Genomic DNA, 144,179 nt, shown 5'->3' with positions numbered 1-144,179 from the left:
AAGGGCAAATACTTAATGAAATCTTTATTGGGGGGGGTTGGAAAGGGGCGTTACAATTTTAATGTGTAAACCTTTTGGGGTTCACTTTAAAAATTCAAATTGACCAGCAGGGCTGGCTGCCCTTTGAAAATGGCACCAGTGCCTGTGCACAGGCAGCTGACGTCATTGCCGACAATGGAATGAGCCACCGTGCGGCCCGCTTTTTTTGCCAAGAGCGGCGGCGGACTCTTAAAATCCAGCTCACTGTGAGGGGAGTGGGAAGAGAAAGCGCCTGCTCCTACCATTTGAGATTTCTTGCGGTGCTTAAGAGAGACAAATAGGGTTTTGCGGTAGAAACATAGAAAATAGGAGCAGGAGTAGGCCATTTGGCCCTTAGAGCCTGCTCCGCCATTCATTATGATCTTGGCTGATCATCCAACTCAGTAACCTGTTCTCGCTTTCCCCCCCATATTCTTTGATCGCTTTCGCCCCAAGAGCTATATTTAACTCCTTTCTTGAAAACATACAATGTTTTGGCCTCAACTGCTTTCTGTGGTAGCTAATTCCATAGGTTCACCACTTTCTGGGTGAAGAAATTTCTCTTCATCTCAGTCCTGAAAGGTTTACCCTGTATCCTGAGACTATGACCCCTGGTTCTGGACTCCCCCACCATCAGGAATATCCTTCCTACATCTACCCTGTCAAGTCCTGTTAGAATTTTATAGGTTTCTATGAGATCCCCCCTCACTCTTCTGAACGCCAGCGAATATAATCCTAACCGACTCAATCTCTCCGCATACGTCAGTCCCGCCATCCCAGGAATCAGTCTGGTAAACCTTCGCTGCACTCCCTCTATAGCAAGAACATCCTTCCTCAGATAAGGAGACCAAAACTGCACACAATATTCCAGGTGTGGCCTCACCAATGCCCTGTATAATTGCAACAAGAAATCCCTGATCCTGTACTCGAATCTTCTCGCTATGAAGGCCAACATACCATTTGCCTTTTTTACCGCCTATTGCACCTGCATGCTTACCTTCAGCGACTGGTGTACGAGAACACCCAGGTCTCGCTGCATATTCCCCTCTCTCAGTTTATAGCCATTCAGATGATAATCTGCCTTCCTGTTTTTGCTACCAAAGTGGATAACCTCACATTTATCCACATTATACTGCATCTGCCATGCATTTGCCCACTCACTCAACTTGTCCAAATCACCCTGAAGCATCTCTGCATCCTGCTCACAACTCACCCTCCCACCCAGTTTTGTGTCATCTGCAAATTTGGATATATTACATTTAGTTCCCTCATCTAAATCATTAATGTATATTGTGAATAGCTGGGGTCCTAGCACCGATCCCTGCAGTACCCCACTGGTCACTGCCTGCCATTCAGAAAAAGACCCATTTATTCCTACTCTTTCTTTCCTGTCTGCCAACCAATTTTCTATTCATCACAATACACTACCCCCAATCCCATGCGCTTTAATTTTACAGGCTAACCTCTTATGTGGAACTTTGTGGAAAGCCTTCTGAAAGTCCAAATAAACCACTGGCTCCCCTTCATCAACTCTGCAAGTTACATCCTCAAAGAATTCTAGTAGATTTGTCAAGCATGATTTCCTTTTCGTAAATCCATGCTGAATTTATCCGATTCTACCACTGTTCTCCAAGTGCTCTGCTATAAAATCTTTGATAATGGACTCTAGAATTTTCCCCACTACCGACGTCAGGCTGACTGGTCTATAATTCCCTGCTTTCTCTCTACCTCCCTTTTTAAATAGTGGGGTTACATTAGCTACCCTCCAACCTGTATGAACTGTTCCAGAGTCTATAGAATCTTGAAAGATGACCACCAATGCATCCACTATTTCTCAGGCCACTTCCTTAAGTACTCTGGGATGTAGATTATCAGGCCCTGGGGATTTATTGGCCTTCAATCCCATCAATTTCCCCAACACCATTACTCTACTAATACTGATTTCCTTCAATTCCTCCCTTTCACGAAACCCTGTGTTCCCCAACATTTCTGGTATGTAATTTGTGTCCTCCTTTGTGAAGACAGAACCAAAGTATGCATTTAGTTGGTCAGCCATAATAAATTCCCCTGTTTCTGACTGTAAGGGACCTACAATTGGCTTCACCAATCTTTTTCTCTTCACATATCTATAGAAACCTTTACAGTCAGTTTTTATGTTCCCTGCAAGCTTACTCTCGTACTCTATTTTCCCCTTCATAATCAATCCTCCTTTGCTGAATTCTAAACTGCTCCCAATCCTCAGGTCTGTTGTTTTTTTCTGGCCAATTTGTATGCCTCTTCCTTGGATCTAATGCTATCTCTAATTTCCCTTGTAAGCCATGGTTTAGCTACATTTCCCGTTTTACTTTTGTGCCAGACAGGAATAAAGAATTGTTGCAGTTCATCCATGTGCTCTTTGAATGTTTGCCATTGCCTATCCACCATCATCCCTTTAAGTAACGTTTCCCAATCCATCATAGCCAACTCATGCCTCATACCTTCATAGTTTCCTTTATTAAGATTCAGGATCCTAGTCTCAGAATCAACTATGTCACTCTCCATCTTGATGAAGAATTCTATCATATTATAGTCGCTCATACCCAAGGGGTCTCGCACAACTAGATTGTCAATTATTCCTCTCTCATTACACAATACCCAGTCTAGGATGGCCTGTTCTCTAGTTGGTTCCTCAACGTATTGGTCCAGAAAACCATCCCGTATACTCTCCATGAATTCCTCCTCTATGGTATTGTGACTAATTTGATTTGCCCAATCTATATGCAGATTAAGGTCACCCATAATTACAGATGTTCCTTTATCGCATGTGTCTCTAATTTCCTGTTTAATGCCATTTCCAACATCACCACTACAGTTTGGGGGTCTCTATACAACCCCTACTCATGTTTTTTGCCCCTTAGTGTTTCTCAGCTCCACCCATACAGATTCCACATTATCAGAGCTAATATCCTTGCTCACTATTGCATTAGTTTCCTCTTTAACCAGCAATGCAACTCCACCGCCTTTTACTTTTTGTCTGTCCTTCCTAAATACTGAATACCCCGGATGTTCATTTCCCATCCCTGGTCTCCCTGCAGCCATGTCTCCGTAATCCTGACTATATCATACCTGTTTACATCTATTTGCACAATTAATTCATTCACTTTATTGCGAATGCTCCGCCCGTTAAGGCACAAAGCCTTAAGGCTTGTCTTTTTAACATTACTTCTCCCCTTCCCACTATTTTTCACTGTGGTCCTGTTTGATTCTGGCCCTTGACTTCTCTGCCTATCACTTTTCTTATTCCCCTTACTGTCTTTTGTTCTTGTCCTTGATCCCCCTCCTCTGACTCCTTGCAAAGGTTCCCATCCCCCTGCCATTTTAGCTTAAACCCTCCCCAACCACTTTAGCAAATGCTCCCCCTAGGATATCAGTCCTGGTCCTGCTCATGTGTAACCTGTCCAGTTTGTACTGGTCCCACCTTCCCCAGAACCTGTCCCAGGAATTTAAAACCCTCCCCCTCTCTTCAGCCACGTATTCATCTGATATATCCTATTTCTACTCTAACTAGCACGTGGCACTGGTAGTAATCCTGAGATCACTACCTTTGAGGTCCTACTTTTCAACTTACTTCCTAACTCCCTATATTCTGCTTTTAGGACCTCATCCCTTTTTTGATCCATGTCGTTTGTACCAATGCGTACCACGACCACTGGCTGTTCACTCTCCCCCTTCAGAATGTCCTGTAACCGCTCTGAGACATCCTTGACCCTAGCACCAGGGAGGCAACATACCATCGTTTGCGGCCATAGAAACGCCTACCTATTCCCCTTACAATTGAATCCCCTATAACTATCGCATTCCCACACTTTTTACTCCTCCCCTGTGCAGCAGAGTGGTAAACTACAACCTATGCACCACAATCCTGGTAGAATTCTGCCCCCTCAGATTGTGAAATTTCTACCAGAAGTTACAGTTAGTGGTGTAGACCCTTCATCAAAATCTGTACTGGAAAACAGTCTACATCTGAAACGTTATTCCATCTTTTCTCATGACCGATTTCCATTTTTCATTCATTTTTGAGAATTGTTTGTTTTTATTCCAAAAAAGGAGCTTTTATGATTAATAAAGTGAAGCATATTTGTTGTACTTATCAAAATTTCCCCACACCACAGTCCATATACTAGCACTGATGACTAAAAACATATTTTTAGTTTATTTTTACACAACTTGCTGAGCAATTGACTTCCTGGAATGGTATAGCTTACCCCAGACTGTTAAACTGCACAACTCAAATCTTTGTTCAAATGAAATGACATGACACTCTTCTCATTGTTCCTGCACAAAGTTAAAGTAGGTTCCTCAATCTAGCTCAAAGGCATTGTTGTTGTCCCATAACATGAGGCCTTCTTCTTGTGTTTCATGATGAGACTTCTCAGCATGCTGGGAGTTGTATGCGATATGTTCTCTGTCAGGGGTACACTGGCGTCTCATGTTTTTTATCACTCTTTCTCTGCTTCCTGAAAAACAAAGTCAAACATGGTCTTTGCAATTCTCTTGTGCTTTATTCACTGAACCTTCAAATCCTATTTGAAACAGCTCCTTGTGCACCTAGCTTAGCTAATGAGTAACAGACTTTGATGCAAGAATTGAATGAAGGTGAGAGTAGCTGCCCTCGGAAAACTGAGGTGATTGGGAGTCAATGGGACAATTCTCTAGTAGCTGTAAACAAATCTTACTCAATGAAAGATGGTTGTTGTTGACAGAGACCATCTTGAGCAAGAGAAAGCCCAGTTATCTACTTCTGACTATTAATAGTACTGCCATTGGCAAGTTCCCACCATCTATATCCTGGGGACCATCAATGACCAGAAGCTGACCTGGACCAGCCACCACTGTGACTGCGTGAGTAGGGCAGAGGGTGGGTATTTTTAAGTAGCTTACCTCATAACACCTCAAAGCCTTTCCACCATCCAGAAGGTTCAAGTCAGGAATGTAATGGAAACCTCATCACTCACCCAGATGGATGCAGCTGTAACAACATTCAAAAAGCTCCACGCCATCCATCACTTGATTGGTACCCCTGCCACTGGACTCAATATCCACTCCCTTCATCACCAGCATAGAATGCGCTGCAGTAACTTACCAAAGTTACTTCAACAACACCTACCTGTCCTGCAACACCTGACACAAAGGATAATAGCAGCAATATTGTAGGAACACCATTACCTTCCAAGTTATAAACCATTCTGACTTGGAGATATATCCTGGGATTCACCAGCTAATGCCTTCATATACATTTAAACTGAACTATGCAGGTTTAGGTTGATGCCTGGCCTGTGCTAAGTTAAATACTCTCAGCTAAAAAGAAGCACAACAAATGGCCTCAGTGCCCCTGGGTTTGGTAGGAGAAAAATCAATCCAGATTCCTGCTCCTGTTTGCTATCCAGCAACCCCAGCTGGATGGACGTTAACATAGACGCTGTGTAAGGGTAGGATTGGTCTCGGTTGTGATGCTCTTGCATATGAGGTGTCAACCTGGTGAAGCTACAACACAGGACTATCTGCGTGCCAAACTACGTAAGCAGTATGCGATAGACAGAGCTAAGCAATCCCATAACCAACAGATCAGAGCTAAGCTCTGCAGTCCTGCCACATCCAGTTGTGAATGGTGGTGGACAATTAAACAACTAACTGGAGGAGGTGGCTCCACAAATATCCCAATCCTCAATTACGGGGGAGCCCAGCACATCAGTGCGAAGGATAAGGCTGAAGCATTTGCAACAATCTTCGGCCAGAAGAGCTGAGTTGATGATCCATCTCAGCCTCCTCCTGAAGTCCCCAGCATCACAGATGCCAGACTTCAGCCAATTCGATTCACTCCGCATGATATCAAGAAACGACTGAAGGCACTGGATACTGCAAAGGCTATGGGCCCTGACAATATTCCGGCAATAGTACTGAAGACCTGTGCTCCAGAACTTGCCGCGCTCCTAACCAAGCTGTTCCAGTACAGCTACAACACTGGCATCTACCCTACAAAGTGGAAAATTGCCCAGGTATGTCTTGTGCACAAAAAGCAGGACAAGTCCAACCCGGCCAATTACCGCCCCATCAGCCTACTCTCAATCATCAGTAAAGTGATGGAAGGTGTCATCAAAGTGCCATCAAGCGGCACTTGCTTAGCAATAACCTGCTCAGTGACGCTCAGTTTGGGTTCTGCCAGGGCCACTCAGCTCCTGACCTCATTTCAGCCTTGGCTCAAACATGGACAAAAGAGCTGAACTCAAGAGGTGAGGTGAGAGTGACTGCCCTTGACATCAAGGCAGCATTTGACCGAGTATGGCATCAAGGAGCCCTAGCAAAACTGAGGTCAATGGGAATCAAGGGGAAAACCCTCCGCTGGTTGGAGTCATACCTAGCACAAAGAATGATGGTTGTAGTTGTTGGAGGTCAATCAACTGAGCTCCAGGACATCACTGCAGCAGTTCCTCAGGGTAGTGTCCTCGGCCCAACCATCTTCAGCTGCTTCATCAATGACCTTCCTTCAATCATAAGGTCAGAAGTGGGAATGTTCGCTGATGATTGCACAATGTTCAGCACCATTCGTGACTCCTCAGATACTGAAGCAGTCCATGTAGAAATGCAGCCAGACCTGGAAAATATCCAGGCTTGGGCTGATAAGTGGCAAGTAATATTCGTGCCACAAAAGTGCCAGGCAATGACCATCTCAAACAAGAGAGAATCTAACCATCTCCCCTTGAACTGGAGTAGCCATATAAATACCGTGGCTACAAGTGCAGGTCAGAGGCTAGGAATTGTGCGGCGAGTAACTCACCTCCTGACTCCCCAAAGCCATTCCACCATCTACGAGGCACAAGTCAGGAGTGTGATGGAATACTCTCCACTTGCCTGGATGGGTGCAGCTCCAACAACACTCAAGAAGCTCAGCACCATCCAGGACAAAGCAGCCCACTTGATTGGCACCCCATCTACAAACATTCACTCCCTCCATCACTAACGCACAGTGGCAGCAGTGTGTACCATCTACAAGATGCACTGCAGCAAAGCACCAAGGCTCCTTTGACAGCACCTTCCAAACCCACGACTTCTACCAACTAGAAGGACAAGGGCAGCAAATGCATGGGAACACCACCCAAGTTCCCCTCCAAGTCACACACCATCCTGACTTGGAACTATATCGCCTCTCCTTTACTGTCGCTGGGTCAAAATCCTGGAACTCCCTTCCTAACAGCACTGTGGGTATACCTACCCCACATGGACTGCAGTGCTTCAAGAAGGCAGCTCACCACCACCTTCTCAAGGGCAATTAGGGATGGGCAGTAAATGCTGGCCTGGCCAGCTACGACCACATCCCATGAATGAATTTAAAAAAATATGAATAACTTGGTTCACTGTCAAGATTCACTCATGAGTAACAGCTACTTGGATGAGATAGTGGAAGGTGAACAGCAGGAAGTCAATATCTTCAGGAGTGGAGGGCACGCAGAAAATTGTTAAGGAAATGATCCTATTTCAGGACCGAATTAATGTTCTGATGTTATTCAAATGGTGCTGAAATCTGACACGTCTGCTTCTAAACTTCAATAAATCTCAAAATCTTAATTACAAAAAATAATTTTAAAAATGAAGATTACAAGATAATTCAGAAGCCACTTGACTGATTTGCAATCAAATACCTCGGATTTTCAATAAAAGATTCATCGATTAAATCAAATAATATTTGAGTTACACCAAATATTTCTGTACTAATGATTGTGACTCTACTGCACGAATATTCTTGTTTGTACATTGGGAAATGCTGAAATGAAATGAGTTTTGAGTTTTGATAACTGAAGCAGATGACAATTTGACTGCTGTCCCGGCTCCTACCTGTCCTAATATAATGTTTTCATAAATATTGTAGAGGAAGACTGTTATCACTGACTCTTCCAACAGCATTTTTTCTTTTGACTTCCAAATGTTTCACTGACAGGAATGCTGCAAAACCTACCTGTAAATAAGGCCACATGCAGTGCTTAAATATCGTTCAAAGCTCCCAAAGCATTATATGTATAAGACGTAACTACATGAATTTTGTTCCCAGCACAGTGCTTTACCAGCTGGGAGCACAAATGCATAAAATTATTCCCATAATTTAGCTAAACAATCATTTAACTCCATAACACATATAACAGTTTTATAATTTCTTTAGCCAGATTGCTGAATGGATGAAATGCTGCATCTCACATGGAATGGTGCAGGATAATTGAAATATGCCTCCTACTGGTTAATTATGGGAGTGATATTGAACCTACAGAATATCTGAGTCCAGATGCAGGGTTTGCACCCACCATTTCAGCTGCAGAAAGGCAAAGAAGGGATAAATATAAAGGAGAATTTACCCAAATACTCTCAATAAAAACATATTTGGAAAGCTGCATATGTCACTTTGTGTTGAAAAAAAATTCAGTACTTGAAGGATTAAATAGTTAATCTTATTTCAAGAACGTAGCTTCACAGGACTGTCCTATTTTCAACACAAACATTTGACTGTTCAATAAAGCTTAGTGCTCAGGCCTTAATCCGAAACACAAAGGAGCAGACATGTGTTTTGGAAAGAAATTGTAGGCAAACCATGTTAAATGAGGGTCCGTTGTACAAAAAGGATAATTACAGTTGACACTGCCATGTAATAAACAGATGACCTCTGACTTGTGCCACCTGCCATTCTGCTGATGTCCCGCCGAATGCCTGACAGAAGGCCTTCGCTGGGCAACAGTCTTCCTCAGATTAATGACAGCTGTGTTTGAAAATAACTCGCTTCAATGGGTTGCATGAGAAGCACTTACCCTTCTGTAAAGCTGCTGACATCTGTAGTTGGCTCAGGGATTACACCTGGTCTGAGTGAAGCTTAGATAACTGACAATGCCTGTGATTTCTTAGAAAAACATGTTGAGTCAGAAATCTTTAAGGAACATTTCTGGTACATTTCTTTCTCCAGTTTCTATGCAAGGGTTTCTGCTGTTTCACTCACTCTTCAGAAGACACTCTTCCTTTCTAAATACTTCTTTTGTATCCATCAAATAAATTGTACCTCCTCTGATTGCAAGCTTTCATTGGCAATACTTTATAGTTTCCAGTTACAGGATACACCTGCTTTGCAAATATATCTTCAAAGGAGAAAATATGTACAGGAAATATTTTACTTTGGAAGTCACACTTTGAAAATAATTTATTTGATGTTTCAAGTACTTTAAGGGTTTTCTTTGACTGCAGTATTCAGCATATTTTTCATTTCAGTTTTTATTTCCAATAGATGCTATGACTTCCAATCCAGTGAATACAGTTACTAGTTTTTACTGGGCTCCTAGTGCTTGGAATAATGCAGTGATAATAAATAGAACTCATAGCGACCTCTGTCGCCAAGTGCAGCTGCACTTACTGACAATCTTTTTGTTTCAGAGGTGCATTTCGCTGATTTAAAATATATTTAGATATGGTTTCCGGGTTTTTTCTTTTAAATTAGTTACAACAAATTATGAGGGTCAATTTTGCAAGGTCTGTTTCCGGCTCTGGACAATAACGTAATTGCGTGAGAAGCCAGGGCACCCAATTTGCAGGACTCACAATAGCCCAAAATTTGTAGTTGTAATGAAGGCAATACTGTTTGTGTTTGCTGCCATGACTGTTTAAAACTGACAGGATCTTCTGGCATCCGCACATGCACGGTTAAACATGGAAATGCAGAAGTTGCTGTCAGTGATACCTTCCTCTTGCATGGGGTATACTGCTGCAGTCTTTGCAGATGCAATCAATACAGAATCAGTGATTTAATGTGAACTTCAACTACTTACACAATATTCTTCCCTGTAAAAATAACTTTGAAAATATTAAGCCTTGATTAGGGTGGAACTGAGTTTTTAATGGCGTACAAGGTCGTAATTACTGCTCAACAACCTCTCTGGCCCTGAAAACTAATTTTAGAAATCTGGAGTGTCACTTCCTCCATTCTGTGACAAACATTCTATAGATTTTTAATATAATAAAAAGTAATTTTTATTTTTTGAAGTTTATTTATGATATTTCACCTTCTACCTTAATTCCATGTGTATGTCCTGTAATGACCGAGGCAGGAGGAATGCACTGTCTTTCTCTAGTTCCACTACTCCACTGGTCACACATATATTTAAATGTTTTACCCAGTTACCGATATGGCTAATTATTTACTTTATCTTTATTAGTTTCAGAATAAAGATCTACCAACCAGGTTTCTTTAATAAACAACAAAATTGTTGATTTATTATAAAACAAGACTTATTCAATTAAAGATGCTAAGCTTCTTAACACACAGTTTGAAATATAAAAGTATAAATATCTACCCTTCTAAAATACCCTAACATGCATGTGCACACACAGGTTATAGAAAAATAAAGAAAAATGAAATAACTGGCTCTGCAGAGATAAACTTTTAAAAAACTTGGCCAAGTTATTGCTAATTTTAGAAGAAAAAGGATAAGATATGGAATGTTCGAGATGACTTTCATTCTGGCGTCCTGGTACACGTAGACAGATGCGGTTGTCACTGGGGTCTTTTCAGAAACAGTTTGTTCAGGAGATGTCGAGAGGAAGTCTTCCAGAAGCTTCTCAGGAGAAATGCTGCATCAATTTCTCCAGCTCTCACACTGGATTTTCAGGGTTTCTCAAAGAGGTGGAACAGGTAGGATTGTTTGCTTCTCTCTCTCTATAGGCTGCAACCCCAAATGAGCTCCAAGCAATCCAAAAATGAAACCAAAACTCCTGACAGCCATAAATCCAGGCATGTGACATCTCTAAGTCCATCAGACCATATGGCTCTGACTGTTTACTTAGATTAAGACATGTGAATTGTACTAAGCTTATTTTTAAACAAAGTCCCTAGTGTCCTTCCAGTGACCCTTTAAAAAAAACGTCCAGGCTTCTTCTCAGGTATTTTCCACAGCTTTTAACACAAGTTGTCAAAAGAAAGGAAGCACCTTCATGACAGTCCCAATTTTTATTTTAGTCTTTGAAAAGTTATTTAAAAGTGAACAATAGTACTTTTTACTTCCAGGTTTGCTGTCTGTGAGAATTCTTCAGTATGATTGGCGGCCCAGCCTATTTTTTTTTATTTGTTCATGGGTTGAAGGCATTGCTGGCCAGGCCAGCATTTATTGCCTATCCCTAATTGCCCTTGAGAAGGTGGTGGTGAGCTGCCTTCTTGAACCGCTGCAGTCCATGTGGGGTAGGTACACCCACAGTGCTGTTCGGAAGGGAGTTCCAGGATTTTGACCCAGCGACAGTGAAGGAACAGCGATATAGTTCCAAGTCAGGATAGTGTGTGACTTGGAGGGGAACTTGCAGGTGGTGGTGTTCCCATGCATTTGCTACCCATGTCCTTCGAGGTGTTAGAGGTCACAGGTTTGGAAGGTGTTGTCTAAGCAGCCTTGGTGCATTGCTGCAGTGCATCTTGTAGATGGTACACACTGCTGCCAATGTGCGTTGGTGGTGGAGGGAGTGAATGTTTGTGGATGGGATGCCAATCAAGTGGGCTGCTTTGTCCTGGATGGTGTTGAGCTTCTTGAGTGTTGTTGGAGCTGCACCCATCCAGGCAAGTGGAGAGTATTCCATCACACTCCTGACTTGTGCCTTGTAGATGGTGGACAGGCTTTGGGGAGTCAGGAGGTGAGTTACTCACCGCAGGATTCCTAGCCTCTGACCTGCTCGTGTAGCCATGGTATTTATATGGCTACTCCAGTTCAGTTTCTGGTCAATGGTAGCCCCTAGGATGTTGATAGTGGGGGATTCAATGATGGTAATGCCATTGAATGTCAAGGGAAGATGGTTAGATTCTCTCTTGTTTGAGATGGTCATTGCCTGGCATTTGTGTGGCGCGAATATTACTTGCCACTTATCAGCCCAAGCCTGGATATTTTCCAGGTCTTGCTGCATTTCTGCATGGACTGCTTCAGTATCTGAGGAGTCACGAATGGTGCTGAACGTTGTGCAATCATCAGTGAACATCCCCACTTCTAACCTTATGATGGAGGGAAGGTCATTGGTGAAGCAGCTGAAGATGGTTTGGCCGAGGACACTACCCCGAGGAACTGCTGCAGTGATGTCCTTGAGCTGAGATAATTGACCTCCAACAACCACAACCATCTTCCTTTGTGCTAGGTATGACTCCAGCCAGCGGAGGGTTTTCCCTCTGATTCTTATTGACTTCAGTTTTGCTAGGGCTCCTTGATGCCTTTCTTTGTCAAATGCTGCCTTGATGTCAAGGGCTGTCACTCTCACCTCACCTCTTGAGTTCAGCTCTGTTGTCCATGATTGAACCAAGGCCGTTATGAGGTCAGGAGCTGAGTGGCCCTGGCGGAACCCAAACTGAGCGTCACTGAGCAGGTTATTGCTAAGCAAGTCCCACTTGATAGCACTGTCGATGACACCTTCCATCACTTTACTGATGATTGAGAATAGACTGATCGGGCAGTAACTGGCCGGGTTGGACTTGTCCTGCTTTTTGTGTAGTCAGGAGGTGAGTTACTCACTGACCTCACTGTTCCTGGATGCCAGAGATCCCATAATTATGGTGCCAGAATGAAATCAATGCCATAAAGCCCACTAAATCTTGTGGGCAGCTTTCTTCGAGGACAGCTGCGGGTGTCATCCCTTCACCACTGAACACAAAATCCCAGCCATTGTTCTGGTTACTAAATTTGATCATCAGAATTTCAGTAGTGAGTAGAGCTCCATCCTTGATTCACGGATCCATGTTCCTTTAGAATGAAGCTTCATGCTGGGAGCAGGATTTACATAAATTTATCCCTTTTTTTTAGGAGAGAATCATGAATCCAATTTAAGGCAGTACAAGATAAAAATTAAGTGGAAGAATAATTCAATGTGGAGGCATGGAACAGAGAAATGAGAGAGCAGTGCAGCATCCGATCCTCGCTGATGACTTGTAATGTGAAAATGTTGCTACATGAGGTGGGTGTAAAAGGGGCAACCATGTTTTTCACAACAAGGCACCATTCCCACAGAATGGAGCAGACCAACTCTGCCAGGAAGGGCTCAATATATTGCCAGAACTGTGAACGGAGAAGAAAGACTGCATTTATATAGTGCCTTTCATGAACTCGGATGTCCCAAAGTGCTTTACAGCTATTGAAGTATTGTTGAGTGTAGTCTCTTTTGCAATGTAGAAAATGTGGCAGCCAAATTGGACACAGCAATGTCCCACAAACAGCATTGGGATATGGTCGCATCATCTGTTTTTGAGGTTGGTTGAGAGGTAAATATTATACCAGGATACCAGGTAGAACTACCCTGCTGTTCTTTGGAATTGTGCCATGGATCTTTTATGTCCAGCTGAGAGAGCAGACAGTTCCTCTGAAAAATGGCACCTCTTACAGTGTCTATTCAAATCTCTGGAGTGGGTTTTGAACACATACCTGCCCCCTCAGAAGCAACCCACTGAGCCACAGCTGATCCCTCTGAATAATTACTGAATAATCACACATTATACACAAAATTAAACTTACTAACAGAATTATTGGGCTGAATTTTCACTTTGGGGGTGGGAAACAGGATTTGGTGGATGAGATCTTGAAACTGGAGAGCCAATAGGAGACCCTCCTGCACGGAAGAAGCAGCAGGCACCCTCTCTCTCCAACTACTCAAACCTTAAATTAAAAGATGGCCTCAGCAGCCGGACCACCATTGTTGGGGGGAAGCCCCTCCACAGGGCAGTTCGTGGCTGCAACTGAAGCCAGGCAGGCAGGGAGGGCCTCTAAACTTGCCTGGAGAGCTGGCCTCCCAGTCTGCTGATAGCAGGCCGCTGTGAAAGGGGTGGGGGAACAGAGAGGGTTTAGGCAACTTTATGGAAGCAGTCACTAGGTTGTTCTGTTAAATATAGATAAATGTAACAGGATACATTTTCCTCTGTGCATTCCTAGGACCTCATGTCAGGAAATCACTTACATGAAGCCCATGATTTGTCTTCATTAAAATTAATGGATGGAAAAACTCAGGCTGCTCATGTGATTTCCCAATGCTCTGGCTTGGCAGACAATAATCCATTTGGGAACATACAATTGGAAAATTTATCCCATTTATTTTCCCTATAACTTTTAAATTAAAAGGCTATCAAATGTGAAGTGAAAAGTATTCCCAAATGAACCAGAATATACTATTTTTTATGTAAATATATTCAAAATTTTCTGGGGTGGGGGGGAGTGTGCAGGACCCTGTCAGAAATGCTTGTGGGTGATCTTGACAAACCACTGAAAACATGGACAGTGGAGGTGGGCTGCAGGGGCAATTACAGCATATGGCGTGATTCTGTAAAGCAAAGCCTCCATAGACACCGCTCCTTGTCCAGTGAGGGCAACAGTCTCTGATGTGGAGTATTAGAGGGCATTCTCTGTCGCTCCTTCTCTCCTTTCAAAAAGCAAAAATAGAGAGATAGTTCCAAATTTCCAAACCCATTAGGTTCTAACTGAAATGGAGGAAACAGCTGCACCTCAGTAAACAGCAGAAAACCAGCTGGCAAAGTAGGCACAGCAGCAAAATGACCAAAGAATACTAACAAAAATCACACAAAATAAGGTTTTAATATCAGTAACTGAATAGACTTGTCCTTTAAAGCCTTCAAGGCAGCAACTAACAGCTCTCAATAGCAATTTTATAGTGTGCGATTAAAGCAAAGCAGAAATGAAGTGGAAATGAGTGGAATTAGGCTTATAATGTCTCCACATCCTTGTTGCCCTATTTGCCCAAAAGAACCCAAATGCTGGAAATGAAGGAAATTCAGGCAGGCACTAAAGTGAATGAGGATCTGGTATAAGGGATCCCCTCCCTAACTGTCACTTCTTGTTCCTGATTGCTGTCTCAAAATTGAATGGAACACAATGGAATATACAAGCTAGTGAGCCCAAGATTGTAAATATATGAAGAAGGACTAAGTGTGGAACCATCAAAAATAAGAGCATTCTTGCACCTGATTACCAACCTAGATCTTGTCTAGTATTGGAAGCTGCATGTATAGATACCAGTGACTACTGGTTGAATAGTCTGATAACTCACACTGTCATGGATCTCACACAGAAAATGGGGATTTCAGTGAGGCACCAAATGGATCTCTGTGCCCATGGAATCATACTGCAGCATGAGTCATCACCTTCAGTAAAATCATAGAGTCACTGAATCATTACTGTAATGGTCCTTTATGTTGTCTGATGCAACATAAATGACATGCGTGGATGGAGGATTGCAATGATTGCAATCAGACACCTCCTGTAATGACGCCGACTTCAATCGGCCTTCATCCACGCATCTCATTTATGTTGCATCAAACAACATAAATAACTCATTACAATTACAACACAGAAGGAGGCTATTTGGCCTGTCGTGTCTACGCTGGATCTCCAAAAGAGCAAGTTATCGAGTGCCACTCCCCAGCCTTTTCCCTGAAGCCCTGCATATTCTTCCTTTTCAGATAACAATCCAATTCCCTGTTGAATGCCTCCATTGAACCTACCTCCACCACACTCTCAGGCAGTGCACTGCAGATCCTAACCACTCGCTGTGTAAAAAAATTTTCCTCCTGTTGCCACTGCTTCTTTGCCAAATACCTTAAATCTGTGCCCTCTCGTTCTCAATCCTTCCACCGATGGGAATGGTTTCTCCCTACCTACTCTGCCCAGACCACTCATGATTTTGAACACCTCTACCAAATCTCCTCTCAACCTTCTCCTCCAAGAAAAACAGCCCCAGCTTTTGAAATCTATCCTCATAGCTGAAGTTTCTCACCCCTGGAACCATTTTCGTGAATTTTTTCTACACTCTCTCTAATGCCTTCACATCTTTCCTAAAGTGTGACACCCAGAACCGGATGCAACACTCCAGTTGAGGCCAAACCAGTGTTCTCTACCAGTTTTACATAACTTCCTAGCTCTTGTGCTCTGTGCCTCTATTAATGAAGCATAGGATGCTGTATGCTCTATTAACCGCTGTCTCTCAACCTATCCTGCCACCTTCAATGATATATGCACATATACAGCCAGGTCCCTTTGCACCTGCACCCACTTTAAAATTGTACTCTTTTGTTTTATATTGTTTCTCTGCATTCTTCCTACCAACATGAATCACTCACCTTTCTCTGCATTGAATTTCATCTATCACTTGTCCGCCCATTCCACCAACCTGTCTATGTCCTTTTGAAGTTCTCCATGACCCTTCTCACAGTTCACAATGTTTCCAAGTTTTGTATCATCTGCAAACTTTGAAATTGTGCCCTGTACACCAAGGTCTAGGTCATTAATGTATATCAGGAAGAGCAAGGGTCCAAACACTGACCCCTGGGGAACTCCACTGCAAACTTTACTCCAGTCTGAAAAACATCCATTAACCACTACTCCCTGTTTCCTGTCATTCAGCCAGTTTTATATCCATGTTGCTCTTGTCCCTTTCATTCCATGAGCTATAGTTTTGCTCACAAGTCTGTTGTGTGGCATTTTATCAAATGCTTTTTAGAAGTCCATATACACCACATCAACAGCATTGCCCTAATCAACCCTCTCTGTTACCTCATCAAAAAACTCCAACAAGTTAGTTAAACATGATTTGCCCTTCACAAATCCACTCTGGCTTTCCCTAATTGACCTGCATTTGCCCAAGTGATTATTAATTTTGTGCCGAGTTATTGTTTTTAGAAGTTTTCACCAAGGATAAATTGACTGGCTGGTAGTCACTGGGCTTATCTTTACACCCTTTTTTGAACAAGGGTGTAACATTTGCAATTCTCCAGTACTTTGGCACCACCCTTGAATCTAAAGAAGACTGGAAAATTATGGCCAGTGCCTCCACAATTTCCACTCTCACTTCCCTCAGTATCCTTAGATGCATTTCATCCGGTCCTGATGCCTTATCAACTTTAAGTGCAGACAGCCTAGCCAATACCTCCTCCTTATCAATTTTAGACCGTTCAAGTGTCTGAATTACCTCCTGTTTCACCATGACCTGCGCAGCATCCTCTTCCTTGGTAAAGACAGATGCAAAGTATTCATTTAATACCTCAGCCATGCCTCTTGCCTCCATGTGTAAATCCCCTTTTGGTCCCAAGTCGGCCCCACTCCTCCTTTTACCACCCTTCTACAATTTATATGCCTATAGATGATTTTTGAATTCCGTTTTTTATTAGCTGCCAGTCTCTTTTCATACTGTCTCTTTTCTTACTTGGTTTTTCACTTCCCCTCTGAACATTCTATATTTAGCCTGGTTCTCGTTTGTATTATCCACCTGACATCTGTCATAAGCACACCTTTTCTTCTTCATCTTAATTTCTATCTCTTTCGTCATCCAGGGAGCTCTGGATTTGTTTGCCTTACCTTTCCCTTTTTGTGAATATTCCTTGGCTGTGCTTGAACTATCTCTTCTTTAAATGCAGCCCATTGTTCAGTTATCATTTTGCCTGCCAACCTTTGATTCCAATTTATCTGTGTCACATCCATTCTTACCCCACTGAAGTTGGTTTGTCCCCAGTTAATTATTCTCACTCTGGATTGTTCTTTGTCCTTTCCCATAGCCAACCTAAACCTTATGATACAATGATCACTGTCCCTTAAATGTTTCCCTACTGATACTTGATACACTTGGCCCACCTCATTCCCAAGAACCAGGTCTAGCAGTGCCTCCTTTCTCACTGGACTGTAGAAAATTTTCCTGAACACACTCTAGGAACTCTTGCCCCTCTCTGCCCTTTACGCTACTACTACCCCAGTCCATATTAGGATAATTAAAGTCCCGCATTATAAACACTCCAAAATTCTTGCAGCTCTCTGTAAAATGCTTGCAAATTTGTTCCTCTACATCTTTCCCACTAGTTGGTGGCCTATAGACTACACCGAGCAATGTAATTACACCTTTTTTGTTCCTCACGCTAGCCAAATAGATTCTGTCCTTGACTCCTCTGGGACATCCTCTCCCTCCAGCACTGCAATGTTCTCTTTAATCAAAGCTGTCACTCCTCCCCTTTCCTTCCCTTCCTATCTTTCCTGAACACCAGTCCTGCCCATCTTTGAGCCAGGTCTCTGTTATTGCCACAACATCATATTTCCATGTGCCTATCTGAGTCTCTAGCTCACCAGCATAATTTATCACATTCTGCACATTCACATACATACACAGTAACCCTAATTTAGACTTTGTTACTTTTCCTCTTACTCTGACCCCACCTAATACTTTACTATTTCCAACTCTAGTGCAACCTGTCTCTCCCAATTCTCTGTGTACCTTGGTGTTCCTCTCTTGTATTATCTCTTGGCTCCCATGACCGTGTCAAGTTATTTTAAACCCTTCCCAACAGCAATAGCGAATCACCCTGCAAGGACATTGGTCCCGGCTCCATTCAGGTGCAACCCATCGGCCTGTACAAGTCCCATCTCCCCAGAACTGGTCCCAGTGTTCCAGGAATCTGAACCCTCCCTCCTGCACCATCTCTCCAGCCATGCATTCATCTGCTCTATCCTCTATTTCTATACTCACTTGCGCATGGTACCGGAGTAATCCGGAGATTACTACTTTTGAGGTCCTGCTTGATAATTTCTTACCTAGCTCCTTAAATTCTGACTGCAGGACCACATCCCTCTTCATACCTATGTCTTTGTACCAATGTGGACCACAACCGCTGGCTGTTCCCCCTCCTCTCTCAGGGTGCTCTGCAGCTGTTCAGTGACATCCTTGACCCTGGAACCAGGGAGGCAACACATCATTCTGGATTCATGTCTACAGCTGCAGAAACGCCTGTCTATTCCCCTGACTATCAAATCTCCTATCACTATGTCTCTTCCGGTCTTCTTTGTTCCCCACTGTGCAGCTGAGCCAGCTGTGGTGCCATTGACTTGGCTCTGGCTGCAACCCCCAGATGAATTGAATACTGGTTGGAGAGTAAGACGCACTCAGGGATCTCCTGCACTACCTGCCTGTTTCTTCTTGACTGTCTGGCCATCCATTCCCTCTTTCCATCTCATGGAATCTTACAGCACAGAAGAAGGCCACTTGGCCTATCATTGCTGTGCCAACTCTTCAGAAGGACTATCCAATTAGTCCCACTCCATTGTAAATTTTTCCTTTTGAAAGTTACTATTGAATTTGCTTCTGAAAACAACTTGCATTTATATAACGTAGTAAAAGCTTTTAGTTTGTTCTTTTATGTAAACAGGTAGCTCACTCACTGGTTTTCATGCCAGTATTTGCCACTGGCTCCAACAGGTTGGACATCCCTGACTTAGGGGTCCTACAGATAGCAAAGAGATTTAATTTTTATATAACCTGTTAGAAATAAATTTACCATGTTCCATAGATGAAAATATGGTATTGTTGCTCATTGCATACCCTTTAAGGTTTTGACTTTGTTTGATAGTGTAAGATGGGTGGTAGTGAATCGATAGCCCATTTTACGTCCCTCCTGATTCCTGTTTCCATTGAAAGTCAACGGATATCAATATCGTACACGATTGCACAAAGTCAAAATCTTCCCCAAACTCATCAAAGGGATAGACTAACTGTACTTAGTAACATTACCAAATTTGTCTTCATTCCCTACCCAAAAAACTATGTTCAGAGAAATGTCTGGTTCATTAACATCTAACATAGTACTGATAACTTTTCCTTTGCTAATGAAAAGAGCCTCTCCCAGTTACTGCAGAAAGTGCTACTACCATCACCTTAAAGGTTAAACTGTGAGCAGAACAGTATAGTAATCAGTATACTGCTAAGATGACAATTCATGCTTTTTTTTCAAAACAAACTTCTCATTTTGAGGGTCATTGGTAATATTTAACCATTAAGGTCCAACAACACAAGATAAACCTGCACTTTTCCACCTAGCTGGATTCTACAATGTGCAGAATATTATTGATGGCACTCAAGTGGCCATATAGGGGGTATCTCGTATTCCATTTTGGTTCACACTGCATATGCATCAGATTCAAAGTAGTAAAGAACCGAGTCTAAGGTGTAAATTTTCAGACCAGAATTTGTTAGCATCTATTATTATTGAGAATTAATATTGAGAATTTACACTGGGAACTGGTAAAATTATACCATATTGATCCTGCTGCAAAATCCCAATATCAATATGTTACCATTTGACAACAGGGTTAAGAGATATTTACTGCACATTATCCCAGTACTTCAGGGTTATGATTGCAACATACCTTGAGTGATTTAGTATTGAACTATTTCTCTTTAACTTTTTACAAACCAATTTGCAAGTCAACATTGCCCATTTCTACAATGGCGGTCAACTGGGTCCACAGCAATAAAAGTTATGAGTTCTCTAATATGTTGACATTTTGTGGGGTTGGGAAGATTTAGAGCAAAAGCATAATTTGTTAATGGTAATTCTAGGGCACAGCTAAAACTGTATAGTGAAGTAGAACAAGTTAAATGGTTGCAGAAAGTAAACAGAATAAATAACTAGGCCCTGATTTTAATTCCAGGCGGGTTTTGAATGAGTGGGTGGTGGGGTGAATTAGAAATTCATCCATTGCAGCATAAATCAGGCCTGGGGTATTTTAACATTCCACTGGCCTAGCCTCTGGAAGGTTGGTGTGGAAAAGGGGAACCCAGGAGGGTTTTGTGGTAGGAAAGGCAGAGGGGGCTGTGACTTTTCTTGAAGAGCCTGGAAGAAAACTTCTTCTTCTTTTGGTATCACAAAGGAAAGTAAAATGCCGATCTGCTTGGGACTCTTCGTCTTTTCACTTCAGCCTGATGGGATGGTTATGGTGACCTCCCTGCTCAGACTTGAGTTAAAATCATAGTCAGAGCCTGATGATGTCATTGGACTCCAATCTGCATATCAGAATGTCCCCAGAAAGGGAGGGGGGAGGATAAGGGGGATAAAAAGAATCAAAGCAAAGACTCTGCCAGCTTTGGGCTTAGCTGTCTGTCCAGAAGGCTGAGTAAAAATCGTGCTCAGTGTGATTGGGTGGCTTTCCAACAGATAAGTAACACGCAGCAATTTTAACTGCCCACCTGCTTGGTTTCTGCTGGACAGGTAGGATTATAATTGCCCTCCTGGTTCGAAGTAATTTGGGGCTAGTTCTCGAACTTAGACTGGCAAGTGATTCAAAACTCCACTTTCAGTTGAACAGAGTTCAACTGTACAAGAATACCTCATTTGTATAAGCACATCTGCAATATGATGTCACTGGAATTCCTGAAATAGTAGACATAATGGTATGTGGCCCATAGCCAGTCGATAGCACAGGCAATGTGACCTGTCACCATTCAGGAACATGCATGAGCTTTGCTGAATATTTTTATTAAATGAAACAGATTTCTAGCACAGAAAAGTTAGATCATGAGTGTCCAAACTTCTTGTGCTTAGGAACATAGGAACATAGGACTTAGGAGCAGGAGTAGGCCAGTCAGCCCTTCAAGCCTGCTCCGCTATTCGATAAGATCATGGCTGATCTGGTCTCAACTCCACTTTCCTGTCGGTCCCCCATAACCCTCGACTCCCTTGTTTATCAAAAATCACTCTAGCTCAGCCTCAACTCTAAATTCAATAACCCAGCCTCCACTGCTTTCTGGGGAAGAGAATTCTACAGACGAACGACCCTCTGAAAGAAAAGATTCTCCTCAAATCCTTATAAGGGAGGCCTCTTATTCTTAAACTGTGTCTAGTCTCTCCCACAAGAGGAAACATCCTCCCAGTATCCAGTTTATCAAGTCCCCTCAGGATCTTATATGTTTCAATAAGATCACCTCTCATTCTTCTAAACTCCAACTGGTATAGGCCCAACCTGTTCAACCTTTCCTCATAAGATAAGCCCTTCATCCCCGGAATGAGTTGAGTGAACCTTCTCTAAACTGATTCTAACGCAATTATACCCTTTTACAATTAAGGAGACCGAAACTGTACATAGTACTCCAGATATGGTCTCACCAAGGCCCTGCTTAGGTGCATATCATGCAGCCTCCAGACTGTGTGCACAGTTTAAATCCACGTTCCCATTAATTTGCAGTAGATACCAACAGGTCTGTCTCTGATCTCTGCACAGTAATGCTTGAGTGATTTATACAACAGCAGTATATAATGCTGACCCAGATGACAGATTGGCCAAACCCAGACAGTTTCTCTCATGAATGGTATGATTGGAGTTCTGGAAACCTTGTTGTATTTCATAGGCTGTGAGTTGACTAGAGAGAAGCAGCACGGTGTGCTTTATACCCTTCAGCAATGCCTCATGGTCTGCAATTACACAGAATATTAGTCATTCTGCAGAGATGTCCCATGACTGTGGCAGAGAAGGAACAAATAAGGTAGCTTATAGCAAATAAGTTTATAGTTTTTACAAATAATAGTAATCTGTATCACGTGTGTTCTTCCCTCACAGGAAGAACGTATTGCTCTAGGTGAGCATTTTTATTTACATAGTTCTACAGTTCCAAAGTAGTTGTTTTTCATTGGAACAGGAGAAGGCCATTCAACCCCTTGTTCTGCCTTTCAGTTAGATCATGACTGATCTGTACCTCAACCCCATTTACCTGCCTTTACTCATGTATTGAACTCAAGCTTGTTACGACCGAGGTTGGAAGAATTCACTGTCTTTCTACTTCACTGGTCACAACGTACATTTAAATGTTTTACCAGTTACTGACACGACCAATTACATACTTTATCCATATTAGTTTCAGAATAAAAAATTCGCCAACCAGGTTTCTTTAATCAACAACAAAATTATTGATTTAATATAAAACAAGATTTATTCAATAAAGATGCAAAGCTTTGAATATGACAGTTTGAAATATGACAGTATAAATATATACCTTCTAAAATAAACACACACACACACACACACACCAGTTAAAAAACAAAGAAAAATGAAAAAACTGGCTTTGCAGAGATCAACTTAAAAAAAATACTTTGGCCAAGTTATTGTCAATTCTTGAAGAAAAAGGATAAGATATGGAGTGTTCCAGATTGCCTTTGGTCTGGCATCTGGGTACACGTAGATGGCTGTCACTGGAATCTTTCTGGAGCAGGTCTGTTCAAGAGATGTCGAGGAGTAGTCTCGTAGGCTTGCAGGCTTTTTGATAGAATTACTGTATCAGTGGTTTCAGCTACCACACTGGATTCTGAGAAGATTTTCCAAAACAGGTGGAAAAGGATGAGTTGGGTGGTTTCTCTCTTAGCAGGCTACACACCAAGTGAGCATTCTAACAGTCCAAGCCAAATCAAAACGCCAAAACTCCCTGACAACCATAAACCTAGACATATGACTTCTCTGTAAACAACTCCAAGGCTCCTTATCTTTATTTTAGTACTTCATTGTTTCTTCCAGTAAGTTTTTAAAAAATCCAAAGTGGCCTTCCAGCAACTCTTTAAAAAAACAAATCCAGGCATCCCGTCGGTTATTCAAATGAACCAATTTTTACAATCTTTTAAACATGAATCCTCAAAACATATTAATAATGGAAGCACCTTTATCACAATCTTGAAAGTTTCAATTGACATCACATCCCCAACCTATTGGGCTTCAAAAAGTTCCAGGTTTCTATTACACTTTGTGCAAAAAAAGTTTTCTAATTTCAGCCAGGTAGTAATCTTAAGATTATGCCCGCTTGAGGAAATAGATTCTCTTTACTCATCTTATTGAATCCCTTTAGATCATTCCTTCATCGTTTATACTTAAAGGAAAACAAGACAAGTTATGCAACCTGTCCTCATAACTTAACCCTAAGCTCTGGAATTCCCTTCCTAAACATCTCCATCTCTCTACCTCGTCTTCCTCCTTTAAGACACTCCTTAAAACCTACCTCTTTCACTAAGCTTTTGGTCATCTGTGAGTCCATATTTTTTACTAAAACTTGGAATCTATATTTTTTAAAACTAAAAGAAAATGTCATGGACATTGAAACATCTGGAGATGGCTGAACTTTATGGATGCTTTCAAAAAAAAAGCAAGGTCAACAAGAGGTTCCTGGTTTTGACCAGTAAACAAATACTGAAAACGAGGTAATTTCAAGGAAACCAACAGGGTGTTTGAACTAAGAGCTACCCTCTGTTGTGACAAGAGAGAATTTATGATTGCTATGGGACTTGCTTGGAAAATTTTAGTTGCATTTTGAACTTTAAAAGCCAGTGGGTTTGGACTAAAGCAGGCAATTGGAATTTGATTTGGACCTGCCAGAAGAAAAACCACATAACTATTATCTCTCTATAAAGAATCCTTGCTCTTGAAAAGCAAAAGCTTGTATGAAGTGCATTTTTGAAGAAACCCTGAATATTTGCAGAAACTTTGCATCTTTAAAAGGACTTTTGCATTGAATGTGAGAACTTTCACCTGTTGCTACACTCCTGATGGAAGACCTATGTGAAACCTTCTACAGTTGAATTTCTTTGAATGCCTACCCAACACAGACTGATCATCAACCTCACCTGGAAGGATTTCAAGTGGCATCCAACTATTCAACTTTGAGACACCCCACCAAACCAAAGAACTTCCTTCCAGATCATTACAGTCTAAGTTTTTTGTTTATTCCTTTTATTCCTTTGAAACAGCTGTAAACAAAAATCCCTTTTCCCCTGGATAACCGGTTTTTGGATGTGTGTGTGTGCGTGCGTGTGTGTGTGTGTGTGTGTGTGTGTGAGGGCTAAGGAAAAAATAAGGAGCTTTAATATCTCAATTCGTATATTTATTTACTTCATTATTGGTTAAGACTTGGTTTTACAATAAACAGATAATTTTGTTGTTTATTAAAGAAACCTGGTTGGTGTTCTTTATTCTGGGGACAAATAGAGTATCTAATTGGCTGCTTCGGTAAGTGGGAAAATTTATTGATATATTTTGACCTGTGGAGAAATGGGACTGAATTAACAGTGTGCTCCTCCCACCTTGGTCATAACAATCTGTCCTAATATCTCCTTAAATGGTTCGGTGTCAAATTCTGTTTGCTAATGCTCATGTGAAGTACCTTGGGACATTTTGCTACATTAAAATGCTATATAAATGCAAACTGTTGGTGCTGTAGTGTTTAACCCTTGAACTTTGCTTTTGTTGTGACGTTGTATCCTTACAAGTGCAAAGTTGTTATGGATTCTGTTTTGTTAATCCACTGGCTGAATAATTTATTCAAAATGTAATTGATTAATCCTTTGAGTGCAGTCATAACCTTTTATTTGCCAAAATTAAAACTACTGGAATAGTTTTTCAGTTTCATTAGAAAGCATTATTGTAAATGTCACATTTTATTTAACTCTCTACCATTCTTGAATTCTTACTTTAGAATACCCGTCATTAGAGATCTATTAAGGATCCTTTTTGAAAGAAAAATGTGCAATTTTGGAAAAAAAAATTAATTTCTACAGATGCAGATTAAATGTGATTCCATTGATTTTATTCACAGGGTGCCCCATGGAGGTGAAATGTTGCTAATTACACAAAAAGTAACAAGACACCACAGCAGTGCAAGGAAACTTCAAACCCCAAAAACATTTGGTGTCAATCACAATGCTTACTGTTTGGGTACCTGACAGGAAAAAGGTTCAGTTGTAATGGATGTAATAGCTCATTAGGTTTGATCACTGTGGCTTAGCTTTCAGCGCCAACAGCTCATGAATTTCTTTGAAAGTGACAGACACTGCATGTTGACACTGTACATACAGTATAAACATACAATATTGTCAACTAAATGTGTTTGGATAGAACACAATCCTTTCATGAATAACACTGACACATATTTCTTTCTTTCTTTCTTTTGGGCCTCCTTATCTCGAGAGACAATGGGTGAGCGCCTGGAGGTGGTCAGTGGTTTGTGAAGCAGCGCCTGGAGTGGCTATAAAGGCCAATTCTGGAGTGACAGGCTCTTCCACAGGTGCTGCAGAGAAATTTGTTTGTTGAGGCTGTTGCACAGTTGGCTCTCCCCTTGCGCCTCTGTCTTTTTTCCTGCCAACAACTAAGTCTCTTCGACTCGCCACAATTTAGCCCTGTCTTTATGGCTGCCTGCCAGCTCTGGCGAATGCTGGCAACTGACTCCCACGACTTGTGATCAATGTCACACGATTTCATGTCGCAGACGTCTTTCTAGCGGAGACATGGACGGCCGGTGGGTCTGATACCAGTGGCGAGCTCGCTGTACAATGTGTCTTTGGGGATCCTGCCATTTTCCATGCGGCTCACATGGCCAAGCCATCTCAAGCGCCGCTGACTCAGTAGTGTGTATAAGCTGGGGGTGTTGGCCGCTTCAAGGACTTCTGTGTTGGAGATATAGTCCTGCCACCTGATGCCAAGTATTCTCCGAAGGCAGCGAAGATGGAATGAATTGAGACGTCGCTCTTGGCTGGCATACGTTGTCCAGGCCTCGCTGCCGTAGAGCAAGGTACTGAGGACACAGGCCTGATACACTCGGACTTTTGTGTTCCGTGTCAGTGCGCCATTTTCCCACACTCTCTTGGCCAGTCTGGACATAGCAGTGGAAGCCTTACCCATGCGCTTGTTGATTTCTGCATCTAGAGACAGGTTACTGGTGATAGTTGAGCCTAGGTAGGTGAACTCTTGAACCACTTCCAGAGCGTGGTCGCCAATATTGATGGATGGAGCATTTCTGACGTCCTGCCCCATGATGTTCGTTTTCTTGAGGCTGATGGTTAGGCCAAATTCATTGCAGGCAGACACATATGCACACACACATTTATAGTGTACCTCTTAGCACATAGGTACATTTGATAATTTACTGGGTTTTGAGAAAATAATTTACAAAAATTATTTATCTTACCGTGTTGTGCCTCACACGTTTTGAATCAATATGCTTGCATTTGTCAGAATTGCGTGGTACAGATGGATGAATAAGAGCTGGAATTAATCACCAGTCAGAATAACATTACAATTCACAAATCACAGCATGTGGCACTGAACCATTGCTGTAGTCTCACTCTTTAGTGTACGATCTGTATATAATATATCAGTAACCATTGATTTTGAGATTTACTTACAAACTCCTCACCTTTAGGAGAGAGGACAGTGGTGAAGCCATCCAAACATTCATCATTACAGCTGGAAACCTGGCGCATTTTCAGTTACCTCTTCTGATACGTCTGCTAATGTTGACTGAGCTCTGAGAACTTGAAGTGAAGAGGTATAATCCAGTTGGTTCTGCTTACCTGGACACAGGGACAAAATGCTGAAGTGATCCTGTCTACCTTCCCATATTCTTCATTCGAATCCTCATTTGCTCCATCTGTCTTTCTGTGAATATCGTTAATATAAAGCTCAATCAGAATTCATTAATTATCTCTAACCCAAAAGTATATTAAAGAAATTTCAAGTTTGAAAAATGCATGCAAGAGCCAAATAAAAGAGACACCAGTGAAAATCTATTGTTGATACCCCTTAAATAAATCATCATAAATATTTTGCCTGGTCTGCTGCCTATTTCCAACATTTTCTGTTTATTTTTCAGATTTTCAACAAAAACAGTATTTTGCCTTTTGTGATCCGAAATATATTGGACTAGAAATTTGGCTCCAAAGTGCTGCCGCAGCTGGTGCAATAGAAGCCAGAGGCCCCCAGAATGGAGCGTGCAGCATATCAGACCACATTTGCCGCCCTGTACTGGGAAGGGCGCTAGCGCAGACATGCTGTGTGTCTGCTGGAAGAGTCCCTTTAAGCAGCCGTTATGGTTGATTGGATGCACATTCTTGAAACTTGGATCGCGTAGGTTCACTGAACGCATGCGGTAACTACTCACAACTGAACATGCTTTCAGCTGCAAGAGGGCCCCTACCCCAACTCGGCTATTTAAAGGACCAGCCATCCAACTTACTGGTAAGGTGATTTTGACTAACTTCTGCTATTATATAGTTTGTGGAAGTACTGTGGAGTGTTTTTGGAGGTGCTGTGGTGAGTTGTTGGATTTGACAGGGACTGTTGCTGCATCCTCTCAAGGAGGGTAGAGGATATGGTGACCTGTCCACACAAAGACTGCAACAAGTATGGGGGCTGTAGTTCCAATGCCTCTGGGCCTGCAACACAACAGGGTGGTGCAGCAGAGGCAGCGGAGAGGGGAAGCTCTGCGCAGAGGGAGCAGGAAGAGGAGGAGCTGGAAGAGGAGGAGCTGGAAGAGGAGGAGGCATCAGGGATGCCTTTGCTCTGGATGGGTTGCCCGTGAGCACCTGCTCAGACTCCAGTTCTCTTAGGATGGCATCCTTTCACCACCATTGCTCCACTATACCCCACCTTCCCATTTACCTGTGACGTCCCATCACTGCGTCCTCTTGGCCAAAACCCTGCAATAAAAGTCACCAGTATAACATCTTTATCCAACAACACATCCAATTAAACAAACAAAAGTGAATTATTCACTCTTGTGCATTCCCTTAGTACCCATCGAGCAGGTGTCTTTGTCTGGACAAGTGCTCTCACCCAATGCTACCGCAGTGGCTGCAGCAGGGCTGGTGGAAGGCTGCTGACTTTTAGTGGGGAGACTGCAGATGGCCTTGCAGGACGACCTTGAGCAGCTCTGGGCTTGTGGGCCTGGCTGCAGACTGCACCATCTCAGCATGGGCAGCAGAAGTCTGGGCTGACTGGCTGACAGGCAACAGCAAGGGCACTGGTAGGTGGCAGCAGTGGGAGCATGAATGCTGGCAGTCTGAGAGAGGAGTGTCAGGTTTGTGCACCATGGAGCCATTGCCTATCCCGTGGGGCAGTGCCTCAACAATCCTAGTAATCTACTGGAGCACAGATTGCTGGATTACTGAGAGACCCTGCAAGCGCCTTTGAGTAGTGAGATCCGCAGCCATGATGGCAGCAGTCTGAGCCTGCATGGCAGCAAGCATGGACCTCATGACCTCCGCCTGAGCTTCCACTACAGCACTGAGATGTTGGGTGGCTTCTGCCTGTGCTGCAATAGAAGCTGTGACAGTGGCCACCAGATGCTGCATCACAGTTGGGTCCGCAAGTGCTGTGATGGAATTGGCTATCAGTTCCATGTTGGATAGTATATGATCCAAGCTCTGTGCAATGCGCTGTGCCACATTGGAGCCAGATTCCTCTATGCACCTTGCCAGTGAGTGGTGGTTGTCTGGTGGGCCTGCCAATGCCCCAATCATATCGATGTGCATATTCATCAGCGTCCTCCTATATGCTGCCTCAGCACATGGAGTCCCCCGCAGCAGAACTCATCTGAGGCCTCACTGGCACATGAGCTATCCTTTCCCTCTGGCCTGGCTGCAGCCCACTTGTGCCTGGTGACTCGTCACGTGCATGTCCTGACTCTATATTGGAAAAGGAAAGCTTATGTCCGACACCGAGAACTCAATACTACAGAAAGCCGAGAGGAGTATTGAAAGTGGAGGGGTGAAATCAAAAAGGAAATTAGGAAAGCAAAGAGAGGATATGAAAGCATATTGGCAAGCAAAATCAAGATGAACCCAAAGATGTTTTTATTAATACGTTAATAGTAAGAGGATAACTAAGGAGAAAGTAGGGCCCATAAAAGATCAAAAAGTAACCTATGTGTAGGAGTGGATGATGGTATGGTTCTTAATGAATACTTTGCGTCTGTCTTCACAAAAGAGGGGGACGATGCAGATATTGTAGTTAAGGAGGAGGAGTGTGAAGTATTGGATGTGATAAACATACGGAGATAGGAAGTATTATGGGATTAGCATCCTTGAAAGTTGATAAGTCACCAGGGACAAATGAAATGTACCCTCAGCTGTTAAAAGAAGCAAGAGAGGAAATTGCAGAAGATCTGACTGTCATTTCCCAGTCCTCACAGGATATAGGTGTGGTGCCAGAGGATTGGAGAACTGCTAACTTTGTACCTCTGTTTAAAAAGGGAGCAAAGGATAGACTGAATAATTACAGGCCAGTTAGTCTAACCTCAGTAGTGGGCAAATTATTCTGGTCACCTCATTACAGAAAGGAGGGTACACAGGAGATTTACGAGGATGTTGCTAGGATTGGAAAAATTCAGCTATGAGGAAAGATTGGATAGGCTGGGTTTGTTCTCCTTGGAACAGAGAAGGTTGAGGGGAGATCTGATTGAAATGTATAGAATTTTGCAGGGCCTGGATAAAGTAGAGGTGAAGGGTCTATTCATCTAAGCAGAGAGGTCAGTGATGAGGGGGCATAGATTTAAAGTGATTGGTAGAAAAATTTGAGGGGAGCTGAGGAAAAACTTTTGCATCTAGAATGTGGTGATGGTCTGGAACTCACTGCCTGAAAGGGTAGTTGAGGCAGAGACCCTCAACGTATTCAAAAGGAGTCTGAATATGCATCTCAAGTGCCGTAATCTGCAGGGCTATGGACCAAATGCTGGAAGGTGGGATTGGAATAGGTGGGTCATTTTTTCGGCAGGCACAGATACGATGGGCCTCTTTCTGTGCCTTAAACTTTCTATGATTCTATGATCTGCGTGAGGTCATTGAAATTTTTTCAGCACTGCTGCCAGGTCCTTGGACCCAGACTTCGGGCATTGACCTCCCTGGCCTCTTGCTCCTATTCCCTTCAGAATGTTGTCCTTCAGGGCCCCCTGGCCCCCCATGGAAACATGACCTCCTCCCCCCACTAAGGCCTCCAGCATCGCATTTGTAACATAAGAGCTCTCTCTTTTCCTTGATTCTCCATTTGTGCAGCTCCTACTTGTAACCTGTGTCAATACAGGCAGTCAGGAGCAGTTCCCTTGTAATGTGTGCAGCTCCGCTTTAAGAGGGGAAGGCTGCCTTTAAGAAGAGCAGGTTATCTGCGCCACGTCCTATCAGTTGCATGCTCAGCCAGCCAGCAGCATGGGCCCCACTCGGTTCAATGCTACGATCATTTAACTGAGGATGCAGCATGAAGTTTGTGTGCTGCCTGCCTGAACAGGAACAGACGCAGGCAGATCGTGAATCACAATTCGTGCACCCGAACATGGGCCTTAAAATTTTTTTAGCCCATTATTTGTTGCAGAAAAATTCTTAGTAAACAAGCAAGTGGGTTTTAAAGACAACAATAATAGCTATCATATTTTTAATGCACAGTGAAAATGGAATCAACCAGGGATAGGCGGGCATTGGCTATTTGTATGTTCTGTGGTCAGCAATCCATCACATAAATAAAACCTGCAAGTATGAATTCAAATCACAAACTGATGTCATTTAAACCAACAACATATACTTCACAATCAAGCCTAATAAATAAATAATTGGTGGATTACCTTGAATTATACAATCTGTAACTATTTATTTTGATTTATTTGGCATTAAATTGCAGTTAAACCTTATCTGTGTTGTTACATAAATTGGGTTTGAAATTATTTCATTCAACATATTTTAGTTTTCTTACTAAGTGTTATACATTTATATTTAGTCATAGTACAGACATCAACCTCCCAGACAGTGTTGACTTGTTAGTATCAGTGACTACAGAGATTCGTGGCTTTTGATAAAAACAATTTTCTTAGCTAGGTGTTTGCAAACTATTATGAATGTGACAAAACATAGGAAATATTTTTCAAGTACTTTGTAAGGTAATATAAAACATCATCAAGTTTTGAATTATAAAGTAATTGGTATCATTTATTAATTATGATGACCTATGCTAGTCTTCTTCATGGTTTGTTTACAATTCTATGTACTATTAACAGAAAGATGATTTACTTCAAATTTTGCATTGTGAAATAGTCAGATAAATGTTGTTGAAGATTGCTGCATTGCAGTTGATGATGCACTATAACCCTAAATACCTGTTATCATTACTAGGCTAGCTACATATTCTTTGCACTTATTGCAGGCAAGAAAAACCATCAACATAAGCTCTGGTCAATTTGTGATTGTATGGGCTGAACTTCACCAACCCCTTGATGCCATGGATCACGGTGGGGGGTCCAGTAAAATTCTGCAGGGAGAGGCCCGCCTCGACCCATGATGTTGAGAAGGGCCCACTGCCTATTTCCGGTAGTGAGCGGACCTCGGTACGGCCCCCCACCCCTGCCAGGCACTTCATCTGAATATTCAAATTAGCAATAAACACAAGTAAATTCACTTACTTGCAGGTGGCGGCCGTCCCACACCGATTTTACAGCCTTTGTTCAGCCTTCGCGCGCCTTTGGAACTCTGTACGGAGTCTGAGGCGAGAATCTGGTGGGGAGGGGGGAGGAATAAAATTTTCAAGGCGGAGGGGTGGCGGAGCAGGGAAATCTCTTTTTATTGGATGTGGGGATGGTGGGAAGGGGTTGAAGGGCAAAACTTAAAAGGTTGGGGGGGAAATTCAGGCAGGGAAAAAGGCGTGTGTTGGGGTTGGGAAATGGCCTCCATATCTTTATTAATGGTTAAATAAAAATTCCGAGTACTTAAGCTTTAAAAATTAAAATGACCTCGAAAGGCTTAAAGCCCTTTAAAAATGGCATCGGTGCCTGTGCAGTGATGCCGGACGCTGTTGCCAGGGACACGGCCACCACCCCCTCTGAGGCCGCTCTGTCCCCCTATTTAAATCAGCCCCCATGTGTAATATCGCAGGGGTTCAGGGACAGCGCATCTGCACGGGATGCACGCCGCCATTAGAGAGCGTCGCTGCGAACTGTGACGCACTGATATATTTCAGCCCTGTGTGTCGGAGGGAGGGGGTTTCAGTAGCCAGAATATTCTCAACAGATGGGGCATTATTAACTGAAATTGAAAGTTTTTAATCCTTCTGATGGTATCAGACCCACCGGCCGTCCATGTCTCCGCTATAAAGACGTCTGCAAACGCGATATGAAATCGTGTGACATTGATCACAAGTCGTGGGAGTCAGTTGCCAGCATTTGCCAGAGCTGGCGGGCAGCCATAAAGACAGGGCTAAATTGTGGCGAGTCGAAGAGACTTAGTAGTTGGCAGGAAAAAAGACAGAGGCGCAAGGGGAGAGCCAACTGTGCAACAGCCCCGACAAACAAGTTTCTCTGCAGCACCTGTGGAAGATTCTGTCACTCTAGAATTGGCCTTTATAGCCACTCCAGGCGCTGCTTCACAAACCACTGACCACCTCCAGGCGCGTATCCATTGTCTCTCGAGATAAGGAGGCCCAAAAGAAAGAAAGAACAAATGACAAGTAAATCAAAAGGAATTCAGTTCCATGGAAGATTAAAAACTAAATGCAGAGCAGTTGTGATTTTTTTTTATAACGTTAATTAGGCTAAAATTTAAATAAATTGTTTATATGCAAATACCAATGACAAGGATATAATCACTTTTTAGCATAAAAAGTTTCATTGGGTTCTTTATTCAGACCATTGGTAATTTCACTTCTGAGGAGAAAATCACAATTCAGCTGGTGTGGATAATTTTAGCTGTATTATCCCCACTTTGTATTTTTTCAATCTGACTTTAACATTGTATTAATTAATTAATTTAGAGATACAGCACTGAAACAGGCCCTTTTGGCCCACCGAGTCTGTGCCGACCAACAACCACCCATCTATACTAACCCTACAGTAATCCCATATTCCCTACCACCTACTGACACTAGGGGCAATTTACAACGGCCAATTTACCTATCACCTGCAAGTCTTTGGCTGTGGGAGGAAACCGGAGCACCCAGCGAAAACCCACACGGTCACAGGGAGAACTTGCAAACTCCACACAGGCAGTACCCAGAATTGAACCCGGGTCCCTGGAGCTGTGAGGCTGCGGTGCTAACCACTGCGCTGCTGTGCCGCCCTGTTTAGTGAACTAAAATTAATATTTAACCAATTTTTATGACTGTTGATTGCATTTACTTTAGTTAATTTTCCATTTTATGAATTTAAATCCATTGAACCACGCGTGCTACAAGTTATCAATTTAAGTTGATATGCCTAATTTTAAAAAAATACATAACTTGTAAAATGAAACAATTATGTATGATGAATCAGTTATGCATTCTGACACTGTTGCATAATCCAATATTACCATATTACCATATCTAATTACTGTGCTCTGAATGGATACATATTTGCAACTAAATGTGCTTGCGCAGAAAACAATTTCTGCCTCAAATGCACAAATAAAATACCTTCTATAATAATGAAAGTAACACCCAAGGAATAAACATAAGTCAAGAAAATATTTGAAAGAGCTGTATGCAGAATGTCGCAAAATATGCAATAAGACAAACCAGAATACTTTTACTTTAGCTCAAAAGCAAAACATACGTTTTGCGGAAGGATGAGACTATTGCCGTCAACAAAATAAACAGTTTTACAGGAATTTCTTGGTAAACAGACGGCAAAAAAAAGAATCAGTGGTTTAAAATGCATGGCCAAAACAAAATAACACTCACAGTAGTTCCTAAATACAATTTTTTCACTTCAGAATTAAACAGATATGCTAACACCTCTGCACAACCAACAACAGATCCTCTGACTGTTAGATTAGGGTTGTGATTTTTTTTATAACCAATGTCATAATAAATAAAATAAGTCATTTTCACAATATCAGGCTGTATGGCTACAATAATTAGTAAAGATCTGGAAAATGCTCTTCCATAACTTGAACCACATGGAGTAAATGGCAGATATATTCCTTCTCTGGCTTCTGGAAAAGCATTATTATACAAGAAGCTTCAGTTCATGAGCAGTTCAAAATTAATTAATAAAAATTGTATCTCCGGAGACAACTTTCCTTCAAGTCATATCCTGGGAGGTAACATTAAAAGATACCATTATCATTTGAGAGGCGTGGGAAATGATAAGACATTTGGTGAGGAGACCAAGCTCCCAAAGACAAAGGGGTTGACTTTTGTATCCATTATACCCCATCTGCCTCTGTTTTCATGTACAGATGGTGTATACCAGATTGCAAAATTGTTCATTGTCAATTGTATATTAAGTGGGTGTTTTATTGTATTCAAGTGGTGGGCATTAACTGGGGTTTCACTTGTGCTATTGTATATAGGAGCACACAGAAACTGTGGTTGTTGGGCTTGGAAGTGCATGCCTGTAATGTGTGTCTCAGTAAATAAAAGCTTGTAAATTTGTAATTATTAGGCTCCAGTTCTATCCCTCACTGCCTGGCCATCTAGAGTATAACATAATGGCGGGGCTGGAAAATATGAAGATGATGATATACCTTATTGTCTTTCTCACATTCCATTTCCCACTCATCCTACAATCTTTTCTGATTTACATAGGATTACATAGGATACGTGGCACTTCGTCCCAACCAGTCCATGCTGGCATTAATGCTCACTCGAGCCTCCTCCCATCTTTCCTCATCTAGATCTATCATCGTAAATCTCTATTCCCTTCTCTCTTATATACTTGCCTAGCTTCCCCTTAAATGCATTTATACTATTTGCTTCAACCACTCCCTGTAGTAGTAGGTTCTGTTGTGGGATGTGGGACCACTTTAAGAGGACCACCTTAAGAAGCTGTAAGTGAATGTCACCGGAGGAAGTGATGTCTCATCACACATGACCAGGGAGTTGTGAGTGTAGCCCGCCAGAGGAAGGTGTGTGTTGTTGTGGCTCCTGCAGTAGCTGTGTATGTGTGTGTGTGTGTATATATATATATTTTTTATATATATATACATATATATATGTTCTAGTTTAGTTATAATAAAAACCCACATATTCTTTGGATACTACTTGTAGTCCTATGAATCTTACAATAGTTCACATGCCAAAGGAACAAGTAATATTACATGGTGGCAAGTTTTGAGATTTATTTTTCTTAAGACCACCAAATAGTACATTGTGGCAGCATTTGATTTTTTTCTCAAGAACATACCAAGAGCAAACAATGATCAGCCAAGTGCCTACCTGGAGTAGCTGAGGATTCAGGCAGAGAGCAGTTGGTAAGAGACCCCACAACAGTGCAGCGGGTTAGGACTTCAGACAGGTCCCCAGGAGGTATTGAAACTCTGTGACTACATTGGGCAATTTGTCAGAAGATCAGAGCTTTCAACTAATCTGGCAGTGAGTCGAAAAATTTGAAAAGAAGTAGTACAGCTATAACTGCTTTAGTTTTCCTGGTTTTTATGTTTCATGGGCAGGGCCTAAGTCTAAAAGAGCAGGAAGAGCTCAACAATGCCACTGGAGGTCCAGCACAAAGTAAAAGGCTGGTTGTGGTAGCTGCCTGTACTACAAACTGCAGCTCCTGCAGAAAGAAAAACAAAACTGTTCGCAGTTTTAAAAAAATAAACAAGCTGTGTAAACAAAGAAAACAGCTGTAGTCTCACTCTTAAAAAGGGCAAGCCTGCAAAAATCAACCTGTCTAAAAAAGGAAACAGAAAGCTGTACCTGTGAGACAGAAACCTGTAGAGAGTCTGTAAAAGAAGGGTGCCTGTGAAAAAGAAAAACTGTGAAAAAGCCTGTATTTGTGAAACAGCAGGAGCATTCAGAAAATGGCTTTCAGGTATCCAATTATGGATTGGAAGGTGTCAGACATAGCATCTGAATTTAAACTGTTTCAACAGTGGATGAAACTGTGTTTCCTGGATCAAGATGTGAGCAAATCAGAGAAACAAGCTGTAAAAATAAGATTGCACTGGGCAACGAGGTCCTGCAATGGGTCAGCCCATCAGGATTGTCAGCTGAGGCTCAGAAGGACCCGAGCAAGCTATGGACATTCCTGGAAGATCAACTAAAGGCAAGATGAGTCCACTGACCAGTTTGTTGCAAGATGTCAAGACAAAGCTCAAAAATGCAACTTCACAGTTATTGAACTGTCGGATGGGTTATAGAGCTAATAATCATGTCTACCCCAATAGAGGCCTCTCAGCAAGACCTGTTGGAAAAGAAGAAAGGGCACACCATAGATGGAAGGCAATTTGAAGCCATCATGACTGGGTGCCAACAGTTACAATCATTGATGGTGGCTACAACAATTTGCATGGTAACCAAGGCTCAGAAGTCTGCTAAGCCTTGTGGCAAATTTGCTGTTTCCGGCATACCAGGACCCGTGCAAAGCTTGTGGCATGTGAGAACATTGGGCAAGGCAGTGCAGAAGGCCGAACTCAAATACTGCACACAAGAATGGCGGCAGATCACATGCAGAGAGAATGTCTGTAAGATAGGGTGGCAAATACAACAAAAGGTATGCCAACACACAACAAAACCCCAAGCAGGTACATCAGGTCAGCAGAGAGACAGATAGTCAAGAGGACACAGATGAAGAATGCACTCATGCGAACAGTGAGCAAGCATTAACATGGCTAATTTGGATCAACGTGGCAATGGTATTATGCAATCTGAGGCATTTGCCATGATCGGGATTATATTTCCACAGAAGAGTGACAAGCATAAGCCCAGAGTAAAAATCAACACCGGAGCAATGGGAAATATTCTGCCCGTCCATACACTGAAGGACATGTACATAAAGAAATAGGAATCTACAGTACGACCCATCATGGTTAGGCTGACTGCCTACAATGGTTCTCCAATCAAGTACGTTGGAATGATAACCTTGCAGTGTAGCTATGGGAGCTCCGAATAGCTACCACAAATGTTTTGTAGACATAACTGGACCAGCTGTCGCAGGATTTCCAGTATGGTGAGGTCTACGAATTATCGCAATAAATGAAGTCAGTTAATGCACTGAAGATAGTAGAAAAAATCCAGGTTGAGTGTATCGGGTTGGTTCATGTAAAGGACGACACAAAGGCTGAGAGTCTTGACATGAAGAGGCGATATGACCTGGAGTTTCTCCTCATGCTTCATTTCGTTGTAGCAAGTTCCTGGAGGCCAGAGGGATTGCCAGTGATTGATGAAGCTGCCAGCCATGATTTTTCTAAGCTTTCTAAACAAGGGAAGATGACGGCATCGTAATACAGGCAAGCAGGACCAGAATTAGCTCGATTGTGAATAAGACAGTAGGTCAGAATCCTCAATCATGCATCAGGAACTTGGTATCCTGCAGAGGTTGCTAGGATATGTGACCAGCCCAGATTTTACGAGGTCCAGCTACCCAATGGTGCGATTCTCAGACGAACCGAAGTCAATTCAGAGAGCTGTACGACAACATTACATGTGACAACACTGTGGCATCATGGACACATTCAAAGACAAAGTCTGAAGATGAACGTACAGAGGCTACGAGCACAGGGAAAGAACATGCTAACTAGAATTCTGAGTCACGGGAGTGTCAGAGATGAGCACAGCTCTGGGAAGAGGTTTACGATATAGAGATCAGGATGAATGAGCAAATCTCCTCTACATTTTAGAGAATGTTAAACTTACTTACTTGTAAATAACATTTTGTTTTAATCATGTATGGTTAATTCAAACCACAACATCATTCTAAATTGTACATATGTTTTTATCTTTGGAAAAAAGGAGGATGTTGTGGGATGTAGGACCACCTTAAGAGGACCACCTTAAGAAGCTGTAAGTGAAGGTCACCAGAGGAAGTGATGTCACGTCACACATGACCAGGGAATTGTGGGTGTACCCCAACAGAGTACGATAAGTGTTGGTGTGGCTCCTGCAGTAGTTGTGTGTATATATGTTCTAGTAAGTTATAATAAAAACCCATATATTCTTTGGATATTACTTGTTGGTCCTATGAATTTTATAATAGTTCACATACCAAAGGAACAGTAATATTACAAGTTCCACATTCTCACCACTCTTTGGGTAAAGAAGTTTCTCCTAAATTCTGTATTGGATTTCCTGGTGACTATCTTATATTGATGGCCTCTAATTATGCTCTTCCCCACAAGTAGAAACATTCTTTCTGTATTCACTATATCAAAACCATTCATAATCTTAAAGACCTCTATTAAGTCACCCCTCAGTCTTCTTTTTTAAGAGAAAAGAGACGCAGCCTGTTCATCCTTTCCTGATATGTATACCCATGCATTTTTGGTATCATCCTTGTAAATCTTCCCTGCACCCTCTCCGGTACCTCTGACCACAACTACATGCAATCCTCTTCAGTGTGGTCTAACCAAAGTGTGATACAGGTTTAACATAACTTTCCTATTTTTCAATTCTATCCCTCTAGAAATAACGTCTAGTGTTTGGTTTGCTTTCTCATGGCCTTGCTAACCTGTGACATAACCTTTAATGATTGGTGTATTTGTACTCCGAGAGCTCTTTGTTCCTCTATCCTACCTAGACTTATACCTTCTAAGCAGTACGTGACCTCCCTATTCTTCCTATCAAAATGTACTACCTCCCATTTATCTGTGTTGAACTTAATTTGCTAATTATTTGCCCATTCTGTAATTTTATTAAAATCCTCTTGTAATTTGTTGCAGTCCTCCTCAGCATTGACTATACCCCCAATTTGGTGCGATCCACAAATTTAGAAATTGTGTTTTGATTCCAAAGTCCAAATCATTAATGTAAATTCTGAACAGCAGTGGTCCCAGCACTCATTCTTGTGGAACACCACTTCCCACCTTCTGCTACTCTGAACGACTACCCTTTACTCCCAGTCTGTGCTTCCTGTCTTGAAGCCAGCTGGCAAGCCATTCTGCCACTTGTCCCCTGATTCTGCATTCTCTGACCTTATTCATTAGTCTATTATGGGGCACCTTATCGAAAACCTTTTGAAAATCCAGATAAATTACAACTACTGCATTACCATTGTCTATTTTCTCTGTTACTTCCTCAAAAAATTCAATAACGTTGGTCAAGAAAGATTTTCCCTTTTGAAATCCATGCTGACTATTCATTATTATATTTTTCTTTTCTAGATGTTCTTCTATTTTTTCCTTTAGTAGGGATTCCATTATTTTTCCTACCACCAATGTTAAGCTGACTGGTCTATAATTCCCTGGGTGTGTTCTGTCCCCCTTCTTAAATATAGGAATTACGTTAGCTATCCACCAGTCCTCTGGCACTACACCTTTGTCTAATGAGATATTAAATATGTATAGTAATGCCTCTGCTATCTCTTTCCTAGATTATTTTAAAATGTATGGATGCAATCCATCTGGACCAGGGGCTCTTTCCTCTTTGAGTTTGATTAGTCAATAAATCCTGTTTTAAAATTTTAAATGCACTTATCTCATTACTCACTTCATCATTCAATGGTGTGGTGTAGTGATAATGTCATTGGAGTAGTAATCCACAGGTCCAGGCTAATGCCCTGGGGATATGGGTTCAAATCCCACCATGGCAGCTGGTGGAATTTCAATACAATTCGATTAATAAATTAAAAGCTGGAATTGAATGCTAGTCTCAGTAATGGTGCCGTGAAACTATCATTGATTGTCATAAAAACCCATCTGGTTCACTACTGTCCTTTAGGAAATGCAATCTGCTGTACTTGCTTGGTCTGGCTGACATGCAACTCCAGACCCACGGCAATGACTCTTAACTGCCCTCTAAAATGGCCTTGCAAGCCTTTCTGTTCAAGGGCAATTAGGGATGGGCAACAAATGCTGGCCTGCCAGTGATGCCCACATCCCACAAGAGAAACAAAATGTCATGTCTACCTGTTCTTTCTCCCTGGTAAATACTGAAGTGAAACAATTATTTAATATTTCTGCCATCTTTATTGTTACCTGTGGTATTATCCTGTTTATCCCTGAATGGTCCTATTCCCATCCCAGCCTTCCTTTTTTATCGATATGCCTGTAAAAAAAAAATGTTATGTTCCTTGATAATTTAATTTCATAGTTTCTCTTTGCCTTCCTAATTGTTTTTTCAGTTCTCTCCTAATATCTTTGTATTCTCTCTTATTATGCATTCCTCTGCTGTCTATGTACTTATTGTATGCCTCTTTCCTAACCCTCACTTGTTCCTTTATATCTTTATTCATCCATGGAATCTCACTAGTGTTTAGTTTGTTCTTTCCTTTTAGCGGAATATATTTTTCTTGCACTCTGTTGAACACCGTTTTAAACGTTTTCCATTGTTGTTCTGCATCATTGCCAATATTGTTGCCCATTTTATTTTCTTAAATTCTATTTTCAGCCCCTCAAAATCAGCTTTTCTCCAATCTATTAACCTGGATTTCATCATACTTAGGTCTTTCTTTATTATCACCTTAAAGCGTATTATATTAAGATCACTGTTGCTTAGAAGTTCCTCTACTTTTAATTCTCTTATCTGCTCCTGTTCATTCCCCATTCCTAGATCCAATAGTGAATCTTACAAGCTTCAGGTGGTATAAGCATGCACTTCTTGCTTTCCAGCCCTCCCCTCCCCTCAACCCTACCCTTTTGCATTTCTCCTTTCGGAAACCAAAGGACTGAAACCTGGTCAGGCGTGGTGGAAGAGCAACAGGTGGAAAAGCAGGAAGACAGTGATGAAGAAGAAGCACTGTGACTCCCTCTGACATTCACAGCCACCAGCTCAAATATTGACACTGCATTTATTTTAGAGGATAGCTTGGAGGAGGGATCTACACACAGTGACAGACTGGGCACAAGTCCCCTGCAGCCATAGGGGTCAACGGTAATGCAGTGCCAGCTCATCAGAGGCCGAAGTCGCTGCAGAGGGTTCAGATGAAGACTTCGGTAGGGTGGCCTACAGAAGAAGGTTGATGAGTACAATTTCTGAAATGCTTGGTGCCATGGTGGACCTGCCAGAAAGCCTACGGCTAGTGTCAACAGTGGAGCCCAGTACAAACTTGGCACAGGGCTTTGTGCAGATCGTGAAGCCCATCCTCTTCAGTGTGGAAGTGATGGCCAGCAAGACAACACTTGTGGACTTGCAGACCCATCTGTGATGCAGCTTCTGATGGTTGATATTTCAGCTTCTATTGCAGAACAAGCAGAAGCCACCCAATATCTGGGTGCTGCAGTGGAAACTCAGACTGGAGTCATGCAAGCTCAGCTTGCTACCATGTCAGCTCAGACTGCTGTTATCATAGCTGTGAACACCAATGTTCAAAGGAACTTGCAAGGTGTCACTGCAGTCCAGCAATTTGTCCTCAAACACATTGCTAGGATTGCTGACACACCGCCCCAGGGGAGTGAAAGCGGCAATATAGAGCATGACCCTACTGCCCTCTCTCAGGGATAACAGCTTTCATTGTCCCACCACTGCCACTCCACCAGTGCCTTTGCCAGGCAGCCCAGTCTGCTGCAGCCCATGCCGAGGTGGTGCAGTCCGAAACCATCTAGGGTCAAAGCTGCTTGAAGTCGTCCTGCAAGGCCATTTGCAATCTCCTTCACTGAAAATCAGCAGCCTTCTACTAGCCATGTTGCAGCCATTGGGGTAGCACTGCATAAGAGCAGTAGGTCATGGACGACATGGAAAACAGGAGTTAAGAGAATGCACAGGGTTGATTAGTTGACTTTTGTATCGAATATTGGATGGTTTAATTGATAAAGTTGGTATGGAATGTTTGTTTTGTGGTGGTTTTTATTTCAGCATTGTGGCCAAGAAAATGGTGTGATGGTCCATATCAGAGGGAAGGTAAGTTGTGGGACTGTTGTTCAATGGGGAATTGAGGTTATGCTCACTGGTACCACAGTTGAATGAGTCGATCACAGACAGCCCGGCCAGAAAGGGGATGTATTCATTGCTTCCTCCTTTCCTCCTCCTCCTCCTCTTCCTCCTTCTCAGCTGTTCACCATATAAATGGTGCCCTCATGATGATGAATTTGTGCGGAATGCAGCAGATCGTGATGAATCATTGGCACATGCTCTGTCGCATACTGCAGGGCTCCTCCAGAGCGGTCAGGGCAACAGAATCATTTTTTAAGCACCCTAGTGCTCTGCTTGATATCAATTTATGTGGTATCATGGCTTTCATTATATGTATGCTACCACATGTGCTTCATTTGCATACTGGACTCATGAGCCAGGTGGTCAGCGGATAGTCCTTGTTGTCCAGTAGCCACCCTTTAGCTTATCATGGTGGCTGAAATGCAGAAGGTACCGCGGAATGCTAAAGAATGAAGGCATCATGACTGCTGCCAGGATATCGGACATTGACCAACATGATTCACTGTCTATTGTCACACACCAGCTGGACATTGAGGTAGTGGAATCCATTCCATTTGTGATACATCTCAGAGTTGACATGCAGTGCCCACATAGCGATATGTATACAAGCAATGACACACTGCATCATGAGGAAGCCTGCTGTCCTTAAGAAGCCGTGTGCTCGCTCCGCCTGTTTTTTTCTGGCACGAGAGAATAACATTTATTTAGCTCTCTTTCCATACAGAGCGGCAGTGCAACTGTGGGATGATGAACTGAAAGATGTTGCAAATATTGCCTGCTCCAGTCTGGAAGGAGCCCGATGCATGAAAGTTCATGGCCACAGCCACCTTCACAGCCACTGACAATGCCATCCTCACCCTGCTTTGAAGCTGCAGGTTTGCCTGCAACAGGTGGCACATTTCAGTGAGCAACTCCTTAATGAAATGGAGAAGTCACACACTCTGTCGCTGAAGTTGAGATGGGCAAATTGCTCCCTGAAGACCTTGGGTGAAGATGGCCTCATGCTGAGATTCCTTCTCCCCGTCCTCCTCTTCCCTTTTTAAGCAGCTTGTCCTCTTATGTGTCGCTGCTTCTGCTCATTCTCCCCATCATGCTGCAGGCAAAGGGGGATAGAAACTATAGAACACAAGATGAGGAGCGAGTGGTCTGAGCAGAACCATTGATATCAGGACAAAAGCCTTCACCACATGCCACATCACTTTCTATAGACCTCAGCAACTTTAACTAACAGTACAAACCACAAGTCACTTCTATAAATTCAGCAACAGTCAGTAAAGATCAATCAGCAAGTAACCTGAAAGTAGTTGATATCTTTAAATAGCACCGGTGGGGGGTCCTTCCCAATGCTGAACGCAGGTTCATTTGTGCACGGTTAAGGCAAGGCATTAGCTGGAGATTTGAGCTCAAAAATGGCAATGCTGATATCAAATCAGCATGTAATGCTGATTGATATCACAATCCACCGACATGTATACATCCAACTAAAGACTTGCAGGTTGATAGGTAAATTGGCCATTGTAAATTGCCCCTAGTGTAGGTAGGTGGTAGGAGAATGGTGGGGATGTGGTAGGGAATATGGGGTTAATGTAGGATTAGTATAAATGGGTGGTTGTTGGTCAGCACAGACTCGGTGGGCCGAAGGGCCTGTTTCAGTGCTGTATCTCTAAATAAATTTTTTTTTTAAACTATGCCCTACCAAAGATGGCATCCAGCGAGGAGAAACCTCCTGCATTTGATGTGAGCTCCATGTGTTAGATCTCATATTTTGTTGACACAAGATACGTAAGATGTCATATATACTGGTTGAATTTCTGCAGGGGTTCTTCCATCTAATCGATGTAACTTCGATGGAAGAGCCACAGAAACCCTGCAAAACTGGCATAAGGAGCATTTTTGCTGTTTTTCCTGGAGTTTCTGCCGTTATTGGCTGCAGTTCCACAGACAAGAGGGAAAGCCCCTGGCAGAAATGTACTCTGTAAGTCTCTTTCACACTTTCCTGTGAGACTTATCCAGACGTTCCCCCTCAAGCAGATATAAACCCAAAACAAAGACTTTCTGCATTATTCTAAGAAATGCTTTTATTTGAACAATTTAGTTTGGCACCGGAGAACTTCCTTTATAAGTAACCAATGCTGACTGACAAGAATTAGATATTTTTATATTCAAAAGATCTCGGATCGATATTAACATCCAAGCTAACCAGCCAGGTTTTCGTACATTACCAATTTAAATTGTTGCAGGATGTGGTACTCAATGTGGTTGCCAAGCACAGATGTTAAAGGTCAAAAGTCAGAGAGTATAAACAAAAAGAGTAAAACATATTGCAAACTCACACTATTAATCAGATTTCTTAAAGCCCTTCACATTTTGAATTAAAAACAGTGATTTGTAGTTATAGGGCTGCTACAATTACATCCCCAACACAAACATGTCACCACTCAGACGTCATTGTCTGCTGCACTGCCGTATTATGAGATTTCTTGCAGCTATCCTCCAGCTTTAGTTGTAAATATTACACGTCCATTAAATGAATACTGAGGTATGGTTCATTTCCCCATTTGCAAAAATGGTAGTTCCTGGGTAAACAATCCCTACTGAGCTCTGCAGCTCCCTCTAAGGATTTCCACTGCCATCCTTATTCCTTTCCCCTGATCTCCTTTACTCTACTGTTTCAGACTGTCCACCTCGAACAGAATCACAGAATTGTTACAGCACAGAAGGAGGCCATTCAGCCCATTGTGTTTGCACCAGCTCTCCAAATGAGCAATTCACCTAATGCCATTCCCCTGCCTTCTTCCCATTACCCTGCATATTCTTCCTTTTCAGATAACAGTCCAATTCCCTTTCGAATGCCTCGATTGAACCTGCCTCCACCACACTCTCAGGCAGTACATTCCAGATCCTAACCACTCGCTACGTGAAGAAGTTTATCCTCATGTCGCTTTTGCTTCTTTTGCCAATCACTTTAAATCTGTGCCCTCTTGTTCTCGATCCTTTCATGAGTGGGAACAGTTTCTCTCTATCTAGTCTGTCCAGACCCCTCATGATTTTGAATACCTCTATCAAATCTCCTCTCAGCCTTCTCTTCTCTAAGGCAAACGGTCCCAAATTCTCCAATCTATCTTCATAACTGAAATTCCTCATCGCTGGAACCATTCTTGTGAATCTTTTTTGTACTCTCTACAATGCCTTCATATCCTTCCTAAAGTGTGGTGCCCAGAAATGGATGCAATACTCCAGCTGAGGCCGAACTAGTGTCTTATACAAGTTCAAGGTAACTTCCTTGCTCTTTTACACTCTGCCCCTATTAATAAACCCCAGGATACTGATGGGTTTGTTAACCACGCTCTCAACCTGTCCTGCCACCTTCAATGACTTATGCGCATATACCCCCAGGTCCCTCTGCCCTTGCACCCACTTTAGAGTTGTATCCTTTATGTTATGTTGTCTCTTTATGTTCTTCCTTACCAAAATGAATCACTTCACATTTCTCCACATTGAACTTCATCTGCCACCTGTCTGCCTATTCCACCAACTTCTCTATGTCCTTTTGAAGTTCTACACTATCCTCCTCACAATTCACAATGCTCCCAAGTTTCGTATCATCTTCAAATTTTGAAATTGTGCCCTGTACACTAATGTCTAGTTCATTAATTTATATCAGGTTGAGCAATGGTCCCATCACTGACCCCTAGGGAACTCCACTACAAACCTTCCTCCAGCCCAAAGAACATCCATTTACCACTACTCTCTGTTTCCTGTCACTCAGCCAATTTTGTATCCATGTTGCTACTGTCCCATTTATTTATTTATTTAGAGATACAGCACTGAAACAGGCCCTTCGGCCCACCGAGTCTGTGCCGACCAAGAACCACCCATTTATACTAACCCTACAGTAATCCCATATTCTCTACCACCTACCTACACTAGGGGCAATTTACAATGGCCAATTTACCTATCACCTACAAGTCTTTGGCTGTGGGAGGAAACCGGAGCACCCGGCGAAAACCCACGCGGTCACAGGGAGAACTTGCAAACTCCGCACAGGCAGTACCCAGAATTGAACCCAGGTTTCTGGAGCTGTGAGGCTGAGGTGCTAACCACTGCCCCACTGTGCATGAGCTATAATTTTGATCACAAGGCTGTTGTGCGGCACTGTATCAAATGCCTTTCGGAAGTCCATGTACACCACATCATTATGGGGCGGTGGTGGCATAGTGGTAATGTCACTGGACTAGTAATCCAGAACCCAGGCTAATGCTCTGGGGAAATGGGTTTGAATCCCATGACAGACCGTGAAATTTGAATTCAATTAATAAATCTTGAATTAAAAAGCTAGTCTAATGGTGACCATGAAACCATTGTTGATTGTTGTAAAAACCCACCAGGTTCAGTAATGTCCTACCTGTGATTCCAGAGCCACAGTAATGTGGCTGACTCTTAAATGCCCTCTGAAATGGCCTAGCAAGCCACTCAGTTCAAGGGCAATTAAGGATGGGCAATAAATGCTGCCCTAGTCAATGACGCCCACATCCCACAAAACAAATTTTAAAAAAGCATTGCCCTCATCAACGCTAACTAATACCTCTTCAAAAAACTCCAACAAGTTAGTTAATGAATCCATGCTGGCTTTCCTTAATTAATCTGCATTTGTCCATGTGACTATTAATTTGGTCCCAAATTATTTTTTCTAGAAATTTCCCCACCACCGAAGTTAAACTGACTGGCCTGTAGCTGCTGGGCTTATCTTTGCATCTGTTTTTGAACAAGGGTGTAATGTTTGCAATTCTCCAGTCCTCTGGTACCACCCCTGAGTCTAAGAAAGACTGGAAAATTATGGCCAGTGCCTCTGCAATTTCCACTCTCACTTCCCTCAGTATCCTTGGATGCATCTCATGCGGCCCTGATGCTTTATCAACATTAGGTCTCCTCCTTATCAATTTTAAATCTTTCTAGTGCATTAATTACCTCCTGTTTCACTGTGGCCTGGGAAGCATCTTCTTCCTTGGCAAAGATAGATGCAAAGTATTCATTTAATACCTTAGCTATTACCCCTGCCTCCATGTGTAAATCCCCCTTTTGATCCCTAATCAGCTCTACTCCTCCTTTTACCACCCTTTTAATATTTATATGCTTATAGAAGATTTTTAGATTCCCTTTTGTGTTAGCTGCCAGTCGCTTTTCATACCATTTCTTTGCCTCACTTATTTGCTTTTTCACTTCCCCTCTGAACCTTTATATTCAGCCTGGCTCTCCATTGTATTATCTACGTATATTTTTGCTTAATCCATAACATAAAGCTATAATTTATAGCTGCCTATCCCAAAGCTCTGTTGGCAGTTCAACAGTCGCTCCCTATCTCCCCAAGATGTCCGCTCACTTGTGAAGAAAACATTTGCTGTCCATGATCTCACTGCATGTGGCTGGTTCAATGGGCATCCCGGCTTTGACTGGAACCTGACTAATGGATGGCCACACCTCATCCCTTGCTAAAGCCTCTCTGCTTTACTTGCCACTACCTTATGCACCCAAAACAGAGTGATGGTGTTATGGCCCTTATCACCATACTTGTGGAATATTTCACTCTTCCAATTCTGCCCTCTTACGCATCTCCGATTTCCAACATTCCACCATTGGCAGCCATGCCTTCAGCTATCTAGGCCTCAAGCACTGGAATTTTGCTCCCTAAACCTCTCGGCCTCTCTACCTCTCTCTTCTCCTTTCAGATTCTCCTGAAACTTACCTCTTTGACCAAGCTTTTAGTCAGCTAACCGAATATCTCATGAGGCTCAGTGTCAATTGTTATTTGATAACGCTCCTGTAAAGCTCCTTGAATGTTTTTCTACATTAAAGGCTCAATATAAAGATAAGTTATCATTGTAGCTTTTTTAATTTTAAGGACACTATCATCCTTATGGGTTGTTTCTATGTCTGTGTAGTAGAGGAAGAGCTGAAGTGGTTGATTAAATAGCCTGAGTTATTATTTTGCTCTTCGCTCCTTCCCCAGCTGACTGCCTGCTCTCTGTCGGTTTAAGTACCATTCACAGAGTGGCTCAAGGACCTGTTCATCAGTTCAACATATTTGTTTCAACATATTTTTCTTTCATTAGTTCTCAAAACCCCAATACATTTGTTACATGTAATTAATTTTCAAACTTTAAAAAATGGTGTCCATATTTGAAATGAGTATCCTTTTAATCAGCTTCTATGTATAAATGTATTCAAATTATGAATTAGTCACTAACAGTCTACAATTACTAACTATGCACTTTGGGTGAAAATAGTCCAACTGGGATTCTGCCAGCGGCAGTGTTTTGCACTTGATGGCCAAATAGGGCAGGGAGGTATGTAGCTTTATGAAGATTGGTAAACATGGTGCTCTGGATATTCATTGATGAGGCTTAACAGCATTTTTCAGAGAAAAACATACACAATTAAAAACAAAATCCAATGTAATGAGGAGGCATTGCACCTATTCAGTCATCTGGAAGCAATTCCAATGGGATCATTGGCCTTTATTCTGGGCTGCTTTTCAGCTGTTCACTGTTGACAGCATTTCTGAGTTTTATGTGCTGTTGTGTGATGAAGGGCACCTTGTACAACACAGCATGTGACTGATAGCAGTGGGTACAGATCCCTCCCACACGCCCTTGGAACAGATATCAGGTCCCAGTGGTGGGTTTCTGGGCCTTGAATCCCTGACATCCAACACTCGCTCCATTAACTCCTGGTGGCAATGGCTATCCACCCCACCCTACCCCATCTGTTTTGTCTCTGCCCCTGCCTCAGCTCATCTGCTGCTGAAACATTCATCCATGACTTTGTTACGTCTAGACTTATCCATTCCAATGCATGCCTGGTTGGCCTTCAACCTTGCATCTTCCATAAACTTGGCTCATTCAAAACTCTACTTCCCTTATGCTAATTTACACCAAGACCCGTTCACCTGTCACACCTGTGCAAACTAATCGACACTGGCTCTGAGTTCAGCAAAGCCTCGATTTTAAAATTCTCACCCTTGTTTCAAATCTTTTGAGGACCTCACCCCTCCCTCCCCCCCCCCCCACCACCCTATTTCTATACCCTCCTCCAGCTTTGTCAGCCCTCCGAGATATCTGCACTTCTCCAATCTGGCCTCTTGTGCCACCCTGATTTGAATTGCTCCACCAGTGCTGGCTGTGCCTTCAGCTGCTGACGCCCTAAGCTCAAATTTCTCTGACTCTCTGCTTTAATTTCCTCCTTTATTCACTCCTTAAAATTTATTTGACCAAACTTTTGTTTACCTGTCTTAATATCTCCTTATGTCGCTTGGTGGCAAATTTTGTTTGATTATGATCTTGTGAAGTGCCTAGGACATTTTACTGTGTTAAAATGCAGTATAAATGCAAGCTGTTGTTGTTCTTAATGGTGGTACAATTCTCAGAAGTATATTATCAACAAACCCTGGAAGAGAGGATAATACGTATTGGAGAAACTTAAAGGACTGAAAGCTGACAAATCCCCATGATCTGATGGCCTACATCCTAGGGTTCTAAAAGAGGTAGCTGCAGAGATAGTTGATGCACTGGTTATGATTTTCCAAAATTCCCTAGATTCTAGAATTCTCCCAGCAGATTGGATGTTAGCAAATGTAACACTGCTATTCAAGAATGGAGGGAGAGAGAAAACTAGAGGTCAGTTAGCCTGACATCACTCATCTGGGAAATGCTAGAGTCTGTTATTAAGGAAGTCTTAACAATGCACTTAGAAAATTATAGTACTATCAGACAAAGTCAACATGGTTTTATGAAAGTGAAATAGTGTTTGACAAATTTGTTAGAGATTTTTGAGGCTTTAATTAGTAGGGTGTATAAACGGGAGCCAGTCTTTACCTGAGCTTATAATAACAGGGTTTAATTTTAAACACATTGTGTTTTCAGCTCCCCCTTGGTGAATCCTTTTTCACCACTTTCTAATTATAAGGCAAAGAAACCAGCACAACAGGTTTTCTCAGGTTTAAAGAAGAAAAGTGAAATTTTATTAAACTTAAAACACTAATTCGGTTGATGCCTACAGATGCACGACGTGCCCATGCTAGCATGCACGGGCGATACACACATGCAGATAGAGACAGAAAGAAAACAGAAGAAATAAAGTGGAAAAGTTTGAGGCAATATCTGAGGAGGTTTTTAGTGTTACAATTCTTAGAGCTCATTGTAGTGTCCTTTATTGTAGGGAGATCTTGCTTTTTGTTGGGGCCCAGTATTCTTCTTAAACCTTGTTCACTGTAGGAGACTTTTCTCTCTTGGGGTTCATGTGTCTTCAGTGGATTTGGAGTTCCGTGAGAAAGAGATGGGAGCAGGCAGACAGGAGAGGCTGTGGTGAGCCAGGCAGGAGAGATCTTCTCAGTCCAGGAGCATTCTGACCAAACTCTTTGCACAAATTCAAAAAACTCAGGTTGCCCAGCAGGTTAGTCCATTCTGTTTGTGTATTTGGCCATCTTAGCAGTCAACCTGGAATGCGAGCTCCCCCACTTTCAACATCTGGTGATCAAAAGTCCATTATGGGTTGAATGTGTCAGGGAATGGCTGCTTTGTCCTTCCAAACACTGTCTGTTAATATGCAAATGTCTTTCCAGCCAAGATCTGGCAATTTTTTAAAGTAAGTCCTTTCTTCACTTCAACAACAGTTTGAAATTTAATGTCCATGTGGCAGAATTAATATGCCTTATGCTTGGCAGGTGGGGACCTGCATGACATGCCACACAAAAGGTTAATATGCAAGAATAGGGCACATGGAATTGGGAGTAACATATTACCATGGATAGAGGTTTGGTTAACTGACAGGAAGCAGAGAGTAGGGATAAACAGGACATTATCAAGTTGGCAGGTTGTAACCAGCGGAGTGCTGCAAGGATCAGTACTGGGGCTCCAGCTATTTATAATTTATATTAATTACTTAGGCAAAGACAGTGAGAGTAATGTATCAGGTTTGCTGATGAAACAAAGCTAGGTGAGAATGTAAGCTGTGAGGAGTCATAGGGTTATTTACGGCACAGAAGGAGGTCATCGGCCCATCGAGTCCATGATGGCTCTCCACAGAGCCATCCAGTCAGTCCCACTCCGCTGTTTGATCCCCATAGCCCTGCAAGTTTATGCCCTTCAAGTAGCGATCCAATTTCCTCTTGAAGTCACTGATGGTCTCTGCTTCCACTACCCTTAAGGGCAGTGAGTTCCAAGTCATTATCACCTGCTGCATAAAAAGGTCTTCCTCACATTTCCCCTGCATCTCTTGCCCTAAACCTCCAATCTGTGTCCCCTAGTCCTTGCACCATCAGTTAATGGGAACAGTATCTCCTTGTCTCACTTTCCTAAGCCTGTCATAATCTTGTACACCTCTATCAAATCTCCCCTCTCCCCTCAATCTCCTTTCCTCTAAGGAGAATGACCCCAGCTTTTCCAGCTTAACCTTGTAACTAAAATCCCCCATCTCTGGAACCGTTCTGGTAAACCTCCTCTGCACCATCTCAAGGACCTTCACATCTTTCCTAAAGTGCAGTACTCCAGTTGGGGCCTAACCAGAGTTTTCGAAAGGTTCAGCATAACTTCTCTGCCTTTGAACTCAAAGCCTCTATTTATGAAGCCCAAGATCCCATATGTTTTACAAACCACTCTCTCAACATGTCCTGCCATAATTAAAGATCGATGCATGTGCACCCCTAGTTCCCTCTGTTCCTGCATACTCTTTAGAACTGTGCCATTAAGTATATATTGCCTCTCCCTATCTTTTCTGCCAAAATGCATCACCTTGCACTTGTCAGTATTAAATTTCACCTGCCACCTGTCTGCGCATTCTGCTAGCATATCTATGTCCTGTTGCAGGCAGTTCATATCATCCTCACTGTTTGCCACACCTCCAAATTTGGTGCCTTCAGCAAATTTTGAAATTCTACTCTGTATTCCAAGTTCCAAATCATTTATATATAGCAAAAAAAAGCAGTGGTCCCAGCAGTGAACATTGGTGAACACTACTGTCTTCTGTCCTCCAGTCTGAAAAACAATCACTTACTATGATTGTATCGGTGCTGTTCCCTGCTCCAGCCCCAAACTGGAAATCTTTATATCAACATTGCTTCTAATTTCCACCCTTCTCTCACCTTTACATGGTCCATCTCCGACACTTCCCTTCTCTTCCTCGACTTCACCGTCTCCATCTGTGGGGATAGGCTGTCTATTAATATTCATTACAAGCCCACCGACTCCCACAGCTACCTTGACTACACTTCTTCACACCCTGCCTCCTGTAAGGACTCCATTCTATTCTCCCAGTTTCTCCGTCTATGACAGCGCTTCTGACATGTCTTCCTTTTTCCTCAACTGAGGATTACCCCCCACCACTGTGGTTGACAAGGCCCTGTATGGCCCATTTCCTGCATCTCTACCCTCACCCCTTCCCCTCCCTCCCAGAACTGTGACAGGATTCCCTTTGTCCTCACTTTCCACCCTACAAGCCTCCACATCCAAAGGATCATTCTCCGCCATTTCTGCCACGTCCAGTGTGATACCACTACCAAATGCATCTTCCCCTCCCCTCTCCTGTCAGCATTCTGAAGGGATCACTCCCTCCGCGACACCCTGGTCCACTCCTCCATTACCCCCAACACCTAGTCCCCTTCCCACGGCACCTTCCCCTGCAATCGCAGGAGGTGTAACACCTGCCCTTTTACCTCCTCTCTCCTCACTATCCAAGGCCCAAAACATTCCTTTCAGGTGAAGCAGCGATTTACTTGTACTTCTTTCAATTTAGTATACTATATTCACTGCTCACAATGCGGTCTTCTCTATATTGGGGAGACCAGACGTAGATTGGGTGACTGCTTTGCGGAACACCTCCGCTCAGTCTGAATGCATGACTCCCAGCTTCCGGTTGCTTGCCATTTCAACACTCCCCCCTGCTCTCATGCCCACATATCTGTCCTGGGATTGCTGCAGTGTTCTAGTGAACATCAATGCAAGCTCTGGAATAGCATCTCATTTACTGATTAGGCACACTACAGCCTGCCAGACTGAACATTGAGTTCAATAATTTCAGAGCATGTTGGACCCCCCTTTTTATTTTTAATTATTTTTTCTTTTTTATTATTTATTATTTTTATTTATTTTATTTCAGTTTGTTTCATTATTCATTTTTTTACCATATGCCTATCCACTTTTTTTTCATGTTTGTGCTTTGGGCCAGGGCTGTTCATTTTTCTGTCAATTAACACCCTCTCTGCACTGACGCTTTGTCTTTCAGCACACCGTTAACATACCGTTTGCCTTTGCTCCATGACCTCTGGTCAGTTATTCTCTGTGACCCTCTGTCCTATTAACACCTTGCCTTTTGTTATCTCTTAACCCACCCCCGCTTTATTTGCTTAAAACCTATTACATTTCTAACATTTGCCAGTTCTGATGAAGTGTCACTGACCTGAAACGTTAACTCTGCTTCTCTCTCCACAGATGCTGCCAGACCTGCTGAGTATTTCCAGCATGTCTTGTTTTTATTTCAGATTTCCAGCATCTGCAGTATTTTGCTTTTATTACATTTACTACGACTCGCTGTTTTCTGTCTTTAAACCAATTTTTTATCCAATTGGATACTGACCCTCCTATTGAATGAGCCTCAGTTTTGTTAACCAGCCTTTTATGTGGTACTTTATCAAACGCTTTCTTAAAATCCTTATAAACAACATCCACTGCATTCCCCTCATCAACCTTTTCTGTTACTTCATCAAAAAATTCAACTAGATTAGTCAAGCATGTACTCCCTTTTACAAATCCATGCTGGCTCTCCTCAATTAACTCAAACATCTCCAAGTGTCTGCTGATTTTTTCCCCTGCTTATTGTTTCTAAAATCTTACCCACCACTGATGTTAAATTGGCCTGTAGTTGCTAGTACTGTCCTTACACCCTTTCTTGAATAAGGATGTCATATTTGCCACTCTCCAAATCCTCTGGCACCTCCCCCATAGCCAGGGAAGATTGGAACATTATGGCAAGCCCTTTTGCCATCTTAACCCCCACTTCCTTTAGCAACCTGGGATGCAAGGAGGACAAAAAGAGGCTGCAAAAAGATATAGACAGGTTGCGAACGGGCAACAGGTGGCAGATGGAGTATAACATGGGAAAGTGTGAGATTATTCACTTTGGTGGTAAGAACAGAAAAGCAGAATTTTTTTTACAAAGTATGAAACTTTTGAATTAGAGACACTCTCAGAAAGACATGGGTGTACTCATACAAGGAGCACAGAAAGTTAGCATGCTGGTACTTTATTGTGTTGGCCTTTATTGTGAGGAGATTGGAGTACAAGAATAAGGAAGTCTTGCTACAATTATAAAGGGCTTTGGTGAGACCACACCTGGAGTACTGTGTGCAGTTTTGGTCTCCATATTTAAGGAAGGATATACTTGCATTGGATGTGATATAGCGAAGATTCACTAGACTGTTCCATGGGATGAGAGGGTTGCCCAATGATGAGAGGCTGAGTAAATTGGGCCTATACTCTCTGGAGTTTAGAAGAATGAGAGGTGATCTCATTGAAACTGTTACGCCACTCAAGACAAAGTATCCAATCAAAATATATGATTCTGATCGCGGTGGGAGCAACACACTGTCAATTCAGTCCTGTTGCTCCACAGATAGCATCATATTTCTTTAAGCTTTCCAAATCAAAGAAAAAGCAGCCAAATTGAACAATCTAGTAACCCCTGAATGAAGCGAACCAAACCAGCTATCTTTAGATATCAACAAATTAACTATTTATTAAAAAACTAAAATCTTAAACACTACAAAGATAAACCAATATCTAAAGACCTTATAATTTCTTATTTAAAAAAAAATCTAACTGCCGCATTCGCATACATATACTCAAACTAAGAGTCGTTTAGTTTTTAATTAGCTGCATGAAAAGATTAAAATAAAGTCTTTGCAAGTTACATTCCTGACAAAATAGAGTCTTCCAATACAACACAGTCAAAGTTCACTTGCAGTCTTCCAAGGCCTGATGAAACAGAAGGTTCTTCCAAAGATGGGGTTCAACAGTTTGGCTGTTGTAGGATTAAACTCTTCTTTTTTTTTCCAGTGATGAACACAACAAATATCAATAATTTGTTGTGAAAGAAAAAGCTTTTTCTAATTTTTTATGGAATTAACTCAGCTTGAGGCTTTGTAGGATTTTGAGAGAGAAACAACACAGCTTTTCTTCCTTCAATTTAAATTGTCTCAGAGAGATCTCAACTGAATGCTGCTCAGCTAATTTTAAAAGTCAAAGCTGCAACATTTAATCTCTGTCCTCTCTCTCTCTGTGGCTGTTGCTTGCCGAACAGAGCGTCCGGAAAGTTCTTAAAGGGGTACTGATCTTTTTACAGTCTTAAAGACGCACACAATTTTCCTGAGTAGAGAAAATAAAACACAAGACTGTGACAAAAGATACAAGATTCTGAGGGGGCTTGACAGGGTGGACACTGAGAGGTTGTTTCCCCTGGCTGGGGAATCTGGAACACAGGTGAGGGATCGATTATTTAAGACTGAAATGAGGTGAAATTTCGTCACTCATAGGGTTGTGAATCTTTGGAATTCTCTACTTCAGAGGGTTCTGGATGCTCCATTGTTGAATATAGTTAAGGCTGGGGTAGACAGATTTTTAGTCTCTCAGGGAATCTAGGGATATGGTGAGCAGGTGGGAAAGTGGAATTGATGCAGAAGCTGAGCCAAGATCTTATTGAATGGCGGAGCTGGCTCGAGTGGTTGTATGGCCTACACCTGCTCCTATTTCTTCTGTTCTAAGAGAGGATTTTATTTGTTTTGGAAAGACAGTTTAAAAATAACTGAAAGGAAATAATAAGAGGTGTAAAGTGATTGAACAGTTCATTCTTAGGCTTTTGTTGGGCGGGGGGGGGGGAGACAATTTCAATGAATAGACAAGAAACATGAATGCAGTAGTGTGAAGGGGGAACGTTGTTTGCCCGGCCTGTTTGTTGGGGTTGCAGCAGCTGCGGCTGTGCCCGGACGGTTTGGCGCGGGGACCGCGCGGCTTTGCTGATGTGGGTGTGCGTGTCCGGTTGATTGTGTTCCCCCGGCTCGCTCTCTCTCTCTGTGATGATGCGTGGATCTGTGCTGTCAGTGATCAGCCGCTTCTCCCAGGAGTATGCGGCGGGGACTCCGCTCCGGCTCAAGCTGCTTGACTCGTACCTGCTGTACATGGCACTGAGCGGAGTAGCGCAGTTCTTGTACTGCGCGCTGGTCGGTACCTTCCCTTTCAACTCCTTCCTGTCTGGCTTCATCGCCTGTGTGGGAGCCTTCGTGCTGGCAGGTGAGGGTGGGGGTGTGGCTGAGGATGTGGGGGGCCGGACCGGAGACTTGGGGGGAGAGGTCGGGGGTGGGGTGGTGGTGGTGGTGACGGTGACGGAGCCGGGTTGTAGGTTGGGGCTCGGGCTTAGATTTGAGGCCTTGTCTGTACAGGGAGGGGAGACGAGTGCTGAGCAGGGGGGTTATCCCATTGCAGGCTGCACGGAGTATCTGGACCAACAAGGCCAGGGTGGGGATGGCTCATTGCCACCATGAACTGTGTGCTAATGGAGCGAGTGTTGGCTGTCAGGGATTTGAGACCCTGTCACTTGGTATCTGTTCTGTGTGCTGGGGAGAATGTACCTGGAGGGAAGTAGACTATCCTGAATCTGAGATGTAATAGTAGGCTTACTTTGCCTTGGAGATCTGCAGTTGAATAAAAGGTGACATCAAATGACCTGATTTTAATTGTGCGAAGTTGGTACTTATCCTTATGTACCTTGGGCCATCACTTGATAATACATCTCATCTTATGTGTTGATTATCTCTGGTGAAATGGGTGTTGGTTGTATTCTTAATACTTCTCATCCAGTGAGGTTGGTTGAAACTGCAGAGCGCATGGTTTCTTGATCATGACCAGAACTGATAGTTAAACATTTCTATGTGTTTTCCCACAATAGAAAACTGCAATATTTTTCACTAACTCTCTTGGTTTCTCTCTGCTACCACAGTTTGCTTGCGGATACAGATCAACCCTCAGAACAAAGGAGATTTCATTGGTATCTCACCTGAGCGAGCATTTGCAGACTTCCTCTTTGCCAGCACCATCCTGCATCTGGTGGTGATCAACTTCATAGGTTGAGTGTGAATATTGGTGAGTGGAGGCACTGTCTTTTGAGATGGATTTTTTCTGTTTGTCTTCAGGTGAAATTATCTAATGTACTGGAGATAAAGGTGATTTTCCCCACCCTGAGGTTAGATTGGTCTAAGTCAATTCTAACAGTAGGAGAAAGGGTATTAATTATCTTTCACCTCTGATGGTTCTGTCCATACTGAGTAGGTAAAGGTGTTATTTTTACTTTATGTTTAAATATCTGCAAATAATGGAAAAAGCAGCAAGGTGATGAGGTAAATGTTATATCACAAGTAATGATCAGGAAAGCACTGTCTGAAAGGGTGATAAAAGAAGATTTATTAACTTTCTAAAGGGAATTGGACATGTACTTGAAAAGGAAACATTTGCAGTGCTTGGGGGAAGAGCATGGTAGTGGGACTAACTGGAAAGCGGGAGGGGTGGGGGGAAGGGAGGGGGAAACGGGGGAGGAGGTGGGGGAAAAGGCAGAGGGGGAGGAGGGAGGGGTGGAAATGGCAGGGGCGAGAGGCCAGGATTAGGTGAGTGCAGATATCTTGGAGGGTGTTGGGGTGGAGAATATTACAGCAATATGGAGGGGCGATGCCATGTAGAGTTTGAAAACAAAGGTGAGAATTTTAAAATCAAGGCATTTCTTGATCAGGAGCCAATGTAGGTCAGTGAGCACAAGGGTGATAAGGGAACAGGAGTTGGTGTGAGTTAGGACAGAGTTTTGGATGACCTCAAGTTTATGGAGTAGAATGTGGGAGGCCAGCCAGGAGTGCATTGGAATAGTCAACTCGGAAGAATTATTACAGTGCTCTGACACCCCAAGGTGGGAGACAGCATTCAGGAAGCTGTCTCATAACAGTGTAAGTTCAGTCTGAGGTATTTCCTTCCTGGACTCCTCCCAAAGTAGATGAGTGTTTCCCTGGGCCATGTTCACACATCTCCCAGTAGCTGAGAGCTGAGCATAGTCCCAGTCCAAATGTAGCAAAATTGTTTTAGTTAAAGAGATCCAGTTTCTTTGTGGGCAAACATGTCTGCCTTGGTCATAGTATGTTGTGGGCTGCAGGATCTGTACTTGAATGGATGATCAGGTGGTCTATCCTCTCATACATTTGCAAGTCCTATTAAACAACATGATCTGTGGCGCTGGAGTGGCCAATCCCCTTTCTAAGGCAGACTTGGTTGAGGGAACTAACTTGTGTCTCAATGATTGCAGCAGATATGTGCTTCCAGGCATGTTGTGCTGCAGTGTGTTTGGAATCTTGCATTGCTGCCCTTCAGCAATAGTCTAACTACAAGTGTAATAACGAGGCTGGGATGTATAATTGGCATAGTAGCAATCTCTCTTTTGTGCAGGGGAGTTGTATGTCAGGGAGGTACATTTTTATTGGGGGGGGGGGGGGTGTTTTGGTTTGTGAAAGAGTGAGCCTTTATGGGCATCGCTGGCTAGGCCAGCATTTATTGCCCTTGAACTGAGTGGCTTGCTAAGGTGATTTCAGAGGGCATTTAAGAGTCAACCACATTGCTGTGGATCTGGAGTCACATGTAGACCAGACCAGGTAAGGATGGCAGATTTCCTTCCCTAAAGGACGTTAGTGAGCCAGATGGGTTTTTACAACAATCGACAATGGTTTCATGGTCACCATTTAGACTAGCTGTTTTAATTCCCAGATTAATTGAATTCAAATTTCACCATCTGCCATGGTGGGATTCGAACCCTTGTCCCCAGAGCAGTAGCCTGGGTCTCTGGGTTACTCGTCCAGTGGTTCAGTTTGAGTTTTTATACAGGTTTTTTTGGGGGATGTAGGCTATGCTAGCCTGGAGCTGTGGTGGGGTGGTGGGAAAGAAAAACGAAAGGGAAGGTCTGTGATAGGACAGAGGGCAGGTGAGATTAAATGGCAGAGATTTCATTGAACAGAATGCAGATGGAATGCTAAATAGTTGTAGTAAAAGACAAAGCACGAGTCTAGAGAGAGTGCTGATGGCAGAATAATGAACAGCTGTCTGAAAGCAAAAACATGAAAAACACGTTTAAGACTAACATATGGTTAAAAAATAAATAATAAAATAGAAAATGAAAATATGTTTTTTTTTTAAAAAAGGGGCACATTGTCTGAAATTGTTGAACTTATATTGAGTCCAGAAGGCTGTAGAGTGCTTAATCAGTTGTTCCTTGAGCTTGCGTTGATGTTCGCTGGAACACCGCCGCAGGCCGAGGACAGAAATGTGGGCATGAGAGCAGGGTGGTGAATTAAAATGGCAAGCAGCTGGAAGCTCGGGGTCACACTTGCGGACTGGGTGTAGGTGTTCTGCAAAGTGGTCACCCAATCTGCGTTTGGTCTCCCCAATGTCGAGGGGACTGCATTGTGAGCAGTATATTAAATTGAAAGAAGTACAAGTAAATCGCTGCTTCACCTGGAAGAAGTGTTTGGGTCCTTATATGGTGAGGAGAGAGGAGGTAAAAGGGCAGGTCTTACACCTCCTGGCTTGCATGCTAAGGTGACATGGAAAGGGGATGAGGTGTTGGAGGAGTGGACCAGGGTGGTGTGGAGGGAATGGTCCCTTCTGAATGCTGGGAGGGGAGGGGAAGATGTGTTCGATAGTGGTATCATGCTGGAGGTGGCGGAATTGGCGGAGGCTGATCCTTTGGATATGGAGGCTGATGGGATGGGAAGTGAGGTCAGGGGGGAGCCCTGTCGCGGTTCTTGGAGGGAGGGGAAGGTGTGAGCAGAAGTGTGGGAAATAGGGTGGACACGGTCGAAGGCCCTGGCACCCACAGTGCGGGGAATCCTTGGTTGAGTAAAAAGGAAGACATATCAGAAGTGCTGTTGTGGAAGGTTGCATCATCATAACAGCTGCGTGGAGACGAAGAAACCGAGAGAATGGAATCTTTACAGGAGGCAGGTGTGAAGAATTGCAGTCGAGGTAGCTGTAGGGGTCAGTGGACTTATAATAAATATTATTGGACAACCTATCCGCAGAGATCGAGACAGAGAAGTTGAGGAACGGGAGAGAAGAGTTGGAGATGGACCATGTGAAATTGAGAGAGAGTGGAAATTAGAAGCAAAGTTGAAGTTTTCCAGTTTGGGGTGAGAATAGGAAATGGTACCAATACAGTCATCAGTGTACTGGAAAAGAGTTGGAAAGAGGGCTTGAATAGTACTGGAACAAGGAATGTTTGAAATAGCCCACAAAAAGACAAGTATAACTAGGATCATGGGGGTACCCATAGCAACACCTTTTATTTGAAGAAAGTGAGTGGAGTTGAAGGAGCGATTGCTCAATGAGAGAACAAGTTCAGCCAGGTGGTGGTGGATGGGGACTGGTTGGGCCTCTGTTCAAGGAAGAAGCAGAGAGCCCTCAGACCATCCTGGTGGGGGATGGAGGTGTAGAGAGATTGGATGTCCACAGTGAAGGGGAGGTGCTTAGTGCCTGGAAACTGTCAAAATGACATCGGGTGTCAGAAGAGTCACAGATGTAGGTGGGACTACACTGGACAAGGGGAGAAAAAATAGAATCAAGATAGGAGGAAATAGGTTCCATGGGGCAGGAACAGGCTGAAATGATGGGTCTACCAGGACAATCCTGTTTGTGGATTTTGGGAACGAGATAGAAGCAGGATGTTCGGGGTTGCGGGACTATGAGGTGGGAAGCTGTAGAGGAAAGATCTCCAAAGGAGATGAGGTCAGTGATGGACCTGGAGACAGTGGCTTGATGTTCGGTGGTGGGGTCATGGTCCAGGGGAAGGTAGGAAGAGGTGTCTTGAGAGTTGGCACTCAACCTCTGCAATGTAGAGGTCGGTGTGCCAGACAACAACAATACCCTTGTCAGCAGGTTTGATCACCCTGTTGGGGTGAGACCTTAGAGAACGGAGTGCAGCAAGTTCAGAGGGAGACAGGTTAGAGTGATTGAGGGGGGCAGAGAAATTAAGACAACCGATGTCATGCTGACAGTTCTCAATGAAAAGATCAAGAGCAGGGAGAATACTGGAGGTGGGTGAATGGGTCCACTGGTTGCGGGGAGGACTCCTGGCCAAAGAAGTGAGCCCGAAGGCCATGGAAGAAAAGCTCAACATCATGCTGTGGGCGAAATTCATTGAAGTCGGGGGGGCGTAAGGGAATAAAACAGAGTCCTTTAAGTGTAGATCATTCAGTGATCAAGAGGGGAAGGTCAATGGGTATTGTGAATGCACAGCAAGTGATGGGGTTAGAGGAAGGGGAAGAAAGATCTGGAGGGGCATTGGTCCCCATGAACTGCTGGAACTTGCATTCTTTAACACCTGAAAGGAAGAGAAAAAGGTTTTTGTTCATACATCAGATAATGCAAAAGATGAAATTAAACTGCGGAGTAGGAGAGCTTTGAGATAGGGTGAGTCGGTGCTGCTGGAGGGAGAGGTCGAGTGTGTGCATGTGGTGCGTGGCACTGAGTGTGGATCTCTGGATGCGGCGAGAACAGCAGTCCGAGGAAAGTTGTATGTCTCGGAGATACCTGTAATCCAGGCTGGATATGAAACTTCCGTTGGATCCACATGGAATAATTCGGAGACAGTTGCTAAGGAAGGAAATTTGGAGTTTTAGCAGACATCTTATTGAATACCAGGAGGGAAATGGAAAGCAATGAAGGTGAGCAAGGTAAAAGAAACAAACGGAAATTCCGTCAGAGAGAAGAGCAGAACAACTTCAAGGCTAGCAAAGCAGTGTTGTCCATTGGTGGGGCATTAAGAGTCAACCATCAAAAGAGAGAACTTGCATTTTTATACAGGTTGGATGTCCAAAATATGGCACCCTCGGGGCTAAGACTGTGTCAGATTTCAGATTTTCCCATATTTTGGGATGTGCAATGTGTGCAATATTTAGCTTGGCATCAATTCTGGCGCACTACTTGGAAGAGTTAGAAGCCTGCTTCACGCTCCGAAATCATGCATCAACTTGATATGTAGTTGCAATAATTAGTTGGTTTGTCTGAGGGAGGGGCCAAGCCATTCAAATTATACTGAATGTTTGTGTTTGAAATGTTTAAATCAGTGTTTGATAGCGATTTTGAAATTAACAGACAATTCATTCTACATCGGTTTGGTCACTATTTTGAAGTCATTCATCCGCCACTCTTTCTCAAATCAGACAATCCTATCTGGAACCTTGAGAATTAAACAAGCCAGAGACTTTGCTAGATGTATGGGAAAAGAAGAACCGCTGAGTATATTTTCAAAAATGTCCGGTATTTGGACAGTTCCGGTTTTCGAACAGCCGGATTTTGGATATCCAACCTCTAGCACCTTTCATGACTTCGGGATGTCCCAAACACTTTACAGCTGATTTTTTGTTTTGAAGTGTAGTCATTCTTGTAATATCTGAAACACGGCAACCAGGTTGCGCACAGCAATGTCCCACAAACAACAAGGCAATAATGACCAGATAATCTGTTGATTAGTGATGTTAGCTAGGAGATAAATATTGGTTAGGACATTGGGAGAACTCCCCTGCTTTTCTTTTGAATAGTGCCATGGGATCTTTTATGCCTATCTGAGAGGGAAGATGAGGTATTTGTTTAACTTCTCATTTGAAAGGCATAGTGTGAAACGAGTCACAGGCAGGCCAGGCCCCTTTCTCTGAAGGATGTCTGTTCTAATTGTGTTTTTGGTGCGAGCCCACAGAATAGCAGTTTGTATGGATTCATTTGCAATCTTGCCATTGATGAGATGCAAAACATTGCCAATCTAGTGCCACATTTCATACATTGAAACCCTTCTATAATGGTGGAAGGGTCTGTCCCTAGTGGAATGGGATTGCATATTAAATTCTCTTATAATGTGTGTTTTGAAAGGTGGCGGGCGTTAATGCATGATAGGTGTGTGTTCTTTTGGGGAGGAGAGTTTCTTTCCCCAGTGAAGGGGACACTGAACTGTGTGTTTCCGGTGCTGTATAACAGTCTTTTTGAGAGAGGGTTTAAATATGTTAAAGCATTGTGACAGGACATTTGTTATTATTGATGACATTAGTCTATCTTTAAACATTTTCTTTCTTCTTGTAGTCATGCAGCAGAAATAATGAGGGGGACCGGAACCCGTATTGGCGCTGCGATGGATCTGTTTGAATTTTGTTTACACATTTTGTTTCATTCCGTATATATGTATAAAAAATAAAACATCTTTTACAAAATGGCTGATTGTATCTTAATTGATATTGAGAGCAAAGGAAGGGTTAAGGGGAAGTAGACTTCTGCTTCAGCTGAAATTAACTAATTGAGCAGTAATTAGAGATTGAATTTATGACTTTCCTAGTCTGTAATGGGTCAGTTTTTCCACAGAACACTGACTACCAACTGAGATAGGGTACCATGCCAAAACTTCAGGCACTGTGCAGTTTGTGAGGTACTAAAAGGCTGCATCTTTATTGACTTAAATTTCACTCACCTAAAAAGCAACTAATCAATAAATAGCTGGATACTCAGAACAAAAACATACTGAACTTCTCTGTCAAAAACTCCTGTTCACAAAAACATTTTTTAAGGGGGTCTGAAATGAATGGAAACTTGTTTCAAACTTTCTGAAACTAAACTGTATGCAGGCAGAATTCCTCTACCCAAATGGGGTTGGCACACCTTTCTGTTGTCACCTACTCCACTTGCCTATCCAGAATGCATAGGTGCAGGTTGGTAGAACTTTGTAAATGGCCAATGTATCTTGTAAAACAGTTATCAAAGTAGAAAGACTTGCATTTATATAGCACCTTGCCTGACCTCAGGATGTCCCAAAGAACTTACCAGCCACTGAAGTACTTTTGAAGTGTAGTCACTGTTGTAGGAAGTACAGCAAGCTTCCATAAACAGCAATGTGATAATGACCAGATAATCTGTTTTCAGATTGTATTTATTTGAAGGTTATATATTAGCCAGGGCACTGGGGATAATTTCCCTACTCTTTTTTAAATAGTGCAATGGGATCTTTTTACATGCACCTGGGAGCAGGCGATACCTTCAACAGCATAGATTTATGTACTTGGTTTCTGGAATGGGACACATGCAGCACCACAAAAACATTCTGAATTTGCAGCATTACTTAAACTAGAAACTAGTCTTGTTATTTATGTATTTTTGTACTAAACTGTTACTGTAGTCAATGTACATTATAGCAATGTACCAGCTTTATGATATTCTTTTACAAGCAAGCACAAAAAACATTTAAGTCATGTCAATGTATTCCACTACTTCATGTTGCAACCTACTCTGAAGGGCGTTTCAGTAAACCTCAGTCTGTTTAATCAAAATTGTGCAGCTTTTTGGCAACTGAAGTTGATGAGTTGAGCACCTTATTTTTAGATGTCAGTACTTTGATCGATGAAGTGAAAGAGCAACTGTTTAGGCAAGTGGCTTTCTTATCTTTGTGGCTAGCGCTTGGAAGCCCCAACTGATTTGAAATTTCAGGTTCCAAATGACTTCACGTTCACTTAACTCCACTATACTTTATTCTGTCCAAAAATGTGGTGGAATAATTGGGCAATTAGATGCAAACAAAGGAACAGGAAATAGAAACATAATTAGAAATTGATGAAGTCCTAAAGGCAGAAGTGTTTAAACTTATGGCTACTTGTGAGTCTGTTTTCATACAGACTCCGTCAGAAGCCTAGGAGTAGATTCCCTGCCTGCTCATGCTCTGGGTTGGGAAGTCATATTTGGTGCTAGATGAATTACTGATATTTCACAAAATCTTGGTATCCTAGGATGGTGGGTTTAGCAGCTGACACATCGATCTGATGAGCTCCTTCAATGGCAAGATTATCTGTTCTGCTCGGTCCTCTTCTAATTGGATCCATCAATGATTGTATCCAAGCTAGCTGGCTTAACTCTTGCCTTCCTCAGTCTTAGAGAACTTATACAATTAAGTGACACTTAACTCTGTAACTGGATGGTACAGCTGTACAATCTGGCTTCTACAACTTGTTGCACTCTCCTGCATATACTTGGTAATTGTAAAGGTACCCTCTTCTCTCTGCTAGGTAAAGCCTACTACAGCAGAAGACAAAGCGACTTTCCATCTAATGAAGATAAAGAATCTGCAGAGAGGTGTGCCAAGCATTCATTTACCCTAAATTTAAAGAAAAACCCCATTCCATGCAATTGACCAATTTGGGTGCTACCTGTGCCAAAGGTTTACCTCATTTGGTGTCAATCACTTCTGATTGTCATGTAAGTCTTTGAAGATACTGGACTTAATGACATATGGATACCTAGACAAAGTTCCTTGTGACAAACCCCATCTGTCGAATGGCAGGCTTTGAACTACCATAGCAAGAGTGGTCCTTGCAAAACAGGTTCAGGATAAGCCGGGGCCCCTGCGCAGCCGATCTCCACTGTACAAACCCATTATGCATTTATGGAGAGACACAAACAATGCTGCACATTCCCAAGGAGTATCCCGTCTACAGACAAAGTGGCAGACTAAGACTCAGCAAATGAGGAGGCTATTGCTTGGCTCTGGGGATTTGCATTCACTAAATAAATAGGTAAGACTAAGAAAGAAGTTCTGCTGAGGGAGTATGAGCTGCTAGGGGCTAAATTAAAAAGCAGAACCACAAAGGTAATAATCTCTGGATTACTACCTGAGCCATGAGCAAATTGGCATAAGGTAAATAAGATCAGAGAGTTGAATGCATAGCTGAAAGATTGTTGTGGGAGAAATGGGTTTAAATTCATGGTGCATTGGCACCACTACTGGGGAAAGAGGGAGATGTGCACTTGGGACAGCCTTCACTTGAACTGCACTGGGACCATTGTCCTAGCAAATCATATAACTAGGGCTGCAGAGAGGGCTTCAAACTAAATAGTTGTGGGGAGGTTTAGGTGAGGGAAAATTTAGAAAGTTAACAAGAAAGGACAAGGCAATAGTGCAGGGTAGCAATATGTGTAATGATAACCAGAGTGTGACAGTAAGGGACAGAGCGTACAAACATGAATACACCAGCAAATAAGGTCAGTGTCGGGAAAAATGGTAAAAAGGCAGAATTAAAGGCTCTTTACCTGATTGCATGCAGCATTCATAACAAGATGGATGAATTGATAGCACAAATAGAAGTAAATGAGTATGATATGATAGCCATTACAGAGACATGGTTGCAAGGTGACCAAGGCTAAGAACTGAATATTCAAGGGAATTTGATATATTGGAAGGATAAAAAGGAAGGAAAAGGAGGTGGGGTAGCTCTGTTAATAAAGGATGAGATCAGTACAGTAGCGAGAAATGGTCTTGGCTCGGAAGATCAAGCTGTAGAATCAGTTTGGGTGGAGATAAATAGCAAAGGAAATAAGTCACTGGTTGGAGTAGTTTATCAGCCACCTAACAGTAGCTACACTGTAGGTCAGAGTATAAGTCAATAAATAATGGGGGCTTGTTGGAAAGATACTGCAATAATTGTGGGCGATCTTAATCTTCATATAGATTGGACGAACCAAATTGGCAAAGGTAGCCTGCAGAATGAGTTCATATAGTGTATTCGGGACAGGTTCTTAGAACATTACATTCTGGAAGCAATCAGGGAGCAGGCTATTTTAGACCTGGTAATGTGTAATGAGGCAGGATTAATTAATGACATCATAGTAAAGGATCCTCTAGGCAAAAGTGATCATAACATGATAGAATTTCACGTTCAGTTTGAGGCTGAGAATTCTCAGCGGGTCTAAAACTAGTGTCTTCCCTTGTAATTGCCATTATTTAAGTTTATGAAGACAGAGTTGGCTGAAATGGATTGGGAAAATAGGTTAAAAGGTAAGATAGTAGAGAAGCAGTGGCAGACATTTAAGGAGATATTTCCTAACTCTCAACAAAGATATATTCCATTGCGAAAGAAAGACTCTGAGAAGATTGCACCATCCGTGGCTAAGGAAGTTAAAGATACTAACATATGAAATAGGAGCAGGAGTAGGTTCATTTTTCCACATTATACTCCATTTGCCAGATCTTTGCCCACTCACTTAACCTATCTATATCCCTTTGCAGCTTCCATATGTCCTCTTCACAACCTACCCATCTTTGTGTCATCAGCAAATTTAGCAACCATACCTTCGGTCCCTTCATCTAAGTCATTTATATAAATTGTAAAAAATTGAGGCTCCAGCACTGATCCTTGTGGCATACCACTCGTTACATATTGCCAACCAGAAAATGACCAGTTTACGCCTACTCCCTGTTTCCTGTGAGTGAGCCAATCTTCTATCCATGCCAAAATGTTACCCCCTAGCGTGAGCTTTTATTTTCTGCAATAAGCTTTGATGCGGCACCTTATCAAATGCCTTCTAGAACTCTAAGTACAATACATCCACCGGTTCCCCTTTATCCACAGCACATGTTACTTCTTCAAAGAACTCCAATAAATTGGTTAAACATGATTTTCCTTTCACAAAACTATGTTGACTCTGCCTGATTAACTTGAATTTTCTAAGTGCCCTGCTATAATGTCTTTAATAATAGCTTCTAACAATTTCTCAATGACGGATGTTAAGCTAACTGGCCTGTAGTTTCCTGCTTTACGTCTCCCTCCCTTTTTGAATATAGGGGTCACATTGGCTATTTTCCAATCTAATGGACCTTCCTTGAATCTAGGGAATTTTGGAAAATTAAAACTAACGCATCAACTATCTCACTAGCCACTTCTTTTAAGACACAAGGATGAAGTCCATCAGGACCAGGGGTCAGCACGCAGCTCCAATAATTTGCTTAGTATTACTTCCCTGGTGATTGTAATTTTGTTTTTGAGTTCCCTTCCATTTCCTGATTTACAGCTATTTCTGGGATGATATCAAATTGAAAGAAAAGGCATACATGCTGCTAAGATTAGTGGTAGGCCAGAAGATTGGGAGAATTTTAGAAACCAGCAAAAAGGATTGCTAAGTAAATAATAAAGAGGGAGAAATTATAGTCTGAGAGTAAACTAGCAAGAAATATAAAAACAGTCAAAGCTTCTACAAATATATAAAAAGGAAAAGAGTAGCTAAAGTAAGCATTGGTCCCTTAGAGGATGAGATTGTGGAATTAATAATGAGAAACAAGGAATGGCAGAGACTTTGAACAAGTATTTTGTATCTGTCTTCACAGCAGAAGACACAAAAAGCATCCCAAGAATTGTAGAAAAGCATGAGGAAAAAGGGAGAGAGGAATTAAAACAATCACAATCACTGGAGAAAAAGCACCAGGAAAACTAGTGGGACTAAAAGCTGACACGTCCTCTGGACCTGATGGTCTGCATCCTAGGGTCTTAAAAGAAGTGGCTGCAGAGATAGTGGATGTATTGGTTATAATCTTCTAAAATTCTCTAGATTCTGGAAAGGTACCAGCTGATTGAAAAGTCAAAAATGTAACACCTTTATTCAAGAAAGGAGGGAGACAGAAAGCAGGAAACTATAGGCCAGTTAGCCTAACATCATTGTCATTGGGAAAATGCTGGAATCCATTAGTAAGGAAGAAGGAGCAGGACATTTAGAAAATCACAATACAATCAACCAGTGTCAACATGGTTTTGTGAAAGGGAAATCATGTTTGACAAATTTATTAGAGTTCTTTGAGGATGTAACAAGCAGGATGGATAAAGGGGAACCAGGAGATGTAGTGTATTTGGATTTCCAAAAGACATTTGATAAGGTGCCATATAAAAGGTTACAACATAAGATAAGAGCTCATGGTTTTGGGGATGATATATTAGCATGGATAGAGGATTGGCTAACTAACAGGAAACAGAGGGGGCATTTTCAGGTTAGAAAACTGTAACTAGTGGAGTGTCACAGGGATCAGTGCTGGGGCTTCAAGTATTTACAATCCATATTCATGACTTGGATGAAGAGATCAAGTGTATTGTAGCCAAATTTGCAGTCAATACAAAGAAAGGTAGGAAAGCAAGTTGTGAGGAGGACACAAAGGGCTGAAATTTATGGTGCCGGGACATAAACAATAGTGGTCCACCCCCGTGGGCCACACGTTGCTGGGCCTCTGTGATATTAACTGTGGTGGTTCATTTAATTGGGTGGGCTGGAAAAATGTGAGTTGTCCACTTTTGGGAAGAACAGAAATGCAGAATATTATTTTAATGGAGAGAAACTGCAGAATGCTGCAGTACAGAGGGATCAGGGTGTCCTCATACATGAATCACAAAACGTTAACATGCAAGTACAGCAAGTAATTAGGAAGGCAAATGGAATGTTGGCTTTTATTGCAAGGGTGATGGAATATAAAAGTACGGAAGTCTATCTACAACTGTACAGGGCATTGGTGAGACCACACCTAGAATACTTCTAGCAGTTTTGGTCTCCATATTTAAGGAGAAGCAGTTTAGATAAGGTTCATGAGGCTGATTCCTGGGATGAAGCTGTTGTCTTATGAGGAAAGGTTGAGCAGGTTGGGTCTATATTCATTGGAGTTTAGAAGAATGAGAGGTGATTTTATTGAAACATAAAATTCTGAGGGGGCTTGACAGGGTAGAAGTTGAGAGGATGTTTCCCCTCGTGGGGGAATCTAGAACTAGGGGTTCCCAGTTAAGGTGCAAGATGCTTTAATCCTATCCACTAAGTGTCACATACCTCTCCAGAGCTACTGACTGCTATCTTGAATCTTTGTTAAGTAAGGATGGAGTATAATACTTAAGGGCATCTCATCCCAAAAATAATTGCCATGTTAGTTAACTATGAATCCTGTCAATTTATCACTCAATATGTGAAAAAGTGAACATGTAATCAAATTTGTTGTTAGCTACTGGATGCAAATATAACCTGTGCCATCTGCTACAATTCTGCAAATGTTAAACTCATGCTTTTATGCCAGCAAAGATAAAGGAAGTGAAGCATAATAAACAATTTCATACGAGTCCACCCCAATGTTAGAACTAGAGACCTGTTGTTGGCTGAATGGTCCAGTGGTATATCTGGTGTTGTGCAAAATGGCTGCTGTGTTTGCAGACATGTCAAGGGTAATGGACTTCAAAAGTAATTCATTGCTAACAGAGATAATAAGGTGTTATAAAAAGTGCAAGCTCTTTTTTGTGGATATTATGCAGTTTAGCTTCTGGTTTCACTTCATGCCAAGATCAACACTCATATAAAACTAAATACATTCTCATGCTATACTAAATATCACCTACGTGTTTTGGTTACAGTCTACTTAACAAAAATATTTACAAATCATTTACATATTGTTAAAATATGTCTGAGGATTATAAAGTATAGAAGGGTTGAAGATGTTTTCTTAAGTAGCTTAAAATTCTCACTGTTTTTTTATTTCAGTGATAGCTACAACAAAATAAAATCAAAGGGCAAATTAAATTTTGAGACTTAGGCTGAACTTTAGCCAGTGTTACAAATGTTCTGTGGATGGGTCATGAATTTGGCAGATCCTTCACTCCACTCTCAATCACAATAAAATTACATTGATCGTACGTGTGTGTGTTATAATACTGTTTTTGCAACATATAGAAGAAATTTGTTGAACAGTTATTTTGCGTAGCTAGTCAAGTATAGACTTGAGGGACACTGGCGTGGATGAAGAAGTCCATTATGTGGAATAAAAATGAAATAGGTTTTGTGCCTGGGAAGATACGTGTTTCACATGAAATGTCATTGTGACAAATATACTCTTCAAAACACATTACAGTTTAATGTACTTGGCAGACTATATATTGGAATGAGATATCTGACTCAGTCGCTTTGGAGATTTGTTTAGAACCTGAAGTGTTGGTTGATTTGCCAGCTTGATATTTATGCCAGCTATTACTCAAGAAACATGTAGAATTTTTCCCTCCTATTTATGAAAGGAACTCAGCATATGGTGAGATTGAAGTTACTTATTCTATTAAAATGTAATTAAGTATTAGGTTACTCAATTGGTTAAGTAGTTATGGGCATATATACTCAGGCACATACAGTTAGAATTAGAATTAGAACATTACAGCGCAGTACAGGCCCTTCAGCCCTCGATGTTGCGCCGACCTGTGAAACCATCTGACCTACACTATTCCATTTTCATCCATATGTCTATCCAATGACCACTTAAATGCCCTTAAAGTTGGTGAGTCTACTACTGTTGCAGGCAGGGCGTTCCACGCCCCTACTACTCTCTGAGTAAAGAAACTACCTCTGACATCTGTCCTATATCTATCACCCCTCAACTTAAAGCTATGTCCCCTCGTGTTTGCCATCACCATCCGAGGAAAAAGACTCTCACTATCCACCCTATCTAACCCTCTGATTATCTTATATGTCTCTATTAAGTCACCTCTCCTCCTCCTTCTCTCCAACGAAAACAACCTCAAGTCCCTCAGCCTTTCCTTGTAAGACCTTCCCTCCATACCAGGCAACATCCTAGTAAATCTCCTCTGCACCCTTTCCATAGCTTCCACATCCTTCCTATAATGCAGTGACCAGAACTGCACGCAATACTCCAGGTGCGGTCTCACCAGAGCTTTGTACAGCTGCAGCATGACCTCGTGGCTCCGAAACTCGATCCCCCTACTAATAAAAGCTAACACACCATATGCCTTCTTAACAGCCCTATTAACCTGGGTGGCAACCTTCAGGGATTTATGCACCTGGACACCAAGATCTCTCTGTTCATCTACACTACCAAGAATCTTCCCATTAGCCCAGTACTCTGCATTCCTGTTACTCCTTCCAAAGTGAATCATCTCGCACTTTTCCGCATTAAACTCCATTTGCCATCTCTCAGCCCAGCTCTGCAGCCTATCTATGTCCCTCTCTACCCTACAACATCCTTCGGCACTATCCACAACTCCACCGACCTTAGTGTCATCCGCAAATTTACTAACCCACCCTTCTACACCCTCTTCCAGGTCATTTATAAAAATGACAAACAGCAGTGGCCCCAAAACAGATCCTTGCGGTACACCACTAGTAACTAAACTCCAGGATGAACATTTGCCATCAACCACCACCCTCTGTCTTCTTTCAGCTAGCCAATTTCTGATCCAAAGCTCTAAATCACCTTCAACCCCATACTTCCGTATTTTCTGCAATAGCCTACCGTGGGGAACCTTATCAAACGCCTTACTGAAATCCATATACACCACATCCACTGCTTTACCCTCATCCACCTGTTTGGTCACCTTCTCGAAAAACTCAATAAGGTTTGTGAGGCACGACCTACCCGTCACAAAACCGTGCTGACTATCGCTAATGAACTTATTCTTTTCAAGATGATTATAAATCCTGTCTCTTATAACCTTTTCCAACATTTTACCCACAACCGAAGTAAGGCTCACAGGTCTATAATTACCAGGGCTGTCTCTACTCCCCTTCTTGAACAAGGGGACAACATTTGCTATCCTCCAGTCTTCCGGCACTATTCCTGTCGACAATGACGACATAAAGATCAAGGACAAAGGCTCTGCAATCTCCTCCCTGGCTTCCCAGAGAATCCTAGGATAAATCCCATCTGGCCCAGGGGACTTATCTATTTTCACACTTTCCAAAATTGCTAACACCTCCTCCTTGTGAACCTCAATCCCATCTAGCCTAGTAGCCTGAATCTCAGTATTCTCCTCGACAACATTTTCTTTCTCTACTGTAAATACTGACGCAAAATATTCATTTAACACTTCCCCTACCTCCTCTGATTCCACACACAACTTCCCACGACTATCCTTGATTGGCCCTAATCTAACTCTAGTCATTCTTTTATTCCTGATATACCTATAGAAAGCCTTAGGGTTTACCTTGATCCTATCCGCCAATGACTTCTCGTGTCCTCTCCTTGTTCTTCTTAGCTCTCCCTTTAGATCCTTCCTGGTTAGCTTGTAACTCTCAAGCGCCCTAACTGAGCCTTCACGTCTCATCCTAACATAAGCCTTCTTCTTCCTCTTGACAAGTGCTTCAACTTCTTTAGTAAACCACGGCTCCCTCGCTCGACAACTTCCTCCCTGCCTCACAGGTACATACTTATCAAGGACACGCAGTAGCTGCTCCTTGAATAAGCTCCACATTTCGATTGTTCCCATCCCCTGCAGTTTCCTTCTCCATCCTACGCATCCTAAATCTTGCCTAATCGCATCATAATTTCCTTTCCCCCAGCTATAATTTTTGCCCTGCGGTATATACCTATCCCTGCCCATCGCTAAGGTAAACCTAACCGAATTGTGATCACTATCACCAAAGTGCTCACCTACATCTAAATCTAACACCTGGCCGGGTTCATTACCCAGTACCAAATCCAATGTGGCATCACCCCTGGTTGGCCTGTCTACATACTGTGTCAGAAAACCCTCCTGCACACACTGGACAAAAACTGACCCATCTAAAGTACTCGAACTATAGTATTTCCAGTCGATATTTGGAAAGTTAAAGTCCCCCATAACAACTATCCTGTTACTCTCGCCCCTGTCGAGAATCATCTTCGCTATCCTTTCCTCTACATCTCTGGAACTATTTGGAGGTCTATAAAAGACTCCCAACAGGGTGACCTCACCTCTCCTGTTTCTAACCTCGGCCCATACTACCTCAGTAGACGAGTCCTCAAACGTCCTTTCTGTCGCTGTAATACTCTCCTTGATTAACAATGCCACACCCCCCCCCCCCTCTTTTACCATCTTCTCTGTTCTTACTGAAACATCTAAATCCCGGAACCTGCAACATCCATTCCTGCCCCTGCTCTACCCATGTCTCCGAAATGGCCACTGCATCGAGATCCCAGGTACCAACCCATGCTGCAGGCTCACCCACCTTATTCCGGATGCTCCTGGCGTTGAAGTAGACACACTTTAAACCAGGTTCTTGCTTGCCAGTGCCCTCTTGCGTCCTTGTAACCTTATCCCTGACCTCACTACTCTCAACATCCTGTACACTGGAACTACATTTTAGGTTCCCATTCCCCTGCTGAATTAGTTTAAACCCCCCCGAAGAGCACTAGCAAATCTCCCCCCCAGGATATTGGTACCCCTCTGGCTCAGGTGAAGACCATCCTGTTTGTAGAGGTCCCACCTACCCCAGAAAGAGCCCCAGTTATTCAGGATACCAAAACCCTCCCTCCTGCACCATCCCTGCAGCCACGTGTTCAACTCCTCTCTCTCCCTATTCCTCGCTTCGCTATCACGTGGCACGGGCAACAACCCAGAGATAACAACTCTGTTTGTTCTCGCTCTAAGCTTCCACCGTAGCTCCCTGAATTTCTGTCTTAAATCCCCATCTCTCTTCCTACCTATGTCGTTGGTGCCTATGTGGACCACGACTTGGGGCTGCTCCCCCTCCCCCTTAAGGATCCCAAAAACACGATCCGAGACATCACGAATCCTGGCACCTGGGAGGCAACATACCAACCGTGAGTCTCTCTCGTTCCCACAGAACCTCCTATCTGTTCCCCTAACTATAGAGTCCCCAATGACTAATGCTCTGCTCCTCTTCCCCCTTCCCTTCTGAGCAACAGGGACAGACTCTGTGCCAGATACCTGTACCCCATTGCTTACCCCTGGTAAGTCGTCCCCCGCAACAGTATCCAAAACGGTATACCTGTTGTTGAGGGAAACGGCCACAGGGGATCCCTGCACTGCCTGCTGGTTCCCTCTCCTTCCCCTGACGGTAACCCATCTACCTACTTCTTTTACCTGAGGTGTGACTACCTCCCCATAACTCCTCGCAATAACCCCCTCCGCCTCCCGAATGATCCGAAGTTCATCCAGCTCCAGCTCCAGTTCCCTAACACGGTTCTCGAGGAGCTGGAGTTGGGTGCACTTCCCGCAGATGCAGTCAGCAGGGACACTCTTGGCGACCCTTACCTCCCACATTCTGGAGGAGGAACATACAACTGCCTTAACTTCCATTCCCAGTACATTCTTTCTTATTGGGACCCAAGGTGCCATGAAGGACTTCAGATGTTTAAAAATAAACCAGGGGGAATGTTTGCTCTCATCAAAATAAAGAATCAATGCATTGGAGGAAATGCTTGCAATAATTGGTGCATTGTTTGGTGCTCAGCCTGGGTATGATGCTCCCTATTAAAGGTGAGATCCAGCTGGGCTGAGACTATAAGCTTTGGTCAAACTTTTCTTGTCCACTAACTTTCAGAGTGCTAGTAAATGGGATCCCAACTTGGGGGCCAGAAATCCCAGGATGAATACAGGGGAACATTTCACACATGGGCAGCCAGCTGTCTTTGTTTTTAACTTTGAAACCTGGCTGCTGCCTGGAGTAGGAGAGAGGGGAGGGAGTAAATGGGAAAGTCAGATTCTGGAATTGGGATAAGAGAGATAGAAAAGGATGATGGGGAGTGAGCAGTAAAATAGAAACCAAGGGTTGGGGCAGAGGGACAAAGGGGACAGTGGCAGATTTGCTGCAGATTCACATGCATTTCTTACCTAAGGTCACAGCTGATGGGTCAGTAAGTATTGGGGAAGATGGACCCGAAGATGAGTATTAAAGAAAGACTTGCATTTATATATCTGGATGTCCCAAAGTGCTTTACAGGCAGTCAAGTACTTTTTGAAGTGTAGTCACTAATGTAATGTAAGAATGTTGTAATATGTGTGGCTTAGTGAGGTCGTGAGTCAGTCACACAGGGGATTGGTCTTGGAGCAACTGAAAAATGGGATGGGAAAATTTCTGGGTTCTCTTTCTCAATTAATGAATTTTTCAATGTATTTATTAGGTTATAGATTTTATTTTTTTACATATGTATATTAGGGAAGTGAAGAGCTCCTATGGATTTACATGCCACAACAGCTTATTGATAGAATGTATTTGGTGATTGTTATGACTGAATTAAATCAGTCAGAAAATTGAAAAAGACACAGGAGAGAAGATTCAGAGATTTGGGGCAGCAGTCTCAAGACCTGCTCTTCAGTTCTGCAAACTGACTGGTTGAAGCAGCTCTACAATATCACATTCACACAGACACAACAATTTAAAGAATAATGCTATAGATAGTGAACCACGTTTAGATAGAAACCCGAGTCCATTTTAAAGTCATCAATGTGATTTCTGCAACACAGTGGGCAGCACAGTGGCGCAGTGGTTAGCACCGCAGCCTCACAGCTCCAGCGACCTGGGTTCAATTCTGGGTACTGCCTGTGTGGAGTTTGCAAGTTCTCCCTGTGTTTGCGTGGGTTTCCTCCGGGTGCTCCGGTTTCCTCCCACATGCCAAAGACTTGCAGGTTGATAGGTAAATTGGCCATTAGCAATTGCCCCTAGTGTAGGTAGGTGGTAGGGAAATATAGGGACAGGTGGGGATGTGGTAGGAATATGGGATTAGTGTAGCATTAGTATAAATGGGTGGTTGATGGTTGGCACAGACTCGGTGGGCCGGAGGGCCTGTTTCAGTGCTGTATCTCTAAACTAAACAGTGATACAATTATATCTTTACCAACTGTTCTCCAGCTATTATTCCTTGAATATTGCACCTTTCAGAAATCGGATGACAAATATGTTTTACAGACATTAGTGTTATTTGTTGACCTGCGGCTGAGCAACATATAAAATCATAACAAATGAATTCAGAGCAAACCAAGCTTATTTCTAATATTTTCTATTTTAAAATCACAATGGAATGAAAAACAACCGAAGACAGCAGGAATTATAGCATTTGATATTTTACACAATGAAAACCCCATGATAGTATAAGAATGCAATATTGTTTGGCAGTGTATTGCTGTTAATACATATCCTTACAGATGACAAGACCAAGATACAGTAATTTATTCTGGGCATGAGATCATTTTTGGAATAAGAGCTTCTGTCGATTACAGAAATGCAATGAAGCCCATTCTAATGCAATAATAATGTATCTGCAGTCAAATGTGTCTCAAAACCACACACTGCTATAACTGTAAGCAACTTACTACAAAATCTCCATTTGTGAGTTTCTTTTATGGCTTGTCTGCTGCAGTTAAAACACTTCAAGTGTTTTCTTTAATTCAGAAACATCAAATCAAAGCACTGTAATATATAATGCAGCTTTCAATCACACATTATGCCACACTGTCAGAGATCTTACCCTGCACAACGATCTTCAGTTCTCCAGAACTCTCCATTAAAAACATACAAAAACATCAATTTTTCTTGTCACATGTGTGTATATTTTCCTCTTCCTGCTGTGCATTTTTTATTCACATTAACAAAGGAGGAAAATATACCCTATTATCCAACCAATAGGAAGGCAGAGTGCACAGGATCACAGTCGTTCCAGTCCTGCTCTGAGGACTTTTTAAGTAACTTCTTGGCTCACGGAAGGACAAGACCCAACGTCCATATTTAACAGTCCAAGGTCAAGTATTGTCCAGTTAGATGCATAGTAAAGATTCCATCACTCTGCTTCAATCCCAGACCAGCACCTTAAAGTATACTAGTGAGGCATTTTTCCATTTCCCGCACCAGCTATTCTGTGACCTCCATGAGATTGCTTATTTAGCTCCAATTAGTGTCAGTTTTGTGCATATTTAAATCCAATCAGTGTGGATCCCAGAGGTGAAAGGTCAGTGCCTAATGCAATGCATTACCCAGTTCCTTCTGCCCTGGTAAATCAATAGCAGCATCTTGAGATTAAATGGATTGCACTGAACTTGAGATTTTAATTTTATCATTGAGAAACTGAGGTAAAGGGGTCCAAGTCCATCACACGGGATGAAAACGTTGAATAAAATGTAAAACAAAAACAGTGAGTGATGTTGAGCTTTAGTTTTAAACATAAAAAGATTGCAGGAGGAAAGAATGATTGAGGGAGGTAATGAGTTCTACTGTTTTTGATGTCGTGGCAAAGAGTGAGAGACGAAGACTAAATAGAGTTTTGATTTTAATACAGTGTTTATGTTGTGAGGATAAACAGCATGTAGGACATTGCATTTAGCGCTTACAAAGAACAAGAGAGGGTGGTAATGTTGATAAAATAGAGAAATAAGAAAAGGTTGTGATGCAGATGGTTGGAAGCTAGAGATGAGAGAGTCTTTGATAAGGTACCACATAGGAGGCTGATGACAAAGTCATATGGAGTCGGGAAAAATAGCTGAAAGGATAGCAAATTGGCTAAAAAATAGAAAGCAGAGAGTAGTAGTGAAGGGTAGATTTATCCACATTGGAGTAAGGTAGAAAGCAATGTTTCACAAGGATCATGGTTATTCATAATTTACATGAATGATTTAGACTTGGGAATAAGTAACTCAATATCCAAATTTTCAGATGATACAGAATTGGAGGGTACAACTAATGCTGAGGAAGAATGCAGCATAACTGACATTAGAAAACTTGCAGACTGAGCAATTAAGTGGCAAGTGAACTCTAACATAGATAAACGTGAGGTGATGCACTTTGGTAGAAAAGTCACCTACACCTTAGAAACTAAGAAACTGAATGGGGTAAGAGAGAGGGTGATACAGGTGAACAAATCATTAAAAGCATCATCACAGGTTAGCAAAACAATTAAAAATGCTAACAAACCACTGGGATTTATTTCTAGGGGTATAGAATTCAAAAATAGTGATGTTATGTTAAATTTGAATAAGACCCTGGTCAGGCTGCACATAGAGTACTGTGGACAGTTCTCATCTTCATATAAAAAGGACATAGGCACACTAGAGGAAGTACAAAAAGATTTACAAGCGTGGTAACACAATTGAGAGATTACAGCTATTGGTAAAGATTGAATAGCTGGGGCTTTCTCTTTAGAAGAGGGATTTTGAGGTTATCCTTAAAATTAAATTTAAAATGATGAATGCATTGGACAGGGTAGATGTGCAGAGCATGTTTCCACTTGTGGGAGAATCCAAAACTAGGGACCATAAATACAAGATAGTTACTAATAAATCCAATAGGGAAATAAGGAGAAATTTATTTACCCAGAGAGTGGTTAGAATGTGGAAATCACAACCACAGGAAATGGCTTAGATGCTTTGAAAAGGAAACTAAAGGATTACATGAGAGTAATAGGAATAGAAAGATATGCTGACAGGCTGAGATGAGGTAGATGGAATAGGAGGAGACTCGTGTGCAGTATAAACACCAGCACAGACTTCTTGTGTTGAATGGCCTGTTTCTGTGCTGTAAATTCTATGTAAAATTCTATGTAATTGCTTATTATGCACCAATAGTTTTCTTACATCCCCTGCAAGAGTGAGAGAGAAGTGTTGTAAAATTTCACAGACATGGAAATAGTACTCAAGACTTGTTTGGATTTGGGTAGTTTATAGTTTCAACAGTATCATTCATTGCAATTTGCTATTTACCTTTACATTAAAAGTAGCCACGCAGGTTACAATGTCATTAAAAATGGAAACAAAGATTTGGGGTTTACTTCTAGAGGAATAGAATTCAAAAGCAGAGAAGTTATGTTAAGAACAGAATACAAACATAAGAAATGGGAGCTGCAATGGGCCATTTGACCCTTTGAGTCTGCTCTGCCATTCAATGAGATCATGGCTGATCTACCTCAACTCCACCTTCCTGCACTATATCCCTTAATACTTATATAGAACCTTGATTCGACCACATTTAACAGTACTGTATCCAATTCTGGTCTTCATGTTACAAAAAGGATATAGAAGCACTGGAGAGAGTACAAAAAAGATTTACAAGAATGGTACCAGTTGAGAGAGTAAAACTATCAGGAGAAGCTGAACAGAGTGAGAATACTGAGAGGTGACATAATAGAATTGTTTAAAATTATGAAGGGGTTTTATAGGGTAGACATAGAGAAGATGTTTCCACTTGTGGGGAAAGCTTAAAAACTAGCTCCCATTAATATAAAATAGTCTCGAATAAATCCAAGAGGGAATTCAGGAGAAACTTCTCTACTCAGAGAGCAGTGAAAATGTGGAACTCGCTATCATGTGGAGTAGTTGAGGCAAATGGCATAGTTGCATTTGAGGGAAAGCTAGTTTGGTATATGAGAGAGAAAGAAATAGAAGGATATGTTGATAGGGTGAGATGAAGTAAACAGACTGAGAGGAGACTCATATGGAGCATAACCACTGATATAAACTGGCTGGCTGAATAGCCTGTTTCTGTGCTGTAAATTCTATATAATCTCAGTTTTACTTACTGAAATATTATGGGAAAAATACAGAAAAGGAATACATTCTGCTTAAAAAATAGTGGATCTCCTATGGCATTGATCACCATGAGTTTATGGCAGAAGTTGTGGGAGATATGATGAGACAGTAAAATATTTGGATAGAGTGTTATTTCTGATTGGCTCAAATGTTAGATTTTTTGAGGTATGGGTGAATTTAAGGTTTGATGTGTACTTGTTTCAAGGCTTTTCATGTAATAATATGCAATCTCCTATGGGACATTATTAATAACCAATTACCTGTGGCATGACTCAGGAACATTCAAGGATCTGCAGCACAGTTGTAATGTTCAGCTGCCAACCTGGGCTGACCCTTTAAAGCCCTGGCTCAGTTGCTGCCTGTGGGGAAGTGAGTTTGTTATTTAGCTACTCTCCTGGTTACTTTAACAACGTGTCAGGTCACCTTTCAGTCAGAAAAAGAGTAGGAAATAACTGCTTGTCACTCATTTTTTGTATTTTCAAGTGTTTATCCAATTGCCAAGTTATTACTGAATCTGCTTCCACTGCTCTTTGGGACAATGTATTCCAGATCATAACAACTCTGTGCAAAAAGAAAATCTCATCTCCTCTCTGGTTTTCTTGCCAATTGTCTTAAATCTGTGACCGCTGGTTACTGATGTTCCTGCTTGTGGAAAAAGTTTCTCATTTGTTACGCTATTAAAATCTGTCATAATTTTGAACACCAGTCATAAATCTCCCCCTAACCTTCTCTGCATAACTGAAGTCCCTCATTCTTGGTACCATTCTGGTAAATCTCCTCTGCACCCTCTTCAAAGTCTTGACATCCTTTATAAAATGTGATGTCTAGATTGGACACAATACGATTGCAAATTTTCAACTACAGCAGGTCAGGCATTCTGGCCGTTGCAGTTATATATCCTACTTGATTTTCCTTTCTATTGACCTAGGAATGGTACTGAGTCGCCTCTACATGGTAGTGAATTGGTATAACAATTAGTGACTGTCAGAAAATATCCCTCCACAATTCTATGTAATTATTGGTCACCGTTTTTAACTTGAAAACATTTACAATAACAGATTTAAAACTTACTTTGACAAGTTGGTTTACCAAGTAGTCGTTTACTTATGTTCCTTTATATTCAGTGAGGTTCCGTCATACTTAATATATTTTGAGTTCGTTATTCTATGTAACAAGATTAATATAGCTTCATAGAGGACTCGAACAAAGCTGCCAGGTCTTCCTCTGTCTGTGGCCTTGGTGCCAGTCTTGTTACCCTCTCCTAAGAGAGAACAGCAGTAAAACTGTTTATTGTTTTCAAATCAGCAAAGACAATTCTTTTCCAGTACACATGCTCTACATAACACTGGAATACGTTGTCAATGGGTCATGTTCCTGAGAGGGAAAAAAAATCACGAGGGACAAACTTTCCTTTAGGAGGTTTGTGATGTCAGGAACACAGTGACAGCTTCCTGTCCTTCTAAAGACCAACTTCAAGGTTGGTATTTAGCCTGATGTAATTCAAGCAAGTGTCCAGGAGGCTGACTAGCCGCCAGAGAACTGAAAGGTGGCTATTTCCACACTGGCATAGAGCCATGTCATTGCAGGTACCTCAGATTTCATTGTTAGGGTTAGTTATCAATAGTCACCTTTTCCTTGGCTCCGTTATGCAATGTCTATTTATTGTATTGGTACATCTTAGGACATGCCGGCTGCATAACTGGATAACTACCTCACAAGAATTTCATATTCACAGTCCATTTGAACAGCAGTCCGAGTACTTAAAACATTTCTGTATTTAGGATTTTTTTAGCTCTGAGAAATCTCACCTGGAGTCTTTATAGGACATGTTATTTGGAGGCATCTTCTTTTGAATTGCTTTGGAAAGGATCCCTCTGTCCCCGGTCTGGTTTGTTTGGTTCTCCAATAGAATTCATTGGTTCCAAAACCTTCATGATTTTGGGTCAATGGCAGCAACAACCTTTGTTGTCTTCAATATGAAACCTCTTGTGAAATCACTCCATTTGAACTACTCAAGCAGTGGTTTCTTGTACATCACCTCTATTGTAACTGGTTGGCATTAACAGGGTTTCCATTCTGTTATATTGGCCTCAGGATCATCAATGTGCTCCAAGGTGCTCCTCTGCAACCCTACCGAGTTCCAACCCTTTGGGTTGGGATGTCCACGTTTTAGATCAGTGATCCCAAGACCAATGGACTTGATATGAATCACTCCAGCAAATAAACTGCATTGAAATACAGTAAAATGTCCGGTTTATCAGTATAAGAGGTCTGGTTCACAGAATATCTGAATGCAGCCAAACAAGATGGGATCTAATCCTGGGAGCCTCTGCCTGGATAGTACAACTTGAATCACAAGGTGACTCACTTGGCACAACATTTTGTTGGGGTAGATGATTCAACTGTCTGCCCATTTCACTAACCCATGTCCTCTTGAAGCCTTATACAGTCCAATTCTCTGCCAAGCCTCCTACTTTGTGTCATCAGCAAATTTCGACATGTGCTCCCTACGGCCAAGTCCAAATCACCAATGTACATTGAGAACAAAAGTGGGCCCAGTACAGACTCCTGGGGTACACCACTTCCAATCGTTATCCAAACTGCCAAAGACTCATTAACCCTAACTCTTTGTTTCCTGTTTATCAGCCAATTTCCTTTCCATGCTCCTGCCTTTTACCTTAAAAGTTGGCATTTTTGTAACAAGCCTCCTATGCAACTTCTTCAAAAAACTCAAACATATTAAACAGAACTTGCCTTTAACAAATCCATGCTGGCTATCCTTGATTATCCCATGCATTTCTAAGTGCTCAATAATGTCTTACTGAATAAATTCCAAGAGTTTGCCAAAAACTGACATTAGACTAACGGGTATATTGTTAACTGATCTTTCCTTCACTCTCTTATTAAACAGAGGTGGTATGACAGCTACCCTCTGGTCCCCTGGTTTAATTTATGTTAAAGGCTTATTGAAAAGTTGTAGTCGGTGCCTCTGCTACTTATTTCAGCTAAGCCTTCTGCTGTTATTCAAGAGCTTTATTAATAATGCTGTTCTTTTCTTTCCCTATCCCCTGCCATATTAGTTTAAATCCTTCCACACTTCGATTTACCCTTCCCACAAGAACTTTGGTGTTGTTTCAGTTTAGTTGAAGGCCATCTCATTGGGACAGAGTTCCCTTGTTCCAGAAATTGCAGTAACCATCCCAATTTTCCTTTCCTTCACTTGTCCAGCATACAGCACGGAGAGAAATCTGGGAATTACTCTCCCCATGGTCACGTTTTTCAGACTAATACCGAGCCTCTCAAACTCCCTCCACCAGGCCTCAAACTTGCTACTGTCTACATCACTGGTTCCAAAAGAAATCACAATTTTTGGCTGCTTTCAATTGGTTTCCCCGATGTTCTTCACCCCGGCACCACACGCGGGTAACATACCATTTGGGTAACCTGGTTATGGCTGCAAAAATGCTGGCTATTTCCCTGACTACAGACTCTCCCAATACTACTTTTTCCTATCTTGTGATCCACCTGTCTTTCACCTCCCCCACTCCACAGTACAACTTTTCCCATAAATAAATTTTCAGTCCAATAGTCTACCATTTAATATTGTAACACAAAAAGTATTACCACAACATTTAATTTTTCTCACATAACTAGCATGAACATTCCACTTTTCAGTTTATTTACCTTTTTTCGTGTTTTTAGTTTAACTCATTTTGTTTTATAACTCGAATGAATAATAATTCTGTAAAACTCAAAATTAAACTCTCCTTACTGGATCTGTGCTTTAAGACTTCTACACACCTGAGGCAGAGTTCCTTTGACTAGAGCTGGAATGTCTTCTTTACTGTAACCAACTGCACTCAGGCCATCTTCAACATTCAGCTCAAACAAGAACTTCCGTAGAGTATCGGCCAGCACTAATCCTGCATCTTCACGTTTTACAGTCTTCACATCAGTCCCTGAAAAAGACACAAAGCCCGGTCTGTAGTTTCACACAGGAAGGAAGTCACACTGTGTATTCACAATAGAATACAGTGCTTCATTTTACTCTCCTCTACAGCTGATTCCAATGTATGTAAAATGCATCAAAATCAGCTGCACATACAAATAAAATGAATACAATTACTACTGAACAAAGCTCTTGTTTTCTTTCGAAGCTTTGTTTTGGTAATGGCTTTACAAAGAATTTCTTTGTGGGAATCAAACAAATAAAAGTTATCACCTGACAAGAACTGTCATTAAATATTTTAACTGAGTTGCCATATGATGCATTCCTCATTATGTTCGATCAAATTTATTAACTGCAGGCTGTATAAGTCTTCTAAAGGACAACAGCTATTTATATTTAAAATTAATTTTAGCAATATTCACTGGTGTGTTTTTAATTCTAAAACAAAGATTTTTCATGTTATTAACTGTAAATTTACTGGTACCAGAAAGGTAGTCAATGAGAGTTGTTGTTGTACCAGAAGACTCGAGGGTAACTAATGTTGCGCCTTTATTTAAGAAGGGCAGCAGGGATAAGCCAGGGAACTACAGGCGGTGAGTCTTACATCAGTGGTGGGAAAGTTATTGGAAGGGATGCTGAGGGACAGGATTTATATGCATTTGGAAAGGCATGGTCTGATTCGGGATAGTCAGCATGGCTTTGTGCATGGGAAATCATGTCTCACGAATATGATTGAGTTTTTTGAGGAGGTGACCAAGAGGATTGACGAGGGCAGGGCAGTGGACATTATCTACATGGACTTTAGCAAGGCCTTTGACAAGGTCCCACATGGTAGGCTGGTCCAGAAGGTTCGAACACATGGGATCCAGGGTAAGCTAGCCAATTGGATACAAAATTGGCTTGGTGATAGGAGGCAGAGGGTGGTAGTGGAGGGTTGTTTTTCAGATTGGAGGCCAGTGACCAGTGGTGTGCCGCAGGGATTGGTGCTGGGCCCTCTGTTGTTTGTCATACATATGGATGTGAATGTAGGGGGCATGATTAGTAAGTTTGCAGATGACACTAAAATTGGTGGTATAGTGGACAGTGAAGAAGTTTGTCTAAGGTTACAACAGGATATAGATAAACTGGGAAAGTGGGCAAGGGATTGGCAAATGGAATTTAACGCAGACAAGTGCGAAGTGATGCATTTTAGGAAGTTAAACCAGGGCAGGACATATACAGTGAATGGCAGGGCCCTGGGGAGTGTTGTTGAGCAGAGAGACCTTGGGGTGCAAGTACATAGCTCCCTGAAAGTGGCAACACAGGTAGACAGGGTGGTGAAGAAGGCGTATGGCATGCTTGCCTTCATCAGCCGAGGCACTGAGTACAAGAGTTGGGATGTCATGTTACAGTTGTACATAATGTTGGTTAGGCCGTATTTGGAGTACTGTGTGCAGTTCTGGTCGCCGCACTACAGGAAAGATGTGATTAAGCTAGAGAAGGTGTAGAAAAGATTCACAAGGATGTTGCCTGGTTTGGAGGGCTTGAGTTATAAAGAGAGATTGGATAGGCTGGGTCTGTTTTCCCTGGAGTGAAGGAGGCTGAGAGGGGACATGATAGAGGTATATAAAATTATGAGAGGCATAGATAGGGTAGATAGCCAGAGTCTGTTTCCCATGGTAGGGGTGTCTAAAACTAGAGGGCATAGATTTAAGGTGAGAGGAAGGAGGTTTAAAGGGGATCAAAAGGGTAAATGTTTCACACAAAGAATAGTGGGTATCTGGAATGAGCTGCCTGAGGAGGTGGTGGAGGCAGGAACAGTAGTGACATTTAAGAGGCATCTGGACAGGTACTTGAATGAGCAAGGCATAGAGGGATATGGAATTAATGCAGGCAGGTGGGATTAGTATAGATAGGCATTATGGTCAGCATGGATGCGGTGGGCCGAAGGGCCTGTTTCTATGCTGTGCGACTCTATGACTCTATGACATGGGATTTATATCTAAAACTGCTGATTTGACCAGAAAAAAAAATCAAAGCAGATTAAATGCATTGTATTTTATTCAGTCAGTCACTGAGATCAGTTAATGAGCAAACATAATTACAAAAGAATCAAATGGTATCTCATTTAATGACAGTTTAGGTTAGTTGGCAACTTTGTTTGATTTCCAAAAAAATGTTTTTGTAAGGGAATTATGAAAAATAAAAATCAGAAGAAAATAAAAGGTTTGATCGACAAATTTACAAATCACTTTCAAACTCTTAATTCCAATGCTGTTGAAGTTGTTTGTGAGAATTCATTCACCTACCTAGTATTTCAGCAGCTTCCAAGTGGCGATCAGGACACATAGAGCCTGTGAATGTGAAGACTGCAGGCGAGGTCAGAACCACAGAAAGGCCATGAGGCTGCAGAAAGAGACCAACACCCATTATGTAGGAGTGGCAATTTGCAGTAAACCTCTTTGAAAGAAAGAAAATGGTTAAAATAAACCTCCTTCCAAATCCCCAAATCGATATCCTCACCAAGATCTCCTCCTTTATCTGCAACTCACCCCTGTTGATTTCAACCTGGCAGGGAGGGGTAGGCAGGAGCAGAAGGGTGTGGCACTGGCGCTTCCACTCTGATCCCTACTATCAGAGTAACCTCGTGCCGGCTGGCTGATTAACGGCTGGAATGAGGGGTAGCTGATCATTCACCGGCTGGAGGCAGGGAGTGAAGCGGCAGCCGCGTCATCAGCTGGCATGGTAGGATGTGCTGGTGCATCTTTAAAGGGCCTCCAGCACCAGAATGCTGCCTCAGACCTTCCTACCCAGCAGCCTGTGACCAACTGTGTAGCAGCCTCAGAAAGCATTTAGCCAACAGTGTAGACCTGCCATTGGAAGAGGGAAAAGGGGTGACAAATGTGGCCTTCTGCCGCTTGCCAATCCCGGCGTTGCCCCTGCAGGTGGCCATAAGGTTGCTGCTGACCCGATCTATATATCTGCACCTCTCTCACTCTCAGGTTCTCCTGCCCGCTGGAGGGCCCATCTCCTGAATAGACAATGCCCATGGCACTTGGGAACTGCTGGTATAAAGGGCCACTCTACCAGTTGCTTCCTCAACAACGCCCACCCCACCTGCCTCTTGATTGACTCCCATGCCAGGAGCTTGATGGCACAATGGAGGATCAACCCCAGATCCCTGGCTCCTCAACTCCCCCTCGTCCATGCTAAATGCTCTGGCAGTGCTGCACCAGCTTTCCTGTGAAGGCCAGCTCCCTGACTCCATGGTTGCCGAATGCACCAATGATCTCAGCTGCTTCCCCTTTGCTGCCCTTAAATACCTGCTGGGGCCCCTATGGCCCCTGTGCACTCCTTGTAAAATTCAAATGGGCAGGTAGAATGCCATTCAATTGGGTCTTGAACAATCTTAACAACTTTTCAAATGCTGTTAAGTGTTTTGAGAAACGGAAGTTGATTGAGAATAAAGTTAGGATTAGAAAGCTGCATTGTACAAAGGTTTGGAAAAATGATTCAGGAGCGAGTTGGACAAAAGGAAGTATGTTACATATTGATTCAAACAAACAGTACAAGTTTTGAATGTGAAATTGCCCAGTTCTGATGCTAATAACATTAACTTAACTGCACATAAGGATTAGATAACAGTGCCCTCTACTGACCGAAAGCTCTTTTAATTTCTGTAACTGTACTATAAAACTGATCATTGCTTTATTGTCAATTTCAAGCATCAAACACTATTTCCAAATGAATGCTTATCGGTAAGAAATATAAATTTATAATAAAAGACTGATTAATATACTACAGGGCAACACAAAAATGTGTGGCAGTCAAGACTTCTGCTTCCAAAACTGAAACCAAATGCTTGGCCACTTCTGCCTCCTCTCGCAACCCAATCCCAATCTTATAAACCCTGGTGTTTCTCTCAAGTGTCCCTTCTTCATCAAAATCCTGAATAAACTGTAACTTCCAATAGATCAATGTTGACAAAACTAAAGCTATTCTTTGTGGCAGTCACCATCACCAACACCTACATGTCTCTGCCAATGACTCCATTCACTTCTCCGACTGCTCTCTCAAGCTCAGCCTGGAGGTATCAAACCTTGGTTTTCTGTTTGACCCTAAGCTGAATTTTCTACCTCATTTCCAGCTGATTACCAATACTTCCTTCTTCCATCTCAGGAACACTGCCCACTTACAACCCTATCTCATACCCTCGTCTAACAAAACATTCATCCATGTTTTCATCCTCTCAAGGATTGATGGCTCTAATATTTTCCTTGTTTGCCTTTATCCTTCATACACTTTAGCGAATCTGCAGTCTGAATCCTCTCCTACACAGGATTCTGCATATCCAACATCCGACTTTCATCCAACTCCACTAGCTCTTTCTTGAACTAACTTTCAAGATTCTTAACCTTGTTTTCAAATCTCTGGGTATTCACACTAAATTATGCTTGTGCAACCTTCTGCCTACATCACAGCTTCTGTCCTTTACTCCTGTGACTATGGAGCACTGGTTGCTCCTGAACTTCACCATCAGATGCTATTCTTTCAGCCATTACACCCTTGCCCGCTGGAATTCTCTTTCAAAATCACTTTGCTATTTCACCTATTACTCTACTTTCAGATATCCCCTAAAGACTTATCACATGAACCATGCCTTCAGTCTTTCCTTAAAATTACAATACTTTCTGCTCAATGCCCACTTCCCAGCATTGTAAAGAGCTCAGACATTCTTGTATGTGATTCATGTGAGGAGTGCTACATAACTGTAAGTGGCTGTACATTTACCTATCTTAAATACACCATCAAATTCTGAATGTGTTGACTTCATGTAGAAGAGGAGTTCTTTAAAATTAGAAGCTTTTCTAACTAAAAAAATTGCATTTAATTTATTAATGATACATTATATACTGGATGTAAAGGGTTAACCCCATGTGGTGAATATGCCAGTTCCAACTGCTGCCTTTAGTCAATTAACCACCAGCTGAATCAATATTTATGAGGAGAAAAAGCTGAGTTGGTGATGAAAGAATTGGTATTCATCTGGGTATCACTTCAGCTAAATTAGACACATTGACTGTGAGAACTGATCAAAACAGTAGCAACTTCTGAACAGGTAACAGAGGTTGCACGTGATAACATTCTTTAACAATACACACATCATCACCCTGTAACATTCAGTATGACAAAATTCCTTACTGCAATTTGAGCTACTTGGTGTAAGATCACTGGAGTTGGAGTCACATGGGACACATGCAACAGTCTGACATCCTTTGTCATCTGTACCGTCAGGGTACAGAACTGGGGTGTCCAATCTGCTGCAGTTAAAGGACAAAAAAAACTGGACTGACAAAAAGCCACAAGTATTGTTGTATTAATACCTCTATGCTATGATAACAGCTTTCTTGTGTTACTATAATAAATTACACTTTCCTTGTATTATTGTTAAAGGAATAAAACATTACCTTTTACTTAGGCTCTAATGCAAGTCTTTTAAGGATTGACTAATGCATCATGTCGTTGGGAATGGGGGTAAATATTTTGCCCATCTAAACACCTGACTACTACAGCACAAAACCCTTCCCCCACAAAAAAAAAACCCTGCCTAATTTCTTGAATTTTCAGTTTTGGAGCTGAAGTGCAGATCATATTTGATCCTATGGCTTGTAATTTCTGCAACTTGTCACTGCTCATCACTCTCATTTAAGTGAGAAACTTTCAAAGAGTTACACCGAGTTCAGGAGACACCTGTTGAACAACGTTATAGAATAAACATATATAAGAACACATTACAAGTTAGGCATTAAGCCTAGATTCAGGTATCAATCTCGATTGTAGTCTGTGACATCTCTTGAACCCAAAAATAAGTTACTGCTTTGTAATACATCACTATCAATATACTTCCTGTAAGATATATGCACTGTTATATTGAATGCACAATTCAAAATAAATACATACCACCAAAGGGTGATTCACATTGTAATCCTTGGCTCTAAAGGTTTTCACCATTCCTGCTACTGGATAGGACATTCCATGGCTAATAAAGTACACAAAACATATGGTTTGAGTAACTGTATTTGCCTGTTTGTAACTCAAGAGTTGTGAAAATTCAGCATAATTTGACAACTCTCATGTCAAAACTAACAGAACTCATATAGAACAAAGTTAATGAGCATTTAGAAATTCACATGTTATTTGAGAGCCAGTATGGATTTGTTAAAGGCAAGTTGTGTTTGTCAATTTCGTTTTTTTTTGAAGAAGTGACTGGATAGACAAAGTGGGTGCAGTAGATAGATATAGTGTATATGAATTTTCAGAAAACATTAGATAATGTGTCTCACAAGAACCTTATTAGAAAAATTCAGGTGTTGTGGATAGAAAGTTGGTTGATGAAGTGTGAGGTTATACATTTTGGGAGGACTAACAAGGCAAGGGAATATACAATGGATGGTAGGACCCTAGGAAGTACAGAAGGTCAGAGGGACATTGGTGTACTTGTCCATAGATCACTGAAGACAGCAGCACAGGTAGGTAAGGTGGTTAGGAAGGCATATGGGATAGAATATAAGAGCAGGGAGGTTATGATGGAGCTGCATAAAATGCTAGTGAGGCCACAGCTGGAGTACTGTGTACAGTTCTGGGCACCACACTATAGGAAGGATGTGATTGCACTGGAGAGAGTGTAGAGGAGATTCACCAGGATGTTGCCTGGGCTGGAGCATTTCAGCTATGAAGAGAGACTGAAAAGGCTAGGGTTGTTTTCCTTAGAACAGAGAAGGATGAGGGGGGACATGACTGAGGTATACAAAATTATAGGGCATTGATAGGTTAGATAGGAAGAGACTTTTTCCCTTAGCGGATGGTTCAATAACCAGGGGGCATAGATTTAAGGTAATGGGCAGGAGGTTTAGAGGGGATTTGAGGAAAAAAATGTTCACCCAATGGGTGGTTGTAATCTGGAATACACTGCCTGAAGTGGTGGCAGAGGCAGGAACCCTCACAACATTTAAGATGCATTTAGATGAGCACTTGAAACGCCATAGCATACAAGGCTATGGGCCAAGTGCTGGAAAATGGGACTAGAATAGTTCAGTGCTTGATGGCCGGCACAGACACGATGGCCGAAGGGCCTGTTTCTGTGCTGTATAACTCTATGACTATGAACAGGAAGGAAAATGTGAGGGTAAATGGGTGTTACTCAGATGGGAGAAAGATTAGAAGTGGTGTACCCTCAACTTTTGTTCTCAGTGCATATAGATGATTGGACTTGGGCATAGGGAGCACAATCTTAAAATTTGTTAATGGCACAAAAGTTGTAATTTTCGTCAACAGTGAGAAGGCCTGTAAAATCCTTCAGGATGCCTTTGACAGATTAGTGAAATGGATAGACAGGTAAAGATGCAATTTAATACAGGTAAGTGTGATATAATACATTTTGGGAAGAAAAAGAGAGTGAGAGTGTACACCTAATAGAGAGATGCTGAAGGGTGTGGGTGAACTGAGAGATGTACGGGTTCAAATACACACGTGGGGTTGTAGGAATATCGTGTCTAGATATTATGACCTCTTTTTATGGAAAGGATCTAAATGTGCTTGAAGCTTGCTTTAAAGGAGTTAGTTTTACAGGACAACTCTATCATAAGATGTGAATCAGAAGTCAGACAAAATAGAACCATAGAACCACAGAAAAATTACAGCACAGAAGGAGTCCATTCAGCCCATCGTGTCTATGCCGGCAAATATTTAGTTAGATGACCTCTGACAATGGGGGTTCAGTAAAATACCCTCCAGCATTCATTCATAATTTAGGGATTTAATCTTCAGAGTTTTCACTAAGCTAATTAGTGAAAGGACATTAAAATCATGGAGAGCATATAGCACTGACTCACCAGGAGTAAGCCAGGGATGGAAAACTATAGTGATAAAGGAGACTGGAGATATTGGTATTATTTATACTGGAGCATAGAAAGCTAAGAGGAGATTTAATAAAGGTTTTGCAGACCATGAAGAGTTTTGATCAAGTGAATAAAGAAGGATTATCTTGTCTGGTTCAGTCAGTGACAATGTAAAACTGTCATTGAGAGAGTGAGGAGAATGGTTAGGATATATTTCTTTACACAAAAGTTTGCTGATGCAGGACATGCTTTCCCACAGGGATATGCAGCAGAGACCATTGTATTTTTAAGGGAAAATATTTGAAGCAAAGGAAGATATAGGGTTATTTATTAAAACACACATGTAATATGGCTTATAATTTCTTTTGCATAGCCAATTAATTTATGCTTAGAGCTTGCATGCTAGAGCCTCCAATAATCTATTGCAGAAAGGTATTGCATATTGTAGCACTAAGGTAAGTTTCTAGGTTCCTAGTTAACTGATCTCAGCTAAAGCAGCAGTTGGAGCACCATAATTAGTCTCAGCACCCCTGGGCCAGGAAGGGTAAAACCAGCTATATTCCCCTTTCTGACTGCTATCTTGTGGCCCCTATTGAAAAATACCTGTGAACGAATAAGCATCAGATCAGGCTTAACCTTGATCTTCTCTCGGTTGAACAGCATTGTGCCACCTATCATTCAGGTTCACATCTGAAAAATGGCCACCTAGACAATGTACTAGAGGATTGTCAGCACCTATGTGGAGCTGTACCACAGCAATAAGAGCAAAGGATAAGAAAACATTTGTGCTTAAGCCTGAAAGAAGATTCCTCTGCAGGTAGCATGTTAGATACTTTTCAAGACTTTAAAAATTCCTTTATGGTGTTCCTTGATGGACCCCAGCAAGCATTTTAGACAGGATTATGTGGAGCAGGTACACTGCAGTAATATTAGATGGGGAATTCCCCTTTGGCACAGCTGCTGCACAGCCTGAGGGCCTCAAAGGCTGGGTATTAGCCTATACACAGCAGGGAAAGTAACAGGCAAATCAGTCTATAGGATCATAAAATACGAAGCTTCTCCCCATCTTGAACAAATATATGCATGCTACCTATCAAGGATTTGGCACTTCATAACCTAAATGTATCACATTGCTTACCAGAGATGAACACCAGCATTTCCAAAGCCAATTCCTGCAAAAACACTTGCAAGATGCATGTTGAACCTAGCTTCGAAGTCATCAGGATTTCTGACAGCACTAGTAGTTTGAAGGAGAAATTCATATTTTACAGGCAGTACAGTAGTCACATGTAAAATACCTGAACAATCTCCCATGGCATTGCACATGGGGAGTGAAGAACAAGTGTAGTCTTTCAGATGATGTGGGGTTAGAGGGCAGTTTACAACATGTCCCCAAGGTTTCTACGTGGGTGATTGGGAGAGACCTGGTGGAAATTCCAGGCACTTGTATATGACGTGCACTTACTGCCCACAAACTTGACTTCCTGCTTTTATAATCCCATATGCCAACACATCACAATGAAAAATTCATATGTAAACCTTTATACTGGGAAAATCCTACATCGCTACGTCAACATTTCAATGTAAAATTTTGCTGGCATACTTTGATGAACCAATTAAATCACTCAAATGCTTTTGTGAAAAATATTCATCATCTTCACCATATTTTTCCTCAAAAATAATGTGATCAAATTTATCCATTAAACTGACTTTGTATCTTTTAATACATAATTTTTACTTAAAGGCCTGAGCCTGTCTCAAAAGCTTGGATTTGCCTTAATAATTTTATCTGAACCATTGGATAGAGCTTTCAACTACATTTGCGCATTATGTAAGCACAGTTGCCAGAATTTATTCCTCATGTCGCCTGTGCAGCAGCACAAGTTGAAGGATAAGAAGGGTCCCTTCATTCTGTGAGGATTGGAGAGTTTCTATTTTTTCCAAAAGACTTTAAAATAAACTGGAGGTTAAATTCTGCCAGCTTTATTTTAGTCAAGTGATGTGATTTATTTAAAACTGCTATTTTCTATTATGAACTGCTCACAGGTGGCCAACACCTGTTATTAGCAGGATCTGTGATTTTGGTTTCTTTTCTGACAATACTGTGATTGCTCATTGAAAATGATTTTTTTTGTCACTCACTTGCTTATTGCTGTTGAAAACTCAGTTAAACAACCTTTCTCTTCTGAACAATCTTTCAGGCTAAAACAACTTTGAAAATGCACCAAAAATTAATTTTGAGCATTTTATAAGGTAGCTTTGTTTATGAAATTTATGTTTATTAAAAACTATAATTTAGAAAACTCATAATAGCATACTAAAGAGTCAATTTTCCACTTCTGTGCCACTGGTGCATGTACAAGGACATAACAGCAAAATGTGCAGCCCCAACCATGGGTTTTCATCCATTCATTTTAAGATGTGGAAAATTTACTTTTAAATGCTTTAAGGTGATAACACAAAGTCAGGAAATGGCTGACAATGAAAAAAGCAATGAGGTGGGGGGTGGTGGAGAGGGGTTGGTGCAGGGAGAGGGAGGGGGAATCTTGACTGTCCAGAAAAAGCAGCAGATGGTTCAGGAGAGGAGGCTGATGAGAAGGAACATCATAGAAATTGGGGTCTCATGGTTCAACAGGATCCAAAGGCAGATTTGGTTCAAATTCCCTGAACCTCTTCCATACAAGACTGCTCCCGATGATACTGCCAGATCATCACAACACTCCAGTACTGCCAGATTATACCTCCTGTTACGGTCAAGTGAGGAGAGGTCACAATCCTTCCCTCTTTTCCCTCGATGTTTGACAACAGATTTAATTCTTCCTTAAAGTGGATGTTCTGGCTAATTCAGTAGGTGTTTGATTACTTACCTGCTATGATCATAACCAGAACCAATCGGCCAGGTTTTCTTGAGTTAAAAAAGAAAGAGGTTAACTTTATTGTACCTAAACTGAACTAATAAAAATAATAAACAACGCACCAACTTTCACTCACACACAATAGAGGTTTACATTCACATAAATAGGTTACAGAATGGGGAAAGGCAGATTTTTGTTTGAGTTAGAGTCCATAGAAAAAAGGGGTATACAGTCTGTGATGTTTGGTGATTCATCTGGCTTCTAGCTGAATTTGATGGCCCTGAGGCTTTTAGTTTAATGAGGTAGATGACTGGTTTGGTGGGTCTCTTGGAGACAGCGATGCGGATGATATTCTCCAACGGGGTTTCTGATTGTAACCGGAGTATGCAAAGGAGGTCAGTCAACAGGCAAGATTTAAAGGCTTTCAGCTGGAGAGAGAGAGAGAGAGAGAGAGAGAGAGACCACCACCACCCACCACCCCCTCCCCCCCCCCAACTTGGGTCTGCATGTGTCAGAGTCCAGTTGTTTCTCCTTTCTCTGCTTCAGAAAGAGTCAAGCTTAAAACCACAGATGGGGAGGGGCTTGTCACATGACAGTCACTCAGTCATTCAAATATTGCAGATAGCAGCATTTCTTGCTTGCTAAAAAGAACAGGTAGTTCCTTTAAACTTCCTTGGTTCTTGCTGGGGCATGAGCAGACATTTAATCTCCCTCCTCACAAGCCTTGCAGTGGAGGATACAGTGTTGCAAATTAGGTAGCCATCTTAAGCTGCCAGCAAAGTTATCCTTTGAGCTGGTCTTTGAGAAATGTCTTTTAAAATAATATAAATTTAGATCTCCAGTCGGTGAATTAAAGAAAATTATCATTAATACTCCCAACACACCACAATCCTTTCCCCAATTTGGCACAAAAAGGGCATTAAAGTTAAATGGGATGTTTCAAACTGATGGGCTGAATCCCATGTGTTATTTTTGCTACTGCTACAGTTATTGGAGCCGCCACTTAATATTACAGTTATTGACCATAAGATTTATCCTTCAATGTGAAGGGATTATTTAATCCTTTCCATCATTCTCGCTCATTATACAATGGGTATCCCATTCAACATCCCATTTGACTCATACTACATGGAGCAAGAGAGGGGAAGAAAAGGAGGATGAGCAGAAACTGCAGGACGCCAGGAAAGGGAGGCAACATTGTCAGAGGAGGGTTCCTGCTTACGGATATCCTGCCAACCAAATATATTGTACTGAGATAGTTACCTGAGCCTTATTGAGGTGCAATGTCTTCTCAGGCTCACATTGACCAAGGAAGTTGTGCCTGAATATTTCATTTGTTGCAGGAAGACTGGCAGCAGGATAGATCAGATGAATACGTAGCTGTAGAGATGGTGTGAGGGGGAGGTGGGACTAGTACAAACTGGACGCGTTACACCTGGGCAGGACCAGGACTGACGTCCTAGGGGGAGTATTGGCTGGAGTGGTAGGGGAGGGTTTAAACTAAAATGGCAGGGGGATGGGAACCTTTGCAAGGAGTCAGAGGAAGGGGGATCAAAGACAAGAACAAAAGACAGTAAGGGGAATAAGAAAAGTGACAGGCAGAGAAATCAAGCGCCAGAATCAAACAGGGCCACAGTGAGAAATAGTGGGAAGGGGACAAATAATGATAAAATGACAAGCCTTAAGGCTTTGTGCCTTAACAGGCGGAACATTCGCAATAAAGTGGATGAATTAATCACGCAACTAGATGTAAACGGGTATGATATAGTCGGGATTACGGAGACATGGCTGCATGGTGACCAGGGATGGGAAATGAACATCCAGGGGTATTCAGTATTTAGGAAGGACAGACAAAAAGCAAAAGGCGGTGGAGTTGCATTGCTGGTTAAAGAGGAAATTAATGCAATAGTGAGGAAAGATATTAGCTCTGACAATGTGGAATCTGTATGGGTAGAGCTGAGAAACACTAAGGGGCAAAAAACGTTAGAGGGGGTTGTATATAGACCCCCAAACTGTAGTGGTGATGTTGGGAATGGCATTAAACAGGAAATTAGAGATGCATGCGATAAAGGAACATCTGTAATTATGGGTGACATTAATCTGCATACAGATTGGGCAAATCAAATTAGTCACAATAGAGGAGGAATTCTTGGAGTGTATACAGGATGGTTTTCTGGACCAATACGTTGAGGAACCAACTAGAGAGCAGGCCATCCTAGACTGGGTATTGTGAAATGAGAGAGGAATAATTGACAATCTAGTGGTGCGAGACCCCTTGGGGATGAGCGACCACAATATGATAGAATTCTTCATCAAGAGGGTGAGTGACGTAGTTGATTCTGACACTTCTTTCTTTTTCTTTTCTTTTGGGCCTCCTTATCTCGAGAGACAATGGATACGCGCCTGGAGGTGGTCAGTGGTTTGTGAAGCAGCGCCTGGAGTGGCTATAAAGGCCAATTCTGGAGTGACAGGCTCTTCCACAGGTGCTGCAGAGAAATTTTGTTTGTCGGGGCTGTTGCACAGTTGGCTCTCCCCTTGTGCCTCTGTCTTTTTTCCTGCCAACTACTAAGTCTCTTCGACTCGCCACAATTTAGCCCTGTCTTTATGGCTGCCCGCCAGCTCTGGCGAATGCTGGCAACTGACTGACACTAGGGTCCTGAATTTTAGTAAAGGAAACTACAAAGGTATGAGGTGCGAGATGGCTATGACGGATTGGGAAATGTTACTTAAAGGGATGACGGCGGATAGGCAATGGCAAACATTTAAAGAGCGCATGGATGAACTGCAACAATTGGTTATCCCTGTCTGGTGCAAAAGTAAAACGGGAAAGGTAGCCAAACCATGGCTTTCAAGGGAAATTAGAGATAGCATTAGATCCAAGGAAGAGGCATATAAATTGGCCAAAAAAAAACAACAGACATGAGGATTGGGAGCAGTTTAGAATTCAGCAAAGGAGGACCAAGGGATTGATTAAGAAGGGGAAAATAGAGTATGAGAGCAAGCTTGCGGTGAACATAAAAACTGACTGTAAAAGTTTCTATAAATATGTGAAGAGAAAAAGATTGGTGAAGACAAATGTAGGACCCTTACAATCAGAAACAGGGGAATTTATTATGGGGAACAAAGAACTGGCTGAACAACTAAATGCATATTTTGGTTCTGTCTTCACAAAGGAGGACACAAATATCGTATCAGAAATGTTGGGGAACACAGGGCTTTGTGTGAGAGAGGAACTGAAAGAAATCAGTATTAGTCGAGAAATGGTGTTGGGGAAATTGATGGGATTGAAGGCCAATAAATCCCCAGGGCCTGATGGTAGGCATCCGATAGTACTTAAGGAAGTGGCCCTAGAAATAGTGGATGCATTGGTGGTCATCTTCCAAGATTCTATAGACTGTGGAACATTTCATACAGATTGGAGGGTAGCTAATGTAACCCCACTAGTTAAAAAGGGAGGTAGAGAGAATGCAGAGAATTATAGACCAGTCAGCCTGACGTCAGTAGTGGGGAAAATTCTAGAGTCCATTATCAAAGATTTTATAGCAGAACATTTGGAGAACAGTGGTAGAATCGGACAGAGTCAGCATGGATTTACGAAAGGGAAATCGTGCTTGACAAATCTACTAGAATTCTTCAAGGATGTAACTAGTCGAGTTGATGAAGGGGAGCCAGTGGATGTGGTTTATTTGGACTTTCAGAAGGCTTTCCACAAAGTCCCACATAAGAGATTAGCGTGTAAAATTAAAGCGCATGGGAAGCGGGGTCGTGTATTGCAATAGATAGAAAATTGGTTGGCAGACAGGAAACAAAGAGTAGGGATAAATGCGTCTTTTTCCGAATGGCAGGCAGTGACCGGTGCTAGGACCCCAGCTATTCTCAATATATATTAATGATTTTGATGAGGGAACTAAATGTAATATCTCCAAATTTGCAGATGACACAAAACTGGGTGGGAGGGCGAGTTGTGAGGAGGATGCAGAGAGGCTTTGGGGGATTTGGACAAGTTGATAAAAGTGAGGTTATCCACTTTGGTAGAAAAAACAGGAAGGCAGATTATTATCTGAACGGCTATAAACTGAGAGAGGGGAATATGCAGCGAGACCTGGGTGTTCTCGTACACCAGTTGCTGAAGGTAAACATGTAGGTGCAACAGGTGGTAAAAAAGTGGTGGCCTTCATAGCGAGAGGATTTGAGTACAGGAGCAGGGATGTCTTGCTGCAATTATACAGGGCCTCGGTGAGGCTACACCTGGAATATTGTGTGCAGTTTTGGTCTCCTTATCTGAGGAAGGATGTTCTTGCTATAGAGGGAGTGCAGCGAAGGTTTATCAGACTGATTCCTGGGATGGCGGGACTGACGTATGAGGAGAGATTGAGTCAGTTAGGATTATATTTGCTGAAGTTCAGAAGAGTGAGGGGGGATCTCATAGAAACCTATAAAATTCTAACAGGACTTGACAGGGTAGATGCAGGAAGAATGTTCCTGATGGTGGGGGAGTCCAGAACCAGGGGTCATAGTCTCAGGATACGGGGTAAACCATTTAGGACTGAGATGAGGAGAAATTTCTTCACCCAGAGAGTGGTGAGCCTGTGGAATTTGCTGCCACAGAAAGCAGTTGAGGCCAAAACATTGTATGTTTTCAAAAAGGAGTTAGATGTAGCTCTTGGGTCTAAAGGGATCAAAGGGTATGGGGTGAAAGCGGGAACAGGTTACTGAGTTGGATGATCAGCCATGATCATAATGAATGGCAGAGCAGGCTCGAAGGGTCGAATGGCCTACTCCTGCTCCTATTTTCTATGTTTCTAGAATTGACGGGCAGTAATGATGCTGCCAGCAGCTGTAAAGGTAACAACTGTTTTGAACATTACTGCCTCATGCTCTTTTGGGAGGTCATTGGGGATGTCAGTAGCATCTGTAGTATATTGCTGCATAAAGAAAACATAATTGAATTTTCCAGAAAATTCCATCAAGCTGCTAGGTTTGAAGAGTGGTCAAGAGATGCTCTGTGCCCACCCGCTGGTACCCACACTCCCACATCTGTAGATAGCGGTGATTAGACCTCATTTTGGCAGCTGATTATTGCATGCAAAGGCTCAAGCTTTTAAGGTCGGTTGTGTCGGCAGACACAAGGCTGCAGATACGTGTGAAGAGCTGATTAACTGTGATGCTGGATGGTTATTTAGAAGCACCACAATCAAAACAAGTCATTCTTTACACAACCTTGTGGATTTTTTAATTGAAAAATTAATTATATGATTATGGTACATATGCAAATTATTTGCAATAAGGCTTGCCTAGTGATCATCACTAATTTATTTAAATTGTTTAACAAAATTGCTTAACAATTCTTAGCCTAAAGTCTGACAGCATGTTTACTTTTCTGTTTACCAAAGTGAAGGGGATTATCTGGTGGCACTTGATATCTCCAATAAGCCAGAATAGAGTGAGAAGGACTTTTACTCAGCTCCTTGACTCATTACAGCTACCCAGATATTAAGCAGTTAAAGATGCACTTCAGTTTGAAGGAAGTAAGGGCTCATTTATGGGAGTTGCCTTTGGTATTGAACTTGAAGAAAATATCTGAGGTAAAAATTTAAAAACATAATGTATAACCTTGATCATGAAATAGAAACAGAAAATGCTGGAAATATTCAGCAGGTCAGGAACATCTATGGACAGAGAAAAACAGAGTTAACATTTCAGGTTAATGTCTTTTCATCAGAAGATCAAAAGGTCATCGACCTGAAACGTTAACTCTGTTTCTCGCTCCACAGATGCTGCCTGACCAGCTGAGTATTTCCAGCATTTTCTCTTTTTATTTCAGATTTCCCGCATCCTCAGTATTTTGCTTTTGACCTTGATCATGAGTTCGATGCATCATGATTTCGTAACATATCTACATCTTTCATTTGTATATAGAAAAAATATTTTGCTCCAGCATGGAAGAAAAATCATTTACATACAACTTTAATCCCAAACAAACTGATCAGTATGACAGGTTAACTTGACTTTACCCAGCTGCAAGGTTCAGGCTTGCTGTAGGACAGACATGACATAAAGTTGAATTTACAGTTAATCAAATATAAGATGAAGACAGGGAAAATCTATCAATGCAACAAACATTGTTCGAGGTGCTTCGATTATCAGAAATTTAATAATATGTGCTCATGTCACATATTTTACTTAAAATAACCTCATACAGTGGTTCTCAAACTGGGGTCTGCAAACCCAGGGTCATGCTGGGGGTCTACAAAATAATCTGAAAGTGCTTACTAAGGCAAGCTTGGTGCGAGCTGGGAGGCATGTGCAGTGCAGAGTGGGCTGGCTGTCTCACCTCAGAGGGAAGCGTGCATGGAAGAGTGCTGAGAAAGGCAGGAAAATTGCCAGGTTGATCCACAGTTATGAAGGCTGATGGTGCGCACGAGATAAGTTCAGCCTTGTTCAAGAGGAGAGTTTTGTTTAAATATTAAAGTACTAACACTTAAACTCAAAGAAATACCTGTTTTCTTCTAAACATTATTAAAACACTCTTTACATGCAAAGCTTTCATATTATAAGTAATAGATAGTGTTTTATAATTTATACTGGGGGGGGGGGGGGGTGGGGTCTGTGTTTACTAATCCATTTAGAGAAAGGGATTCTTCAATCAAAAATGTTTGAGAAACACTGACCTAATAGCCTGGACCTTAATATACAAGTAATTATGTTTTAATATGTGAAAAAAGTTTCACTGTTATTTTCAAAAAAGTACTTTCAAAGGACTTTCAAATACACCAGCAATTTATGTATAAATATGTTAATGTTATGACCGACCACTCCAGTCAAAGCCCCCAATCAAAATATACAATTCTGATTGTGGTGGGAGAAACGCACTGTTAATTCAATCCCGTCTCTCCACAGATCACCTAACATATCGTTTTAAACTTTCCAAATTAAAGAAAGACCCAGTCAAATTGTACTATTTATTAACCCCCGAATGAGGCTAACCAAACCAGGTATCTTTAAAACAACTTAACTGTTTAATTAAAAAAACAAAATTCTTAAATACTATGAAGATATAAACAACATTTAAAATGGAAAAAATTAAGAGTATTTGCAAATTTACAGTCCAATGTTGAAGTCCTCACAAATGCCCGATGGGGAAAATAAAGGTTCTTCCACAGTAGAACAGTCCGTAGTCTAATTCCAGCAGTAAGTGATGCTTTCCTTCTCCAGTGAATTTCAACAATTAACAACTTGCAAACACTTTCAATAGAATCAATCTGACTTTAGAGCTTTTGAGGGATAAAAGATTGTCAGTCTAACTTGCCTTCCTTCAGTTTAAATTACCAGAGATCTGTGTTTTGGCTTGACTTTTTTTTTTTGAATTTTGAGAGATAATAATAATTAAACAGACAATTCTCTTCCTTCAGTTTAAATGGCTGAGAGCTCTTTTTTCAGGTGCTAACACCAACTGTCTATCTGTGTTCTCTGTTAGAACAGACTGTCTTCAACTAAAAGCCAGTTCAAAATTGAATTGTAATAAATGTATCGCATGATGCTCAATCCAAGTGGCTGTATCCAAGGCAACGAAAATGCACCTTCTCGGTAACTTCGGAGGCCTGCTGGTTCTTAAAGCAGTACTGATCCTTTGAAAGCCTTAAAGGTACATCGCATATTCCCGAAAAAAAAACTACAGGACCATGACATACACCAGCCTAATAATACCATCTTTATAGATTGCCCTTTTCTCCTCCCTTGCAGTTCACTCATTGTCATGCAGTTTCTTCTGTTATGTTATGCTAGGTCACACACTTCTCTAAGATGTCTTGTGATCAGCAGGTACAAGATTCAAAAAGGCAACTCTTCCTGCCCTCTCTCCTCCCTTGTAATGGTCACACTAAGAAATGTTAGAGCTCCTGTTGGAGGTTAGGTTGGTCATCCTCTCCTTCCCCATCCCAACTGCTTGTCATTTAGACTGATCATGAACCAAGGGAGGTCATCACTTTGGGCAATTCTTCCCTCTTGATGTGAATTCAATATGTGGTGTCAAGTGACCCACCTGGGCTAAAAATTGTACTCTACAAACAAAACAGTTGTTCATAAATTCAGTCCTGTAGCATTTACCCAAAGTGTAATAAATATACAATTTTCTTTTTAACTTTAACCATGTACAGTGTACAGTAAATTAGAAAAGAAACACAGAAGAAAACAAGTTAGCTGTACAGGATAAACCAAACACTAACCTGTAAACTATAGATGATTACATATTGGTTACATTTGAAGATGCAACATTTCATTTTTTCCCAACATATTGCAGGAGGTAAGTAACTCTGAACAATAAAATTAATTTTGCTCCCCATAATAGATTTTAAACATTTTTTTCTTACTTAGACTCATGTTGATGATCACTGTTTCTGGAATTACTACGCCGACCTCTGTTGTTTATCTTTGTGATTGGCAGCAGCCAGGGGCTAATAGTATAATCAGCACTATGAACACACATTACAAATCCCAACTCTTTTCTGGAAAACACTTTCTTTTTCAATAATTTAAATTTGACATCTTAAGTAATTTCTTCATAAGCAGTACTCCTCCCCGTACAAAAAACACAAAATTATGAAAGGCTGTAGCATTAATAGCAGAGATAATAGGCTTTGCATTACCTTTTCATGTACTTGGCCACAATTCTTAGCGCGTGCATGGACCATACATCACTGATAGGGTTGCTCCCTTGATAAGCTGGACGATTGATTGGGTTTGGGGGGCATGGCGATCGTAAGTTGTAAGGAAGAGCTGTGTAGGACTCCAGTGCATGACTACAGACAAGAGAGAGTGTCAAGAACTTTAAACATCTTTCCTGTGTGGAATACAGTGAAGAAATTTAAACTTTACTTTTCAATTGGAAAAGAGTTTGCATATTATTAAAAAGAGAGTTCAGATTTTCTTTTAGCTATCTGACTGCTCTTTTAAATTCTGCATCCAAGCCTCTGTTACTCTTCGAGCAATTTGGTTTGTGGTTCTTTTGCCTTCATGTGATTGGCTGGTGACCCATGGGTGGCAAGTTCCCAGATAGCTTTCTGGACAACTGTTCTTACGCATTGTCCCTTCCCAGTCCTACTTCTAGATCATCCTCAGCAGTCTTGTTCCATAGCTACACCTTTCATGGCCTTGGCCTGCTAGTATCACTGCCATCCTGTACTAGAAAAGGGTGGGTAATTTAGCTCACCTCCATTCTCTGTTGCTAAGCACCTGGCTGGCTCCCTGTCAGCCTGTACTCCCACTCAGTCCCTCCTTCCTAATAACAATTCCAAAGCCTGGCCTCTCACACTCCTTACTAAAGAAACTACGGGGTGTGACAGTGGCTTTGTGGAGCACAAAACTGCTGTCCTTCTCAGTATGACAGCACTTGTGCTCCCACTAGTGCCCTTGCTGTTACCTGTCAGTCAGCCATCACAGACTGCTGCTACCGATGCCAAGATGGTGCAGTCCAAAGCTGGGTCTTCTAGGGCCAGAGTTGCTCAAGGTCATCCTCAGTCACCCCCACTGAAAGTCATCAGCTTTCCACCAGCCATGCTGCAGCCACTGGGCAAGCATTGTGTAGGGGCACCAGGACAGGCAAAGGTATATGGATGACAGGCACTAAGTGAAGGCACAACAACGATTAATTGACTTTTGTATGGAATACTGGATGGTTTGACTTATGAAGTTGGTTTGGAATGTTTGTTTTGTGGTGCCTTTTATTTCTGCATTGTGGCCAAGAGGATGCTGTGATCATCAGGAACAGAGGGGAGGTAAAGTCTGGGACTGTTGGTGAATGGGAAGTGGGGTAGTGTTCACTGGTACCACAGTTGTATGAGACAATCATGAATAGCGCAGCTGGAAGGGGCTGGGTTGGCTGCTTCTTCCCTTCCTCCGCCTCAGCTACTCACTGTATACCTGGTGGTAAGGGATATGCTGTCATGATAGTGAGGTTGTGCAGGGTGCAGCAGATCACAAAGAATTTTGACACATGCTCTGGTGAGTACTGCAGGGATCCTCCAGAGCCGTCCAGACATTGGAAGTGTTGGTTAAGCATCCCATTGGTCTGTTCAATGACATTTCATGTGGCAGCATGGCTCTCGTTATATGCATACTGCCCACATGTGGATGGATTGCTCATCAGACACGAGCCAGGTGGTTAGCCAATAGCCCTGTAGCCATCCTCTGGTGTCTCATGGTTCAAATGCAGATGGTGCAGTGGACTACCAGCTGGATAGTGAGGGAGTGGAAGCCCTTCTGGTTGCAGTACATCTCAGAATTAACATCCAGTGCTCACAGATCGACTTGTGTGCAGTCAATAGCACCCTGCACCGTGGGGAAACCTGCAATCCTGGCAAACCTGTGTGCTCATTCTGCCTAAAATAAAAGCAAAATACTGCAGATGCTGGAAATCTGAAATAAAAACAAGAAATGCTGGAAATACTCAGCAGGTCTGGCAGCATCTGTGGAGACAGAAGCAGAGTTAACGTTTCAGGTCAGTGACCCTTCTTCAGAACTAGCAAATATTAGAAATGTAAAGGGTTATAAGCAAGTAAAGCGGGAGTGGGGCAAGAGATAACAAAGGAGAAGGTGTAAATAGGACAAGGTCACAGAATAGCTGACCAGAAGGTCATGGAGCAAAGGCAAACAATATATTAATGGTGTGTTGAAAGACAAAGCATTAGTACAGATAGGGTGTTAATGGACTGAAAATTGAACAGCCGCAAGTACAAACATGAAAAAAAAGTGGGTAAGCAAACTGAACAAACTAAGATGAAATAAAATAAAATAAACACAAAAAAATATAAAAAAAGAAAAAAAGACAGAAAATAAAAGTAAAATGGGGGGGCTGTCATGCTCTGAAATTACTGAACTCAATGTTCAGTCCGGCAGGCTGTAGTGTGCCTAATCAGTAAATGAGATGCTGTTCCTCGAGCTTGCATTGATGTTCACTGGAACACTGCAGCAAGCCCAGGACAGAGATGTGAGTATGAGAGCAGAGGGGAGTGTTGAAATGGCAAGGCAATCGGAAGCTCAGGGTCCTGCTTGCGGACTGAGCGGAGGTGTTCCGCAAAGCGGTCACCCAGTCTGCGTTTGGTCTCCTCAATGTAGAGGAGACCACATTGTGAGCAGCAAATACAGTATACTACATTGAAAGAAGTACAAGTAAATCGCTGTTCATCTGAAAGGAGTGTTTGGGGCCAGGGATAGTGAGGAGAGAGGAGGTAAATGAGCAGGTATTACACCTCCTGCGATTGCAGGGGAAGGTGCCATGGGAAGGGGACGAGGTGGTGGGGGTAATGGAGGAGTGGACCAGGGTGTCACGGACAGAACCATCCCTTCGGAATGCTGACGGGGAAGGGAGGGGAAGATGCATTTGGTAGTGGTATTGCTTCTAATTTTCACCCTTCTCTCACCTTTACATAGTCCATCTCTGACACTTCCCTTCCCTTCCTCAATTCTCTATCTCCATCTCTGGGGATAGGCTGTCTACTAATATCCATTATAAGCCCACTGACTCCCACAACTACCTCGACTACACTTACTTCACACCCTGCCTCCTGTAAGGACTCCATTCCATTCTCCCAGTTTTTCTGTCTCCGACGCATCTGCTCTGATGATGCTACCTTCCATGACAGCACTTCTGATATGTCTTCCTTTTTCCTCAACTGAGGATTGCCCCCCACTGTGGTTGACAGGGCCCTCAACCGTGTCCGGCCCATTTCCCGCATCTCTATCCTAACCCCTTCCCCTCCCTCACAGAACTGCGACAGGGTTCCCTTTGTCTTCACTTTCCACCCCATCAGCCTCCATATCCAAAGGATCATCCTCCGCCATTTCCGCCACCTCCAGCATGATGCTACTACCAAACGCATCTTCCCCTCCCTTCCCCTGTCAGCATTCCGAAGGGATCGTTCCCTCCTTGACACCCTGGTCCACTCCTCCATTACCCCCACCACCTCGTCCCCTTCCCACGGCAACCTCCCCTGCAATCGCAGGAGGTGTAATACCTGCCCATTTACCTCCTCTCTCCTCACTGTCCCTGGCCCCAAACACTCCTTTCAGGTGAAGCAGCGATTTACTTGTACTTCTTTCAATGTAGTATACTGTATTCACTGCTTACAATGTGGTCTCCTCCATATTGGGGAGACCAAACGCAGACTGGGTGACCGCTTTGCAGAACACCTCTGCTCAGTCCACAAGCAGGACCCCGAGCTTCAGGTTGCTTGCCATTTCAACACTCCGCCCTGCTCTCATGCTCACATCTCTGTCCTCGGATTGCTGCAGTGTTCCAGTGAACATCAACACAAGCTCGAGGAACAGCATCTCATTTACCCGTTAGGCACACTACAGCCTGCCAGACTGTACATTGAGTTCAATAATTTCAGAGCATGACGGGCTCCATTTTACTTTTATTTTCAGTTTTTTTTTTCTTTTTCCTTTTTTATAATTTTTTTTTGTGTTTATTTTATTTCATCTTAGTTTGTTCAGTTTGCTTACCCACTGTTTTTTTTTCATGTTTATACTTGCGGCTGTTCAATTTTCAGTCTATTAACACCCTATCTGTACTAATGCTTTGTCTTTCAACACACCATTAACATATTGTTTGCCTTTGCTCCATGACTTTCTGGTCAGTTATTCTGTGACTTTGTCCTATTTACACCTTCTCCTTTGTTATCTCTTGCCCCTCCCCCGCTTTACTTGCTTATAACCTTTCATATTTCTAATATTTGCTAGTTCTGAAGAAGGGTCACTGACCTGAAACGTTAACTCTGCTTCTCTCTCCACAGATGCTGCCAGACCTGCTGAGTATTTCCAGCATTTCTTGTTTTTATTGCTCATTCTGCCTACTTTTCTCTGGAAAGACAGAATGAAATGTATTCAGCTGTCTTTGCATGCAGAGCCTCAGTGACCTGCCTTACAGTGGTCTTCAATTAGATGGCGGTGAACATCCCTCGCAGGTATGGGCTGTCTACCTGGAAGCCTCTGGTGCTTCCCCTGTTCCTCCTTGTGTTCCTCCTGCTCCTGAATCTCCTCCTTTTTCTCCTCTTCCTTGACCCACTGGCAGAATTGCTGGTTGCAACGTGGGTCTCTCATGATTGCCAGATTGTGAAGCATACAGCCAGCCGCCATGAATCTGGAGCTCTCCACTTCATCTTCCCTCCAGCCGCTGGTGCTGCTCTTCTGGCCACAGCACTTCCTCCAGACCAAGGGGGAAGTTAGCAAGATCCCCATGAACAACCACTGCCTTTCTCCTTTTAACTCCTATAAGGTCTCCAATAGAATAGGCGAAGTCCTCAGAGAATACCCAGAATAAATTTTGATATTATTGGTGAAGTCTTATCAGTGTTCCAGAAAGTCTCCCAATGTCTATCAAAAGTCCTTTTCAAACGCAGTGTAGTTAATTGACCTCCAGCAGCAAATGACCAGTGAAGGCTGAGCATGGCTTTAAGTAGTGCTCGTAATTCTCAGCCTCTTTGATCTTGTTCAGCTGGCACTACTAGGAGAGGTTGTTAATTGCAGCGCTAGCCAGCAAAATGATGTGCAGTCTCTTTATTGAGCATTAGAAGCCAACTTAATTGGTCACCAGAACATTTATCGTCCTTGGGGAGGCTGTTCCTAGTGCACGCTTCAACTCCCTTTACCAAGATGGCATCCTGCACTAAAGATGGGCTAAACAGTTGTTGCAACTCAAGACCCCTACTTGGCCACCTCAGAGACTGTTTAACGCCTAAATTACCGAGACCACAGCAGGGAAAATAGCCCACAGAGTCTCTGCAAAGTGTCTTCGTTATACTACGAATATATTTTATTTCTGGTAACATGGAATTATGTCTGGTTAAGAAAAAACAAAACAACTAGATCTAAATTATATAACCGCTTGACACAATTACATGCCAAACATTCTGCAGTGACAGACGTAGCAAATTTTATATATATTTGTTAATTTTATCTCCTGTAGACATTTCACAGACACTGCTGACTTCTCAATACTTCAAGTTGCCAATTCTGTACATGGGTCTAGAGTATTAGGATTGGTGGGATGGAGATATCACAGCCAAGGCCATCCTGCTCTCAATATTGGCTTGCTCAATCATTTGCATAGTCAACAGCTCTGCAGAGGCCAATACAAAAGCAAAATGCTGCAGTGCTAGAGATCTGAAAATAAAAACAGAAAATGCTAGAAATATTCAGAAGGTCAGGCAGCATATATGGAGAGGGAAACTGATTTGCAGGTTAAGCAGTTAGCTGACTAACTAGATGCTTCGTTTCTGAATTAAAAGATCAAATCCTTCATGTTTGGAATATTTATTGAGTAGTGAGAGACTGGGAAATATTTGCCTTCAGAGGGACCTGGGTGTCCTTGTACATGAATGAAAGAAAGTTAACATGCAGGTACAGCAAGCAGTTAGGAAGGCAAATGTATATGTTAGCTTTTGGTACAAAGGGATTTGTATAAGAGTAAAGAAGTCTTACTACAATGATACAGGGCATTGGTGAGGCCACACCTGCAGTTTTAGTTTCTTTCCATAAGGAAAAACGTATTTGTCCTAGAGGGAGTGCAACCAAGGTTCACTCGACTGGTTCCGGGATGAGGAGAGATTGAGTAGAGTAGGTCTATATTCCCTGTAGTTTAGAGGTGATCTAATTGAAACATAACATTTTTAAGGGGTTTGACAGGGTAGACGCTGAGAAAATGTTTCTCCCGGTTGGGGAATCTAGAACATAGGGTCACAGTCTCAGAATATAGGGTTGGCCATTTAGATGAGGAGAAATTGCTTCACTTTAAGGGTTGTGAATCTTTGGAATTCTCCACCCTAGAGAGCTCTGGATGCTCAGTCATTGAGTATATTCAAGACAGGGATCGATAGATTTTTGGGTACTATGGGAATTAAGGGATATTGGGATAATGCAGGAAGGTGGAGTTGTAGATGATCAGCTGTGATTGTATTGAAAGGCAGAGCAGGCTTGAAGGGCCAAATGGCCTACTCCTGCTCCTATTTCTTATGTTTTCACCTGATCCCCATACAGGCACACTTTCTAGTAGGAATTACAACAATCAGGATTGGAACCTGGCTGAATTTTTTTGCCTCACCCATGCCTATTGTATGTTCTGCGAACTGAGATATTTGGCACATTTGGCTTCCTGGTACTTTCCCTGCCGTTCCCCACCTCCAAATCCATCAACACATGGGCTGGGAAAATTCAGCCCTGGGTAATTTCAAGAGCATATTAAATCAGTTCTGTTTGTGGCATAGACACAATGGGCAGAACGTCCTTCTGTGCCATAAACCTATATGAATTTCTATGTATAACCTAGAACCAATTATAACGCATGACCACATGTTGGAGACATTATAAAGTTAGAACATTTGTCAGATGAAGAACTAGATGATTTCAATGACATGGAAGAGAATTATACTAGAAATATGAATGAAAATACCAGTAAAACTCTTTAAAGAGTAAATGAAATAGAAAACTTAAAAATAATAAATTCCCCTCATGTCACTTACCAAAATGTCTACAAGATAAAATCCTACTTTTCTTTTATTCAGTCATGGGATGTGGGCATTGCTGGCCAGGCCAGCATTTCTTGCCCATCCCTAATTGCCCTTGAGAAGGTGGTGGTGAGCTGCCTTCTTGAACCGCTGCAGTCCATGTGAGGTAGGTACACCCACAGTGCTGTTAGGAAGGGAGTTCCAGGATTTTGACCCAGCGACAGTGAAGGAACAGCGATATAGTTTCAAGTCAGGATGGTGTGTGACTTGAAGGGGAACTTGCAGGTGGTGGTGTACCCATGTATTTGCTGCTCTTGTCCTTCTAGCTGGTAGAGGTCGCGGGTTTGGAAGGTGTTGTCTAAGGAGCCTTGGTGCGTTGCTGCAGTGCATCTTGTAGATGGTACACACTGCTGCCACTGTGCGTCGGTGGTGGAGGGAGTGAATGTTTGTAGATGGGGTGCCAATCAAGCGGGCTGCTTTGTCCTGGATGGTGTTGAGCTTCTTGAGTGTTGTTGGAGCTGCACCCATCCAGGCAAGTGGAGAGTATTCCATCACACTCCTGACTTGTGCCTTGTAGATGGTGGACAGGCTTTGGGGAGTCAAGAGGTGAGTTACTTGCCTCAGGATTCCTAGCCTCTGACCTGCTCTTGTAGCCACGGTATTTATATGGCTACTCCAGTTCAGTTTCTGGTCAATGGTAGCTCCTAGGATGTTGATAGTGGGGGATTCAGCGATGGTAATGCCATTCAATGTCAAGGGGAGATGGTTAGATTCTCTCTTGTTGGAGATGGTCATTGCCTGGCACTTGGGTGGCGCGAATGTTACTTGCCACTTATCAGCCCAAGCCCAATATTGTCCAAGTCTTGCTGCATTTCTACACGGACTGCTTCAGTATCTGAGGAATCACGAATGGTGCTGAACATTGTGCAATCATCAGAGAACATCCCCACTTCTGACCTTATGATTGAAGGAAGGTCATTGGTGAAGCAGCTGAAGATGGTTGGGCCTAAGGACACCACCCTGAGGAACTGCTGCAGTGATGTCCTGGAGCTCAGATGATTGACTTCCAACAACCACAACCATCTTCCTTTGAGCTAAGTATGACTCCAGCCAGCGGAGGGTTTTCCCCCCGATTCCCATTGACCTCAGTTTTGCTAGGGGTCCTAGGTGCCATACTCGGTCAAATGCCGCCTTCATGTCAAGGGCAGTCACTCTCACCTCACCTCTTGAGTTCAGCTATTTTGTCCATGTTTGAACCAAGGCTGTAATGAGGTCAGGAGCCGAGTGGCCCTGGCGGAACCCAAACTGAGCAGGTTATTGCTAAGCAAGTGCCGCTTGGTGGCACTGTTGATGACACCTTCCATCACTTTACTGATGAGTGAGAGTAGACTGATGGGGCGGTAATTGGCTGGGTTGGACTTGTCCTGCTTTTTGTGTACAGGACATACCTGGGCAATTTTCCACAATGCTAGGTAGATGCCAGTGTTGTAGCTGTACTGGAACACCTTGGCTAGGAGCGTGGCAAGTTCTGGAGCAAAGGTCTTCAGTATTATTGCCGGAATATTGTCAGGGCCCATAGCCTTTGCAGTATCCGGTGCCTTCAGTCGTTTCTTGATTTCACACGGAGTGAATCGAATTGGCTAAAGTCTGGCATCTGTGATGCTGGGGACTTCAGGAGGAGGTCGAGATGGATCATCAACTCGGCACTTCTGGCTGATTATTGTTGCAAATGCTTCAGCCTTGTCTTTCGCATGATGTGCTGGGCTCCCGCATCATTGAGGATGGGGATATTTGTGGAGCCACCTCCTCCAGTTAGTTGTTTAATTGTCCACCACCATTCATGGCTGGATGTGGCAGGACTGCAGAGCTTAGATCTGATCCATTGGTTATGGGATCACTTAGCTCTGTCTATCGTATGCTGCTTATGCAGTTTGGCATGCAGATAGTCCTGTGTTGTAGCTTCACCAGGTTGACACATCATTTTGAGGTATGCCTGGTGCTGCTCCTGGCATGCCCTCCTGCACTCTTCATTGAACCAGGGTTGGTCTCCTGGCTTGATGGTAATGGTAGAGCGGGGGATATGCCGGGCCATGAGGTTACAGATTGTGGTTGAGTACAATTCTGCTGCTGCTGATGGCCCACAGTGCCTCATGGATGCCCAGTTTTGCATTGCTAGATCTGTTTGAAATCTATCCCATTTAGCACAGTGGTAGTGCCACACAACACGAAGGAGGGTATCCTCAATGTGAAGACGGGACTTGGTCTCCACAATGACTGTGCGGTGGTCACTCCTACCAATACTGTCATGGACAGGCGCATCTGCGGCAGGCAGATTGGTGAGGACGAGGTCAAGTATGTTTTCCCCTCTTGCTGGTTCCCTCACGACCTGACACATACCCAGTCTAGCAGATATGTCCTTTAGGACTCGGCCAGCTCGGTCAGTAGTGGTGCTATTGAGCCACTCTTGGTGATGGGCATTGAAGTCCCCCACCCAGAGTACGTTCTGTGCCCTTGCTACCCTCAATGCTTCCTCCAAGTGCTGTTCAACATGGAGGAGTACTGAGTCATCAGCTGAGGGAGGGAGGTGGTAATCAGCAAGAGGTTTCCTTGTCCATGTTTGACCTGATGCCATGAGACTTCATGGGGTCTGCAGTCGATGTTGAGGACTCCCAGGGCAACTCCCTCCTTACTGTATACCACTGTGCCACCACCTCTGCTGGGTCTGTCCTGCGGGTGGGACAGGACATACCCAGGGATGGTGATGGCAGTGTCTGGGACATTGTCTGTCAGGTATGATTCCGTGAGTATGACTATGTTAGGCTGTTGCTTTACTGGTCTGTGGGACAGCTCTCCTAACTTTGGCACAAGCCCCCAGATGTTAGTAAGGAGGACTTTGCAGGGTTGACAGGGCTGGGTTTGCCTTTGTCATTTCTGGTGCCGAGGTGGTCCGTCCGGTTTCATTCCTTTTTATTGACTTTATTGCGGTTAGGTACAACTGAGTGGCTTGCTAGGCCATTTCAGAGGGCGTGTAAGAGTCAACCACACTGCTGTGTGTCTGGAGTCACATGTAGGCCAGACCAGGTAAGGACAGCAGATTTCCTTCCCTAAAGAACATTAGTGAACCAGAGGGGTTTTTACAACAATTGACAATGGTTTCATGGCCATCATTAGACTAGCTTTTAATTCCAGATTTATTAATTGAATTCAAATTTCACCTTCTGCTGTGGTAGGATTTGAACCCATGTCCCCAGAGCAATACCCTGGGTCTCTGGGTTACTAGTCCAGTGACAATACCACTACTTCCAATAGTCTGAAGTTTTAGCAGCTGAATTCCCATATTTTGATTAAGTGTACATAAAGTGAATAGGGTTTTCTATCTGGTTTCCTTGGTCAGTGAAGCTCGAAGAGGTAGTTAAATGTAATTTTTATCAAGTGTGAGCTCTCTGAATGTCCTGGGGCCAGTCAACAGCACGCAAGTGACTCTCAGACCACCTGCCCACAGTAAGGGAACTATTTCAAACTAAAACAATGCCACAAATGAGTATGTGGAAAATTCGGATGCACATTAAAAAGATGCGTATTTTCAAATTAATCTGTCAAAATGATAAAAAAAACTCAGAGCTAATCAAATTAATAAGATCCTAAGACCACAAGAAATCGGAGCAGGAGTAGACCATTCAGCCTCTTCAGCCTGCTCCGCCATTCAATCCGATCATGGCTGATCTGATTATGGCCTTAACTCCACTTTCCAGCCTGCAACCCCCCCACCCATAACCCGTCACTCCCTTGTAGATCAAAAATCTGTTTAACTCAGCCCTGATTATATTCAATGACACAGCCTCCTCTGCTCTCTGGGGTACAGAATTCCAAAGATTAACAACCCGCTGAGAGAAGAAATTCTTCCTCATCTCCGTCTTCAATGGGAGACCCCTTATTCTGAAACTGTGCCCCCTAGTTCTAGATTCCCCACAAGGGGAAACATCCTCTCAGCAGCTAAGAAAATTATCCAACTATGTTAAATAATTACAGATATAGTTAAATTTCTACAAAGGGATTTTATTCCTTCTATTATTTAAACTTTTGCAACCTTGGCCGGCAATTTCCTCAGAGCTTCTCCAGCTGTAAATCTGACAGAAGTGTGATGAGAAACAGGATTTCCCCCACACATTCAGCAAAGTTACGGCAGTGGAGAAGTAGTAGCTCTGAAGAAATTCTCGACGATGAGACATAAATATTTACACTGATAAAGCTACTTACCAAAGTACATCAAATCCACTGTAAGCTGCCACTCGTTCAGGCATGTGCAGTGTGTGCAAAGGATCCACTATTCCAAGGACTGGTTTCAGAACCCTGCTGGCAATACCTAAAAGATAACATTTAGCAGACAGTACCAAAACAAAACTATCTAGTTTTACTGCTTAAAAATAGATTTCTTGACTCTATGACATATTTGGTGAAAAAACTAGAATTGCCTCTGCTCGTCAATATTGAGATTTACTAATACGAACAGGGAACAAATATAATAATAATAATTGCCACCACCATGATAAAAATCTAGCATAATAGCCCTGAAAGTCCATGGGCCCAGAATTTAAGTCAGACCTGCGCCCTCTAGAAACCTCTGCCATGGTCTCTGCTGTACTTTCTGGGGACAGAGAGGTTACCTCATTTCCCCGCCTTTGGCAAGCATATACACAACTAGGGCTGCCTGTAGGGGGTCTGCCATTGTGAAATGGCAAAATCCGATGGAGGTGCCCAAATTAGGAGTGTATTGGAGCTCTCAATAGGCAACTGAAGAAAACTCTGGAGGAAGGCTGATTCCCAGCAAAACTGGTCCTGGCCTAGCTTCTGACCTTTTTGGCTAGCAGGGCAGGTAAGATGGAAACCAGTGGATGTAACATATTTGGATTTCAGAAGACTTTCGAAAAGATACCACACAAGAGGTTCTTACAGAAGATGAGGGCTCATGTGATTGTGGTAATATATTAGCATGGATTGAGGATTGTTTAATGGACAGAAAACAGAGAGTGGGTACAAACAGGTATTTTTGAGATGGTAGAGTGTAACTAGTGGAGTGCCACAAGGATCAGTGCTTGGGCCCCAGCTGTTTACAATCTACATCAATGACTTAGCTGAAAGGACCGAGTATAATCAAGAATTATCAAGGATAGATTTAAAAAAATTTGCAGTTAACAAATGTATAAGTCCCTAAATGAAATTACAATCTATTAAAAAAAATTTAAATACTTTGAGGAAGGTGCATTAACAATAAAAACTACACAATTTCCTTAAAGCTAAAAGCCTTTTCTGGAAGCTGAACAGATCTTAATACATGAAGGTACATGAAAATGTAGTGTAGGCTGTGTTTTCCAATTTAGTAAATGAGCTTGAATTTCCAACAAAGCCACTTATACAAACAGGCAATGTTACACCAGTGCGAAATTGAGGAGAGATTGAGTGGAATCTCAAAATTTGCTGATGACACCAAATTTGGCAATGTGGCAAACATTGAGGATGATATGAACTGCCTACAACGGGACATAGATAGGCTAGCAGAATAGGCAGAGAGATAGCAGTTGGAATTTAATACTGACAAGTGTGAGGTGATACATTTTGGCAGAAGGAATAGGGAGAGGCAATATATTCTTAATGGCACAGTTCTAAAGAGTGGGCAGGAACAGAGGGACCGGGGGGTTCACGTGCATTGATCTTTGAAGGTGGCAGGACATGTTGAGAGAGTGGTTATTAAATCATATGGGATCTTGGGCTTCATAAACAGAGGCATTGAGTACAAAAGCAATGTTATGCTGAACCTTTATAAAGCTCTGGTTTGGCCCCAACTGGTGTATTGCATCCAGTCTGATCACCACACTTTAGGAAGGATGTGAGGGTCCTTGAGAGGGTGCAGAGGAGATAAACCAGAATGGTTCCATGAATGGATGATTTCAGTTACAAGGTTCGGTGGACAAACTGAGGTTGTTCTCCTTAGAACAAAGGAGAGATTTAGTAGAGCTGTACAAGATTATAACAGGCTTAAATAAGTTAGACAAGAAAAAACTGTTCCCATTAATTAATGAAACAAGGACAAGGGCACACAGATTTAAGGCTTTGGGCACAAGATGCAGGGGGAATAGGAGGAAGATTTTTTAATGTAGTGGTGGCAATGATCTGGACACGCTGCCCACAAGGATGGTGGAAGCAAAGACAATAAATGATTTCAGAAAGGAAATTGGATGGCCACTTGGAAGAAATAGAGTTGCAGGGCTACGAGGATGGAATGGGGTGTGGGACTGACTGAATAGCTCTGTGAAGAGCTGGCATGGACTCGATAGGCAGAATGGCCTCCTTCTGTACCATAAATGATTCTACATTCTCTGGAGTTTCGAAGAATGAGGTGTAATCTCATTGAAATGTATAGAATTCTTAGCATCTATCCTGTCAAGTCCTTTGTGAGGCTATTTCCCCTAGCTAGAGAATCTAGAACTGGGGGGTCATAGTCTCACATAAGAGTTCAGCCTTTTAGGACTGAGATGATGCGAAACTTCTTCGCTCAAAGAATTGTGAATCTTTGGAATTCTCTACCCCAGAAGGCTGTGGATACTCAGTTGATAAGCATCTTCAAGGCTAAGATTGATAGATTTTTGGGCGCTAAGGGGATCAAGGAATATAGAGATAGGGCAGGAAAGTGGAGACAATGTAGAAGCTCAGCTTTGAACTTATTGAATGGCGGAGCAGGATCAAGGGGTCAAATGGCCTACTCCTGCTCCTACTTCTTATGTTCTTAAAACAAAGGAGACTTTGAGGAGGGTAAATTGGACATCGCCGAAAATAGGTGCGGGGCTCCTAGTGTGCAATTACCCTTGTTCAATGAAATGCGGGCATCATGCCAACTTCATGCTGCCTGCCCATTACCATGATTGTAGCATGCAGCCAGCATTAACTGCATTGTTGAGTGGCTGCTGCCTTAGCAAGGGGCCCAAAATCGTGAGAGACTAGCACCTGTTAAAGCTAACCTGCATTACTTAAAGCCTCACACCCCCCACATCTCACAGCTTGCACACATTGTGAGCTATTCAATCATGACAGCCACATCACCCAAACACATTGCACCACACTCACTGATACACTTCCCTCTTGCTTGCAGGACAAGGTGGCCCGTAATAGGTTGCAGCAGCTGCTAACTGGCGGGGGGCATGCATGGCTGCATGTCCTTACTCCTTTGGTTAGAATTATGCAAATCGAAACCAAGGAGAATAGAGTCATATTTTATAATGCATTACATCAGTGACAAAAATAATCACTTGTTTCCTCAAATTTCTTTTTTGCAGGGGGAGCAAAAAGAGAATGAAAGGAGGAATAATCCTCTACGCATAGTCACAGAAAACATTGTTAGTGGCTCTGGTTAGAGCTGGGTCAGTGATACTGGAGGGTGGAAAACAGATAGCAGAGATTCAAATGGAGTTGTAGGAAGGATGGGCACTGATCTGGAAGAGAACACCTGGAAGGATCTGCGGGCCAAAAGGGAGTTGGTAGATGAAGCAGTTATCATCTCAGAAGATGATGGTATATACTTACCAAATCCTCCTTCTCCCTCATCCAGCAATCTCTTCTGATTTACAAGTAACAGATGGTGTAAGCATGCAACTCTGGTTTACCCCCACTTCACCCCACACCTTTACCCTTGTGCCTTTCTCCTTTCAGATACCAAGGAACTGTCACCTGGCAAGTCAGTGTTGGAACAGAAAGTAGACACTAATGAAGAAGAAACACTATCACGCAATTTCACACTTGTAGGCATCAAATCAAATAATGACACTGCATGTAATATAGATTACAGCATGGAGATGTGCACATGGTGAGACGCAGGGCATGAGTGGTCTCACCCAAGATAGGGGTCAAAAGTAGCACAGGTGTCAGCTCGCTGGAGGGTGAGGACACACAAGTTCTGCTGCAGAGGTCTCAGATGAGGACTTTGATGGGGCGGCCTATAGAAGAAGGTTGATGGATATGCACAATGAAATGCTTGGTGCATTGCGAGGTCTGCCAGAATGCCTGTGGTCAATGTCAAGGAATATGGTGGAGTTCAGAACCAACTTTGTACAGGCCCTTGAGCAAAGCTTGGAGCCCATCCTTTCCAGCATGGAAATCATGGCTAACTCTATTAGCACACTTAGCAACAAACCATGATGCAGTGTCTGATGGCCGACATCTCAGCCTCCATTGCAGCACAAACAGCAGCCACACAACGTCTGGGTGCTGCAGTGGAAGCTCAGCATACTGTAATGAAGCTCAGACTGCTATCATCATGGCTGTGGATTCCAGTGTGCAGAGTGTCACAGCAATCCAGCAATCAGTCCTCCAACAGATTACTAGGATTGCTGAGATGCCGCCCTGGGTGAGCAGCAGTGGCTCCACAGAGGATGAATCTGCTGTCCTCTCAAAGAGAGCATCTGGCTCCCACCACTGCCGCTCTGCCAAAGCCCTTGCTGTTGCCAGTCAGGCCAGACTACTGCCACCCGTGCCAAGATGGTGCAGTCCAAAGCCTGGCATTCTAAGCCCAGAGCTGCTCGAGGTCATCCTCCAAGGCTTATGCAGCCCCTCCCACAATGACAATCAACAGCCTTCCAACCAGCCATGCTGTGGCCACTGGGGTAGCACTGTGTAGGAGCAGTAGGACAGTCAAAGGCACATGGAAGACAGGCAGTAAGGGAATGCACAATGGTAAATACTTTATGCTTATATATAATTTAGCATGATTTAATTTATAAATTAGTTTTTTAATGTTTATTTTGGGTTTTTAATTTTTCTATTGTGGCCAAGTGGATTCTATGTTCAGTGACAGAGGGAAGGTAAAGTGTGAGACTGTCAGGAAATGGAGAACTGGGATTGAGTTTACTGGTATTGCAGTCAGGTGAGTTGTTCACTGACAGCCCAGGTAGTAAATGGTTATCTAGGTTGCCTCCTCCCTTTGGCTCATCAGCTGGTTACTGTATAGTTGGTGGTAAATGCTTTCCCTTCACAATGACAAGGCTGTGGAGCATGCAGCAGAGCACCACAAATTTTAACGCCTGCTCTGCCGAGTACAGCAGGGCTTCTCCAGAGCAGTCCATGCGACAGAGGCATCGTTTCAGCAAACTTACTGGTCTGCTCTATCACATTTCATGTGGCACCATAGGCTTTAATTGTATGCAGGCCGTGCACGTCGGAATCATCAGCCATGTCATCAGTTCACAGCCCTTGTCTCCCAGTAGTTACCCTTTGGTTTATTGTGGTGGCTCAAATGCAGAAGCCGCAGCTGATTACCGCAGAAGCAGGCATCATGAAAGCTGCCAGGATATTGGGTATTAACCTTCATGATTTGCTGTTTATGGTCAAACACCAACTGGATGTTAAGGGAGTGGAATCTCTTTCAGTTGTGATACATCTGACAATTGACAAGCGACACTTGCAAAGCAATGCAAGTGCAGGTAATGGAACCCTGCCCATGGGAATGCCTGCAATCCCCCCAAAGTCATGTGCTCGCAGTGCCTGCTGCTCTCCAGCAAGACAGTATAAAATATTGTTAGCTCTCATTGGGCAGAAACTTCTCTCCTCTGAAAAGTTTATTAAAAATGAAGGCCCAGTGCTTTCATACTGTCAGTGTGGAGGGGGAGCCCCTCGATAAGAACGATTTTGGCTACGGCTGTGTCCATTTCAGCCTTGCGGCTCTAAGATAGTGGCATGGAAATCAGCCTCCGAGACTCTTTTGACCTTCAGCTGTGAGGCTGCCTCTGATGTCCTACTGGACTCCTGACCCTGTGCGGGGTCCACATGCCTCCCATAAGATAGCACTGCATTGAAATTAAGGGCAAATTGTAATTTTAAATACCTTGATTGGCTGTCCACTGCAGACAGGTGGGCAGCCATTGCCACAGGGAATCCACTCCCAGGAAGATCTCCTGGAGGCAGGAACATGTAAGGGAACAGACCTGACACGCGGTGTCTCAAATTCCCATGCTCACCCGCATCACCCCCCCACCCCAGCCTCCTCCTCGGGGCTGGTAAGATTCCACCCATAGAGTAGACAGCCTCAGTGACCTCTCTTATGCAACAGTGGACAGCAAACTACGAGATGTTGCAAATATCTCCAGCTGGAAGTCTGGAAGGAGCCCGATGCATGGATATTCATTACCACGGTCACCTTCATTGCCATTTGCAATGTAGTCCTTGCCCTGCTCTGAGGTTGCAGTTGTGACTACAGCAGGTGGCAGATTTCAGTGAGAATGTCCTTACTGAAGCACAGATGTCTCACACCTTGTTTCTTGCTGAGATTCAAGTGGGAGAATTGCTCCCTGAATACACTGGGTTGATATGGCCTCCTGCTGACAGCCCTGCTCCCCATCCTCCTTCTCTCTCTTTTAGCAGCTTGCCTTGATTTGTGCTGCTTCTGCTCATTGTCCCCGTCAAGCTGTATTCCAAGGGGGATACAAACTGCCCCATCTGTGCCTGGGAGCAACTGGTTTGAATAGAAGCCTTGAAGTCAGGACAAAATCCTTCAGCACCTTCCATACCACTCCCTGTAGACTTCAGCAACTTTAAAGATAGTAGATAGTAACAAACACTTGTACAATTGTTGCACAGTAGAAATCAATCAGCAACTAAGCTGCAAGGAGTTGATGATCTCTTTAAATATTATTGGTGGGAGGGTCCTTCTCTGTTGCTGAACATATGTTCAGCTGTACTTGACTAAGAGAGGGCATTGCTGGAGCACTGAGCTCCAAAACGGCAGCACTGGTGTCAAATTAGTGTTCCACTCTGATCTGATGTTGTGATCTGCCTGCTCTACATACTTTCGGAGACATTCATTGCACATGCTAACAGCCTAACCAAAAGCTGCATCTGGTGCGACTTGCACCAAAAGTGCACATGCACGCCATTTAGGACCTCTAAGGGTGCTCCTAGCGCACAAAATACAGGTGCTACCAATCTGAGTTGTGTGCTATAATTATTTAAGAGTACCCTCATTATATTAACACAGGAAAGACCCACCTCACCACAATTTGCATTGTCTTGGTTATTTACTTATACCTGTTTTAACTTTCATAGCTTCATAGTCAAATATCGCCACACCTGTGGTCTCACTTCCAGTGCCAGCTGTAGTGGGAACTAGGAAAAATAACAAAATATATAACATAATTAGTAAAGAGCTGTATTTTTGGCTTTCCATATAGTTTTAACATTCATTCAATCTCAAGATTGTAATGTAAGAATTCAACAATGATTACAATTCAAAAAAATACTGAATTGGCTGTAAAGCAGTTTAAGACTTCCTAAGGTCGTGAAAGAAATGCAAGTATTTCTTTTTTTGCGTTAAGATCTGTAATGATTACAAAAACATGATATTTAAAACATTCTTTTGTCTGATCAACAAAAAGTACAAATTTATAACATTTAGGCCTCAATATTACCTCCAAAATGTGTAATGTGAAAGGGCAAGGGAGCAGTCATGGACGGGAAACACAGAAGTTTTTAACTGCAGAGCATCTTGTAATTTCTTAATTTAAACTATTTAAATATAAACTGATTTATTTAAATTTATATGTCATTTTCATGCCCGATGGAAGCGTGATTGACAGGCTGGCTGCTTGTCAGGTGGGAAAGCCTGCAGCAGAAGGACACAGCGGAGGAGCAGATAGGGAGATATTGCTATTGTGTGTCTAGTGGGGGGATGGGGAAAATCATTGCGGGTGGGGTGGAAGCTGGACTGGGGGGAGTAGATGGTAGAGGGGGAGCCGATCACAGTGGAGGGGGCAAGGGGAAGATGGTGCTGCAGGGTGGGGGGAGCAGATGGTGGTGGGGGCTCTGATCACAGTGGAGGGGGCGAGGGGAAGATGGTGCTGGGTGGGGCGCAGACAGATCATGGGGTGAGGGGTCAAGGTTTACAGGTAAGCTGGCTGGGCCAGAGGGAAACACTCCTGCTCTTCCTGGCTCACAACCAGTGCTGTAAAGGCACATACCTCATAAATGCAGTCCTTCTCGCTTCCTTTTACCTGCCAGGATTCCTGAGGCCAGGGAAACCCAGACAACCAAGCTTAAAAATAGAATCAATGTTAAAATAAAGGCACACAATGTCCTTAAAGGACTGCAACAGCCAACTCACCTCCTCCGAGTGGACTGGTTGCCTGTCCCTTGTCCTGTCTCTGTTAAAACCGGAAGTGGGTGGATTTGGTTCCAGTTTAAAATTTTAAACTTTTTAATCTCCCACCTAAATCAAACTCACGTGCTGTGAGGGTTAAAATTACCCCCTTAATGTCAATAGTTAAAAAAAAGACTTGCATTTATATAACACCTATCATGACCTTAGGATGTCCCAAAGTGCTTTACAGTTAATTAAGTACTTTTGAAATGTAGTCGCTGTTACAATGTTGGAATTGCTGCAACCAATTTATGCACAATAAGCTCCCACAAACAGCAAAGTGATAATGACCAGATAATCTGTTTTTTGTGATGTTGGTTGAGGGATAGATATTGGCCAGATACTGGGAAAAACACCCCTGTTCTTCAAAATAGTGCCGTGGGATGTTTTACTTCCACTTGAGACGGCAGACAGGACCTCGGTTTAATGTCTCATTCAAAAGACAGTACTTCCAACAGTACAGCAGTCCTTCAGTACAGCACTGTAATGTCAGCCTAGATTATATGCTCAAATATCTGGAGTGGAACCTGAATACTCAATCTTCTGACTCAGAGGTGAGAATGCTACCAACTGTTAAAACTATTTTTGCCAGTCAGAATCATCCACTCCATACAGAAATATATGCCACTTTCAATTACAGGCCTTTAAAATCAGTTTTTACCAAATTCTACCAAAATATGTTCAGTTTAGTATATTGGTTAAAAAAAAATGTCTGATTCTGGCCTTCAAAATGAGAATTTCCCTGCCTTTGGCGGATTCTTAGATGTGCATGTCATGCTAGTGACATCAGCATGCAAGGTGTGTGATGACATATATATGCAATGTAGATCTTTGCGTTCATTGATGAGTGGCAGTTTTATAATGGGACCTGTGCCAATACTGTTATGTTACTACATTATATGGAAAGAGCATTTTTGACAATTAGTTACTGGTCAATCTCTCAAGGCATTGTACATGGGTAGTCAAGACTAAGAGCACTTTTCAGGAGAGCAGGGCTGAGTAAAGGTTAGGAGGGGTAAAGAGAAAAGTAGAGAAGAGAAATAGGCTGGAAGGAAGTAATGTGGGGACAGAGGGGAAGTGGAGAAGAGAGGGAGAGGAATGGATAGAAATGGAAGGGAGGGGAGGTTAAGGAGGGGAAGGAGAAGTTAAGGGAAGAGGGATAGATGTAGGCAAGAGGGAGAGATGGAGGAGGGGTGAGAGGGAAGCAGGGGTAGAGTGGATTGGGAGCGAAGAGATGTGGAGATAAAAACTTTCTGTCCGTTTTCAACTGTTTATCTGTCTGCAAATAATTCCAATTTCCATCCAGGTTGGCACAGTACAGAATGGAGAGTATATTATCTTTCTGAAAACTGGTCAAACTCCCCTTCCTACAGCCATTCAGTCCACAATCTGAATGCTCTCATATTTGTAGCTTCACTAGAAGTTGAAGGGACAAAAATTAAATTAGGTGTTGGCAATTAAGAATATACGGACTATATAATGAAAATAGATTACACACTATAATAAATGCTTAATCAACAGTATAGGTTGATACATTTACAGCAGGGTTAAATGTTTGTATTTGGAAATAAAGAAACTGGGTTTTTTATGACAATTTAAATGTTCTCAAATGTTTAAATCAATCAGTATCATTCTTTTGAAATAATTGCACTCGGTACAGTCATGCTGGGAATTAGATGTGCCAATCAACACTTCTCACTTATACTGATCCCCCTCTAAACTCAAATTCTACCGGCAGACTGTGATCACAATTCATATGCCATGCAGAAAGCTACCAATGGCACAATTCAAACAACTCCATTATTAAAACATCTTCTGCATGAACCCACCTGCTATCAAAGGACAGAGACTAATGGTAACAGGTTTTCCTTTCCCTATTGGTGCATTGACGTAGTCAAAGAATTCAGCATCAGGACTGCAGGCGTACAGGTTAGCCACTTTGCACGTGTCCATCACGGATCCACCTCCAACAGCAACATATGCATCAAACTGTTCTTGCCGAGCAAATGTTATTGCTTCCTTGAAGCTAATAACATTTCAAAAAGTACAGAATGACCAACTCAAAACCAAACAGTATGTCAGTATAATACACTCCAAAAGATTAAACAAATGATACAACTTCTTTAATTATTTTAGAAAGGAGAGCAATGGGTAAGTTTTGATCGGGGTAGTACTGAGCCTTACAGATCAGGAGGGTCTCAGGTTTTATCCTTAATCGGTGTTGCGCTAGCTGATCTCAACAGGGCAGCATCTCCTCTGGACATCTTCCCTCCATGGCCTCCAACCCCAAACAGCCCAATTCTACCTCCTTCCAAACGATCCACAAACAGGTTTACCCTGGTAAACCTATCATTTCAGCCTGTTCCTGCCCCACTGAACTGATTTCTTCCTATTTTGACTCTATTTTTTCTCCTCTTGTCCGGTCTCTTCCCACCTACATCGTGACTCTTCCGATGCCCTCTGTCACTTTAATAGTTTCCAGCTTCCAGGCTCCTTTTCACCATGGACATCCAATCCCTCTACACCTCCATCCCCTACCAGGACAGTCTATGGACTGTCCGCTTCTTCCTTAAACCGAGGCCCAAACAGTTCCCATCCACCACCACCCTCCTCCACCTGGCTGAACTTGTTCTCACTTTGAACAACTTCTCCTTCAACTTCACTCACTTCCTCCAAATAAAAGCTGTTGCTATGGGTACCTGCATGGGTCCTAGCTATGCCTGCCTTTTTGTGGGATATGTCGAGCATTCTTTGTTCCAGTCCTACTCAGGCCTCCTCCCCCATCTCTTTTGGTTCCATTTCCTGCTCTTGCCCAGAACTGAAAAATCTCATTGACCTTTGCTTCCAATTTCCACCATTCCCTCACCTTCACATGGTCCATCTCTGACTCTTCCCTTCCCTTCCTTGACTTCTCTCTCTCCATTTCTGGGACTAGGCTATCAACCAATATTCACTATAAGCTCACTGACTCCCACAGTTTCCTTGACTACACTTCCTCACACCCCGCTTCCTGTAAGGACTCTATTCCATTCTCCCAGTTTGTACGGCTCCGTCACATGTATTTTGACAATGCAACCGTCCATAGTAGCACTTTATCCTCTTTGAGTTTGATTAACTGATTTAATATTTCTCCTCTTTATTTTAAATGCAGTTATATCATTTCTAATCTAATCTTCTAATGTCACGTCCACCTGATCTGTCTCCCTAGTAAATACTGAATAAAAGTAATTAATATTTCTGCCATTTTGTTATTGCTGCCTGTGATTTTATCCTGTCCATCCCTTAGTGGCTCTATTCTCATACAGACTTTCCATTTTTTTTATTTATATGCCTGTAGAATACATCAGTATTTTGTTTTATGTTCCTTGATAATTTAATTTCATGGTTGCTCTTTGCCTACCTAATTTTTTTTGGCTTTTCTCCTAATCTCTTTGTATTCTCCCTTGTCTTGCCCGTCCCTGCTGTCCATGTACATAGGGTATGCCTCTTTCCTTACCCTCAATTTTTTCCTTGTGTCTATTCATCTATAATGTCTCATTCGTGTTTAGGTTTTTTTTTTGCTTTTTAGCAGAGTATGTTTTTCCTGGGCTCTGTTGAACACTGTGTTAATTGTTTCCCATTGCTAGTCAACGTCATTGTTTGCCAATATTGTTGTCCATTTTATTTTCCCAAGTTTTATTCTCATGCCCTCAAAATTGACTTTTCTTCAAACTATTAAGCTGGTCTTTGTCATGCTTATGTCCTTCGCAATTATTATATTCTGATCACTATTGCCTGGATGTTTCCCTACTATTATCTGCTCTGATTCATTTCCCAGGACCAGATCCAGTAGCAAATCTTCTATTGTTGGGCTTCTTACATACTGGGTTAGAAAGGAGTCTTGTACACATGGCAGGAATTCCACTCCCGTTTACCTACAGTTTCTGGCCAATTAATTTTAGGGTAGTGGAAATCACATCTGATTATTATTCTATGTTTGTAACTCTTTTCCCTAATTTTTTTTGCATATTTCTTCCTCCACTTCCCTTCCACCATTAAATGATCTATGGACTACACCTACTAATGTGATTGATTCTTTACTGTCTTTTATCTCTATCCACATTGATTCTATTTCTGTCTTACTGATAGTTGCACCACTTTTTTCTACTCTATTATCACTATTAAGTACAGCTACTCCACCTCCCCTTTCTCCTTCACTATATTTTCTAAATTTCTATACTCTACGATGTTCAATTCCCTGTCCTGAATTTTCTGTATCCATGTCTCAGTAGTTCCGAAATATCTGGCTTCTTGCAATATATTATTACCTCCAGCTCTTCTATTTTATTACAGACACTTGTGTGCATTGCTGTACAGACAGTTTAATTTATTTTTGATAACAATTCCTCTCACTTTATTTTTAACCATCTTTTTACACTCCTTATCTATAACTCTATTTATTGTTTATTAGAGATACAGCACTGAAACAGGCCCTTCGGCCCACCGAGTCTGTGCCGAGCATCAACCACCCATTTATACTAATCCTACACTAATCCCACATTCCTACCACATCCCCACCTGTCCCTATATTTCCCTACCACCTACCTATACTAGGGGAAATTTATAATGGCCAATTTACCTACCAACCTGCAAGTCTTTTGGCTTGTGGGAGGAAACCGGAGCACCCGGAGGAAACCCACGCAGACACAGGGAGAACTTGCAAACTCCACACAGGCAGTACCCAGAATTGAACCCGGGTCGCTGGAGCTGTGAGGCTGCAGTGCTAACCACTGCGCCACTGTGCCGCCCTTGCCATTTACGTTCTCCCTTAGCTTACTCTGTCCTACACTCTCCTTTCCCATTTCAGTTATATTTAGGCTTGTTTCATTCCTTGTAGCTCCCTCCCTCATCTTACTAGTCTCAAACCTTTGCCATCTTCCTATTTACTCTTTCTGTAAGACACTGGTCCCATTCTGATTCAGGTGGACCCTGTCTTATTGGTACACCACATATGGTGGAGTAAAGGCTTGCTCGGGTCTGCAAGTGAGACCTGACCTGAGCCCGACAGAACCCCATCCGACCCCGAGCCCGACCTGGCCTGAATCCATTTTTTCCTGCTCCCGACCATCAGTTAACGTACTTTCCATTTTTCACTTTGTTCCTTACCTGCACAAGCTTAAAATAACTGTAACAAAACCACCTTTTGAAGTCCAAAAGGTAAATTAACATTAGAGTCACTTACCTGAGGTGGTGATAGAGTGTGTCATATCTGGCCCGACCCAACCTGAGCCCGAATGCCGGACCCGGAAGTGCGACCCGACCTGACCTGAACCCGACACGTCGTCGGGTCCCTTCGGGTCAGGTAGCAGGCCTTTATGGTGGTGGGGGGGGGTGTTGGAGGTACAGAAATACAAAAAGAAAAAGAGTCAGGAGTGGCAACTTTGTTCGTCTTGGCAGAGACTGGAGGCCTACGCAGGTAAGTCATTGGGGTGGAATCGTAGGAAAGGAGTTCACAACCAGGCCATCTCCTTCATTGGGGCCCATTGCCACCTCCCAACAAGAAGTCAAGAAAACTACAGTATTGTGGGTGGACACAAGGGAAATCTTTCGAGGACCTGGGCCCTGCACCCCTACTGCCATTTTAAAGCAGCAGGCAGGGAAGGAGAGGCCAGCTGTGATCAAGGAACAGGTGTGGTGAGAGAAATTCTAGTCAGGATGGTGAAGCATTTGCCTTATTGCCCAATGTTTTGTTATTCTCCATCCCCTGGAGGAGAATCCAAACTATCACATTCGTCACTGTATGGAGGGATGTCTTTATTACAGAGTCTGGCTACATGTGACAAGATATGCACAGATGCAGCCTCTTCACCCTGCCCTAAAAGTGTAGCATGGAAGCCAGTCTCTTAAGAAAAAGTATTCATTTTTGAATATACACTTTTTAATTGGCAGTTTGCTAATAGTCGAATAGCAATATTAGGGATACTACCAACAATAACACCATTAATGCCTTGCTCCTTAAAAATGCTCTCAAATGAATTGTTTCTTACCTTCCATCTGTTGGCTCCACTCTGACCTTGTCAAAAACTTTAAAGTTCACACCATTCTTAACCAATGAATTCAGGACAGCTTTAACTGGAGGAAGCTTGGCTACATTCTTGTCAGTCATCACACAAACATTCCTGGCCCCAATGTTCTGAAGATCCTACAGAAATAACAAAAGCTGCAATTTTTAATATGAAAAACATGCAAACACCGAACAGCCAATTAGTAATGACAGCTCATTCATTTACCAGGGCTCTACTGTAACCCTACTCTGCATTTCCTCTGTTGATAGAAACATAGGAATTGCTAGTCAAAAAAAAACAAGGTCCAATTCACCTTCTACCATTCTGGCTTCTTTCATTTGTTATACATTGCTCAGGATGATCATGTTTACTAAATAGGTGGCTTAATAAATCAATGCCAATATTATTGGACGGATAAGGACTTAATTCTGTATTTAACATGTTGGTCCCCATTATTAATATGAAGATGGCTTTGCCGTTGATAGGTGGGGGAGGTGTGGATGAAACCTGGAAGTTAACAAAATAAGTCTGCAATGTCAACTCAATTGAACCAATTAACTTTGACTTCTGTGTTTTGCGTCTCCCGCATGACGTGGTCTCAGTTTTTTAAAATTTTATGCACAAATGGAAATTGGAGGTGTTCAGGATGGATGGTGGACATCAAGCAAGGGCAGCACCTACATTTAATGACGCATTGCTGTAACTACTCCTGGGTACAGTAAGGACCAGGAGGGTTATACTTGTCTCTAGCAAATGGGGTGGGGGAAGAAATCTGCAGCTCCACCAAAAAAGGAGGTAGCTGAGGAGGTGAACAGCATGAGTGCTGTGGCCAGGTCTTGGATGCAGTGCAGGAAGCAGTTTAATGACCTAACCAGGTCAGGAAAAGTGAGTACATTTGCTGATTCAAACACATCCTGTGATTAGGCCCCGTCCCCTTGCACTCTGTCTTGCTAAGTGTTGTCCATCACATCATTCCTCACACCCACTCAACTTTCAGCATCACACAGACTTCACTCTCTATGCACTTCATCACCTCCCCTTTATCCATCTACCTTTTCCATTTACCTCAATCCTTACGCAATGTGATACATCTGTCTCATAGTCACTCTCACCAAATGTACTACATCCATCGGGTGACTTTCACTCACAAATCTGTTTTCTTGCTCCTTGTAGAAGAAGAGAGCGCAAAATGCGAGGGAAAGGGAGAGGATTGAAGGTGACCCGCCACAAGTAATCTAGCTAACAAATATTGAGGAGACAGTCCTGGAACTAAGGGGTACACCTGCGTCCCTTTAAGTCAGAGATAAGGACACAGGGAGCATGCAGATAATTGGTGACAGAATTACAAATATCTCTGATCAACATATCATCAATGATTGGGCAGTGGGGGGGGGGGGGGGGGGGCTATTGTTGAGGAGAATGCTAGAGGTGTTTCAAAAACTTAGCCATGTACTGACAGAAATGTCATGCATACTCTCCACAATGGCAGAGAATTGGAGGAGGTAATTCAATCACTAATGGATTGGCGATGCAGGGAATTGTCAGAATGTCTGCCATGGAGAGAGTGGCTGTCTCCATGGAGCTTCAAGCATCATTCTTAAATGAGTCTATGCAGGCCATGACCATAGCAGTGCAGGAGATGTCAGTGCCTTAAACAAGATGACAGATATTATATCCATGGCTATATAACAGGTCACTGATCTGCAGCAAGCTGGCCAGCAGCAGAATGGCAGGAGTGATGTGGTGCTGGCCCAGGAGAGAGATGATGGAAAAATGGGACATGGAATTGGGAACACCACTCAAAGCACTCCCACTTCTTACCCGTTGCCCCATCCACCCCCAGCCAGTAACCAACATGTTGCCTCATCTCTTGATGGCCGAGTCTGCCTCTGCACAGGTATAGGTGGAGCAGTCTTTGGTGATTCTCTCAGGGACTCCAAAACTGAGAGGACATAGGCCAAGAGCATCTGAACAGTCAAGGCAGTGATCTGAGCTGCTTGTCCTTACCTTTGCTGAAGCTACATGGGATGCACCATGAAGCCGCCATAGGAAGAATAAGTTCAAGAAATTGTAATTCACCAAGGGTGTTTGACAAAATGTTATATTGTTAAATTTCCTCTTTAAAAATGTTATACAAAATTTATCGATCAGCTTCAATTTCAGGTCTTGCCTATTGCATCAGGACTCTTTCAACTCACTCTTTCACCTGCTTCATGATGACTGTCAATAAATGTTGAGATCCATTGGGTTGATGTGCAATGGGTGGATGAGTGGTTGAAGGATTGTTTAGTGCAAAGAAAGGGAGAGAGGGTGGTGAGGGATGGTCCTGGTGGTGGGAATGGACTGCAAGATTTAATTTCTTATGTTTTAAACTAGGTGAACCTTTGTGATTTTAGGGCATCCCTGGCAGTAATGTAAGCAGCTGGTCTTGGTGATAGGTGTTCCATTTTCATCCTCCTCCTTCTGTACGTTCTCATCTGAATACTCTCTGCTCCACAATGTTGTGAAGGACACAACACATTACTATTAACTCTGGAGCCCCTCACTGGCGGCTACTGAAGGATGTCTCCAGACATATCTAGGCACTTGGAACAGCATCTTCAACATTCCAATGGCTTGCTCAGTGACACACAGGTGGTCATGTGGTTCTCCTTGTAGCACTCCTGCACCTCACAGGTGGGGTTCCTCACAGGTGTTATGAGCCAAGCTTGAAGTCTCCTAAGTGCCAGCCCTTAATTTTGCTTCCAGGAATGAAGAGGTCTGGAATGTTGGGCTGCCGCAGTATGAATGCATCATGATAGCTCCTAGGGAATCTGGCACAGACCTGCAGGAACCTCTTCTTATTTGATGGACATTGATGGACGAATATCCCTTGAGGTTTAGAAAATCTCCTGGGTGTTGTGGTGCCACTCAGATTGCCACCTGTGTGCAGTTGTTGGCATCCTGTACCTTTGGGAATCCAGCCAGAGAGGCAAATCTGAGTGCCTGCTCATTTTGGCTACTGTCATCACAGGGGAAATTTACAAAATTGCTGGCCTTGGAAAACAATGCATCAGTGACCTGCCTTATGCATTTATGTGCAGCCAATTGGGAGATCCTGAAAATGTATCTGGTAGTGCCCTGGAAGGATCCTGGAGACAAAGAAATACAGGGCTGCAGTCACTTTCACAGCTGCAAGCAATGCGTGACCACCAGGTCCAGCAGGGAATAGGTCCTCTAGGAGGCTGCAGATCTCTGCCACCACCTGACGTGGCAACCTCAGCCTGCAGAGGCACTGCTTTTTCAAGAGGTCAAGAAAGCTGAGTCTCTGACTATAAACTCTGTGACGTGGACTGTGCCTCCTGCAGCCTCAGTGCCTCTTCCATGTACAGGTTGATTCTACCACAGCATGCCATGGATGGTGATGGTCTTCCTCTTCTGATGTGCTGTCAAACACATCCATCGCACCTCCCATCCTGATCTTATCAATTTGAAGGACTCCAAGGTTGCAAAAAACTGTATTCACACTAGAACCCTCTGCAAATGCTCACCAGAGGGAACTGAGACACCAGCTGCTGAGCTTTTATTCAGATGGAGCAATGACAAGTTTAAATATCACTTGACCTGCGGTCCGATCTCACCTTCTTCTCACTGGTCAGTTTTTTGAGCCCAGGGAAACCTGTGGTACATTGATTTTAACTTTGCTCTAAATTTAGCAATTTCTAAAGACCTCATTGCACCAATGACTACCTGCTCATCTGCAATAATTAGATCCCTGGCCTAATTGAGTAGGTTTTTAGTCGACATCCAAACACATCTCAGTTAAACCTAGAAGTCAGCATGTTGAAGCTGGGTTGCAGCCTGCATCATTTTTCTTTGATTTTAAATATGTAACCAACCTCAATCCAAACATTCTTGCTTGTTAAAATTCCCCCTCATTCTTTCATTGTCATGCCTGCACCCATTCCTAACTATCAGTGTCCTGTCCCTCTGTGACCAGATAACAAGGTGCCTAAAGTGGTTTGGGATGATTCGCTCTCTGACTTTATTTGCCTTCTCCCACATTAAAACATGTCACTCTGTTTGATACCTGTCTTCCATAGTGCTGTTAAGAATGATGATTAATTTGACAAAGAATCAAGAGCACAAACATGTTAATCTTGTCTGTTAGTTCTTTAATGCACTGAACCATTAGAATGTGCTCTGCTTTTTGTGCAAAATTACTGAATCAAATAAAAGTAAAAGAAGGCTTTTAATTTATATGATTTCAGAGGCCAAACTCTTACCATACCAACTTCATTTGTCACCCCTTCTCCATAACGAATGTTTGAACAAGCCATCTGAAATAGATCCAACATCCACAATTTATTTTTTATAATAATTTTTTCCACATTATTATTGCTGAAATGATTAAGTTGTGGCGCATTGATTGAAATATTTGTACCTCAAAAGCATAGTCTGTCGTTCTGGTTGTAACATGCCCTGGAGCTGGAACATACAAACACCAATAATGAAATGTATCCACAGCTGCCAATCACCACACCACAGAAAAATGCAAACCTCTAGGTTTCAACCAATTTGAGAAGACCGCATAGAATATTCCTACAATTACTAACACCAACTGACTAGTCAGATGTGCAGATAAAGTTACAACAATGTTGATGTTTCCCATTACATTGAGCAACTATCAACTACTTTGGACAGATGAACCAATTTTAAATGCATGTTTTCACGTGTCTTCTAAATACATGGCGAAATTTCAAATTACGATATAGGTCGGCACATGAATCTGATTTCATAAAAACATAAGAACATACGAATTAGGAGCAAGAGTAGGCCACTCGGCCCCTCAAGCCGGTTCTGCCATACAATAAGTTCATGGCTGATCTGATTGTAACCTTTACTCCACATTTCTGCCTACCCCCGAAAACCTTTTACCCTCCTTGTTTGTCAAGAATCTATCTACCTCTGCCTTAAAAATATTTAAAGACTCTGCTTCCACTGCCTTTTGAGGAAGAGAATTCCAAAGACTCCTGACTCTCAGAGAAAACATTTCTCCTCATCTCCGTCTTAAATGATGACGCCTTATTTTGAAATAGTGACCCCTAGTTCTAGATTCTCCCACAAGGGGAAACATCATTTCCACATTCACCCTGTCAAGAGCCCTCAGGATCTTATATGTTTCAATCTAGTCACCTCTTACTCTCCTAAACTCCAGCTGACACAAGCCTAGCCTGTCCAACCTTTCCTCATAACACAACCTGCCCATTGCAGGTATTAGTCTAGTAAACCTTCTCTGAACTGCTTCTAACACATTTACATCCTTCCTCAAATAAGGAGACCAATACTGTACACAGTACTCCAGATGTGAACAGATGCTTGTGCTCAAACATATATGAGTTTTGCTCCCTATTTAAAAAAAAAAATCAGATTCCTAAATTTCAGCACAAAAAACCGCTTGTAATACAGTATCTTCAATGTTGAAAAATCTGATGCCTAAATCCAATTTTACACAGGTTTTATAATGAGCGATTGTGACGTTTACACCTTTGTGTCCTGCAGATCAGTTTCATGTTCCACTACCATAGAAAACCATGGGGCTGACAAAAGGTCTACATTTATCAACCTTTACTGAAGTTAAAACATTAAACTTCTCACAGTTTAATCAGATACACACAAAAATACTTGTAACTATTTACTTTGGATAATATGGATCCAGCCATTCACAGCACACAACACTTACACAACTTTATACTCTAGAACTCATTAGTGGATCCCCAGACAACTGCCAGTGTTTTAACTGCTCCGTAGTTTTCTATTTGACTTCTGAAATACATTTTAACTAGAATTAAGAATTACTTACCACCATGTATTCTATTGTCACCTTCTACAACAATTAATAGTATTCTCATAATACAGTATTACCTTGTGAGTAAGTGTGAGAGTGAGCAGGACAACGACATCTAGGCAAATAACAAAAAAGATATTCAAATCACACTACTTTTCTCTACTGCAGCTAGTATTATAACATTTACAAAACTGTTGCACTTATTCATTCTTAAATCATCATACTGCATTTAAATCTGTCAAATACCATTTAACATTTGATTTATTGTGTAAGGAAACCCAGTGACTTAGGGTGCATTTACAGTACAAATTCAGTACTAGTGCAAAACACTTTCAGGTCTGCATTAACACTAAGCTTGTTACATGTAAATTGGGTGTGAAGGTCCGAACAACTCCAATATGAAGTGAAGCAAGACATGCTCCTCCAAGAAGCCTCACCCCACTCCAGTTTCCAGTCGGATTCAGACTGCATCTACATTCAGTGATGTTCAGAGCCTCTGCTATTTCCTCCCTTGCTTCTCTTGGCAGCCTGTGATACATTTCATCTAGGACTGGCAATTTAACTACTTTCAAAGATGCCAAACCCCTTAATATTTCTTCTCTCACTATGTTGATCCCATCCAATATTTCACACTCCTTCTCCTTAACTGCAATGTCTTCATTGTCCCCCTCTTTTGCGAAGACAGATGTAAAGTATTCATTAAGAATCATGCCCACATCATCTGCCTCCACACACAAGTTACCTTTTCGGTCCTAGTCTTTCCTTAATTATCCTCTTGCTCTTTATGTATTTATAAAATATTTTTTGGGCTTTCCTTGATTTTATTTGCCCATATTTTTCATGCCCATTTCTTTCTTTCCTAATTTCCTTTTTAATTTCACCCCTGCACTTTCTATATCCCCCTAGGCTTACTGCAGTATTAAGCTTTTGGTATTTGCCATAAGTTCCCCTTTTCTGCCTCATCCTACCCTGAATGCTGTTTTGGTATCCAGTGAGGGTCTAGATTTGGGAGTCCCACCCTTTTTCATTCTGGGAACATATTTGGTCTGTCTCTATCTTCCACTTGAATGCCTCCCACTGCTGACTGTTGCTGGGTCAAAATCCTGGAAATCCCTTCCAGACAGCACTGTGGGTGGACCTACACCACAGGGACTGCAGTGGTTCAAAAAGGTGGTTCACCACCACATTCCCAAGGACAATTAGGGATGGCCAAAAAATGCTGGCCTTGTCAGCGATGCACACATCCCATGAATCAATAAAAAAAATCCCTCCTCATGGCTGTTCATGACTTTCACCAATGGTATTTGGAAGAGAGCACAGTTATCAATTAAAGATTTTACATTGCTGTTTAATCTTCGAAGATGATCTGTAGTATAAGGATTTGAAAGGGTTAATGTTTGAGAGAGTGTGAGAAATACCTCCCACCTCGATGATGTAAGAGCACACGTGTGAGAGAGACTGGAGAGAGATACAACATGCCTTCAGATGAGTCACACAGACTTATGTAAAGCTGGAAAAAGTTAAAATGTAATAAAAGAGTTAATGTTAAAATTACAGATGACTCAGTAATCTCTCCTAGCTAGACTAACCAAATATACAAAGGTGGCAGCAGACTAAACAAACATAAAATATGGTGAACAGTGATGGTTCTTACCATCAAACACCCAGAAGAATTACTTTTAAGAAAGCTGACCTGGAAAAACAGCGCCAAAAACTGCAGAACTCAAGAAGAGGCTGTGAAAAAGCTCCAGAGCTGCTCTGTGGACAAAGGAGGCACGTAAAGTTGGGGGAAATTGGCTTGTAGAGGCATTCAGGCTGCACCACAGAGGCGGGTAGTCTGTGAAAAAATTCCGGTCCAGCGATCGCAGGCTTCAAGTCGGAGAACCAAGCAACGGTTGGGGATCTGGTGAGAAACTCTTAAAGAGGGTAAAAAATTTGTTCCTAACAGCACTAGGCAGGCAGCACCAGGAAAACCAAAGGTCCTGAGCGAGGACAGATCAGAGGTCAGCGCCTTTACACGTGGCGACCGTGAGCGAGCGAGAAAAAGAGGCTGCAAATACTCAACATTCTAAGTGAAGGGAGTAAAAAGAGTATAGCAAAAGCTATGCAAAACTGTGTTAAAAGAAATAAATAGAGTCTATGGCGAGATTTCACAGGGAGAAACGGTGACCATCGCGGGAGTCAGCGCGAGGCAGAAAAGTGCAGGAAACTTCCAATACTGGAGGGAAAATTTTTAAAAAGTAAACCACATAGAAAGCTATGGATCTCAAATTCACAATACCAGAGAGGCTTGGACTCATGGAAGGACCAAATCAAATTCAAAATTGGTCACTCTGGCAAAAAGGATTTTTGAGATACAGAATTGCTTCCAAATTAGACAGCCAGTCTAAAGCAGAGCAAGTTAACATATTGCTGCATTCCATCGGGGCAATAGCAATCGATGTTACTGCAAGACAAGGCATTAAATGAAACATTTGATGATGTTTTAAAAGCCTTTGATTCTTATTTTAACCTGAAGAGCAATAAGATTCAGGAAAGGGCAAAATTTAACAGAAGGGTCCAGAAACCAGGTGAAACAGTTGATTCTTTTATTAATGACCTTTACAGACTAGCTGAAGGATGTGAATATGGATACCTTAAAGCAGAATTAATAACAGACTGCATTGTGGTAGGTATTGCTGATGAATCCCTATCAGATTTATTGCAGTCTAAGAAAGACCTCACGCTAGACAAAACAATTCAGCTGGTGAGACAAACAGAGGTATGGAAGAAGACCAGAGCAATCCTGAGAGGTGAAGAAAGACCTTAGTTCAGGAAACCTCTAGCGACCATACAGTTCCTTAATCAGAGAGCTGTAAAAGAAGCACCAGATTAGAACGTACACTGGGGATTGGGGGGGGAGGGGGTGAAAGTGCAAGAAGCCATGAAACCCTGCCAGCGCTGCATGCCAAAAAGACCTACAGGCGCAAACAGCATCTTGCAAACAAAGCAGAATGCTTCTGCTGTAAGAAAGTAGGCCATTTTGGGAAGATGTGCCAAAGTAAAATCTCTATGCTCATAGGTTCGAAAGAAAAAGTCTTCAAGCATAGAGTTGTTAATGAAGTTGAACAATCTCGATCAGGAGAGAAATCCAAAAACTTCCTTGGTGAGATCAATGATCCTAATCAGGCATTGTGGTCTGCAGATATATATGTCAATGGACATATCACTAATTTTAAACTAGATACTGGAGCTAGTGTAATGGTCTTATCAGACAACGAAACGTGATTATTAATACATTACCTGCAACCAGCAGAAACTCAGTTACATGGTCCAGGAGGGAATGAACTGAAAGTCAAGGGAAAGCTACAGGCAACACTCCAGAACAAGGGAAAGCAGATATTGGAAACACTATGTTCTACAGAATCAGGAATTCTCTCTCTTAAGTAGAAGAGCTTGTATTGAATTTCATCTTATAAGAAAAGTGGAAGAAGTTAAGCAATAAGAATCCATGAGATTCAAAAAGATTTTCTGAAATTATTTACTGTTCTAGGAAGACTGAAGTCCGGATACAACATTACGCTAAGCCTGTATGTCTTTTCACGCCTAGGAAGATACCACACCCACAAATGAAGCAAGTCCAACATCAATTAGAAGAGATGAGCAGGTTGGGAGTCATTTCTCCTGTCACTGAACCGACAGAATGATGTTCGCGAATGATTCCCATTCCTAAACCTAACAGCACACTTCGCCTGTGTGTAGACTTAACTCAACGTAATAAGGATGCGGTAAGAGAAGTTCATTCGATGTCCTCAGTAAACAAAATCTTGGCAAAATTATCCTAAAGTACCATGTTCACAAAGCTTGACACAAATAGTGGCTTTTGGCAAGTTCCATTAGATAAGAAGTCAAGGTTGTTGACAAATTTCATTACGCCATTCAGGAAGATTTTGTTTTAATCATTTACCATTCGGTATAACATCAGCACTGGAAATATTCCAAAGAACTATGTTGAACATTCTACAGGGCCTTAAAGGAGTAATATGCCATATGGACGACATCTTAGTTCACGGTGAATCCATTTAAGAACATGACCTGAGGGTTAGAACAGTTTTGAATCGCCTACAAGAAGGTGGCCTGACACTTAAGGAAAAATGTGAATTTTCAAAAACATCTGTTTTTTTCTTAGGACACATTGTTAGTAGCAAAGGCATACTGGTAGGCCTGCAAAAGACGAGAGCCATGAGTGAATTCCCACTTCCTACATCTGTCTAAGATCTTCAGCGATTCCTTGGAATGGTTAATCAGTTGGAAATTTTTTTACCCAATCTAGCCCTTATGACAACTATTAAGGAAAGTTCAAGCATGGGGCTGGGATGAACATCAGGACTAGGCATTTTAAAGGATCATGGAGATGCTGATTTTGCCAGATATTTTAGCACATTATGACCCCTGCCCCCCTCACTACCGACCTCAATTGCAGCAGACACCTCATCTACAGGGTTAGGGGCAGTCCTTTTTCAAGAACAGTCAGATGGATGTCGCAGACTGGTTTATTATGCGTCATGAACATTGTCGAGGTACACCATCATAGAGAAAGAACCTCTCGCAGTCATGTTGGCTTGTGAGAAGTTCTCAGATTATATTATCGGCTTAAAAGTTGTCATAGAGACAGACCACAAACCCCTAGTTTCCTTACTTGATGAAAAGGAACTTGCTAAGATGCCTCCGAGAATCCAGAAGTTCTGTTTGAGGCTAATGAGGTTCATGTACGAAACAGTATATGTGCAGGGCAAGCAACAAATGGCAACAGATGCATTGTCCAGAGCTACTGTTGATCATCCTACACAACAGGATGTTAACTTAATTTATGAGATTGAATTATATTCTCAGTTCACTGCATCACAATGGCCGACAAGTTCATAAAAGCTCCAAGAAATTCGTCACGCTCAGATGCAAGATGAGGAATGCATCCATATCCACCAATATTGCAAGCAAGGTTGGCTGCAACAGCGTCCCAGTGGTAAGAGGATAAAAATCTTCTTTGAACACAGAAGGCACTTTACTATTGTGGATGATTTGCTGCTATATGACAAGAGGCTGGTGATTCCGGATGCACTCTGGGTAGACATCTTGGAGAAAATACACCAGGGCCACATGGATAAAACGAAAGGTAGAGTACAGGCTCAGTTGTCCATGTGGCGGCAAGGAATATTGAGTGATATAGAGAAAATTATTTTTAATTGTCAGGAATGCACAGTGCACAGACAGGATCGGAGGGAATCCCTTATCTCGACCCAATTTCCAACCAAACCATTCATGTTTAATGGAAAATCCTACCTGATTGTCAACTTTTTTTTTAAGGTGGATTGAGGTCAAACATTTGCACACAATGACAACTGAGACAGTCATTCTACCTGACCAGAGTTTCTGATAACGGACCACAATTTGCAAATGGCTACTTCACGGCACTTTGCGGAAAACTGTGGATTTGTACATCTTACAAGTTCCCCTAGATATCCTCAATCTAACGGTGAAGCTGAAAGAAGATTCAGAACTATCAAAGCACTGTTAAATAAAAATATTCAAACAGAACTCCTAAACTATTGATCTACTCCATTGCTATGTGGATTAGCACCATCAGAACTGTTGATGAGAAGAAAACTTAAATCTACAACTTCCCATCCTACCCAAAAAGTCACTTCTAGGGTTAGAGGTCTAGGATTATCAGAAAGTTCAAAACAGAGAAAAGTCTTACTGAAAGCAACAAGCTTATAATGCTAATAGGAAATATTGTACCAGGAACCTACTTAAGTTGAGGCAAGGAGAAAAGGTATGGGTATGAGACCAAGGAGTAATTGCCCAGCGAGATGAGAATCAACAGGAGAAATGTTATTTCTATTCATCAAAGACGTTAATCAGTCATAGATTTGGATGAACTAGATGTTGAACCTGAAATTCAGAAAGCACTAGATACTACAATCCTCAGAGAAAGGCCATCCAAGTCAAGAAACAAGCATTCAGAGAAAGATTACTGATCTTCCAAGTCTGACAATACCATCAGGGAGAGTTGTGAAGCCTCCAGACAGACTGAATCTGTGCTGCCAGAGACTTGGGGGGAGATGGGGCAGTATAAATTCATTTTTTACTTTTACATAAATATACATATATAGAAGACTTGGGAAGAGATGTTGTATAAGGGTTTGAAAGAGTTAATGGTTGAGCCTGTGAGGAATACCTTTCACCATGATGATGTAAGAGATCACATGAATCAGTAATCTCTCCTAGCTAGACGAACCAAATATACAAAGTTGGCAGCAGACCAACCAAACATACAACATAATCGTCGATTTTCATAGCTATAAATACACATGCACTACATATTCTCGGGTTTCACTCGGCAGTGGCTAAATTTGCGTATTTAGATAAAGCCCGAATGAGTGCTCCACAAATTTCTACATAGGGACTGCTGCATTTACGCTGCAAATGCGGGTGGGGATAACGGATAATGGCAGAGAAATTACTGTACAAGATACAAAAGCTGATGTCCTTGAGCACTGACTCAGCAATAGCCGCGATCTCCTGCAATGCCGACAGCAGCGGTTCAGGGCGTCTGTAAATGCAGGAAAACACGGCAGCGGATTGCTGGCGACCTACTGATCCCAGCACTGACACTCGACACACACTGACCGGCCTACAACTCAGTGCCATTAGTAGCAGCGACATGAATAAGGGAGAGATCGGGTCCACAATCATTCCTTTAAAAGTAAACCCCAATTGGTTCGGTCTTGGTCACTTACGATGCCAGTTGCAGCTGCTTCAACAAGTGAACAACTCTTTCCCGACCGGCCATGCCTTTCAAACAGTGGGGAACTATGGGATAGGAGGGAATAATATCCCCAGCACAAAATAAACAACCTTATGATAGTTAAAAAAAAATCTCAGCAGCATTTTTCGATATCCATCCATTAGCACAATACTAAGGCATAGAATCTGACAGCACACAAGGAGACAACTCGGCCCAGAAGGAGACCACTCGGCCCATCTCGCCTCTACTGGCTCTTTGAAAGAGTTTTCCAGTTAGTCCCACTCCCCTGCTTTTTCCCCATAGTCCTTCAGAATTTTCAAGTATATATCCAATTCCCTTTTGAAAGTTACTATTGAATCTGCTTCCGCCATCCTTCCAGCTAACAACTCACTGAGTAAAAACAATTCCTCATCTTCTCTCTGGTTCCATTGGCAATTATCAGGAAACAGTTTCTCCTTATTTATTTGAATAACACTCACATTTGAGCAACAAATGTCTTAGAAATGCAAGAACAGAAAACCTGAGTGCCAGTTTTGCTCAATTGGCAGAATGCTCATACCAAAGGCAGAAAGTAGAGAGATGAAGCCTCACTCCAGGATTTAAGCACATAATCCAGGTTAATATTTCCTGGAGTGCTAAACTGCTGGAGTTGCCATTTTTAAATGAGATGTAAATGATTCCATTATGCAATTTGAAATAGATGGCCAGCATTCCTCTTCAACCAAAAATGGCATCCATGTGTGAAAACTGAACACATTTGCCTCCATACCGCAGTAATACAAAAGTACATAATGAAAAAAGCAAACAAAAAACCCTGTAGATGCTGTTACGACCGACTGCTGCAGTCAAAGCCGCCAATCAAAATATATGATTCTGATTGTGGTGGGAGAAATGCACTTTAACTCAATCCCATCCCTCCACAGATCGCCTAACATATCATTTTAAATTTTCCAAATTAAAGAAAGACCCAGCCAAATTGTAAATTCTATTAATCCCCGAATGAGGCTAACCAAACCAGATGCCTTTAAATCAACAATTAACTACTTAATTAGAAAAACGAAATTGTTAAACACTAAGATATAAACAACATTTAAAAATAGAAAAAATTAGAGTCCTTGCAGATATACACTCCTGCCAGATGTGGAACAGTCCAAGGTTGCTTGAAGTCCTCACAGCCATCCAATGAGGGGAAAAAAAGGTTCTTGAACAGTAGGACAGCCCGTAGTCTAATCCAGAAGTCAAAATTATTGCTTTCCTTCTCCAGCGATGAATTTCCACAATTAACCACTTGCAAACACTTTTTAATGAATCAATTTGGCTTTAGAATTTTTGAGGGTAAAAGATTGTCACAGTCTAACTTCCCTTCCTTCAGTTTAAGTTATCAGAGATCTCTGTTTTGGCTTGACTTTTTAGAATTTTGAGAGAATAATAAACAGCCTAAATTCTCTTCCTTCAGTTTAAATGGTCTGAGAGATCTCCTTACAGGTGCTAACACACAGCTGTCTCTCTGTGACCTCGTTAGAACAGTCTGTCTCAACTAAAAAGCCAGTTCAAAAGATAATTGCAACATTTTATATCCGGTCCTTGGTCTCTGAATGGCTGTTGACGGGTAACCAGGATGCATTCTTTGAAGTTGGTTGGTTCCCTCTCCTTACGCTTGTAACCAACGGCAACCAAAATGCACTCTCTTGAACTCCTGAGGCTTGCTGGTTCTTAAAGCAGTACAGCTCCTTTTCCATCCTTAAAGTCACACCGCATTCTTCCTGAAGAAAAAACTACAGGATCATAACAATGCTAGAAATCTGATATACAAACAGGAATTGCAGAAAACCCACAGCACGTCAGTCAGCATCAGTGGAGAGAAGAGACAGGTTAATATTTCAGGCACAGACCCTTCAAAACTGCAAAATAAAAATTGACAGGCATATTAAATCAATCAGAAAAAGAGGGAAATCATATATATGGACAAATCCAGAGCAGATGTATGAGTGGAACAAAGTAACAAATCACCTTGGTCAAGCAATGGACAGAAATATTAAGACATTAAAGGAAGGGGTAAATGACAAACGGAATGGGGGAAATGTCAGAAAATGGAAAAGATGTAAACCATGAAACCTAGAAATCAGGTGTGAAGTTAATATAGTTTTGAAAATGAGATTATAGCTGATGTGCAAACTCACTGAAGTCATGTTCATTCAAAAGAGTTGTGAGGTGATTTGCAGAAAGATGAAATTTGAAGCCTGAATTGAGCTTCATTGAAACAGTGCATGAGGCCAATGACAGAGAGGTCAGAGTCAGAATGGAAGGGAGACTTAAAGCGATGAGCCAGAGGTAGCTCAGGGTTGCACTTGCAAGCAAAATGGATGTGTTTGTCAAAGTAGTCACTTAATCAACTATTTGGTCTTCCTAGAATAGAGAGACCATTCTGTGACCAGCGAATATAGTTTGTTATGAATGCTGAACTTTATAGTATGATTATGTTTTTAAAACTGTGATCTTTAATGCAGTGACCTCACACCAAGTCTGCCCAAAAACAAAAACAAGCCAGGCACTTTCTGTTCTCATTTCAGAGTTCCAGCAGCTGCAGTTTTTTGGCTTTTATTAACAAGCCAGGGGTC

The 144,179-nt window shown here is 42.3% G+C and overlaps 2 protein-coding genes across 2 annotated transcripts; one reads left to right on the top strand and one right to left on the bottom strand.

Moving 5' to 3' along the window:
• The first annotated feature begins 56,423 nt into the window (after nt 1-56,423).
• dad1 (defender against cell death 1) lies at nt 56,424-63,690 on the top strand. The gene is made up of 3 exons (XM_068030908.1): nt 56,424-56,698; nt 57,405-57,547; nt 63,563-63,690. Exons 1-2 carry the CDS (start codon nt 56,485-56,487, stop codon nt 57,533-57,535), a joined length of 345 nt encoding a protein of 114 aa, XP_067887009.1. The 5' UTR covers nt 56,424-56,484; the 3' UTR covers nt 57,536-57,547; nt 63,563-63,690.
• A 13,365-nt stretch (nt 63,691-77,055) lies between these two features.
• Nucleotides 77,056-141,625, bottom strand: adhfe1 (alcohol dehydrogenase iron containing 1). The gene is made up of 14 exons (XM_068031927.1): nt 141,554-141,625; nt 134,852-134,889; nt 133,371-133,414; nt 133,213-133,266; nt 128,930-129,084; nt 124,733-124,929; nt 121,796-121,873; nt 114,986-115,091; nt 103,874-104,026; nt 93,512-93,610; nt 90,437-90,515; nt 86,785-86,881; nt 84,349-84,506; nt 77,056-81,808 (listed from the first exon to the last, which is right to left on the bottom strand). The coding sequence occupies exons 1-14, from the start codon at nt 141,604-141,606 to the stop codon at nt 81,725-81,727; spliced, it is 1,395 nt and encodes a 464-aa protein (XP_067888028.1). The 5' UTR covers nt 141,607-141,625; the 3' UTR covers nt 77,056-81,724.
• Nucleotides 141,626-144,179: the final 2,554 nt, after the last annotated feature.

The sequence above is a fragment of the Heterodontus francisci genome, chromosome 5 (assembly GCF_036365525.1).
Source record: "Heterodontus francisci isolate sHetFra1 chromosome 5, sHetFra1.hap1, whole genome shotgun sequence".
Classification (NCBI taxonomy): domain Eukaryota; kingdom Metazoa; phylum Chordata; class Chondrichthyes; order Heterodontiformes; family Heterodontidae; genus Heterodontus; species Heterodontus francisci.
This window is presented reverse-complemented; position numbering and strand designations above follow the sequence as displayed.

Bases quoted from the DNA above. Each gene is read 5' to 3' on its own strand.
- adhfe1 (XM_068031927.1), bottom strand. From the start codon at position 141,606: ATGGCCGGTCGGGAAAGAGTTGTTCACTTGTTGAAGCAGCTGCAACTG. The intron at 133,415-134,851 runs GTAATACTGTAT...TGTATGTTCCAG, and splicing joins CTCTCACACTTACTCACAAG to CTCCAGGGCATGTTACAACC. The intron at 115,092-121,795 runs GTATAAGTAAAT...GTTATCTTTTAG, and splicing joins AGCTATGAAAGTTAAAACAG to GTATTGCCAGCAGGGTTCTG.
- dad1 (XM_068030908.1), top strand. From the start codon at position 56,485: ATGATGCGTGGATCTGTGCTGTCAGTGATCAGCCGCTTCTCCCAGGAG. The intron at 56,699-57,404 runs GTGAGGGTGGGG...CTGCTACCACAG, and splicing joins GGGAGCCTTCGTGCTGGCAG to TTTGCTTGCGGATACAGATC.